The sequence below is a fragment of the Coptis chinensis genome, unplaced genomic scaffold (genome assembly GCF_015680905.1).
Source record: "Coptis chinensis isolate HL-2020 unplaced genomic scaffold, ASM1568090v1 utg136_pilon_pilon, whole genome shotgun sequence".
Taxonomy (NCBI): Eukaryota; Viridiplantae; Streptophyta; class Magnoliopsida; order Ranunculales; family Ranunculaceae; genus Coptis; species Coptis chinensis.
This window is the reverse complement of record NW_028238102.1, coordinates 1-141,745: the sequence shown is the minus strand read 5'-3', so window position 1 is coordinate 141,745 and position 141,745 is coordinate 1. Positions and strand designations below refer to the sequence as shown.

Below are 141,745 nucleotides of genomic sequence, written 5' to 3'. Positions count from 1 at the left end.
TAGAGCAACCCTGCTAAATCAACAACAGCCATTCATCGCATTGCTACACATAGTAAATCATGCCCACTTCAATGGGGCTGATGTGGGAATGTTCAATGCCACAGAAGGCCCTCTGCAGTTCTTCCTAAGAAATGAATATCCAATGTCAATTACCAACTTCTTCAGGAATGAAGGTGATCTACGTGCCTTTACATAAGAGTGCCCCATTATGTAAGCAATACCTGCTTCCTTTGCCTGGATCAAATCCATCAGTTCTTCTCTCACTGATGGATCCATACCTATGGTTTGTGGTAACAGGAACCTCACGCGCCTTCTAATCTGTGGGTTCTCATCCTCGAAAACTGAATGCCTATGGTTGGGGATTTGCTGCTTTGGATAGTGGTCATCACCTCGATCTCTTCTTGCTCGGATACTATTGGTGCTTATAACAGCCATCCTCCCATCAAAAGACGAATTATCAGAACTTGATAACTGAGCCAAAACTGAGGTTCTTCAGCTTCCATTTGGATAAATTCTGCAATGCTCTGGATGAGTTGGTTCTCAAAGTCACCATTGTCCCGTTGGATATCCTTGTACCCATACCGTACCATGCATCGATACATCCGATAAGGTCTAGGGCAGATTCGGCCAATTAGGAAACGTTCCTCGGGTGACACGAATGGAACTGGGACAAATTTTACACAAACAAAAACCAAGACCTTGTGGAATGCAGGGAGATTAGTGACAAAGTGGGACAAGATTGCGGGGACCCCTGTTGCTAATTCTGAGTAGATGAGGCCTATACCAGGCACCTGAACAATCCCAAGACTTGGGCCAAGACCAAGTAGCCATATTAAGGATGCCTTGTTATGCAGATCAAAATTGTACTCTTCTTGCGAGTTCTGTAATGCCAAATACACATAACAACCATAAAGAAGCATGAAAGCACAATGGGAACCCATCCTCCTTGAGGCACTTTCATGAATGCTGCAGACAGGTAGACACCCTCGATGGAGCCAAAGAAGAGTAAGAAGGCTGCAGGCAAAAAAATACTTCTGTTCCACACAAAGACTATGACGAGTGCCATTAGCCAGGTTGTGACAAACATAACTGTGATGCAGGCGATACCTGGAATTGATAGAGCAAAGCGACATGCGATCAGCAACAACAAAATGATCGATAAGATTACTCAAGTACTGAGATTCTTGTCTCTGATCTCAGCATGTTGTACGTAGCCTCCAAAGGCTTGGGCTTTGGGGTACAACATGGTGATCTCACTATAAAAGCTGCTAGGAAAGAACTGGCATTATGTTATATTTTGTTTTGCATTGGAAAACCCACTATAATTATGAAATATGTAGATTCCTTCTGAGGTGCACCTGTCCCAGATGTTGGAGGAACTGTGAATTCTCCTTGCCCATCTATCTATTTATGTTCTAGGTATACCTCATGCATTATGAAACTTACAAGACAAAGACAAAGCTTTTAACTCTTTTAGACTTACCATACGCATTGCTGATCAAGGTTGTATCTTGGAACCCAATAGTGATAGCTACACAAAGGATCATGAGAATCCAGTTAATTTCCGGAATATATATCTGCCCATATATATGTTTAGAGGTGTGAACAACCTTGACTCTGGGAAAGCAACCAAGGGCATGACACTGTTTGATAATGGAAAAGGTAGCTGTGATGACTGCTTGACTTCCAACAATGGCCGCAAGGGTAGCAATCATAAAGACAGGCCAAAATACTCTATCTGTAAAATGAGCTATAGATGAGAATGCGATTCTGGTGTTGCTGTACAGATTTTACGGAAACTAGGATCGAGGAAAATACGAACATTATAGATTGAGTAAACTGACCTGGTATTGAACCATAAAAAAGTTCTATTGATAGAAGATGGATTCTTAGACAGAAAAAGCAGCTTGCCCCATGTATTGAACTACCAAGCAGGGGTATATAACAAATCCAAAGGCAAGCTGGAAACAATAGAAATGAGATAATGGTCAGTGTCGAACTCAAATTAAAAAATAGCACTTAGATAAAATAAAGAATGCAAGTACAATCAGTCTACTAGCAAAATGACAGATTAGATGCATAACTGTGGATCAGTAGGTTCCACCAAAGAGATTTTCGTTGGCACAATAGATATTCACTAAAAATACTCGACTAAATTATGTTTATGGTTGAGGCATTATGTCTTGTCACGCTGCCTTTATTACCATTGAAATGGCTATAAACTTGAGACGAAACAAAAATTCTTGGCGGGCCTTACCACCTACGTGAACACATATTGACCAGTAGACTGAATCAGGAACACATATTTTATTCTGTACATAAAACAAATAAAATGATGAATTTACCCTGATCGATAAGGCAGTGAAGTGTCCAAGATCTGCAAACATAGCTTCAGTACCTATATGACCCAGAATAATTTTTAAGATGTGTGAAGTCTGGACATATACAAAACAAACACGTCTCCGAAACTCTAAGAGACGAGGAATGCTGGAGCAAGTCTACGAAAAACAAGATATTCCATAAACTCTCCAACCGAGACGTTTAGTTCTTATTTTTCACTTTCATGTGCTTTTAATGATCAACTGTTGTTGAACACCAGACAAATACAATAGAACTATCTTAATGGAAATCCCACCAAATAACAAGACCATGTACCTGTCATAGCAAGTAGGATCCCTCCAAGAGAAATCCCGCCATCTTTGCCTGTTTCTCTAAAGCATTTGATGATGTAATACGGAGAAATTGCACGCAAGATCTTTGGATTCCAATGTATTGTATTGTATAGGACAAGGGCAAAAATTGTTACCAACCAGATGATAACAATGGGTGCAAACATAAAAGCCACCCTATGGGTACCAATATGTTGCAGTGCAAAAAGGCCCAACAATATAACACATGCAAGCAAAACCACCTCACCTGGATAAATTATTAACCATCTATCAGAAATCAGTAAAAAAGAAAAAAGAAAAAAGAAAAGAAAAAGAGAGACACCAGAACATACTGCACTTCTCTTTATAGAAGAAATAACAATCCAAAAGGGTGTGCGTTTGGCAATAACAACCAAAATGAAATCGAAATGCAGTTTGTGGACAAAAACTTTCACTTAGCGGCCAAATCGTCCCCAGCCGCATCCTCCCCTCTCCAAAAAAAAAAACTCAGAGCGAGAGAGCACAAAGAGAAAGGAGGTGGACAAAGGCATTCATAGCTAAGTTTTGAGAGAACAAAGGCCAGCAGACAAAAAAGAAGCTAAAGAAACCTACTTACCATTGGTTATCTTTTGTTCAGTAACCTGCAGTCCAGAGACAGCTGAAAGAACTGCAATAAAATGAAACCAATGATTACTTTCTGAGTATCTGCAATCTATAACTATCAAAATCAATACCCTAGGTAAACTCTTCTATCCCCAAATCACAGAGGAATAATAAAATGTTTTTGAAATGAACTGTCTCACATACGATCCTGAAATGAAATGTACTATATAATGATTCTATGGTGCACATATGTCTAAGAGGAAGTATACTAGAAACAGGTAAGTAGCAAAACCGTTGATGGCCCTTTTCAACAATCAAATCTGTAAGGAAATTTAGCTTTTAGTCCTTGTGATAGTAAGGTAAAGCCTGCACCACACTAATGCATTTATAGCATTTCGACAGTTTAGTGCCAGTTCTATAGTTGACCATGCTAACTGTTTCAATTATTTTATTTGGTCAGTTTACCCAAATCCGATGTAGGACCAAAACTTAAATATCTCTTAGAGGTACTGAAAGCTTAATAAACACCGGTCATCGCGTAGTATTACAGGTATTATGAAAATTTGAAATGGTCAAGTACTCAAGTCAAAGATAAATGGCAGTGAACACTGTCAACTAACATAACTAGGAACAAACGCTAGTAAACACATTAGTGTGGAGCAATGTCTAAATCCCTTCATATTGCAAAGACTAAAAGGTAAATGTCCCATAAGTAAATGGTATCAAACTATCAATCAAGACCTCCTGCTGAAAATCAAATCAAGGGATCTGCACCTAACACTAGGATTTCTTTGAAAATTTATTTTCTCACATATCAGAAAGATATGACTAATTGCTCTATTTGTCTTCATAAAATATTAAAGGGAATTGACAGGGCGCCTGTGCATATTGGCTGTTTACACACCATTATAGTTCTGTTGCATGAAAGTGACAAATGAAAAGTATATACCTTCCATACACCATTTTATTAATTGAATGCCTTGTCAACTTAGATATCATGATAATATGCAGTTTCAGAATTGAAGCAAATGCACTAGTGAGAAGAAATGGAAAACATTCCAATTCAAATTACTTGCTGATGGCGCCAAGATAGCTGCCATTTGATGTCACAGCCTCAAAAGTACCTGAAATTGCTGGAGTAAGCACACCATCGCCTATAACCATGCAGGCGCCAAACAATACAACAAGTAGTAATGCTGTTCAAAGCCTTTTGTGCTTCTCAAGGAATCTCTTCAGTGGGGAAGACGCTATCTGGGTTGAAGGCCCATATTTGTATGCAGAGAGCTCTTCATCAGCTGCCTGCTGATTGGGTAGTAGACTAAACCTTGCATGCCTACAAAGAAGTGAGTAAAGAGCAAAAGTCCCACCTGACCAAGTTAAAGAAAATCATAGAATAGTGAGTTTCAACAAAATAGTATTGCACTACTAAGTTTAAGAATAAATTTCACTCACAACGCACCTTCACCATTACCATCAGCACAGCAAGGGGACCATTGTGATTGTCCAGAAAATAAGAGAAAATGCACCGAAAATTGCCTCTTCATTCTGGTGAGTTTTCAACTTTCCTACAAATGTGCTGGTGAAAACAGAGAGGCGAGGTGCTCAAGTCTCCATATAGACCAACACCAAAGCTTTGATATACCAATATCAAATTTCTGGAAACATTCCACCATGAATACTGAGATGCAAACAATAGCCAAGATTGAGTTAAACTTAAGACTAGTCAGACACCTGTGAGAAGTATTCCTACTAAAAAGCAATGTCCACTACTTTAAACACAAAAAAAGTAAAACTAGAAACCTGGACCATCCAAAGTTAACCAAAGCTAGAAGAGTCCGTGAATAAGAATAAAAATTAAGGCCGTATACCAAAGTTAACCAAAGCTAGAAGAGTCCGTGAATAAGAATAAAAATTAAGGCCGTATAAGAGGATGTAGGTAACTAATGTCAGCACGTCCTAAAAGACTGTTTGAAGCAGTTTATGATTGGAGAGGATGAGGAACTTGACTGAGCATGATAGCAGGAAATCACTTTCAAATTTGCTGTGTTTCCAGGGGCGGAGCCAGGAATTTAGGTTACCCCGGGCTGAAATAAACCATGGGCTTTAACCCGGTCTAGCCCTATACTGGCTCCGCCCTTGGTGGATTCATAGTAGAAGTGATGGAAAGGAGGAAAGGAGATAATTATAGTTTAGAGTTTAGACAGTGCGATCTCTAAATTTGAACAAATATATAGCTTTCGGTTGTTTTGTTTGTGACAGAGAGAAATAAAAAATAAGTTACTAGAAGACTATGATAGAATAAGCTCTATAAGTTAGGATAAATAAGTTAGTGTCACAGATAGCACTTGCTTACAATTTATTAACTGTAAGAAACTTTGTACGGTTTATGTTGGTCAACAATTTTTCTAATGAAGGAGAGGCCACGGAATGGCACGGATTGATACAAGAGATAACAAAAATGGAGAAGAGCTTTTGATACATCTCCATTTGTGTATGTCGAGGGAAAGATGTGTGGCTTAAAATTGCATGTTGCCTCTTGCCATCTCTTTCTCAGCAGAGATGGCACTGTATATATCAAAGTCTTACCAGCTTAATCAAGTGTTACTCGACCAACGAGAGGAGCTGATGGATGAGTAGGCTTCCCCTTTCGATTCACGGAATGTGATCTAGGACACGATGGGAGTTTGCGTGCCTCGGTAGGAAAGAGATCACTGGAGTATAGCACAAGATCTCCTTTTCTTGCTGCCATGGGGTTGACCTGTGAACAAGGTAATTAGCGATAGCATCTCTTTAGCCAAGCTCCTATAAGGCTAAAAAAAGTCTGTTTCTCGAGTGTTTTCAGTGTTGGATAGGTGTCTACCCATCTTAGACCATAAACTAAGTCATTTGTATTGAAATCCATTTTTACCTCACGTCACCTTTCGCAAGTCTTTTTAGAATCGAAGCCTTAGTGCTGGGGTGGTAACGAATGGATCATACTCAAGCCGAGGTTGAGCAAATCGTTGGTAGATTAATATGATATCAAAAAGTGGCTACTCACTACCTAAGACCGGGGCTGAGGCTGGATGTTGTTGGGATGAAGGAGATGAATTTTGTTACCCTAATTGGAGTGGAGCACAGGAGTATTGTTGTTGAGGTGTTTGACTCTGAACTTGAGATTGCTGGTAGGTTTGGGAGTGGAATTGTCTTTGCTGAGAAGCAGGTTGTTGCTGCTGGGTTGTCACAGCTTGGACGTTGTTCCATCTCCCCCTACGTCTCCTTTGGTTGCCTTGAAGTTGTTGGGGAACAGGGAGGGCCTGTCGATGCTCGACATCCCCGATGGCTTAAGATATGGTGCTAAAAGTCCCGAAATGAGTGAAAGCTCTAGGGAAGAACCCTTGCACAAGATCGAGCTATAGCTATGAAACTGCATATTATTCACCTAAAGACAGATTCCGACCGGTGACTGACAAAAAAAGGAGATCGAACTAGGAAACACGGTGTTTTCGGTATCTATATTGTTGAGATGTTTAGTACCACATGGGATATGTTAAGCCTTGCATTGAATTATATAAGTTACTAGGCCTCTCCACTTATCACCAATTGGTTTTAAGTTGGATATCCATTTTCTACATGGTATCAGAGCGGGCTATTGTTGTTGGCCCAAAGGGCCTATTGTTTACCCCACATAATCCAAGTACGTTTCTCCACGTGTTAGGCTCAAGAATGTCACACGTGAGGGGGCGTGTTGAGATGTTTAGTCCCACATGATATGGGATATGTTAAGCCTTATATTGAAGTATATAAGTTCATGGGCCTCTCCACTTATCACCAATTGGTTTTAAGTTGGATGTCCATCTTCTACATATATGAAGGGCCAAAAACTTTACTTTATTTTATTATAGAAAAACAGGAGTTTTGATATCGTGAGATACACTAAATGACATATGACATAGGGCATCATGTTGCTCAAAAATGACTTTCTCTAGCCGGAACTTTTGAGGTTCCCCGCTAGCCTCTCTTTTTCATAGTTGGTGAGGTACCTACCTATTTTTAGAGCTACAAGACTTCTTTGCCTATGGGATTTCCAATTAAATACTAATACTAGGCTTGGTGATAAATATCATCTCAAGCTTTCACTTGCTACCTATGCCCGACCCTTGGATGTTGGATGGGAGCCCCCTGAATACCTGATGTTCGTGTGTTCAACTCTCACTTGATGCTTTCTTTGCGCTTGGCGGATGAAACCCCAAAAACTTCTTGGCCAAAAACCTAGCCGGGCCAATTATTGTTTTGTTACAATGAATCATACATGAAATGATTTATCTGACTTTGAAAACAAAAATACATTGAATCAACAACCACAATTTTTTTTTATGTTCTGACTTCAGTGGTTCTTTCAGATTGCACCTGCTGTCACTAAACTATGTGACTGGTCTCGCTAACTCAACCACCGACAGGCTGATCTTAAACAGATGCATTTTTTTATTCTATGTAACGATGGATGATAATGGGTTTCGTCATCCTCATAGCCGAAAGCCAGATCTACTCTCTCCACAAAGGCGTACAATCCAGTCAAAATCTGTGGTTCTTTAAGTTCATTCAATGTTCTTACTTTCTCTAATCATTTCTTCTTTCTAGGTGGAGCCTTTCCCGTCAAGAATAGAGGCTGTTGATGTAGTTGCTATTTCTACTCTTTCATCCTTCTCTTACTTTCTTAAGTGAAGTAAATACCGCGACTTCGGTCTTTTTCAATCAAATCGTCACGTAGTAGATCAACGAAGCCTAGGGTGATCTCTCTTTCCCCTTTTAGTTTACCTACAACGGTTCCAGAATTAATATGATCTCCACCAGACATACGTAATGCTTTAGCTAGTACACGGAATCTGCTAATAAGTGAGTCTCGGGAGTGAATTGTGTAATCCAATCCAATAAGAAACAAAGTGGCTCGATCAAAGGTTTTGAGATTTCTCTTCTCTTGTTTGTCTCTTAGGTATACCTTTAGCGAAGCGTTCAACAATACCATCGCCGTCGACTGACTTTTAAGATGAAAAAAATAAAATGCATGCAAGTAACAATAATTTAAGAAAATAATTCACTAACTACTGAAGTTAATAATGTCTCGGTAAGTCAGTAACAAGATTTATGTATTTTTTGTCAACCATTATGTTTATATTTGGGCTCCTAAGAGTGGCCCAAACTGTATTGCTGAAACCTTACAAGTACAGTAGAGAGTGGTTAGTACTTAAATTATTACCGGAAAAGTGAATATGAAAAGTGAAATATATGTATAAATATATATATTAAACTTACCAGGGTCAACACAATGGTTCATAAGACGATGTCGTTATACACGAAATTTCTTGCTGATGATCCATCATCCTTCAAGCACGATGTTTGTTTTGTGTTGAAAACATGACTATGATTAGTCGCCCAACAAGGAGAATTCTGTCATCATCTGTCACTTCGAGTAAAAAGTAACTAACCATATGCGTACTTTCCCCATTTAATTCATCTGCCACACGACAATTGGCTACTATTCGGTAAAGGTCTCCTGTCAGTCATTGCAATAGGGAACTGAGCTGCTCATAAATGTACTTTTACTCGAAAAAATGTCTTAAACCATGATACTAGATCAATGGCTCACACAGAGCAACGGCCTTCTCTACCATCTCTTTGAACAAATCTCGAGCATCATTAAACATCCCTTCCTTACAAAAGCTATTGATCAATATCTTATAAGTTATGGTGTTGGGCTCCACCTCTTTCGTAGAAAGGCTGTAAAGTATTTCCTTTGTTTCCTCAAGTTTTCCTGCTTTGCACATGTTAATGTTATGAATCACAATGTTGTAAATCACAACATCAGCTTCCAATCCATTCTTTTCCATCGCATGGAACAGTTCCATTGCTTCTGAAAGACAGCCATTAGCATACAAGCCACCTATAAGTATACCATACGTGACAACATTTGGACTTTGTCCATGACTTTGCATATCTTCGAAAAACTTCTTTGCATCTGCAACTCTCCCAACCTTGCATAGACCACTTATAAGAATATTATATGTAAAAATATCAGGTGTCCAACCGGTGCTATTCATATCCATATAAAGTTGAATGGCCACATCCAATCTTGTGGTCCTGCAGTAACCATTAATCAACGTGTTATAACTAACAATATCAACTTCCTGTCCTCTTTCAACCATTGCATCAAAAACTTTCACAGCATTTTCTATTTCACCTTGTAAACAAAATCCCTCTATCAATGTATTGTATGTGAATATGTCTGGTCCGATATTTTTCTGTATCATCAAACATAATAGTTCATGCGCTTCCTTAACCATTCCTCCTTTACAAAGAACATCTACCAAAACACTATATCCTTGTTCATCCAGTGAAATTCCTCGATTCATCATATCATTGAACAACTCAGTAGCTCTTTTCCATTGCCCTGAAATGCCCAAACTATGAATCAAAGAAGTATACATAACAACATCAGGCATTTTACCTCTTTTAACCATCCATTCAAATAACTCAAGTGCTTCATTAGACCTCCCATCCTTACAAAGAGCATCAACCAAAATACTATACGTAACCAAATTCAGCGAAATTCTCTTTCCTAACTGTTTCGACCCCCACCTACGTGGCAAACGTCCATTAGTAGGGGTCTCTATTTTATTCATTTAATCAACAGGGCTAAAGCCCAATTCGCAATATCATGGATCAATGTACAGGCCCATTAACTCATGTGTCTAAGGCTGAACCTTAGCCACATGGCTTGCCACTAATATACGTTGATTTATGTCCGTTTCATTCCTTATCAAAGAGATAGTTATCGGTTACATTATACTCTATCACAATTACTCGAGATACAAGATTACTTGAGCTACAAGGACTCTCTACTCTACCTCTATAAATATCAAACTATTTTTCATAAGGAACTACGTGGAAACTTGATCCCTAGAGAATAGATCTTGGAGTGCGTAGCGCAGCCATTATTTGGTTCGGTTTCATCTCCCCAACATCAAAATCCTCTGTTTTCTTAGTGCGTTCATCACCATTGCTCTCGTTGTGTTGAAGCGGTTTATTGCCGAAACATAATTGGCGCCCTCGTGGGGAAAGAGAATTCATTATCACGTGAAACAATCAAGATGGTAAGCACGGAAGCGCACCAAACAAATAACATATTCCTCCTACTAACAAGAATCGCGAACCCTCGAAATTCAAATCGGCCGATGCATGAACCGTTGAACAATCAAGTTGCTCCTAGTAGTAGGATCAATTCTCAACATCCGATCAGAAGCCAAGAATCGCCACCGCCATCCTCAAAAAGGCGATAAGTGCCGCCACCCTTAACAACCTTGCAACAAGAAAATCGACAAGTTAGTAATCCTCCATGCGGTCCGCCGTCATCCATGTCGATCCTTCGGTTGACATGGATATGGACGTGGACATTACTCTCACGCCAACTAGCGGAAAAGGTGATAGTAATGACCAATTCACCCCTAATACGGTTGAGCGGAGAGTTACGACGAGTCAAAAATTTAAATAGGAACTTGAGAAGGAAGCCGGCAAAGAGGCAAAGGTGGGTGGGCGATGTTGCAAATTCAACAACATCAAGGCGACCACGGCGGATGCATGCCATTCCAGTGTATGGGACCGTCTTTGACGATCCACTTCGTCGCCCTCGAACGTCCTATTTCTCAAAACATAATCAACCAGTGCACGCTAGGGAGTAATGACCCTATTACCCGTACTTATGGGGAGAATCGATTGGCGGGGATAACTACTACCCTAGACATGTCCAATCTCAAAGGGAAGATTTACCTCGAGAAGCAATTTCGGGGAAGACCGCCATCCGAGATATGTCCGACACGACCGGGAGGCGGGCATCCCGCATAAAAGCAACAAAACATGGAGAAGTGGTATAATTATTCCGACCACCCGGCCAAGGGTGACTACCGCCTAGACAGGCCGGGTTACTGTGGATAGACAAAGACAATCACCGGTCGGAGTCGATCGTGGGTACCACCAAAGATCTCTAACTCCAATAAGAGATAATGGAAGGTATCCTTCTCCACATGGGCACGACGCGGCCCAAATTGTTCGAGCCAATACTTTAACTCTAACGACAACAAAATGAAAGAGTTGATTGCAAAAACTTTAACGATAGAGAGTCAAGGGATGTAAGAACGAAAAATTTGATACCAATGATGGCGCGTGCTTGATAAGTTTTCGGTCGACATTCAAGAAGCTTACCACCATCCCAACTTCAAACAACCCGATTTTGAACTTTATGATGAGTCGGAAGGAGATCCTGGCTTGCATGTTCTATCGTTCAAAAATAAGTTGGTGTTATGGGGTGGAGATGATCCGCCATATGTAAGCTCTTTCCATCGACTCTAAAGGGAGAAGCATTACGCTGGTTTAGTGAGTTGCCTTCAAGATCAATTCACCAATTCAATGAACTAGAAAATCAGTTTGTTAATCGTTTCCGCCACAATTGCAAGACGCCAAAGGATGTCGACTCACTTTTGAACATCAAGCAACAACGTGACAAAAAGTTACGTACTTTTGTTACTAGGTTCAAAGGCGCAGCAGATGTTCCAGAAGTTTCTGATGGGATGCTTCTTTTCGCCTTTAAAGAAGCATTATATTATGAAAGAGACAGAAGTTCGAACTTCATTGTAAGGGATCTTTACCACTCTCTAATTAAAGATGTCCCTAAAACTCGATACGATCTGTATGTTAGGGCTGAACAACACATCCGTATCGAGGAGAACCTATCGGCGAAAGCAGCAAGGGACAAAGATATTCGGAGTAAAGATGTTTCGAAAAAGCAAGAATTTTAAGCCGAAGCAAGGACAGTCAGATCAACAACATAACGATGGAAAGAATGACAATCAGAAGCAAGTCAATTTCAATCGTGATGGAAAAACTCTACCTGAGCTAAAACTGACCCCGCTCAATGCCAAGTACTCTGTTATATATGAGAAGTTGAAAAGTGGGAATCTTCTTTCCCCACCTTATCCACTTTCAGAAGATACCAAAGCGACAAGGGACAAAGCCTTGTGGTGTAAATTCCATAATGACTATGGCCATGAGACAGAACTTTGTCGCTCTCTCCAGGGTCGGATTGAGAAATTAGTGGAGAAAGGACTTTTAAACGAATATCTTACGAAAAATTCTCAACAGGCAGTTGCTGCAACTTATGAGCATGTCATTAATGTTTCCCATTCTCATGTTGAGTCTCTTTCCAAAAGTCAGAGTAAGAATCAAAAGCATTTGAAAGTTAGTTATGTTGGTGAGTTTAACCGTGATCAACAAAGTCGATTTTGTCAAAGGAATCCGGACCAAAACTTCAAGAAGAGCCCCTCCGATTCATCGATGATGATCTCCTTGGTGTATATCACCCTCACTATGACGCAGCTTATAATTTCGTGGTCTATAGGTGCTTTTCGTGTTCAACGGGTAATGATCGACCACGATGGGCCACTTCTAGCGTCATTTTCAGTGGATGTTATTCTCGGATGCAACTTCGCGAGGGTATGATCATCGCCAAGACAATCCTATCATCGGTTTTGATCGACAACGTCTTCACCGGTTGGAAGAATTACCTTACCAATCAAATTAATGAACAAAGAAGTTGAGCTTGATTTCTTATTGATGGATTTGTCGATCCCACTATAACGCAATTTTGGGCGTAGATTGGATACATTCCATGGGGTCAGTAGTCTCCACATTTCATCGGTGTGTCAAGTTCCCATTCTCTCGGGCATATTTGCAAGGTTCAGTAGTGACCGTGTATCCGCCCATTCCTGTCATGACAAAGCAATGGATGACTATAAAAAATCTGAAGTTCGAGGTAATACGATCCTTGCAAGTGCCCTGCCCAAGTTACAGTTACCAAGCAGCGTGCCCTCCATCTATAATATTGAGGCTCATGTGCAAGGGCCGGCGACAGTGGATCGGCTTTTGGAAGTGCAAGTAGGAGATTCAGCAGAAGAAACCACTTTTATTTCCGCTGAACTTTCGAGCGTAGAACAACAAGAGTTGGTTTCCCTTTTACAGCGAAATAAGCGTATCTTCGCTTGGAAAATTGAGGAAATGCCGGGCATAGACCCTTCTGTTGCCTGTCATAAACTTGACATTGATCCAAGTTTCAGGCCAGTTCGCCAAAAACCAAGAAGAATGGCACCTGATCGGAAGCTCAAAGTTAAAGAGGAGATTGATAAGCTACTTGCGGTTAACTTTATCCGACGAGTTACTTACCCGAAATGGCTTGCTAATGTCGTCGCGAGGCCAAAAAGAACGGACAAATCAGAATTTGTATTGACTTTACAAACCTTAACGCAGCTTTTGTCCGATTCATCCGTATCCATTGCCACAAATTTCGAACTAGTGGATGCCACTTCGATTCCAACGCCTATCTTTCATGGATGCTTCTTCGGGTACTACCGATCTCTTTGAATGTTGATGACCAAGAGTTCACCGCTTTCATTATCGACCAAGGCATTTTCTCGCTATTAATCGTTATGCCTTTTGGTCTGAAAAAATGCCGGTGCAACCTACCAAAAGCTTGTCAATACAATTTTTCCGATCTGGCGGGGATAATAATGGAGGCTTATATCGATGATATAGTCGTAAAATCAAAGCTTACTGGTGATCATCTTTCCGATCTTCAACTTGTTTTTGATAGGCTTAACAAGTATAACATGAGACTCAATCCCGCCAAATGTTCTTTTGGCCTCTCTTCTGGAAAATTTCTGGGATACCTCATGACTCGTAGAGGTATTGAGGCTAATCCTGATCAGATATGTGCCGTTATTTATATGCCATCACCAAAAAATAAGAAGGACATTCAACGGCTTACTGGTCGGCTTGCCGCTCTTCATAGATTTATTTCTAAATATTCCGATTGTTGTCATCCCTTCTTCCAGACTTTAAAGGGGGCGGCAACTTGGAACATTGATTGTGAGATGGCATTGCAACAACTGAAGAAATACTTGGTCAGTCCTCCTATATTGACAAGTCCTTCAACGGGTCAACCGATTGGCATGTACCTAGCAGCTACAACTCAAGCTGTTAGTGTTGTTCTTTTCGTCGATGATGGTAGACCTGTCTTTTTTATCAGTAAGACATTAACCGGAGCTGAGTCTCGTTATTCAAAGATGGAAAAAATGGCACTTGCATTGGTTCATGCCGCTCGTCGGTTAAAACCATACTTCCAGGGGAGGTTGGTCAGAGTTTATACTGAGTATCCCTTACGCAAGATCTTTCGTAATGCACATGAATCAAGCAGATTAGCTGAATGGGAAAGTTATCTTAGTGCATATAGCATTGTCTTTGAAAGTCGTACTGCTGAAAAAGGACATGCTCTAGCTTCTTTGATAGCTGATTTTCCGATTGATGATTCTCCTATTGACGATTTCTTGCGCCAAGAAGAATCTATGGAAGACATTCTGCCACCAATAACCGGGGCTTAATTTAAGACTAACTTGCAAACGCAATTCCTAATCCCATTGACCTATGGATTGTTTATTCAGATGGCTCCCATAATAAATCTGGGTCTGGAATTGGATGCGTTTTTGTTAAACCCGACGGAGAGAAAATTGAGAAATCTGTGCGACTTGGCTTCGCCGCTTCAAATAACGAAGCCGAGTATGAGGCTGCCGTTTGTGCCTTGAGAACAACTTTGAAACTGGGGGCGCGAAAGCTCCAGTTATACACGGATTCTCGCCTTGTGGCCAATCAGTTTGGCGGGTCTTTTGAAGCAAGAGATGACCGTATGGCGGCTTATCTTGGTTTGATACATAGCCTTGCTCGACAATTTGATAACATCTCTATTACTCAAAGACCCCGAAATGACATACGTCATGCTGATTCATTGGGTTATCTCTCTGCCGCCATTAGAAGCGAAGAGTCAAGACACATCACTATGGAGTTCCAGAAAGAGCCAAGCATTGACTTTACCGAAAAAGAATTGCATGACTTGTATGTACATGAAAGCAATTACTTGTTTTGCTTGTTACACATCAGCAAAATACGATCCACGTATAATCGCACCAATCATGACTCGGAAGCGGAAAAGGGAGATGGAAAATTCACAACATGACCATACTTTGGATCTTCCATTAGAATCTGTAGATCCGTTTGTTCCTCCTGAATTCGCTCCCGAAACAGATAGTGAGTTGGTACATGAAGCAGATGATAGTCCTGAAGTTCCCGATATGATACTAGTAGAGCCAGTGATGATCTTTGATGCGCAAGATTGGCGTCTTCCTTATATCCACTATTTGCAAGTTTCTTCGCTTCCGCCAGAACCAAAACTTGTTGAAAGAATCAAACGCGATGCATGGAAGTTTTTGATGATATCTGTTACTGACGGAAGTTTGCAATTATATCGCAAAGGCTCAGACTTAAACCCTATGTTGCGATGGCTCTCAAAACAGGAAGGACTTCAAATTTTGGAAGAGATTCACTCCGGCTTATCGCGAAGCCACCTCAAGGGACGAAGTTTAGCTCATGAAGCTATGACCGCGGGGGCTATTGGTGGCCAAAGATGCAAAAGGATGCAAAACACCTATCCGAGAGGTGTGAGCCATGCCAAAAGCACGATAATATGAGTAAACTACACATTCTCGAAGTTGCATCCCATGCTAAACCCGTGGCCATTTGCCAAATGGGGCTTAGACATTATTGGTCCTTTACCTAAAGCTCCGTAGTATACGATTCCTTCCTTCTGGCAACCGACATTTTACCAAATGGGTAGAAGCAAAGCCTTTGGTCCAAATCCATGCTTCCAATGTCAAAATGTTTTTGTGGAGAAATATTGTTTGTCATTTTGGCATCCCCGCGCACTTGTATCGGATAATGGTAAACAATTTGATGTTTGAAGAAATTAAATCGGGCTTCGTGCTAATTTGAAGATACGACATAACTTCTTCGTACCTTATCATCCATAAGTTAATGGGCAGCCGAAGCCACCAATAAGGTGATTTTGGCCAACCTAAAGAGGCGTTTGGCCAAAAAGGAAATTGGGTCAAGGAGTTACGAAAACCTTGTGGGCTTATAGGACAACGCCAAAATATTCAACGTGATTATCACCTTTTAACCTTGCATATGGTGCCGGCGATCTTACCTACAGAACTGATTTCCAAGACATCTCGGTCGGTTCTTTGTTGAAACAGTTCCAATGACGCTTACTTTGGCTCACCAAAAGCCCTTATTGATGAGGTTCGCCTCGAGGGACTACAAACAGCTTATTAAGTATCAAACCGACATGAAACGGAATTACGACAAGAAGATCCGTCCTAAGTCTTTTGTTCTCAAGACGGGTTCTCAGAAAACCCAAAGCTTATAGAATCAGGAAAGTTTGGGGAAAATTGGCAAGGACCCTACATCATAGATCGTCCAGCATCTAAGGGGTCATATTTCCTCCGTACTATTTCTGGAAGAATAATAGAGAAGCCATGGAATGCTTACCACCTTCGCAAGTTTTACCGTTAGAAAATTTTTTGCAATTTTACATTACTCCATCAATAACAAATCTATCCATCTATGTAGTTCGTTCTATTTTATCCATCAATAAAGGCATTCAACTTCCATTCTCTTAGTTTGGTTGTCATTTTACATTTCTCTATTCTTCTGTACTTTTACTTTCAACAATGTCATTCATTAACGTTCATTCTACGGAGGTCGTTCATATTATGCCTTTTTCGGTCCAAGTAAGTCGCATTCATGCCTACTTGACGGAAATCCGAGTCAATAAGATGGTTATTCTTGCTCGGAACAATTATTGTAATACTCCCACAATACAATATCCGTGCTAATTCCACTACTAAGGCAATGGCGTTGTGTTTTAGTTTGGTCCCAGTGCACGGGTGACGACTTTGAACCCGTGACAACTCCAACAGTTGTCAGGCCTTGCTTCACGTTCGGTACAAATATTTTAACACCTGAATAGCTAGGTTCATTGAGGATGATCATGTCCCTTTTGCTTTTCAATAATTTTCTCCAATGGTTCTATATTGGGAGGTTTTTCTCTCTACATGGGGGCGTCTCGTTCTTTACATTCATAAGTCAACAACACTAAGTTTTATACAGGTATGTTATCTGACATCACAATGATATTCAATAGCCAACACATACTTTATTTTTATTTTCATAAAAAGAATTTTTAGCTCTACGATATTACATACTCACAATCACATGATCATTGGTTTGGGAAAATCCAATGGTTTATTCCCAACTTTTCGCATATACAACTCGTACAAATCCTTGTAATTCATCTTCTCACGTTCTAGTTCATATCCCGTTTCTATTAAAGTCTCTGTCAGCTGTCTTACGGACGATTCACAGTGTGCCATTTGCACGTGATCTTGGCCGAGCCGCTTGTTTAAATCTGTCATTCACTTGTTATTTTTCTCAACCTCTTTTTGCGCACGTTTAAGTTCCTGATCTTTGGTCGCCACGTCTGACTTCAATTCTATCACATCTGCTTTTAAGTGTTTGTGTTCCTCCATTATCTCACAGGCTTTCCCAAATTCTTCCGACGCCATCTCCTCTTCTTCTTCCGTCCGCTCGGTTAAGTTTTTGTTTTCGTTTTCTAACTCTCTCGATGGTTCCGCTTTAACGCTTTGTTTGCCTCTTCCAATTTTTGGTTGAGTATCTTCACTTTCTATTTCTTCTAAGGCATTGACTTCATTCAAACGATATTTTTCTTCGCGACTTTTTCATGAATTTCTTTGGCCTGACTACGCCGCTTTTTAACTCAAGGCAAAAAATATCTGATTTCATCATTTTTCAGACTTAAACACAAGTTTGCAATAACTGATAAAATAATACTATCATACCTGGTTTATACTATCGAAAATCATTGACATTGCTCTGTCATATTCTCCGATGTTCTCCGTGATTCGGTCACATTTTTTTGATATTTTTCGAGCCCTTCCATTGGCGTAATCCCGGGCGATCCCTTCACTTCGTCTTCCAAGCTTGAACATCTCTGCTTCATATGATATTTTCATCGATTTAATGTTGGACACAAATTTCTTTACCGTCCTAACGCAATAGTAAAAATCAACGGTCAACTTCATCGTTAATGATTCGTGGTTTTCCTCTATGAGTAGTATTACCCCCGACAAGATTACTTGCCGCTGGTTGTTGGATTCTTTGCTCATGCATTTTGCTTTGCGTTTTATTTTCTTTCACCGACTTTGTGTTCTTCTTTTCACTGCACTATCTTTTGTCAAGATCACTGCTTTCGTTCTTTTCCCCGCCATTCTTTTCCTGTATACCAAACCAAAGCGAGATATTACATCTCACCACACTTTTATATATCTATGTTTTCTACGGTACATACCTTTTCCTCTTGATGCTCGCTGCATGTGTGTTATATTTAAATCAGGATGTTTTGTGCATTGTAGTCTCGTCCCTCGAGGCATCATACATTGTAACGCGTTGGTTGTCTCTCTTGGTCTCCGTTAAGCCCGTTTTCTTGTGGCACATCTTCTTTTGTACAATTCACTTTTTTGCTTGGCAAACTCAAAGCACTAGTTCTCGTGTTAACTCCGTTCCATCTTCTTTTTCACTATCGGCTTGCCGCCGCCAAATATTGCATTTTGAGACTCTTACTCTTCTTCGCCATTTCACTATGTGTCTCCTTGGACCTATCGGGCGTTGTTAAGCTATCCCCATAGTGTCGGAAATCAACAATATCATCAAAGTAGCTCGATCTACCAATCTTTCGTCAGAACATTCATGAAAGAAGAAACGAAGGTTGCTCTCCACTTCCTTGTCCAATTCAATGTCTGGTAGTGTACTCGCGTTCTCTGTTAAACACAATAATAACTCGTGTTAGTCAACAGTTTACTCGTAGTACAATTTTCAATACTTATATTTTGGCTTACCTCGAAATCTGTTCGGCACTTTAAACTCTGTCGGATTCCACTTCCCTCGCAAGCGGTACAGAAATCTATCCCATCCGGTGTATACTTTTGGGAACCCTTTAAAACTTATGTTTGAATCTTTGAATTCAACTTCAAATTTTATGTACCCTTTCGTCAGTATGGCTTTCGGTCGTATCAACGCGAAGATTTCTTGAGCCCCGAACCTTCTGTTAAATTCATTTTGTAAACGGTGCGCTCTCGTAAAGATTAACCAGAACGATATTGACAGTTGTCCCGGTGCTATTTGCCACCACTCCAATAATTGTGCAATTTCTTTGCTCAACGGAATTGTATTCCTGCAATTTAATTGAGTGTACGCCATTACTACTTCATCTTCTTCAACTTTCGTTTCAAATTCGTACACTTCATCTATCTCATATTTCTCGAGTCCTAATATTTTATGTATTTCCTTAAGCGACCATCGACGCGGTTCCAGGTAGTCGCTGTATCTGTCACCTTCTTTCCACCTCACCAAGTCTGCGATCGTCATCGAGTTTTTCTTCTCGAGTATTTTTCACCCGTATAGTACAGTAGTTCTACCTACAAAAATCGAAGAGAAAAATCGGGTCAGATTGCTCGAAAACCGGGTTCACTAAGTCCACAAGGACGAACCAAAGCAACTTCAATGGGACACGTGTATGCGGTGCCCTTCCTTAAAAGGCGTTTCACCGTTATCATGTGTGTTGATAATTTCCATGCACCAAGCCGGATTTAAAAGCGGTGGTTACGATGCCCTTCCTTAGAAGGTGTTGCACCATATCGTGTTTGATCTATATGGTTTTAGCTACTGGCGCCATCATCGCTCTTCATTCTTCAAGAAATTTTATGTAGGCGTTGTGCACAACACCAAAACGTATCCTTTTGTCGGCGTCTACACATGTTCGCAACAGAGATGATTCCTGAGAAAGGTGTTCAACAGTTCAACGCCCATACAAAAAAAAAAAAAAAAAAACCCACAGAACACAAAACAGCATAACGCACAAAGTGTGCTTACCTCGTAATCCAAGTTGCGCTGAAGGGTGAGTATTCCACTCTCAAATCTTGCTGTAGCGAAAGATACAACCAAATCTTTTGACGCGCCAGTAACAGGATGGCTTTGTGGATGAGCCGTTTTTCGTGATCTTTCCGATCACTTTTTACTGGTGCGTTCGTAAGAATAGATGAAGACGATGAGGAGAGGAATTACCTAGAACAATAAGAACATATAGGTGGATGAGAACGATACTTACTTTTTCTTCGTCTACCCGCAACTTTTCTTCAGCGACACTAACGCCCCGGCACAGTGCGGACTCTTCCTGTCACAATGGTTGTGACTTCTCTCTAAGATTTCTGCTAAGTATGTATTTCTTTGTGTTCATCTGTTTATATATACGCTGGTCCAGTGTTTAAGTTCGTATGTAATTCTATTTGGCCAAACCGACTTCATGTGCAAGACTTGATGATAAGCATTATCCAATCCGGATTTAATTTTGGAGTCCTAGTTTCTGTGGTATTTTCACGTACACATCTTCTCGTTATTTCGGACATATATCGAATTCCAATTATTTCGTTCACAAAAATTCGCCGATTTATGTCAGGTCCGTCGGATAATTCGCGGATTTTTCTCCACAGTTTTCAACGGCCTAATCCTAGTATTGCTATTCCGCTGGTACGCGTCATCGACATCACTTTCGCCTTGTTACGAAATGCGTTCGGTACAGTATTCGGCACTCAATTTCTTTTTGATATTTTCGCCCGTATTTTATTTATGTGCATCTTTTATTCTATCTATGCGTTTTCGGCCGTTTTTTATTTAACTACGCAATTGCGTCTCGTATACGTTAATTTGCCATTTTTTCATTTCCGCTAATTCACGAATTTTTCCCGATTGTCCATTTTTCTTATCGTTTACGTTCACACGACACTTTGTTATACACTCCGCTTACTCTTTTATTAATTCACGTTTTCCGTGATTTATCTTCTCTTCTTTGCCATGTGAACTTTGTTCGCCTGACAAAGAGGGGGCGGTGTTTCGACCCCCACCTACGTGGCAAACGTCCATTAGTAGGGGTCTCTATTTTATTCATTTAATCAACAGGGCTAAAGCCCAATTCGCAATATCATGGATCAATGTACATGCCCATTAACTCATGTGTCTAAGGCTGAACCTTAGTCACATGGCTTGCCACTAATATACGTTGATTTATGTCCAGATTCATTCCTTATCAAAGAGATAGTTATCAGTTGACAGTTATACTCTATCACAATTACTCAAGATACAAGATTACTTGAGCTACAAGGACTCTCTACTCTACCTCTATAAATATCAAACTATTTTTCATAAGGAACTACGTGGAAACTTGATCCCTAGAGAATAGATCTTGGGTACGTAGGCAGCCATTATTTGGTTCAGTTTCATCTCCCCCAACATCAAAATCCTCTGTTTCTTAGTGCGTTCGTCACCATTGCTCTCGTTGTGTTGAAGCAGTTTATTGCCGAAACACTAACATTTCTTCAAACAAACTCAAAGCTACCTTCCACTGACCACTACTACAAAGTCCATGAATCAAACAACTGTAAGTAACCACATTTCCTAAAACCACTCTCCCATTCATTTCTTAAAAAATCTTAACAGCTTCATTTACCCGCTTTTCCTTACAAAGCCCATCAATAATCATACTATACACTTCCACATCAACCACAACATTTTTCTCTTCCATCCCTCTCATCAACTTAACCGCAGCATTTACATCCCTACTTTTACAAAGCCCATTAATCACTACTCTATAACTAACTTCATTACAAGGACACCCACACTCCACAATCTTATTAAAAAACTCCAAACCTTGTATAGTCTCGCCACATAAACACACCTTTAAGTAACATCATTATATTCAAACCCACATTTTAATATACTCCCAAAAACAGCAAATCCAAAATCTACCCGACCCATGTAACAGTAACAATTAATCAATGTACTAAGTGTTACAATATCTTGTTTAAGTCCAACGTTATGCATAGTTTTTGACATGGATAAAACAGTAGAATATTGTTTAAGTTTTAACATGGTTGATAAAAGTTGAGTAATGTTGGAGTTATCCCTCACATGAGGAGAGAAAACAGAATGGAGAGAGAGAACGGGCGAATTCGCATCATCAAGATGTCGAGGCCAGCCGAGATAGGGCGACTTTCGGCCAGTTCCAAGTATGCTAGGTGCGACCCGCGCTCATATGGGGCGCGACCCACGCTCAGACTCCAGTACGTTGAGCGCGCCCGCGCCCAGGTCTAAGTTCGTGGGCCTTTGCTACAGTACCCACGAAAATTTGGTTTTTGGAGATAAAACAAAAAATCAAGGTTTTGGAAAACCTAACCTAACAAGTCAGAAGGATTGGAATCCAGACTAAAACAAAAGAGACAGAAACCCAATCTTGAAAGCTATCAAGATTGAGAGATAACCTTTACAGAGATACAACCCTGTAAAGAGATAAGAGTGATCTAGTAAGGTGAGAGACTGAAAGGAGAGATTGTAATCTTCCTTCCCACTTTATAAAGAACTAGCTCTTGTGGAAGTAGGCATCATTGGCCGAACCACGGTAAATCTTTGTGTTGTGGTTTGCTTTTACTGCTTTACATTATTATATGTTGTTAATAGTTGTTTAGCAAGTTGGGCATGATAGTATAAGTTGTAGTTGATATTTAGATTTTGTCCGGAGTTGAATTGAGTTCATATACAAGTTATCTGTGTAGTGGGGGAATCGATTGGTATTGATATAATCCCCAACAAGTGGTATTAGAGCCTTGGTTAGAATAGCCTAGGGTGTTATCCAAATCTTGGTCAGAAGGTGTTTGACGAAATTCCTGAGAGAAGATTTGAGGTTAAATAACTTGTAAAGATGGACCATTCTGTGAACACTCGTATGATGAGTCTGAATAGAAAGAACTACACCATCTGGAAAGCCAAGATGGAAGACTTGCTATACTGCAAGGACTTGGCACTTCCCATTGAGAATGAGGGAGTAAAACCGTAAAAAGACCGATGAGGCCGAGTGGAAAAAGCTTGACGTAGCGATTGGATACATTCGGCGATGGATTGACGCACGGTGTCTTTCACCATGTGTCCCAAGAGACTACATCCTTCAGTCTATGGAAGAAACTCGAAGACCTGTATGAAAGGAAGTCGGGTGGAAACAAAGTGCTAGTCGTTAAGAAGTTTGCAGACACGAAGTACCAAGAAGGTTCTTCAATGTCCGAGCATCTTAATGAAGTACGTAATATCATCAATCAGATGCATTTGATGAAGATCAATTTGGGAGACAAAGTTGAGGCTTTGTTTCTATTAGGCTCTCTACCCGAAAGTTGGGAGACATTAGCAGTTTCTCTACATGGAGCAGCCAAGGATGGAATTGTTACCATGGAGATGGCTACCATGTCCTTGTTGAATGAGGAGACTAGAAGGAGTGGAAGAAGTAGCTCCTCTCACTCAGAGATTCTTTTCACAGAGAAACGGGGGAGAGGTCGAAACAGAAAACCATCTCGTTCTAGAGGTGATGATAGAAGTAAATCTAGGGGTGAAGCTAGAACTCCTAAGGCAGAGAGACAATGTTACTATTGTGCCACAAAAGGCCACTTCAGATATGAGTGCAGAACACTGAAGAGGGATGAGAAGAATAACTGTGTACATGAAGACATGGTGCAGAGGAACGGAAACACAGGCAGAGATACTGCCGCACTAGTCGACGACCTAGTGGGAATTGTGTCAGATTGTGGTGTGTGCTGTCTTAGTACCTCATGTCAAGATACAGAGTGGGTGATAGATACTGGGAGCATTATATCACGTCACACCGCGACGAGGGGATTCTTCACTACCTACTACGTGGTGAATATGGTGAAGTAAGAATGGGTAACGATGGAGTCTCAAGATTATAGGCATTGGAGATGTTCATGTAGAAACCAATGTCGGCTACACCTTGACACTCAAGGATGTAAGACATGTCCCCGATATCACGGTTAAGCCTAATTTCGGCCGAAAATTAGATGACGATGACTTTGTAAACTCGTTTGGTAACGGGGTATGGAACCCGAAGCGAGGGTTCCATTGTAAGCGACCGAGGAAAGAAAACTTGCTCTTTTAAAAACACGAGGCTAGTTTGTGTAAAAGCGTAAGCGAATCTTGTAAGAAGAAGCTTCATCTGAATCGTGGCACAAGAGAGACGGTCACATGGGCATAAAAGGGATGGAAGTTCTTGCCAAGCAAAAGGCCGTGCCGGACATTAAAGGTACACATTTAGATACATTTACTCATTTGTTTGGTAGGAAAGCAACACGGGTGTCTTTCCAAAGATTCCCGTCTCACGAAAGGACAACGTGCCTTGAACTAGTGCACCTACAGACTTATGTGGTCCTATGAGAGTGAAGTCCCACCGGGGAGCCGTGACTTCTTGACATTCATTGATGATGCGTCCAAGAAAGATATGGGCCTATAGTCCGAAGACCAAGGATGAAGTACTTGGCGTGTTTGAGAAATTCCACAAAGATGGTGGAAAGAGAGACTGGAAAGTTGTTGAAGTGTATTCGCCGGATAATGGGGGAAAGTACATTATGCCATTTGAAGAGTATTGCGAGTTATGGGATTCGTCATGAGCGACCGTTCCCAAGACACCGCAATGAATGGAATAGCGAGAGAATGAACCGAACCATTGTAGAGAGGATGAGATGCATGCTATCTCACTCTAAGCTACCTAGAAGCTCTTGGGTAGAAGCAATCGCATACATGCATTGCATGTGATCAACTGTCGCCCGCAAAGCCTCTGAATAGTGATTATCCGGAGAGAGTATGGTCGGCGCAGATGTTGATTATGGATACTTGAGGTATTTGGGTGCGGGGCATTTGTGCATATTCCGGAAGGATGAGAGATCCAAGCTTGATGACAAAGCCAAGCAGTGCATTTTTCTTTATGGAGATGAAAAGTTTGGTTACAAACTCTATGATCCGATTAACAAGAAGGTAATCCGAAGTCGAGATGTTGTGTTCTTAGAAGACCAAACCATAGCAGACTTTGAGGGGGTGAGAAGCTACGTGCTTTCACCAATGATCTTGTTGATTGAGAACCCGAGAACTTCCCTCGTGGAACGTCACGAGAAGGCATTGAGAATCTTTGAGAACCATGAGTTTGAAGCTCATGATGAGAATCCTATTGCTCATGATGGGATAGAACCTATTGGTATAGAAGATGCAGATGAGATGCATGAACCACCACCAGAGCAAGCAGAAGTGCATCCTCCTGAGGCACTAGCAGATGGGGCAAGGAGGTCTGATAGAGGGAGACTAGCTTCAACCAGGTATCCACCACATACGTACGTGCTACTATCGGATGGTGGAGAACCTATGTACTATCAAGAGGCACTTAAAGGTACGCAAAAAGAAAAGTGGTTGAAGGCCATGCATGACGAGATGGATTCTTTGCATAAGAATCACACTTATGAGTTAGTTGAGAAACCCACGGGGGAGAAAAGTTCTCAAGAATAAGTGGATATACAAAGTCAAGCATGAAGAGAACAATCCTCACCCAAGGCACAAAGCTTCGCCTTTGTTGTGAATGGATTCGGTCAAAGAAAAGGATTGACTTTGATGAGATTTTCTCTCCGTAGTAAAGATGACTTCTATCCGGTGGTATATGGGTATGGCCGCAAGTATGAACCTAGAGGTTGAGCGACTAGATGTTAAGACAGCTTTTCTTCATGGAGACCTTGAAGAAGATGTCTACATGGACCGACCGAGGGTTTGAGGTCAAAGCGAGGAGCACCTAGTATGCAAGCCGATAAAGAGCTTGTATGGGTTGAAGCAAGCACCGAGACGATTGGTACATAAAGTTTGACTCCTTTATGGCGAAAGCAAGGATACAAGAAGTCCGCTTCCGATCATTGTCGTTTGTTCGAGATTTCCGGATGGGGATTTCATAGTCTTTATTCTTTGTATGTGGATGATATGTTGATAGTTGGCCCAAACATCAACAAGATATCAAAGTCAAGAAAGACTTGAGTAAGTCCTTTTGAGATGAAGGATTTGGGGTCAAGCAAAGCAGATACTTGGGATGTGGATCACTCGTGACGAAAAGAGTGGGAAGTTATGGCTTTCTCAAAAAGCTACATTGAGAAGGTGTTGAAGAGATTCAACATGGATCAAAGCGAAACCCGGTCGGTTGTCCGCTTGGTGGCGCCCGCATGACCAAAGAGATGTGTCCAAAGGGTGAGCATGAAACAGAGTCGATGGAAAAGATTCCTTATGCATCCGCAGATGGGCGGTTGATGTATGCCATGGTGTGTACTAGACCGGATATTACTTTTCGCCGTTGGGGTTGTAAGCGATTTCATCAAATCCGGGTAAAGAACATTGGGAAGGTGTTAAGTGGATATTGAGATATCTCCGAGGCACTTCAAAATCATGTTTGTGCTTTGGTGGAAGTAAGCCCTTACTTGAAAGGCTACACCGATGTAGACATGGCGGTGATGTTGACTTCGATGAAGTCCACCTCCGGTTATCCGGTTACTTTTGCGGGGGGAGCGGTTTCTTGGCAATCTAAGTTGCAAAAAAGTGTGTTGCCCTCTCCACTTCTGAAGCCGGTATATTGCGACCACCGAAAGTGTTGCAAATAGATGCTATGGATGAAGAGGTTCTTCGACGAACTAGGGCTAAAAGCGAAAAACAGTTTGTAGTTCTATGTGATGACGGTCGAGGCGCCATCCACTTGAGCAAGAATCCGAAGTTTTCATTCTAGATCCAAGCACATACATATGCGTTATCATTGATTAGAGAAGTACTTTCGAAGACAAGCATTTGTGTATCGAGAAGATCCATACCGACAAGAACGGGTCGGATATGATGACCAAAGTCTTACCGAAAAGATAAGTTTGATATTTGTTGTGCTACTGGCCGAATGGTAGCGACTCCTCCCGCTGATTTGGCAATTGCATGGAGGTATCCCCCTCACCGCTCGAGGGGAGATTGTTGAGTTATCCCTCACATGAGGAGAGAAAATTTAGCCGGAGAGAAACGGGCTAATTCGGCATCGCGATGTCGAGGCCGCGCCAGCCAGTTCCAAGATATGCTAGGCGACCTACGCTCATATGAAGCGCGACCAGCTCGGACTCCAAGACGTTGAAGCCAGCGCCAGCGCCAAAGAGCGCCCGCGCCCAGGTCTAAGTTCGTGGGCCTTTGCTATAGTACCCGCGAAATTTGGTTTTTGGAGATAAAACCAAAAATCAAGGTTTTGGAAAACCTAACCTAACAAGTCAGAAGGATTGGAATCCAGACTAAAACAAAAGAGACAGAAACCCAATCTTGAAAGCTATCAAGATTGAAGAGATAACCTTTACAGAGATACAACCCTGTAAAGAGATAAGAGTGATCTAGTAAAGGTGAGACCGAAAGGAGAGATTGTAATCTTCCTTCCCACTTTATAAAGAACTAGCTCTTGTGGAAGTAGGCATCATTGGCCGAACCACGGTAAATCTTTGTATTGTGGTTTGCTTTTACTGCTTTACATTGTTATCTGTTGTTAATAGTTGTTTATCGAGTTGGGCATGATAGTATAAATTGTAGTTGATATTTAGATTTTGTCCGGAATTGAATTGAGTTCATATACAAATTATCTATGTAGTGGGGGAATCGATTGGTATTGATATAATCCCCAACAAGTAAATGGTATAATAGATGGCAAGGGTTGCATATGAAGTAATTTGTTGAATAAGTCTAGTGACTCGTTAATATTGAGTTACATCGATTTCTAATGTGATATTCAAAATTAGTTGGGTTGGTTTTTTGGTTTGTAGTGTATTTTGATGGGATTAGTGAAAGTGATGTAGAGATGTGTGAGTGGTTACCAGCAGCCACAATTTTTCTGTTTCCGCAGTCTTTTTTGGTGCTAAGTTCAATTGTTCAAATGATGAGGGGTATATTGGTTATTTCAAGTTGAACATGCGGTTGTTGGGCCCTTGTCCTTGGTCATAGCCTTTGTTTAACACTAACGTAGCTTCTACACTTGATCCCAGAGAGGAATTGAATCCATCATATTAATCCCTTAGGATCTAGCACTACTGTGAAATGTAAACTTGCAGTTGAATTGGCACTGCAGACTTGAGTTTTCAATGCATATTTTTATAGAAAATTAATTTTTCGAAAATTAGTTGTTGTGTTTTCTGGGTTTGTATGGGGAGATTGGAATTAAAAAATTAAAAAAAAAAAAAAAAAAAAAACTTCCTTGACTTAACATAATCCTTTAAGAGTCGTGATGAGGGGAGATCATTCTCTCCTAGAATTCGAGCACAATTTTTACCCACCATTGAAAAAGAGATGTGAATATCTTAAGATGTCCACGTGGCAGTGGCTTAGAAAACTAAAAGAGTTTGAAGGGGCATCAACAGTGATTAAAGAGAAAATTAAACACCAAGTAATTTTCTCTCTCCGTCTCTACTCTCTAGTTTTGGAACTTTCTCTATCTTTTCATTGCCAACCGTTGGTCAGAAATCTTGTTGTTACATATCCACGCAAGTTACGAAAGAATTGAATGAAAAAAGTCCATCAACTTTGTTGTCAAAGCGAATTTAAATAATATTATATCCTAATTTAGATCAAATTTGGAATTTAAAGTGGTATTGCAACAATCTTTCTTAAATATAAATACCATGGATTAAAAATTATATGGGTATGTTATAAGTGTTTGTATTTGTTACACCATGTTTGTTATGTTTTCTGTACAAGAGCATCTCTAGAAACCAAGGCCCAAAATTTCGATATCGGTTAATATATCGGTGTACCCAAAAACCGAGATATATCGATATCTCGGTTTTTGGTGACCAAATCAAAGTTTCTAAAATATCGGATATCTCACCGATATATCTATATCTTCGGCCGATGTCTGTTTTTCGGATATTTCGAAATTTCAATATTAACAATTGGTCAAAAAGTCAACCGATATATATCGATTATCTTGGAAATATCGATTGTATCACTTTCATATGGAAATTCCGATATATCTCGAAAAAAAGGGGTTCAATATTCGATGGATATATATGTATCGAATCGGTGTACCAATTTACCGAGATATATCGGCGAGATATCGGATATCTCGGCGATATTTTGGGCCCTGCTAGAAACTAATAAGCAAGGTTAAGGGGCAGTTGATTAGTTGATTGGTCAACAAATATCACCGATGGTCAGTGGTCAGCACCAAAACTGAAGAGGGAACTTGTGTCGAGAACGTTAGTTTTTCTCCTCTTTTTTTTTTTCGGTTTTCCCCCCTCTATTTTCTTTGGTTTGCCACGTCATAATTTCTTTTAGTTCTAAATCCTGCCCAGGTCTAAGCTGTCCTTTTGGACGGTTATAAGCAAAGTGCGCACTAAATGAGGGTCTCCTTATCATTTGCCATCCTTTAAACCATTCCGGTGATATATTAAGGGCATCTCCAAATGGGGTGTAAAAATTACACCTCCACATAGGCGCCACCTAGGTGCTATTAGGATTTTACACCTCTAATTGTATACTATTATAGAGTCTATAAATATCCTTTCTATACTCTCCAATGAAGAAGTGTAAAAAAATAGATTTTAATTTAAATTGGGACGTCACTTAAAGTGACGTACGAGTTAAAAAATTATTTTAAAATTAGAAAAGGACGTTACTCCGCCTGTGGCCGCCCGAAAATTATTTCACTCGGACGTCGGTTCGAAAGTGTTTTATGCTTTTATTAACTAATAAATGAGGGGAATTCTCCACCCTCTCTATTAGCTAATACACTATTATCTACGGTATAACACCCCCATTGGAAAGAGTTTTTTTTTTTTTTTATATTTGGGGTGTAAAATTTCCACTCTATACTGTTTACACCTCCCATTGGAGATGCCCTAATAAGGTGATTAGACCTCTATTATTTACTTGGACCTCAGCAGTTCCAATTAATTAATTAACTGCTAACACATTCATAATTGATCGAGAAGTCAAGATCCACCAAACAAGAAATGGCAACAGCCAGCCCCTAGCTGTTATTGTATATTTATATATTCTAATTCCTTGACAAATCACAGCGAAGTCTGCTTTGTTCACCCCAACTCCTCGTTTATGGGGTTACCGGATGATCGTTTGTGAGTGCTCGTGTGAACTGCTCCAACAACATTTCACATGTGGGGTAATGCACATGAAACGAAGATGGGTACCCGGGAAGTAAACAAATTAACAAGTAACATTTCCCGATTTGTTTAAAGCAACTTGAGTGAATGCTTCTGGGCCACCAAGATAATTCTGATGTAAATGCTTCTTTTTTTCAAGACTTGGCAGTAAATGGCATTCTACAACAACATCAACATGTAGCCCTTGTATTAGAGGTCTCAGAAGCTGAAATCATTGAAGCTCTCTTTGATATTGAAGATAATAGTGCACCTGGACCAGACGGATATAATGCATTCTTTTTCAAAAAATGCTGGAATCTTGTGGGTGAAGACTTCATCAAGGCAATCAAGTACATGTTCTCTCATTCGTTTATTCCCAAATGCATTAATTCTACTTTCATCAGTTTAATTCCTAAAGTAAAAAATCCATCGAAAGTAGGGGATTATAGGCCTATTTCTTGTACTAATGTCATTTATAAATGTTTTACTAAAGTCATCACTAACAGATTTAAGCATGTTATACATGACTTAGTGGCTCCTAGTCAATCCGCTTTCATACCAGGTAGGAGCATTCAAGACAATCTGCTCTTAGCTCATGAGATGCTCAGAAGTTATTCAAGGAAACATGGTACTCCACTACTCCCAGATGCACTCTTAAGGTGGACCTGCAGAAGGCTTTTGATTCTATCCATTGGGATGCTATCTTATTCATGCTCCACAAAATGAATTTTCCAGAAAAGCTTATAGCATGGATTAAAGTTTGCTACACTACACCTTTCTATTCTCTTATCTTTAATGGAGAGCCATTGGGGTTCTTCCAAGGAAAGAAAGGGTTGAGGCAGGGTGATCCTATGTCTCCTTACCTTTTTGTGTTGGTCATGGAAACTCTAAACTCTCTCTTGCAAACTGGACTACAAAGAATGATATTTAAGCCTCATCCATCATGCAAGAGAACTAAAGTCACTCATCTCTGCTTTGCTGATGATGTACTCATATTCATTAAAGGTCATGAGGATTCTATATGGGCTCTGAAGCTTATTCTTGAAGATTTTACTAGAGCAACAGGTCTACATATGAACATACATAAGTCCACTATTCTCACTGGTGGTCTCTCTCATCAAGATGGTACACGCCTTGCTCAAATTCTAGGCATGCAGCTTGTCTCTCCTCCTGTAAAGTATTTGGGCCTCCCCCTGGTTTCGGCAAGAATTAGCATCAAGGATTGCTTGCCTCTAATTGAGAAAACAACTATGAAGGTGGAGAATTGGAAGAACAGAACTCTAAGTCATGCCGGGCGACTCCAACTAATCATTTCTGTCCTAGCTGCTTTCCACATTTACTGGGCCAAAACCTTTATTCTTCCACAAGGTGTCTTGGTCAAGGTTGCAAAGATTTGTGCAAAATTTTTATGGAGTGGATCCCAAATGGGGAAAAAGATGCATCAATCTAGTAGGGAGAATATTCAATACCCTAAGATGGAGGGAGGTTTGGGGATTCAGGACCCCATCATTTGGAATAGAGCAGCTTACTGTGGTTTCATTTACAAGATTGCATGCAAAGATTCAGGGATTTGGATCACATGGACTTGGGCAGAACATATAAAAGAAAACTTCTTTTGGACCATGCTTGTGCCTAGAGATTGCTCTTGGACTTGGAGGTCAATACTTAACAACAGAAAAAATGCTATGAAGCTTCTGAGATACAACATTACAACAGGTGAACAGACTCTTTTATGGCACGACCCATGGTGCATGGCTTAACTCTTTAATTAACATACCAAAGAAAGAAAAGCCAACCCGGCATTTTCCTCTTAATGCTAAGGTCGAAGATTCTCATCACAAACGGAGTGTGGAATCACTTTGTTCACAACTTGTCTGATGCATGCCTTAAGAACTCTATCTTGGCAACCGAGATTAATAGCTTCTTAACTGAAGATAGAGTCATCTGGCTGAACTCAACTTCTGGGGCATTCTCTTCTAAAGTAGCATACCAAGATTTAAGAAGAAAACGGAGTAAGCCCAATTGGTGTACAATGGTTTGGGGAAAGTTAGTTCACCCAAAATACTCTTTCAATGGGTGGCAGCTCTTCTCTGGAAGTCTACCGACTCAAGATAGACTTATTCATAAAAAGGTCCTCAATACTTCTTCATGTTGCTTCTGTGATTCAGCTAGGGAGAACTCGAAGCATCTCTTCTTTGATTGTCAATTCTCTACAAATGTTTGGTCACTAGTGAAGAATACTATTGGTCTAGGAAGATCTGTCAAAACTTCCAATGCGGAATGGTGTGATATAATCAACCTTTGCAGACAACACAACACTCAAGCTGAGATTTATAAGGTTTATGTATGTGCCACTATAGGGCATCTTTGGAAGGAACGAAATGGTAGAAGATTCGGGAATGATTATAAATTCATGGAGACATGTTGCTAATTCTATCCTTAAGGAAATGAAAATCTATTTGGGGATTAGGATCGACTCTATTCAAGACACTGTCGCCATCAGATGCCTGCTGACTAGATTTGGACATTCAAGTTTCTTTCAAAACTAAAGAACCAATTTATCGCAAATGGAAGTTTCCTCCTTCAGGGTTACATGAAACCAATACCGATGGTTCTATGAAGTTGAACAGCGATTAGTAGGATATGGTGGTATCGTCATTGATCAACATGGGAATGTTTTACTCACTTACACAGGAGGAGGTACCCAACGCTCAATAATATTCCAAGAGCTTAAGGCTATAGAAGTGGGACTTATCCTCTGCCAACAACATGACTTTCATAAGATCAAAGTTTGCTCTGACTCCCTTAGAGCAATACAAATACTCAAAGGTTCAGAAGATGCTCCATGGTATTGTTGTAATCTAGTTGCTGCGATCAGATATCAAATTTCAAGAATGCGGGATGTCATCTTCTCTCATGTTTATAGGGAAGTTAACAATAGTGCGGATTACCTAGCTAATCTAACTATGTCTGTTGATGAGAAATATGTTTGTAATGGTCCTCCCTTAGATAGTAAACTCTTTGAACTAGTTTCGAATGATCTAAAGGGAATGATTTATGTAAGATCTTAATACAGGTTAAGGGTCTGCCAAACCCTATTAACTCGTTTCAAAAAAAAAACTTGAGTGAATAAAGTATTTAATGAAACATGTATAAATAGTAATCAAAGACCTTGTTTGGAACGAGCAATTTTCAGATCAGTGAAAATGAGAAGTAATATATGCGTGAATGGAACTATGGTGAACGAGGATAACTATTCTTCTCCAGTCCCATGGATCGGCTTATATGTTGCAGTAGCTAATATGGTATGTTTTATACTTATCACGTGTGATGTGTACGCTGGAATTCTTCGCAAGAAATCATGGTTCCCTTGTCGATTCTTTTCACTTAACTCAGTTACATTAACCCTCATGTCAATTGGTACAAAAATACCTGTCGATCTTACTACTACAATGCCAAGTGCTCAGGACCAACTGTCCAAGCTCAGCGGCACTGTTTTTATATGTATAACAATTGCTTTTATGATGCCCTCTCTTGGAAGTAACGGGGAGTCCGAATCCTACGCAAACGTTACAGCGTTGAGTATCTTTGTCATTACTGTGGTTATCAATATTATTATACAAATGACCACTGGTGTGATTTTCTCATTCTTTGTGGAGCATTTAATTATTTTGGTGTTCATGTTGTTATTGCTCATAAGGTTTTGGCTTTTTGTTGTTGACGAGAATGGTTTTAAGGGCCTTTATGCCGACCGAAATAAAGATCTCATGAAAGAGGGTGAGAACAGTATATCGCAACGCTTGAAAACTTGTTATATACTTAGTTTTAACTCCAACCCACAGTTCTTATTGTGTAAGCACCCACTGAATAATGTGTCAATGATTAGCACAATTTCTTCAGTGGTTCTAGTGCAAGCTGTGCTCCGATCCTTTACCTTTAAGAATTTGGAGTTTTGTGGAGGAGTTTCTGATTATCACTGGTCGATGTTGTTGATACTTGATAGTGGTGGTCCAAGTTCTCACTATTGTCGTTGTTACTACTATAGCCATTGGAGTTAGATGGCTATCGTTGACTTCCGAGACACTAGATAATTTTAAGAAATAATGAACAATCCAAATCCTTATCTGCAATTTCTACATCTGTTCTCTTTTTTAAATGTACCGAAATGGTTGGAAGTGAGCTTCAGATATGTAATTTACCATCCACTTCGCACTATTGAGTTCGTGTTAGTTACTTTGTCATCCATTGTGGTTACATCAACTTTGGCCTGCATTATTCGGTTAGCATTGTGCACATCCAAAGAAGCAACTGAAACATCCACTATGGAATTTAAAGATCTACTTAAATCAAGTAAGGTGGAACTGTGGAAGTACGAGAATGGGTATTGACGAAAGCTGTGGAAGACATGGAACGATGGATGAAGAAGAATGAAAACGGTTGCCCTAAACTGTTAGGAATATACAACTTAATTGTACTTACTCTTTACCAATTACCAAACTATACAAACCTTTTGTCTTGTAAGTGTCTTGTACTTCTTAATTAAATCCGAGCCTAGTGTAGATACACTATGTCCTTAAGACAGATTTTCTCCCTCATGGTGCTTGAAGGTTGATGGGAAACTATCTCCCAAGATAGAACGGATTTCCTTCTATAGAAAGCTAGCACTTCAATTCTATAGATTCAGCGAACACAACATAGTATTTGACTAAGAACGAGGGGAGAAGAGAAAGATCAGAACTCTGTGTGATCTGGTGTATTTTTCTTTTCAAATTCATCCACTATTTATAGGTGAGTGGTGCCTTTTTCGAAACAACACAGTGACTCTTGGGAAAAAGTAAGCAACTCTTTGAAAAGTCACATGTTTCGAAAGGACACACCATTTCGGATATAACAAAGTTTTTGAACCGGTGCCTATTTCGAAAGGTTGCACCTTTTCGGCATGATGACCGCTGTTTTCAAACCGGTTTGAAGAAAGGTCGCACCTTTTCGCATAATCACAATCGCTTCAAACAAATGCATCATTTTGAAAAGGTTTTTCTCACATTACGTACTGTTTCAAGAAAAAAACTCATTTTATCTCAAGTGGGGTAACTTGGGAGACAAATTACTCATTCATATCTCAAATGGATTTGAGCAAATCATTTTTCTAACAATCCCCCACATGAATGAAAATTTGGCTTTTTCTATCATAAACATCGGATTTCTATTCTTTTACAAATGAAAAGATACTACATCAGGTCAAGTAGCATGGGAGGCCTTGAACTTGCCTTAGTGAAAGACGATCGGATTTAATTGGACGATCAGTAGACTTCAATTAATGTCCTTGAACTGTCAGCCGTTTGTATAAACCTAGACAATCATCTTCACGCTAGCATCGCCTCGAATCTTCTTGTTGGTTCTCACGCGTTTGTGTTCATTTTGGCCTTGAACACTTCTTGGTTTCGATAGTGCTTTTGAGACATTTGTCGTTAAAATTCTCATAGAAGCGGCCCCACTTCGCACTAACATAGGTGATTTCTATAAAGAGTATCCCAATACTCCCACTTGGATAACATAACTTTCCAAGATATAGTAAATCATTAAAAGCTTGACTTATCCCGGTTCTCGCGGCGGATATGCACATGCCTTATATAGGAATGGGTTAGAGTATAATATTACTCTCCAGTGCTAACTGAGTCACAAACATAATTCAGTTGGCCCATTGAACCTAGATCTTGGGATCTCCAACTAGGTTGGTTTTTCCATTATGATGACTCTTGGTTGATTATCTTAAAAGCTTTAAGCCCATTCCCTTGATAATCTTTCTACTTGCTCTCTTGTTAAACCTTTTGTAAGCGGATCCGCAATGTTATCTTTTGACCTTACATAGTCGATGGAAATAACTCCATGTGAGAGCAATTGTCTAACGGTATTATGTCTACGACGTATATGTCGAGACTTCCCGTTATACATGCTACTCTGTGCTCTACCAATAGCAGTTAGGTCATCACGCGTGTATACACACACATCACCGCAGTGTAGCCCAGTTTGGAATATCCTCTAAGAAATTTCGAAGTCACTTTGCTTCGTCTATAGCCTCGTCCAACACTATGAATTCTAATTCCATAGTGGACCTTGCTATGCACGTTTGCTATAAGGATTTCTTTGAAATTTATGCATCTCTCCTAGAGCAAAACACCACATTTGATGTCTTTTGAGTAATGCTTCAACAAATTTCCAATTTTGAATTGATTAATTCAAGAAGATACATAATCCCCCACATTTTTCCAATTTCTCATGACAAAGTCAATAAATCGGAAAACCATTTAGATATATGTTTTTCAAGTGAGGCTTCTTGTTAAAGAATGTCACATATCATTCATATAGTGTCGAAAACACTTCTAAGACCTCAATTTTGCTTACAAGTATGCTTATAAAACAATATCTTAAGCAATCTTCTTTATTGGCACTTTTTGACGCAATAGTAAAACACATACATCTTACAAATAATACAATATTTTTTTAGAACCCTTTTAACACCCGACCATTCCTAACATCTGGAATGAAGCAAGGATTCTCGAATCTTGGATCATAATTCCCTCAAGTGTGGCATTACCACCACCTTGTTTGCTTTCAAGAAGTCCATTCCAAGAATGACTTGAAAATGGTCTAAGCGAGCTACCGTTAGGTCCACCTTTCCTCGCCCGGTTATTGCATCTTAATGTCAACTTCCAAAGCGAGTCCTTTCACGGTTAAATTCGTTCAATCCTCTCATAGAGCCTGTACATTCTGCAAGTTTCAATCCAATAGCCTCGGATACATACTCAGAGATTAACGTATGAGTTGAACCAGTATCTACCATTGCTAGTAGACACCCGTAGTTGTTGAGTTCCACTTCTACGAACATAAGGTCATTATCGGGGACCAAAATGTTCATACCATTCAACGAACTAGTAGGTCTAGCAAATGAAATAGGAACAGCATGAATAGGAGAACCTAGTGGTGTTGTCATTTCTATTCTAAAATAGAAACACACCTTCGTTATTTCCTTAAACCAAAAAAAAGAAAAGCGAAAACAAATTACGTTAGGTAAAGAAGAAGAAGAAGAAAAGAAATCTGTCTTAAGTTGTTAGGAATATACAACTTAATTGTACTTACTCTTTACCAATTACCAAACTATACAAACCTTTTGTCTTGTAAGTGTCTTGTACTTCTTAATTAAATCCGAGCCTAGTGTAGATACACTATGTCCTTAAGATAGATTTTCCCCTCACTGCGGTGCTTGAAGGTTGATGGGAAACTATCTCCCAAGATAGAACGGATTTCCTTCTATAGAAAGCTAGCACTTCAATTCTATAGACTCGGCCCGAACACAACATAGTATTTGACTAAGAACAGGGGAGGGAGAAAAAAGATCGAACTCGTGTGATCTCGGTGTATTTTTCTCTCCAAATTCATCCACTATTTATAGGTGAGTGGTGCCTTTTCAAAACAACACGCGGTGACTCTTGGGAAAAAGTAAGCAACTCTTTGAAAAGTCACATGTTTGAAAAGGACACACCATTTTCGGCATATAACATCTTGTTTCAACCGGTGCCTATTTCGAAAGGTTGCACCTTTTCGGCATGATGCACTGTTTCAAACCAGTGCACATTTCGAAAGGTCGCACCTTTTCGGCATAATGCACTGTTTCAAACAAATGCATCATTTTGAAAAGGGTTTTCTCACATTACGTACTGTTTCAAGAAAAAACTCATTTTATCTCAAGTGGGGTAACTTGGGAGACAAATTACTCATTCATATCTCAAATGGATTTGAGCAAATCATTTTTCTAACATAAACTCCTTTAAATTGTTATCGGAAGTTCCCCCATGGCAAGAAGATCTTGTGGCTGATCGCTTGTCTTGTCTTCATTTGTTGTTACTTGTGGAAATAGCCAAACTCTCAACACCAAGTTCTTTAAATGTATCTCTAGCCATGGTCTTCAATGAAATCTTTGAAACCATTCTTTTCATTGATAGCAAAAGAAAGGATGTGGGAAGCTGAGAACATACAATAAGATCCATGTCTGCAAACGTTCTCTAGAAGGCCGGGTTTCCTGAGGAGATTATCGAAAAGAAAGAAGTTGAGAGAATTCTGCATAATGTTGTGAATCGTGATTCAGTTTCTTATGGTTATAATTGTTAGAATAGTTGTATGAACACAACAACTAAAGTAGAATAGAAGGAACAGTAGCAATGAAGAAACAAGGACAACAGTAACTAGGAATAACCAAGGCGCGGATTAGGCTGGCCTTAAGGAAAGATTTCGCCCCTTCCAATGGTGCAGAAAGGCAACAATGGCGTCTTCCTCACAGGATTCAATGGTTAACAAAGAGACTGACTTTGGCGCTTAGAAACGGACTACCCTCTAGAACGACAATATAACTCTCTCTCGGGTTTCGACAGGAAGAAGAGAAGAAGAAAAGGATCGGGTTTTAGTTTTTACGTTTCTCTCGAGTTGAGTTTACGATCAAGTCTATTTTCTCTATGGACTCACAAATCCTATTTATAGAGGTTAGGAGAAAGAGAGACCAACTCCTAATAGAACACCGAAAGTCTTTGCTCAAGAAAAAGGCAAAACAAGTTTAGGCTATTGGTCAAACCACTACCCACAACAAGTAAAGCCCAAGCCCAGGGCCAACCCTACCCCGATGTGGTGGATAACCAATGTGGGACTATCTACTATGCACTAAAGTGGCGAGAACACCATTTGTTCATCTCCTCCACTTTGCACACACACACTAGTATTTAGAAATACACAAGAGATTCCAACAATCCCCACTATTTCAAAATACTAATAGTCCCCACTATTTTGGAATAGGATATTACAAAAGAAATGGGTTAACGAAATGCCGGAGAAATCGAAAAAACAATGCATAAGATCTTGGTGCTTTACGGGCTTGAACCAACATAGGGTAACATGTCTTATAATACGTGAAAGTGGTGGATTAAAAAATCTTTGAACCAACATTCCCTTGTAGTAAAATAGAGGACATACACCCACATTGCTCTTTCATTATATGCCCGTTTTAGCGGTGTTAAGCTTTTTGGCCCTCATACTTTGTTTCCATGAATGCTCTAGAGTACTTGCACGAATACTCATAAGAACCGACCAAGTTCTACATTCACGTAGGTGGATATCCATCAAGTGTACATTGCGGTTAAAATACACTATCTCATTATAAAAAAATGGACTATGGATTCCAATAAGAGTAAAATAACTCATCCTTTCTCATTGCAATTCAAGTTATACAAGGTATACAAAAATGCTATCTAGTCATAGGGTGGGGCGCCTCTCAAAGAAAGACAATAGCATACCGGGCGGCGAGGTGACTTGTTTTTCCCTTTGAACCTAATTCATGGGATCTCCATCCACATAGGTGGGGTTGCCGTCGATTAATAAGCCCTCTATCTAAGGCAAAAGTCCCATCCCCTCGACGATATAACCACTTGCCTCCAAAGAAGTGGTGTGCGGTTAGACATGTGGCCAAACTAAGTCCAACCTAACATAATCTCTAGCAGTTGCTTGATTAAGTTATATCTCAACTTACATGTATTCTTTTCCCATTGCACATAAGATAACATGTCTTAGCTATTCTGATGAGACAGGTTGCAAAGCATATACACATCGAGGAGGCTATTTAGAGCCAATGAGAAGATTTGCCAAGAGGTTGCTAACCCATTCAAAGATCATCACATGCCTTTTCTAAATGCGATTAGCTGGATGATATCCAAGACACTCAATTTCCACCAAAGATAAACACATAAACATTACTGGATCCAGTTTATAACATATCACCCTTCTAACAATGATGGAAATCTACTAAATATCAGTCCATAATCAATGGCTCTGCTATAGTACTTGGATAATCGACAATATACATCAAAGTTCCTTATAAGGACACAATGGATTATCACCGGTATGCCATTAATGTAGGCAATGTCATGTCTCACATACATTATCCATCAAGTACAATTGGCTACCATTGATATTGACATATTTAGTATGAGAAAACACAAGGAGATTATTTTTCATAAGATGGATATTTGCCACAAAAGGTGTTAACACATGCTTACTATCATAATACCCATACTTTTCAATGAAAAATATTTCTACTAAGTGCTATAACAATATAATGAGACCAACATGAGTTTTAATTCCTATATTCACCAGTCATTCAATTCTGTAGTGCCCGAAATTCCCCTATACCATCCGGCCGGTCTGGTTTAAGGTACGCTATGGCCTTCAACCATATTCAAACGTCAACATCTTGACAACTGAATATAGTAGTTACAAAAATGAGTTTAACAACATAATAAACTATCATTTTCAATGACGGTTTATGATGTGTTTCAAAAAGGAATTTCTCTGTCTCATACACATTCTCAATGCTAGCACACTACTAGAAAACTGTAAATAGATAGCATTGATTTAATAGCACTTATAAAAAACTGCTATAAAATTTTGGAGGATAGCGTTTATTGTCTAGTGCTATCCTACGGTTTGTAACTGGTACACTAAGTATTGCGTTTGGACAGAAAATGCGATCAAATTTATTGCGTTTGTTGTGTACTGCTATAAACGGCAAGCCTTTGTTGGGCTTCAACACCAAAAATTTAAGCCACCAGGCCACCTCAACTGAAATTCCCCGAAATGAAAATGAAAGAGGCGGCTTCTTTATTTCTATTTTCTTTCTTTCCCCAAAAAAAACAGTCACCACCATCTCTAAAATTTATTTCGGATTCACCCTCTCTCCACCACCACCATCCACCCTCTCTCCATCGACTACCCCACAACCACGTCTACCATTACCGCTCCATCACAATTCCTTCGTTCTCTCATCTCAAAAGAAAGCAAAAACTTCATCTATCACGTCTACCATCTAGCCGCCAAGGTCATTTTCTACCTACACGAATGGTAAGTATCTTCGTCTCACCCTTCTTTGTTCCAGCTTAATTTTGTTTTCTTCTTTGTCTTCCTCTTCATTTCTCTTTTTATTTCTTTTTGTATAAGTTGGTTCAGATTTCTAATCAAATCAAAGTCCGTAGAAGTTCAAGGTACGCCTCAATCTTCGAAAAACTCTTAGATTTACTGTCAGATATAATCTTTCATGGCCAATAATAGGTTCTGATTATTGGAGGAAGACAACCCATTAATTTTTCTTTTGTTAACTAACCCATTCATTCACTTTGAAGTATAACTATTTTTTTTCCCGAAATTTAAGGGCATTCAGGCTTATAATGGATCTATAAGCTTTTTATTGGTTATAAAAATAAATTATAAGCAATAAAAATGCATGTATACGTAAAAATGATAAGGATAGATCAGAAAAATGGAAGGACTTTTTGGAGAGGATGGCTGCGTCTGGTAAGATGCCTGTGAATGAGTTAACAACAGAAGGAGTTAATAACTGCGAGCTTGATTCCAATGGTTTGAATGGAATTGTTTCAATTGCAAAGGATACAAAGACAGGTCATAAGATCCAAATTTGGGCTAACATTAGGTCTTCCCTTGATCTCGTTGAATACATGATGAGATTCCGAAAGAGGAAGCTTCTGAGCAAGAATGTGCAAGCTATTGGGAGTGAAAATCATCGCCAGGAAGAGGGAATTTTGAAGTGGACACTAAGGATGTGTTCTATGATGTGGACAAAACAGATCCAGTTCAAGACGGTGCTTTGGTAGACTGTCAAGGGGTCTATCTCGAGTCTACATCAGTGTCGCAAGAAGAGCTGGAGTGTCTTGTTCATGGGGGAATACCAATGTCTCTAAGGGAGGTGGGACTGACACTCTAAACTTTGTTTCTTGTATATTCTCGTTGGCACAATGGATTCATGTCTTGTTCCTCATTTTTTCTTTCCCCAGCTGTGGCAAGCCTTTGTTGGTGTACGAGATTGTCATGTAGACACATATTATCAGGAACTACTAGCTTCTAATCAAAATGGTTGTTACGGTGAGAAGTGTGACAATTCAATATCTGAAACTACAAATAGCAAGTCATCTACAGAGCCTGGACAGACATGAAAAGTGGAAAGGGCAGATTGAGAAGGTCCATAGAGGCATCAACTTTGAATGTTTCAGTTCACCTTTTCCATTAAGTAGGTTCTCTTTGGTGTCTTGTCATGATACGCCGTTAAAGTTTCAATTTACTTATTTTTTGCAGGATTTGCCTCGAACTTTCCCTGGCCATCCTACCCTCGACGAGGACGGTAGGAATGCCTTGAGGGCGTTTACTTACACCTTATGCGCGGCATAATCCCTTTGTTGGTTACTGCCAGGTATGGGGTTTCAAAGTTTTTTTACATTGATTTGCTTTTTGTTTTAATTTACTGAAAACCCTAGTACATACATATTTTAGTCCAAACCATGAACTATTATATTATTGCGAATGTGCTAGGATTTGATTGGTGTATATCTTTAGAGGTATACCATTATTCGTTGATTATCCTTGTTTCATGATATATGGGCAGACTATGTTCACGAGGTATATAATGAGAACTGTGTCTCATAGAAAATGTTTAAGTTTGGTTTTTTCTTTTTCTTTTTATTGTAAATGAGGTAACTTCCAGAGTTATAGTTAAGGCTGATGTCAATATAGTAAGTTGATCGTCAATATAATTAGTATGTTTGACTGCTATTGACGACATTTTTTTGTTTTTCACAAATGTTTCTTTGAATGGTGCTGATCCTGTTGGACTAAAAGCATCGCAGTGCCACTACATCGATGGTGTCTTCATGTACTTTGAAGGTACATTTGTTTTCTTTAAGTTTAGAGTGGTTTGGTTACTTATTTTTGTGACGTGGTTTGTTAGTTTCCCTAGTTTTAGCTAGTGTAGGTACTGATTTGGGATTTGAAATGACGATTATTGAAATAGATACTTTATTTTGAATGAAGTATGATAGTAAGGTTAGACTAATGTGAAGTTTTGTGGTATGAAGAATGTAGTTGTAGTGTATTGTAAGATAATTAAGCTAAGTTGAATTGAAGTCAGTGTGAATGGATGGGTGGGGTGATGGTTTGTTATCAGTGATCAATGATCGTATGATAATTGCTTATAGTAAGCCACATCACAGTGGCGTAAGACCTTTAAATTTATCAATACTCAGTATACATTTTTGGAACCCATCTTCAATACATTGTTTTGTAATAGCTTTCTATTTTTTGGTATCATTCCTCTTGTTGGAACAGATGAAAGGAGGTGACACATCTACCGAGTCCGGATTTGAAGCCGAGGACAATACTTCCCCAAACCATTTAGTCATGCACATCCTAGGGTCACAACCGTTTGCAAAGAGGTAAGGGTTTCTTTTGCATTTTAAAATTTAATTGGGTAGATAAAAGGTTAAGTTTGAAAGAAATGCATTAAAATTAGTACTCACTACTCAAATAAAGCTCATGCTACCCCCATTCTTGAAGTACAATCCCTTCCATAAAACAACTTCAACTAGAACTATCCAGCTATCTAAGCTAATTACTCGAAATGATTAGCTATCTTTTCCTTGTTGGTATCGTATTATTGCAAATTTTTCAAGAAGTTGAGGTTTGCATTTTGTACTATATTGGATTTTGTCACTTTACGATATATTGAACCTATCTACTTTTGTTTTGTTTTTCTATTTTGTAGATTGAATTTAATAGAACGAGGCTATGGCTAGAAGGATAGACAAGCTAGACATGAAATCATTTTTTCGCACGGTGTTAGGGTCAAGGCATAGGCAGTGGTGATAAGGGGATACAAACTACTCTTCAACAGGTAAAATATTTCTTTTACAAGCAGGGGTAACTTGTAGGCCGGTTACTTGGTCTGGCATGATATTTTATTGAGTTAAGATATATTAGTGTGTCATGGTGCAATGTAGAATGTGTGCCTAAGACTACTCGTCACATACTAAATTTTTTTCTTCTTTTGTTTTTGGAAATATAGGCACCTAGATGACAATGCAAGTTATTGAATTGGGCGGCTCTACATGAGTTAGTTGTTAAAGGTCGTTGGGAGACTAACGATCCTATCAAACCGGTACATGATGTACTTCTTGGAGACAATGCCTTGAAAGTTTGGGTAGAGGAAGTTGTTACGTATTCAGAACCACGTTTTTGGAAAGAAACTTTTTAATTGCAAACAATAGGAGATGCTAAATGGACCGCAATTGCATGTCCCACAGAGCACGTAACCATACAAAGTAGGTCAACAGTAGCATGTTTATTTTTCTTATTGAAAGAAATTTTTGTGAAAACTTGAATTGCGTTTTTTGTTCTTTTTGTCGTTGTACAGTGGAATGCTGTATTTTGGTTATTAATGAGTGAAGTTATTGTTGATTATTGTGTTAAGGGTATTTTGGTTATTAATGAATGAAGTTATTGCTGATTATCATGTGTTATGGGCATTGTTAATTTGTGGATTTTAAGTATATTTGCACAGGTGGTTATTACAACAATTAAGTGCCATAGATTTATAGCACTGGAAAAAAAAAACGTTATTGAAATAGATAGCACTGATCGGAAAAAAAAACGCTATTGAAATAGTAATAGCGCTAACATAAAACGCTATTAAATTGATAGCATTTACCATAAAACGCTATAAATCTTTGATAGCGCTAAACAAAATGCAATTAACTTAATAGCATTTACTGAAAAACGCTTATCAAATCTATAGCGTTTTTGGAAACAACGCTATCAATAAAAGGATAGCATCGTGTTTAATAGCGTTTTGTAAGTGCTATCCAATAAAATTCATAGCGTTTTTGGGATGCTATCTATGTTCTTTTTTGTAGTAGTGACTCATGATATTAAATCATCTAAACAAAGAGAGATTAACACATATGTCTTGCTTTGCTCTAAAGAAAGTACACCTTTTTTTTATCAACAACGGTACTTTGACATCCATATGATACTAATATGTTGTTGAATTGCTCATGCCATTTATAGGCGCTTGAATCAACTCATACAAAGATTTTACTAAATTGTATATCTTCAGCTCATCACCGGTACTACTTGGTATTGTAGTTCCGCACAACTACTCAACTAGAGTCTTTAGAATTCTGTAGAAGAAATTCTAGTTATATGAGCAAGGTTTCAAAATAGTATAAATCTTGTCTCTGATTGAAACCCCTTGGCTATTATTATTAGCATTGTATTTTGCAATACAACTATCACGTTTTAGTTTTCTCTTGAAGATCCAATTCAACCTATAGATCCCCCAATAAATCAAGAGTCCAGTTTAGAGGAGTTGTATCCTTCAAAAAGGACACTTCTCATAGACAGACAACTTCCTTATAGGTTAATGAATCTTCCTCAAGAAACATATAAACATCATCACCGTGAATGGTGGAAATACTCATTGATAGTCTTCCAAATTTCTTGTGCAGAAATAATGGGATTATCTTATGTAGTCATTATGAACATTCAACCACTCTATGCCAATTTCTCAGAAAGCACAACCTCAAATAAAATTAGCATATAAGACATTCAATAATAGTGTGGTATCTACAAAATTGTTATCACTCATGACAACAGAAAACAAACATCACTATTATGAGTTTCACCAATGAACATCTACTAGATAATTCTAGGTCTCAAAAAGACTTCTTTTAGATTCATTCACAATAGCCTTGGCAAGACACCCCCACATTTTGAAGCATTTTTGGATAGGCCCAAGACCTTTCCATACTTTGTAGTTCAATGTCTTTCCAATTATCTTGTGAGATGAACTATGGTAAAACAGTGTTATGCATATGGGTCACCACCCCCCACAGTTCAATAGTTACTCAACCTAATCAAACTTACATGCAAAACACATTATACCGCTACAAACACTAAAAGAAACAACAACAATAAAATGCACTCTTATGACAAGAATATACTTTACTCAAGTCTATGATTCTGGATCATATAAACATAGTCATATTATGTTCATGTTATATATATGAAAGGAAATCCACAAAAGATTCTAATGAATCTTAAAGAATAGAAGAATCAGATGAAAAGGGTTTTACCCGAGATAATATCATTATCATCCTTCTTTTCATCATTCAACATTCCAACTATCATAGGGAGACAATCCACACACTTGTACATCACCTTGGCTATTTATCCATAGTCATAGGAGGATAATGCCTAATAAGACAATCCACAAGCGTTACATCTCCTTGTCTAAAATAATCACTGGAGGATATTGTCTAAGAAGACAATCCATAACCTTACATCTCCTTGACTAAATTAGGTTTAGGAGGATATGATTGTTTCCCATATTGTTTCCTCTCGTAGACAACGATACTCATTACTTAATAATATATGACATGGTTAAACTTCATGTCAATGTTAAATAATGCATTCATGCTAAACATGGTAAATATCATATCATAGGTTCAGGAAAAGTAAACTTTAACTGTACCCCTCACAACAAAAAGTATACGATATTTAAGCAAATCTAGCCACTGAATATGCAAAACAACTGAGGACTCTACCTCCTCTTTTTACATGAGCTCAAGTAAGATAGAATACCCTATCAACAAGACCTCAAGTACTACAACAACATCTAATGGCTCAACCCATTAATGTCTTCAACTAGAAAAATTTACCAATAAACTATTATCAAGTTTAAAGTAAATCTACGATGATTAATATCCAAAACTAGTATGCTACACAACTTTAACATATGCTATATTGGATATAAGCTACAAGTTACTTCATCTAACATGTATTTTCACAACAGTACAATTATAACCATCGTCTAACAACACGTTCACTCAATAAAGGTAAGCAATTATGCATTGAATACATTATAATTACTATCCAAGATTTGAGTGTGGTTGATATTAACTATCTTAAGGTCTCTCTTAGACCATCTACATATGTACAAAGAAAATTAATATCAAACTACTTCTAGTCAAATCAATTAATTCCTCAGTGATAAACACGTATAATTTGTTGACTAGGTTATTAAAGAAGTTTAAGCTTAGGGATTTCCCTCCTAAGAAAATTAGCATGCAACTCAAGGCAAGAATATCACCATATAATTAAACCAAAAGAATTGCAAAGAGTGAAAGAATACGATACCTAACCGGAAAAACCGGATTACCATATTTTCCTCCTTATAGAAAAACAGTTCAAAAGAACTGTAATTCTAAACCAGCTCAGGACGAATTCGGTATCAAGCCTTATACCACTGGAAAGCTCTTTGAATCAGCTATCCAACACAAGAAGCGGATTGCAAAACCGAGCTCTGAGCTGAAAGTTATAGCAGTTTCCGTAACGAGTGACACAGCTATCAAAAAGACGAACTTTGACGTTTTTCTTGATAGAAATCTCATATTTGACTCCCACAAACGTAGGAGAAAGGTCTACAACCATATAGGGTTTGATAAACCACAAAAGATCAATAAATATTCAATCTTTAATTGGTTTCTCTATCAAAAACGAAATTATTAGAAAATTTCTAAAGTCATAACCCAATAACACAAACAATAACTCAAAGTAAAATACTTATCTTTTGATTGTCATATTAAAGCACTCTCCTTTGTTCTACTACAAAACTCTTTCCTTAAGATTGTTAGAATAGTTGTATGAACACAACAACTAAAGTAGAATAGAAGGAACAATAGCAATGAAGAAACAAGGACAATAGTAACTGGGAATAACCAAGGCGCGGATTAGGCTGTCCTTAAGGAAAGATTTCGCCCCTTCCAATGGTGCAGAAAGGCAACAATGGCGTCTTCCTCACAGGATTCAATGGTTAACAGCAGCGACTGACTTTATGCTAGAAACGACTACCCTCTAGAACGAAGAATATAACTCTCTCAAGGGCCGTGACGGGAAAGAAGAGAAGAAGAAAAGGACCGGTTTTAGTTTTCGTTTCTACGAGTTGAGTTTCGATCAAGTCTATTTTCTCTATGGACTCACATCCTATTTATAGAGGTTAGGAGAAAGAGAGACCAACTCCTAATAGAACACTTGAAACTTGCGCTTTCGAAAAAGGCAAAACAAGTTTAGGCTATTGGTCAAACCACTACCCACAACAGTAAGCCCAGCCCAGGCCCGAACCCTACCCGATGTGGTGGATAACCAATGTGGGACTATCTACTATGCACTAAAGTGGCGAGAACACCATTTGTTCATCTCCTCCACTTTGCACACACACACACACTAGTATTTAGAAATACACAAGAGATTCCAACAATAATTATATCAATCCGTACAAAGTTTATGCATTTGTTCTCGGGGACTTTTTTAGAATCTTCCCAGAGCATGTGAATAATGATGCAACTTACATTGCTGAGTTCCTTAGCAGTGGAACCTACGCAACAAATGAGGAACTATACTATAACATACAGCGACTATTTGTTGGCATGTTGCATGTGTTGCTTCCTCAACTCCCAAATGCAATATACAATCATATTGTTGAGAGCCCCATTGAGGAATACGAAGAATGGTTAAGATTCAGTTTGGGAATGATTTGCAAATTAGAATCTCTTGAATCTAAAATGAGTTGGTCATTTCCAGCTGGGAGTAATATCACAAGCTTGATACATACTCAACTTTCAACCTCAGACACCATATCGAAAGGCAAGGCTGCTGCTGCTACTACGGTTGCACCTGCGATTGAAGATGTCGGTCATGAAATTGAAGCCATTGGTCAAACTACCCATTCTGAAGTTTAAAGAAAAAGGAAATTATGAGAGATTGATGTTTATATATGTCTCTCTTTTTTAATTGAAGATGTCCAGTGTTGTTTCCTACTCATTTGTTTTAATCTTGTTTTTGGTGGAGATAATATCTTTGATGTGTTGGAGAATAAGACCATTTGATTTTGTTTCCTTCAATTCTTAATTGTATTCTCTTTCTATTATTGAAATCCTTCCAAATGCATCAAGGAAGTGAAGCTGCAATAAGGAACTTTCCATGGTCAGGAGATCCTACCAAACGAAAGGGCATCACTGTACGTCAAATGGGAAAGTGTATGCAAGCCAAAAGAAGAAGGTGGATTGGGGATTAGGAAGCTAAGGGATATTAATTTGTCTCTCTTGGTGAAGCTTGGGTGGCAGTTGATGACCTTAGCCAACGATTGGGCAAGTTACATGCATGCACTGCTGAAGAAGTATAAAATGTTAAATGGTCGATGGATCACTTACCACAAGACTTCAACTGTATGGCTGAGGATTAGATGGGCAATATCTGAACTCAACAATCACTATAATTGGGTCGTGGGATCTAGAAAGGCGACACAACTCAATTTGTGGCGGGAACCATGCATGGGATGGGAAAGCAGTCGTGGAGTGCATGTCTCCCTCATGTAGATTAGAGGGAATACAAAGCTAAAGTGGGGGACCTTATTGAGAACAACCAATGGCATATCCAGGACCGAGTAGTAGAAAATTTTGCTAACTTGGGAATGAATGTGTTGGAACTTAAGCAACCAACTGGCTACTTGCATGACCCTAGAGTTTGGAAACCAGATGACTATGACTTTTTTTTATGTAAAATCTGCTCATCATGAAGTTATAAAGAAAAATAATAAGGTGGGATGGAAGAAATGAATTATATATATATATATATATATATATATATATATATATATATATATATATATATATATATATATAGCAGCTGGCAGCACTGCTTAGAAGTTGATCCAAAAAGTTGCTCCCACGGATGATAGAATTAAGAAGGCTGGTGTCAAAAGCCTCAAGGTGCTGCCTATGTAAGCAAATGAGGAATATGTCACTCACTTGCTATGGGAATGTCCTACGATTAAGGAGATATGGCATTGGCTTGCAAGTATTTTCAAAGTTTGCATTAACACTTATAGCCTGCGCGCCGAGGACTAATGGGTGTTGTCAAGAATAGATCGAAGCACAATAGTTAAGTCACTATGGAATGCTGGAATTGTCCACATAATGGTGCAGGTTTGGAATACAAGAAATAGAATTTTCTATGACGACGTACAAGGTCTACCAGAAGCAGCAGCTAAGAAGAGAAGTACTGCAAGGCATTACTGTGGCCTCTTGGCAAAGTAAGGTAACCATATTCAACACAAGTCAAGAGCTGGCCATTCTTCGTCAGCTAAAGGTCGTCACTTGTATGTAGGCCTAGAACTGCTCTTGTAATCAAGGAAGTGAAGTGCATGGGTACTTCCACAAAACAATAAAATTAAAGCCAACACTAACAACTCTTCTATAGGCAATCCTGGCTGTGGAGGAGCGAGGGCAGTGTTTCGAGACAACCACAACAATGTTCTTGGTGTTCTTTCACAGGGGTTAGGAGTTGTAACAAATTATGAAGCAGAGTACAGGGCGATAACAACTTATGGTCTTGGTTAAAGGAATCGGTATTGAGACGAACTTTATAGCTGAATGTTGCGCTATATATTATCGACAGTACTGAAGAAGCTATAAGAAGAGGGTGATTAAATATATGGGTTGAGACCGATTCAGTTGCTGCTGCATCAAGTTTTACTTCTAGGAAGCTGCACTAGAAGCTTAAAGGGAGATGGATTCAAGCAAACGCAAAGTTACATGTTTTCTCCATTACATCAATATATATGGAGGGAAGCCAACTTTAGCGCCGACCAAGCTGCTAAGAGGGGAGTTGCCTTAGCGCCTGAGGAAACTTTCATCTACTCAGGCAAGCCTAGCTGGTTGTCAAAGTGGGAGATTCCCCATCAGACATATTGTAGAATTGAGCTTTTAAAGGTTATGAAGTATGCAAAGGATTGGTGGACAAACAAGAGGCCTACGTAGTAGGGTTGTTGTCTGTCCATAATGATGCATCTTCAAAACACACAATTTTGCTCTCATTATGTAACTTTTCTTTTCTGCATCTTGTAAGCACCTTTTTTGTTTTAATGAAATCACAGCTTACCTAGCAAAAACAATAGAGATCGATACTATTTGCAATAGTGTGTAAAGCAGAAAAATTGGACAGTGATTTGGATAGAAAGTGACTCGATTGCATGGTGCAATGTCTAAATGGAGTGAACATTCCATGGATGATCAGAGCAAGATGGATACGAGCAACCTCTACGCTTACAAGCTGGAGATTGGCACACACCTATCGTGAAGCCAACTTTGGAGAAACAACAAGTTGAGGACAGAAGGACCAGTAGCAACCACAACTTGTTGAATAAGTCAAGTGCCTCGTTAATAGGTGATTTAATTAGGCATTCATCAAATTGCATTGGGCAGCCTCCGGCCCAAGCCCAACTATTAAGTCCAACAACAATTGCCCAATACACCCCCATCTCAACGCATACCAGCTACTATTTTTTTCAAACATTTTTAGCCGGTATCATCTCTCTCGCGAGACTGAACCCCAAACAAAAAAAAAACTTTGAGTTTTCTGTCGTGTTCATATTTCGAGTATGAACACTTCGAGTGTTGAGTTGTGAATTAACAATGGGAATTGAAGTTAGCGACTTCACCCAATTCGAGTCGTGTCCCGTTTGAGTATATATTCAAACTTGGTTGGGTTAATTAAACTTGATTAGGTTGATTAAATTTGATTAGGTGGAAGATTGGGTTGATTAAACTTGATGATTTCAAACTTAATATTTTTTTGGAGTTTGGGTGGAAGATTTGGTTGATTAAACTTGAGTTCGAGTTTGCCCAAGCTTGACGAAGTCGTTTCAAGTTTGAGTTCGAGTTCGAGTTCGAGTTTGGGTTAATTAAGTGGAAATTGATTTTTAAAATGAACATCGTGACAAACAAACCAAATTTTTTAAGTTCAAACGACCAAGCCATGTTGCCCAAGAGAGTCCCCAAACTATCCCGCCATGTTGTCTTGGAGACTGCCCAAACGACCCCGCCATATCGTCTAGCTAAAAACCTAGAGTTTTGTCTCAAACGACACACGCAGATCACTTGAGTGTATACTTAAACTATATGGTGAGGTCATTTTAGTGTACGCTCAAATTACATGGTGAGGTCATTTGAGTGTACATTCAAACTACATGGCGAGATCGTTTGCGTGTACACTCAAACGACATGGCGAGACCGTTTGAGTGTACACTCAAACGACTCGAGAGTTTCGTTATGGCGAGACCGGTTGGATTGGTTGTTGGACCTGGGCTTTGATGGCAAACCTCAAAACGTAGTTGGATTATATGTTGTAGTAATGTCTCGATAAGTATAGTTTTGCATTTAAAATAATGTTTATCTTATCTATTTCCGTATGATTGGGAACTCTTTGCTATTTAAGTAGCTTTAATATATATGAACTTCACCTTATTGGGCAATTTCACAAAACTTCAATCAAACTTCTATTATTAAACAACAAAATGAAGTTGAAGGGTTTTAATCAAAGGTCAGTTTTTTTTTTAATGGAGAGTGAGGTTTTCACGTTATAAGAAATTTGGTTGAGTGGTCAATATAATATTAATATATAATAGTTATGTATATTTGCAAATATTTTTCAGAATAATTAATATAACAACATCTGTTCGTAGATAATTTTTGAAGATTCTACATAGTGAGCCATGTATAATTTAAAGAATAATTAATGGGAAATCGGGAACTGGATAATCTTCGATGATCCCACATAGTAAATCAAACATAATTTACTTTTTACAAACATGACACTACAGATGGATCAGTAGAAGTTGGTATTACACACCACATTGGATAATTAAAAGGAAATCGGAAACTGGATTCAAATACATAACTGTGGCTCCAAAGAGTAATTAACGGGAAATCGGAAACTTTATGCAAATGCAATAAACTAAACTCAAAAAGTAATTAACTGGAAATCGGGAACTGGGTGCAATTGCATTAAACTAACGTAAGATAATAACTAACGGGAAATTAGAAATTGGATGCAAATCCTTGAAAAATATTTAACGGGAAATCGGAAACGGTGTGCAAATACATCAAACAAACCTCAGATAATAATTAATAAGAAACCGGAAATTGGATGCAAATGCATTGAACTAAACTTAAAAAATAATTAACAAAAAATAAAAAACCGAATGCAACTGTATTGAACTAACCTCATAGAATAATTGGTGGGAATCGGAAACTAAATGCAAATGTATTGAAATAATCTCAAAAAATAATTAACGGGAAATCATAAACCAGGATATAATTGCATCGGACTAACCTCAAAGCATAAATAATAAGAAACTAGATGCAGATGTATTAAACTAACCTTAAAGAGTTATTAACGGGAAATCGGAAACTGGATCCAAATGCAATGAACTAATCTCAAAGAATAATTAACGAAACATTGAAAAATGGATGAAACTGCACTGAACTAACCTAAATGAATAATTAGCGGGAAATTATAAATTTAATGTAACTGCATTGAACTAACCTAAAAAAATAATTAACGGGAAATCGAAAACTTGATGCAAATGCATTGAACTAACTCAAAGAACAATTAACATAAAATCGGAAATTGGATGCAACTGCATTGAACTAACCTCAAAGAATAATTAACGGAAAACCAAAAACTGGATGCAACTACATTATATTAAACTAAAATCAGAGATTAATTAACGGGAAATCAGAAATTGGATGCAAACGCATTGAAATAACCTCAAAAAATAGTTAACGGGAAATCGGAAGTCAGATGTAACTGCATCGCACTAACCTCAAAGCATAAATGTCCATTTTTTTTAGCCTTCTCATATGAGTAATTACGAGTAATTAGGAACCCAAAACAAAATCGAATTTATAAAAATAGACTCTTACATGTATACAAACTGTATAGATATTGTAAACTATCGAACTAACCTAGAAAAAGAATTAACGGTAAATCAGGAACTGGATGCAGATGTATTGAACTAACCTAACAAAGTAATTAATGGGAGATTAGAACCTGGATGCAAATGCAATAAACTAATCTCAAATACTAATTAACTAAACATCGAAAACTGGATGCAACTGTACTAAATTAACCTTAATGAATAACTAGCGGAAATCATAAAGTGGATGCAATTGTAATCAACTAACTTCAAATGATAATTAACGAAAATCGAAACTTGATGCAACCGCATCAACTAACCTCAAAGAATAATTAATGAGAATTTGGAACCTGGATACAACGTCTTCACATTAAACTAACCTCAAAGAATAATTATATTAATGGAAAATCAAAAACTTGATGCAAATGTATTGAACTAATAACCCTAAAACATATTTGTATTATATGTAGGAGAATAAATGTCTCGACAAATATAGTTTTGCATTTTAAGTAGTGTTTATCATAATTTTTTTTATTGTGATTGAGAATACTTTGCTATTCAAGTAGCTTCAATATTATCTTCGCCACATTGGGTATTCTCACAAAACTTCAATCGAACTTCTATTGTTAAACCTAACAATAAAAAGAAGTCGATGAGTTTTATCAAGGTTTGATGCTTCATTTTTATAGAGAGTGGTGCAAGAAATTTAAATAAGTAATTAATATAAATTTTATATCTTATAGTGTAGCTATGCATAGTTGCTAATATTTTTTAGAATTATTTAATATAACGGCACCCGTTCGTAGGACATGTTCATGTGATAAATCTTTTTAAGTGGGAGTAGTGTATTTTTGAGGATATGGAAACAATCAATCTGTTTTAGTGATTTGTACATATTAGTACGTAAGCTGAGCGGTGATGATTTACCGCTAAATCACCATAAATCTAAAAAAACTATTATACAAGCTAGATCGAGTTTAAGATAATTATATTTGAAAATTACGGATTAATATCTTAAACCACAAAGTGAATAGGCTATCTCAATTTGATCCCTTAGTTTCTAAGTACTTATGCACCATAATCACGCTTTCATTAACGTGTTTTGGTAATTTTCAATAAAAATATATTCTGATTCAAAAATTTGCCGTTAAATCACCATAAATCTAAGAAAACTGTTATACAAGTTTTCAAGTACTTATGCACCATAATCACTGCTCATTAACGTATTTCGATTTATTTTCAATAAAAATATATTATGATTCGAAAATTTGTGTGAGACATTTTGTAAAAGTTCTTTTCAGACACAAAAAATATTTAATAGATTCCAAGCGTATGCCCGGGTCCAAAATCTAGTCTATTTCTAACGTGATATTCAAAGGTAGTTGGGTTGGTTTTTTGGTTTGATGGGATTAGTGAAAGTGACGTAGAGAAGTGTGAGTGGTTACCAGCAGCCACCTTTCTTAAGGACGCCATATAAAAGATGAGAAGTCCAATTTTTTTGTTTCCAAAAACTGCGACCAAGATTGAGTGTTGGGGGCCTTGATTTCAAACGCAAGCCACAATAGCAAATTGGCACGTACAACTTTTAAATCTTTTCAAGCTGTTTGCACGGAAAAACGCGAAACATGACGATGAACATGCCGATAGGCAACGAGTTTTGGGACTTTTACTTGAGGCCCAAATCCCAAATGATCCGGGGCTCAAAATCGATTTTCAAAAGCAGTGATTAGGCCCACTATTCTAAAAAATCGGTTAGGCAGCCGTTAAACGCCGACGGCCCTAACCGACTTCGTGTAGGTCCAAGTCGTTTAAAAATCGGTAGACCCGATTAAAGCGGACTCTAAGCGGTCCAAATAGGTTTTTTTTTAATTGAATAATTGATTTTACGATTTTAGGGTATGTTTGGAAATTGCGGTTTTAAGACAAAACATGTGCTAAGGTTAGCATGTAAATTTGTAATCACATATCTAAATACAAATTCACATACTTCTTCAATTCTTGAAAAAATACTATGTAAATACAAATTAACATATATAAATTTACAATTGCAACAAAGATAGTGCATGCTCATATCACACGTAGCAAAGCAGAGTCTTTTTTATGTTATAAACATTGGGAACAAAATCAGAATTTCCACCACTTTTATTACTGTATGCGTTTCAGTGATCAGAGATGCATTATGTCAATGTTGCACATGAATGAAAGTAGACAATGCACTTATCCCCATCTGACTCCCATTTCTATTCACTTCTCTGGCTCACCAATTTCTTTTTGGGTTTACTAGTATTACATCCCCACTAAATGAGCTAATTAGTAAAAAAAAATATACGGTCAACCCAATTTGATTTTTCTTTTTCTTTTTTTTTTTTTTATGTAATGGGGAGAGACCCTAATTTCCTATTTAGTGGGGTGAAATCCTAATTGGTTAATATACTAGTGGGGTGTAATACTAGTTAACCCCTTTTTTTTTTCACCAGAGCTTGATTCCCGTCCAACTTCTTTAGAATACAATAGGGGTGTAAAAAGGCCCTCAATCCCTCAACCAATTTCACGCGTTTTGAGAGGAGGGTAAGTGTCACCTAATTTCGAATTTTTAGGCAATTGGAAAAACATTATTTGTTCCCCGACTCTTCGATCTCCTCCGAGGTGTGACGCGACTCTCCACTTCCAAAGCCCATAAACAGTTTAAAATATGGGATAATTAAAACCAATAAAAAATTTTAACTTATACAAAGTCCTCTTCCTTATAAAACAATTTACAAATGAACATGCAAATAATATTATCTCAACCTAAAATCTATATCACCTCGAGGGAAAACAAAACACAACCCGAGATGCAATGCTAACGTAAACCACAAGCGGCAACCAATCTTCTTCATCACTAAACCTCCGCAAAACTTATCAACTATGTTCATTGAATGAACACACCCGATAAAGAAACATGTAATCGGGTTGACATTATAAAATGCTTGGTGTGAGTAGTCCTAAAATACAACATATAATATACATATATATATATAAATCCATACGGCAGGTTAGTTCTCTACCGAAAATTTAACTTTCAACGACAAATACAACATCCTTAAGCACAATAATAAAGGCGGTAGTTCCTCCACCAATCGAGCCTTTAACATTCTTAAGTACACTAATCTCTCTAGGCGTAGTTCCTCCAATCGAAATTTAACTTCCCACTAACCACCACAAACCAAACCATACTCATAATAAATAAGGCATGTAGTTCCTCCATCGAGGCTTTAGGTTCTAACTAAACTATAACCAGCCAACCATATACAAATCATCTATCTAGAGATATATCATTTACCAACATATTACCATACTTAGATTATTTCGGGCTTTCTTTCAGTGTCCCTAAAATCACGTCATCTATGTCTTACCTAGTTTCCGCTGCTACCACAATCGCAAAACCAACGCCGAACATGTACATCCACATGCCTCCGCACATAATGAGCCACTCCGTGCGTAACCACCTGAAATGGATGCGCGACACCGTAAAATCCTCACACGGAAGCCAAATCTATGTAAGCACTTAATTCGGCATAAAAATATTGCGATCATCGTTCTATTTTGCGAACGGAATAATCAAACCACTATTCGGGTTTCGCCAGAGAGGTCGCCGAAGGCCATTCAAATTTTAATCGAAACGCCGTTCCCGAAGGCTATTCAAATTTTAAGCGCCGGAAGGGCCAATCACATGAGTTGTGGTAGTCGGGTTCTAAGGATTTTCGTTCACGTAATTTATTCAAAGTGTCATACATCTATGACTCATAAACATTTCTACTATATCAATGCAAGCGGTCAATTACCTTATTGCACTAAGCCACAATCTCTAGAAATATCTCAATATATCTCATAACCATATTTCATACTTTCACGTGCAATATCTTATTGCACTACACCACACTCCCGTAAAAATATTCACCAATGCTATATTAGCATCTCACATATAAAATAATGGAGTGTATATACATTTCTCAAGATATTGCATTAATATAAATATCCCAACATATGATATCATGTCATAATGCTTCAACGTGATCACATACATTTTATTATAACGTTATTAGGAATATAATGTCTCCTAACATCTCAATATCATCACATGTCAAAAATACAAATCAAGGTCAAATCTTTCTTAGATAATGACCACCAAATATATACTAGCTTCCACAACATTTTATTACTATATGTGTCCATATAATATACACATAAAGCGTGAAGATAAATTAAATCGATCCGCGTCCATGATCAACAATCAAAGCCCAATATGCTTTACACACTACTCACGTCAAATCTAAATTAGATAATTTACCAAACCAAGTTATACAATATCCGATGATTTTTATTACTATATATATCCATATAAACAAACATATGAAAAAGCGGAAAAGTCAACATTCATACCAATCTCAAAGTCAACGGTTAATATCAAAGTCAACGGTCAATGCAAAGTCAATCTACAAAGGTCAACACCTCATGGTCAAGGTCAAACTCAACATGTCATGGTCAAAGTCAAACCGTCTGTCCGGTCAAAGTCAAAGGTGAAAGTCAACCGTCCATGGTCAAAGGTCAAAGTCAACCGTCAAAGTCAATCGGTCGATGGTCAAAGTCAAACTGTAATCAAAAGTCAAAGTCAAAAAGTCAAAGTCAAACTCAAACTCAAGCGTTTCGGTTTTAGGTGTTCGACGGGTTCATTCAATCATAACCATGGGTTCAGTAGCTAAGGCAAAGAAGCATGGCTCGTGGGCTCCGTGACCACGGTCCCGGTTCGGACCAACCGGTCAAGCCCAAACCTTAAAACCCGAAAGTCTAAAGTCCACTTATTTATTACTACCCGACCCGGATTGGATCTATTTTAAGTCCAAGGGACTGGTCCATGCAATATTAAAAAAAGCGTTAAGGGGGTTCGGTCCAAAATACAAAATGAAACGGGCCATATACAATATTAGAACTGGTCCCAAAACTTAAGTTAAACTGGTCAAAAAAATCAAATAGAAAAGGGCCAAATAAAACAAATAGAAAAAGGCCCCAAACAACTAAAAAACAATCCGGGCCCAAACTTAAAACATTTCGCCCAAGGAACACCCAAAATCGGGCCCCAAAACCAACTAAGGTTTTGGCCCACCCCAATCAAAATTTGCCAAGGCCCAAGGCCCAAACCGAAAATTGACATTCTTGTTCATCTTCTTCCCTAGCTACCACCACCGGCCCACCACCAAGTCGCCCACCCAATTCCCATTCCATTATGTCGGTTAGACTCCCATCCAAACCCAACCAACTTTAACAAATGCAAAAACTCCAAATCATACATTTCATATACTCCCTTTAAAACTGGATCTAAGAATTTCGACCATTATTGGGGCTTCAAGCTCCAATCGACAGCCCCCACCCACACTACACTACTCCATCCATCAAACAATACAAAAACACAACAATCCACAGGTTTAAACCACGAAAATCACAAATCAAAACCCACACCTCGGTAATGGCGATGGCAAGAATTTAACGCCTCCCTCAGGCTTCAACGCCCCACTCGTCCATCATCATCCCACTACTCCAAACATCCTAACCCAACACAACCAAACAAACCAATCAAAAAAACGACCCAACCACCGGCGCCATTAGTGCCGACAGCACCGACCAAACTTCCACTAACACCAATCTCCAAACCAACAAATAACCCACCCAAAACAAAACAACAAGATAATAAAGGCAGTAAGATGGAGTCATGGGCTGCGCCTCCATGAATGCCTGTTCACAGTTCGACAGTTTAAAACGCAACAGTCCAACAGTTATCAGTTTAACAGTTTAATCAAAAATCCGAAATTTAATAAAATTTAATAACACCAATAGCACGAATTCCAATACAACGGGATAATGAACGATTAATAAAAACGAAAACAATATCGCCCGATGTGTGTAACTACAAATCCGGTGAAATAGCAAAATAGCTACTCACTGTATGAACAATTTCGGCCGAATCCTCCTTTTTCAACGCTCTAGCAAACCCGAAAACTCTCTTCCTCCATTTTTAATATCTTATTTTTCTCCAACCCTATTTTCTAGAAAAATGTGTTTATATACTTGGGTCCAAACCCAAAACACACCGACTCGGGCCCAAAAACCAGGCCCACATATCCCGAGTCCGATCCGACGAATTTTGAAAATAAAATAATTTAATTAATTAATTAAATATAAAAATACGTATTTAAAAATACGGGCGTTACAGTAAGGGCCTAGATTTGAAAACATGAGGGCGACCTCAGCCCGACCCTTTAAGGCCCTTACAACTTTTATATGTAATTTTATTTATATTTTGTTAAAAAGTACATAATTGTATAAATAAAATAGCAAAATGAAAAATATATTTTACATAAATTAGTGTTTTGTGTAGGCTCCTCTAACGTTGCATGAAAAATCTAGTTCAAAATAACCAATTGTTCTTTTGTCGGGATATGAACCCAGGTCACTTTACCATATATAAACAAGAATAAAATATAAATCAAAGTGATTTGATATGATCCTTGGTACATGGTAATGGTAACAAAATTTTTAATCAACTTCAACTAATCAAACACAAGTTATTCTACAACCTACAACACCGGATTATATTTTTGGTCTCATATACATTTCTTATTGATTCATATAATACACCGACACATCAAACCTAAGAACGAAACATTTGAATTTTATTATCTTACAAATTTTAGCTAAATTATTAATTAAACACATTAACCAAAGTCAAGATTGAGAAAATATATTATTTAAACGTGATAATTAATTTATCGTGTATCAATTTAGTAAGATTATACTGTAAATGAAGAGTTTAAGAGAATAATCAAACCCGACCCTCAAAACTAGCCCTCTAGCCCGACCCTCAATTTTGTAAAGAGAGGGCTAAGGTGAGGGTTAGAGCTTCACAATTTTAGCATAGGCCAGCCCCTCACCACCTGAGAGGGTCAGGCCAGCCCGACCCTCAAGTCATACGAGTTTTATGGTTTGAGGGCCGAGCTGGCCCGGCCCGGCCCGTTTTACACCCCTTTATACACCTCAAGTGGGATTTTGTCACTAATACTCTATTCATCCGATGCCTTCGATTTGTGCTTCAGCAAAAGCTCTTTGAGCTACTGAAATGTTTGCATTCAAGTTCCCAACAAACTTCAACATGGCCACTCCTTAAACTCCCACAATTCTATCTATCCTAAAACTTGTTTACAAGGTGAATGAATGATTTATGGTTCAACCGTTCAACCAGCAGTGGTTTGTTCACAACCTGGATTGGGCCTTCTTTATATTTCATGGGCCATAGGGCCGATTAGCCTATTGTTCACAACGGCACCGCCTTGTTTTTGTTCTCCTTGTTGTACTCTACTACGCATCGTACATCATATCTATATTAACAATACATAGCAGTGTAGGGCCTGCAGGGCCCCCATCCTACGGCTCTAACAATGTTTTTTTGGCTTGTGACGTGGACAATCTAACTCATACGGGACCGTGTGCTGCATTACACATCAACATCCGCCCTCATTAGATTCAATTTAACATAACTCTCTCGACCGTCTCTCTTTTCTCGCTCTCTTTAGCTTTTAGTTGATACCGCTCTCTCACACATCTCTTCTCATCAAGGTAAGACCTTTTCGGTTTATCTTATTACCGTCTCTCTCTTCTCGCTCTCTTTAGCTTTTAGTTGATGCCGCTCTCTCACACATCTCTTCTCATCAAGGTAAGACCTTTTCGGTTTATCTTATTATTAATTTGAATTTAAAAGTTTAGGACTGTCCTTTTTTCTTTTTCTCTTTTCTCTTCTTGCTCTCTTGGTGAAAAAAAACACACGCAACATTGCAAAGGTAAGAACTTGCACTCACTTGTTTCTTTTTCAAGAATCTGTGTTAAGGGTTTACGCTTTGGGGTTCTTCGAGAACATCTTTTATTTTGTAGAAAACATGTTTTTTTTAGAGTTGGGTTTTGCTGTTATATCTGTTGCATTAGTTGAAGGGTTTTGTTGAAGTAAAAGAAGAAGTATTTGTGTTAATGTTTGGGAATGTGGTTTGGCTTTTCTTTGTTTATGACTCTGGGGTTTGCTTATTTGTTACTTTTTGAGTTGACAAACAAAGAGGGGTTTTTGGGGGATTGATTTTTTATAGATTGCATTGTGCGTAATGGGCTGTGATTTTCTATTTTCTTTTGCTTGTGTTCATGGTGTTTGCTTATTCGATGCGTTTAATGCAGCTTGTTTGTGTAGTATCACGCTTTCCAGTTGTTTATGTTTATGGGGTTTATAGGTTTTACTTCTTGTATTTAGATTTGTGATAAATGAAGTGGAATTTGTGGTGTATTTTTTTTTGGAAAAAAATCACATATCTTAAACTTGTTTTATACTTATTTGTTAAGCTTGAAAGTGCTTATGATCAGTTGAGTGTCGGGGAGAAAAAGAGAGAGAGGGTTGAGGGGTTTAGATTAGTTGGGCTCCATTTGTGTATTTCTTTTGCTTACAGTGTGGTGTTTGCTTGGAATGTTTTTACCGGTCTGAACTTGTATTCGGTCGTTCAGGTCTGAACTTATATCTGCCAATGGCGCGTAGAGGGAGGCCAAGAAAGGTTTGTACTTTTCATTTATTTTATTTATTTATTTATTTATTATTATTATTTATTATTATTATTCCCCCCCCCCTGCACACACCCTTTTTGACTGTTTTATACTTATTTGTTAAGCTTGAAAGTGCTTATGATCAGTTGAGTGTCGGGGAGAAAAAGAGAGAGAGGGTTGAGGGGTTTAGATTAGTTGGGCTCTATTTGTGTCTTTCTTTTGCTTACAGTGTGGTGTTTGCTTGGAATGTTTTTACAGGTCTGAACTTATATCTGCCAATTCTTGTATTCGGTTGTTCAGGTCTAAACTTATATCTGCCAATGGCGCGTAGAGGGAGCCCAAGAAAGGTTTGTACTTTTCATTTATTTTATTTATTTATTATTTTTATTATTATCCCCCCACCCTTTTTGATTGTTTTATACTTATTTGTTAAGCTTGAAAGTGCTTATGATCAGTTGAGTGTTGGGGAGAAAAAGAGAGAGAGGGTTAAGGGGTTTAGATTAGTTGGGCTCTATTTGTGTCTTTCTTTTGCTTACAGTGTGGTGTTTGCTTGGAATGTTTTTACAGGTCTGAACTTATATCTGCCAATGGCGCGTAGAGGGAGCCCAAGAAAGGTTTGTACTTTTTTTTTATTTTATTTATTTTTTATTATTATTATTTATTTATTATTATTATAACACACACACACACACCCTTTTTGAATGTTTTATACTTATTTGTTAAGCTTGAAAGTGCTTATGATAGTGTCGGGGAGAAAAAGAGAGAGAGGGTTGCGGGGTTTGGATTAGTTGGGCTCTATTTGTGTCTTTCTTTTGCTTACAGTGTGGTGTTTGCTTGGAATGTTTTTACAGGTCTGAACTTGTATTCGGTCGTTCAGGTCTGAACTTATATCTGCCAATGGCGCGTAGAGGGAGCCCAAGAAAGGTTTGTACTTTTCATTTATTTTATTTATTTACTATTATTATTATTATTATTTTGTTTAGTTTTAATTTTTAATTTTTTGTAATTTTTGGTACATCTTCTCAGGTTCTTAGTTTTGATTTTTTATCTCCCCATATGTTTTGGAAAATATCATTGCAGATAGGTCAAGCACGGATGGATGCTGCCATAGATGCACTACGCCCTATGGGATATGACATTCCTTTAATACGGCGCAAGGTGAATGAACTTTTGGAGGTATGTTTTCACTTGAAAGTGTCAATGTTACAAGGATTAATTGATTTTTCTTTTTCTTTGATTTCCTTTTGTAGCTTTATCAGGGACACTGGGAAATTATTGAGCAGGGACCTTACATTATTCTTATTGAGGCAATTCTAGAAGAGCAGGAACAAGAACAAAAAATGATCATGGTAATCAGTCATACTTTTTCTTATCCTTCTAATAGATCACTTGTAAACGTCAATAATCTTATGCTTAAATTAATTGGTTTTGCTTGCATTCACCTCGTTTCCAAATCTATATGAAACTTGATTTTAGAAGCGTATGCAAATTTATAAGAGAAAATTGTAGTGGGAGTGGATGAAGTTTCAATTCTGTAATCGTTGTATCTTACTTTAGGTCTTATCAGTAAAATAAGTAATTGGTTAATTTGGATCCTACTTGAGTACTTTTCCTATTACTTTATTGGTTTTGATTATTTATAAGAATTTGATTTTTCTCTTATAAAAAAACCAGAATGTCAATATTCTGATTTAGCTTGCATCTGTGCTCTAAAAAGGATTCACAGGCTTTACAATTCTTTGGTTTAGTTGGAAGTTTACTTTTTTTTTGTTCGGATTTTCTAGCATTTTAGTGAATAGACTACACCATTTTATTGTTCCTTGTAAGAACGAAATGTGTTATCGATTTTATTGAGCATACCAATTAGGAAGGGGAGATACTATGATAGTGCAAAGGGAATACTCTATGATGTGTCTCATAACCCACCCACCCCATAAAATAAGACAAACCCTGTACAAAATGGTTGTACCTAGAAGTATTCCTCAATGATGTGTCTCATAACGTTCTTCCCCTCCTAAATAAAATAAGACAAATCTTGTACAAAATGGATGTACCTAGAAGTATTCCTCAATGCACCATGCAACTTTAATTAGGTGCTATCTGATACTCCTTCCTTCCCGTTTAGCACAAAGTCAAATTTGTATTATGTGCCTAGAAACAAGTCAAGCCATGTCTTTTAAGATTTACTTGAAACAATTTCCAAAATTTTCACATCTTTCCGTTTGCATACTGATTTAATAACTGACAAGGACAATCCGTGAAGTTTGTAGGAATCGATCTTCGAACTGAAGTTTTCAACCATGGCCAGTTATATGTGGCATTATCCAGGTGCACTTCCGCAGCCCGCGTAAGTATTTTTCTACCTCCAAACGCTGAAAAGCTTACTACAAATGTTGTATACCCTGAAGTCTTGCTTGAAGCATTTGTCTAGATGATATATGTCTGAAATATGTGTCTAAAGTGGGCGCAATCGTGCCAAGGCATGGAGTTTGATCCAATCAGGCAGCACATACATTTTTGCCCATGGAATATGTCTACTGCCATGACTGGTCCAGGGCGAAAACTAACACTTTCCGCTTTAGATCGTGAGATGACATCTTCTCGTCCATCACTCCCAGATTCACCGTCTTCATCCATGTTCGAGGTACGTCATTGTTTTTGTGGATGGATACATGCTTAGCTACTGGTTTGCTTCCTTGAACCATCATATACTTGCCTCCTTATTTACACTTCTGAAATTTTCACAGGCCAATGATTCCATTACTTCAGTCCAAAATCATTTCAAGTCTCCATCAACAAAAATAATCAAGACTACCCACAACTCAAGATAAGTGATTAATGTCCACCAGCTAGAGGTTCATGCATGGATGGCTTGGTTGGGTTGTTGAAGAGGTTACTAATTGCATTCTTCACTCTCGATTTGGGAATAGTGTGTTCTCCGGTTCCAAGTTTCAACTACTGCTGCCAATGTGCTTGAGACGAAAATTTCATGCGAATGCTACAATCTCTTTATAGCCACATTTTGAATTTCTCATGATGATGATCCCGATGTCCCGCTTTGGTTTTGGTTCTTTGGATGTTAGAAGTCACTTTGTATGGTGCAATTTACCCCAATGGGAAAATTTTCAGCGGATTGTTTGTCGTGATGAAAAAGCTTCCTTAGTATTCATATTCACACATGCCTTAGTTTCCTTTGAAGAGGCACTAGAATCTTTTATTATTATTATTATTTTATGGTGAAAAATGCCTAGAATGAAGTTGGTTTTGGTTTGAACTGTGAGACTTGATAGATTCTATTTTCATTCATACCCACAATAGGTATGAACATTGATTGTTCATATCTACCCATGCTGAACGTCAGCTATGAACATTGATTGTGGCTATGAAAACATGAACCCAAAACATATATGAACAATAACTGTTCATATCCCCAATTATGAACATTAGCTATGAACAATAGGTATAAACAAAACAGATATGAACAATAAATGTTCACACCCAAAACAGATATGAACATTGATTGTTCATACCTAAAGAAGGTATGAGCAATCCGTGTTCATACAAAAAAAAAGCATGAATCCATAACAAATATGAACATTGATTGTTTATACCCAAAATATATATGAACAATAAATGTTCATACCCAAAACAGACATGAACATTGATTGTTCATACCCAAAACATATATGAACATTGATTGTTCATTTTTTTTGTAGCGCGCCGCCGAGCGAGCGTGGGCGTAGGCACGGGGCATACCCTTTTGTATACAAGTTCATTTAACTTCTTTAACCATCCCTGATACGTTTCACTTGAACATGACGTGCACTTCATTTCAGGCTTTCTAATTCCATTGTCTTTTCTCCTTCAAGTTCTTGTAATCTTTAAGTCTGTTTAAAAGCACAATCCAATATGGGTGTGTTACTGTTTCTGTGAAGTGGGATGATGGGTTTATAATAATCACGATTTCTGTTTTGTCTCTCTCTTTCTGAAAAGGGTTGAATACGCTGGTTTATGGAGACAGCAGCAGCAGGACGATTTCTGGCTCTCTCTACTCGAGTTCTATCTCTCTCTGCCTCTGTATATGATCCCCTCTATAGACACAGCAGTGTTTATATAGAGGTATGATCCGGTTACCAGATGGGAGAAGGAAACCTCTCAAAGTCGGTTTCACAAAACCAACTCGAAGTAGAACTCTAGCAAGCCGAAACTTGCTGCAACACCAAAAAACCAGTTTAGGAAATTGATAATCCACTACCCACTAGATAGCCCGGTAAACCCCCCCAAGCCCGACGCGACTTCGGTGCGGTCGGGCGGCGGGCGCTACAAGTGCGTTTTTTAGGTGAGTCCTCCCTCCTAACACAAAAGCTTTGTACCCTAAGGGCACGCCTTATGCTAGAGGTTCACCTCATATACCTCACTTGCTAGTGGTGGTTTTTACCAATGTGGGACTAAACAACACACAAGTGTTTTGAAATACACTTGGAGATTCCAACAATCCCCCACTATTTCAAAATACTAATAGTCCCCCACTATTTTGGAATAGAATATTACAAAAGAAATGGGTTAACGAAATGCCAGAGAGAATCGAAAAAACAATGCATAAGATACTGGTGCTTTTCGGGCTTGAACCAGTCATAGGGTAACATGTCTTATAATACGTGAAAGTGGTGGATTAAAAATCTTTTGAACCAACATTCCCTTGTAGTAAAATAGAGGACATACACCCACATTGCTCCTTCATTATATGCCCGTTCTCAAGGTGTTGTTGCTTTTTTTTGGCCCTTAAGGCCCCCTCGTGTTATGTGAATGCTCTAGAGTACTTGCCTGAATACTCATAAGAACCGACCCAGTTCTACATTCACGTAGGTGGATATCCATCAAGTGTACATAGCAGTAAAATACACTATCTCATAAAAATAATGGACTATGGATTCCATTAAGAGTAAAATAACTCATCATTTTTCTCATTGCTATTCAAGTTATACAAAGTATACAAAAATGCTATCTAGTCATAGGGTGGGACGTCTCAAAGAAAGACAATAGCATACCAGAGCGACTAGGTGACTTGTTTTTCCCTTTGAACCTACTTCATGGGATCTCCAATCACATAGGTGGGGTTGCCGTCGATTAATAAGCCTCTATCTAAGGCAAAAGTCCCATACCCCTCGACGTATCAACCACTTGTCTCCTGTTAAGTGGTTTTGTCAGAGGATCGGCCAAATTTAACTCTGACCTCACATAATCTAGAGCCACAACTCCAGTTCCAAAGAAATGCTTTATAGATCGTAGTCTCGCATCGAATATGTCTGCTTTTCCCATTATACAATTTGCTCTTTGCCTTTGTTATTGCGGCCTGACAGTCACAATGCATAGGTACAGCTGGAGGCGGTTTTGTACCAATAGGAAGATCTGCCAAGAGGTTTCTAAGCCACTCAGCCTCAGCACTTGCTTTATCTAAAGCAATAAGCTCGGACTCCATGGTTGAATGAGCTATCAAGGTCTGCTTTGAAGATTTCCAAGCGACTGCAGCTCCACCTAGGGTGAAAATATAACCACTAGTGGACTTGATATCATGAGAATCAGATATCCAGTTTGCATCACAATAACCCCTCTATCACGGTGGAGTTTGTCTAAACCTTATGCCGTAATTCATTGTTCCTCTCAAGGCTTGGCTAGTCTCTAAGGCACTCCAATGTTCCCCGCTAGGACAATGAGTGTATCCGCTTAGCCTGCTAATTGCATAAGCAATGTCAGGTCTAGTGCAATTCATCAAGTACATGAGACTACCAATAATTTGGGCATATCTAGATGAAGTACACCATGTTTAGCATTTTTCTGAAGTTCACTATTTGCCTCACATAAGGTGTCGACCGCGGGCTTACTATCATAAAAGTTAAACTTCTTCAAAAACTTCTCAACATAATGCTCTTGTGAAAGCGTATAGCCATCATCACGGTTTCCCGATGATTTTGATTCCAAGAATCACATCGCCTTCTCCCAAATCCTTCATTTCAAATTGGGAGGATAAAACATCTTGGTGTTTCTCACAACATCAAGGCTAGGACTCATGATTAACATGTCATCCACATATAGACAGATAATCACATATGTATTCACATTAAAAGATTTAAAGTAAATACATTTATCGATCATTTATGTGATATCCATTAGACATCATGACATCACAAACTTTTCATGCCATTGTTTTGGCTTGTTTCAACCCATATAAAGACTTAACTAACTTGCATACTTTATGCTCATTCCCCGGTACTATCGTACCTTTAGGCTGCATCATATATATTTCTTCATCAAGATCACCATTCAAAAATGCATTTTTTACATCCATTTGATGAATAAATAAATTATGAATAGCAGCTAGAGCCATTAGAACTCTTATAGAAGAAATCCTAGTTACAGCAGCATAAGTATCAAAATAGTCAATGCCTTTTTTTGGGAGAATCCCTTGACTACAAGTCTAGCCTTGTATTTCTCAATGGAACCATCTAGTTTCAATTTCTTTTTGAAGATCCACTTGTAACGTATAGGTTTCGCCCCAGGAGGTAGATCAACTATCTCCCATCACTACAAGAAAACAGGTTTTACGCCACGGTCCAAAACCGTGGGAAAAGCTCTTTTCCCACGGTTTTGGACCGTCGGAGGACCGTGGGCTTTTTGTGCGTCGGGAATGGTCTGCCGACAGTCATGACCATCGGTAAAGCCCACCAATAGCGACGGTCTTTGCGTCGGTTATTGCCGTCGGTATTGCCACGGTTTTAAACCGTAGGAAAAACCGTCGGCAAAGGTCAGTATTTCCCACGGTTTGAGTCCGTAGGTAAAGATTAGTTTTACCGATGGTTATAGTCCATGGGGAAAGATATTTCCTACGGTCTTAGTGCATGGGCTTTGGTGTTTGCATCGTGAATTTTGGTTTTTGGCCCGTTGTTATTTGACCGTGGGTAAAGTGGACGACCGTGGGAAAAGGTTCTTTTGCGATGGCTATGGGCCGTGGCAGAGTTATTTATTTTTTTTAAAAAAAATATTGATATTTTAATTCCTATTTCACCTGCAAATCCTGGCAATCAACAGAGACCTAGCAAATTAATTAAATATTGTAAGCTTTAAATCAACTATCGATTTCTCTTTCAACATAGTAGGATCTACAACTTTTAGAGAACAAAATAAAACTGAAAATAATAAAAGGGACAAAGCTACAAAGATGACAAAGTGGATTAAAAAACCAAATCACAAACACTGATGAACTCGAAGAAGAAAGAGCATTCAACCATTTAAAGCAGACTTATAGTGGTTCTTGTCGATTGTTGTGTAAATCACGCCTTCATTTTCCAGTAATCCGATAGATTCCCTACACATACCAAAAGGAGCAAACGTTTGCTTAAATGCCTGTGTCAAATGATTGAATACCAAAATCAGAAATGCAAGGTGTCCTAAACAAAAAACTGTATGTATTGTCTAGTCTTGGATAGTATCGATGAAGATGTTGAATTTTGACAGCTGAAGGACTAAAAACCATAAAGCATGTCTATCTTTTACAGAGCGATCTTTTATAGAGCGCAGACTCACCTTGAGTGGCCTCTTTACTAGCAATGTTAGCTTTCATAAAATCAGAGTAGCTTTTGGCGCCTTCAATTCCAACTCGCCCAAAGGTGAAGAGGCGTTCTGATTATTTGCTTGCAGCATTTGTAACCCCAATCGATGACCTTTCCATCAAGAACCCCATGCACATGTATGGTTGTTAATATAGACATCCTCCTCATACTTACTTCTTGGAAGTCTTTGTCTCCTCGCAAAATACCATATATATGTGAGAACGGCTACATCTCAAAATCATCAAAATTTAGAAAAAACCGAAATACGAGAAATATCGAGTTGTTTACAAATGATAGACCCGGTCCTAAAACAGATTGAGGGGGCATTAATCCATAAAAGGATTTAAAATCACTAAATATAGAGCCAGGATCATAATCTGACTGCACATCATATTTAAGGCAAGCAGATACCTAAAGGGACCAAAAAACCTGGAAACCATAGGTCACCTAAGTAGACAACTGAGAACTCAAGTTGACCATTTCAACTATTTCATAATGTCCAATGAATGGAACTTGAGAGTCGAGACCCATCAGACTACATTGATCGCAGAGTGCCAACAGCTCTGCTAGTCTGCAGCTTAAGTGAATAAGTGAACTAAGCCAGATATACCCATCCATAGAAGTTTAATTTGCGAAAAAAGATGCCATCCAAATTGAAGCGGGAATGAAAAGTGTTGTTGAAGACTAAAAGGGGTTTCCAAACACTAAGGCTCGGCAATGAAACAAGGGAACCAATGAACATATACATGAATAAATGTTAAACAACTTACCTGGTCTTTAATCACTCTACCAGCACGATCATATTCAACTTGTTTCTCACTTTGTCCTAAGAGAAGTTCTTTAGGAATTTCTTCTTCATTTCTTTGCATTTCCATACTTCTCCATAATTGTATCTTTTGTTTTAGACTTTAATTTCTCCTTGATAACCTTATAATTCTTATACAGCAGTTCAGCCTGAGAAGGAGCTACCTGCATATGAACATCTTGCCCTTTTTCATATAGTTCCCAAGCATGAACATTAAGCCGCTTGAACTCCATTGCTTGACCACTTGTTATATACTGATTGTCACCCTGAAGAACAAAACTCAAATTGATTAACACCACGAGTAAGGTGTGTATATTAATGAATCAGAAGTGTAAAGTTTAAACACTCACTCCGTAAAACTTCTCATTCAGATCACTGTCCGAAAGAGGAACTTCACGCATAGACCATGTTTTGGGATTGTAATGGGCAGAATTGACGTTAAGATTCAAAAGGTATTTTGCTGTATCCTCACGAATTCGCAAGTTCCTGAAATCAATAACTTCAATTAAAGGTTCGAGATGCATAAACTACAAAAACTGCTACTCAAGATGCAGGAAAACTAGTCAACTACATAAATTAGTGTATGGTTGTGTGTGTGAGAGAGTGGGGGAGACTATCTAAAGACAGACCATTCTCCTAGACATAGTTTAGAAATAAGCAAAACACTTACCTTACAGTTCCTGTGCTGCCACCTCCAGTGGTGCGCACACGCTTTTCAACCTTTGCAAAGTCCATTTGTTTGCTCTCGTCCACCTTTGCGTCATCTACCTTTAATGAATCTTCATCATCATCCTCCTCCTCCTCTCACTAACCTCAACTTGTTCACTAGGATTACTGTTTTTCTCCTCTAACTTTTTCCGCTGCTGCTCTTTCAAGTATTTCCTCCTGGCCTCATCCCTTGCTTTGTATCTTTCAATGACACGAGCAAATGTTGTCGTGTCATAACCATTCCAACGATCCCGCTTGCCAACATAATCAAGCTCAAAAGTCTCGATCTTTTCATCAGGTGCTATGTACATATTTGTCCATTTTGCTCCTTTTTTCCGAGGCCTATCCATGCATGCCTTTGCATCATGTGTGATTGCACCACAACTGTGACAAGATAAGATGATTCATTCAATCAATACAATGCACCACATTTTTTCATTTAGACAGTACTTGATAAGTACATAAACAGTATACATGAAACGGGCTTATGGTCTCATCAATTATAAATTAAAGCCTTCCATACAAGATTTTGACAACTCATTTTTATATTTTGAAGGCAAAAAAGAAAGTGAACCTATTTTTCCATTTGATAAATTTCATAGTCTAAACTATGTCAACTCCACCTAATGATGGAATATAAAACCTCCAAATTCTAAGGTAGAATATTGACATTTACTTATTAAACCAAAAATAAAATCTACTTACTTTTCACAAGCACCCTTCCTATATTTTTCCGCCTGATGAACTTTTGCACCTCTGTCATACCAAGCTTTAGTGTAATTTGGATCAAACTTCCATTTCCTTTGATGTTTCAAACTCTAACATAACAGAACACAAAGAAAAGTTTTAATACATACATAAATAACAACGCAAATGCACAAGAAGAAGAAAAAAATACAAATATCTCATAGGTATTAGTTGTTTCCAGGTAATACCTATAAGACTTACAAGCTAGCTTTCAACCATTCCAGCACAAACGAAAGATAAAACAATGAAAATTGTAATAAAAATCGGTGCTTGAAATAAAAATTTGATGTTCTGAACACCATTTGAAATATATGCCTTCACAAATTTCTGAAAATCATTTTAAGTTCATAAGATTCATGTAAAATCTATTGAGATGAGAGAAGGAGAAAGAGAAGAAAAAAAAAGAGAGTAGGTGGATTAGTTTAATAGGTATACAGTTACCTGTTAAGGCTTGCAAAACGAATTTCAAATCAGCCCAAATATCCTCTTCAAATTTGCACGCCAACACCACAATTAGAGAAAAAGAACATAGAAGAAAAGAGAGCCATCAAAATCCTTACTTTTTTTTAAAAAAAATTAAATAATTGTCTAAAGATGGAACTTACAAAGTAAGATGAAAAGGTAAGTGGCGGTGGGGAAGGAGAAAAAGTAACTGGCGGTGGGGGAGAAGCTAAGTGGGGGAAGGAGAAAAGGCATGTGGCGGTGGGGGAGAAGCTGTGGGGGAACTTAATTTCTGTGTGTTGGAATTATTTTGTAGCCCTATTCCTACGGTCAAAACGCATGGAACATCCGTCCTGGATCTAAAAATGGGTACCAACGGTTTCTCTTCGTGGCTGCACCCACGGTCCAAGTAAACATTTAAACCGTGGGTAAAAGTATTAAAGTCGCGGAATGAAGATAAACCCATTTTCTACGGTCAAAATATGTGGGAGAATATGCAAAGGTTTTAGACCGTGGGAAAAAATACCGGGCAACCGTGGGAAAAAGTCCATTTTCTTGTAGTGCATGTGTGATTAGCTATAATCGAATCTAGCTCTGAGTGTATAGCATCCTTCCAGAAAGGTGCATCTCGAGAACTGATTGCCTCATTATACGTCACAGGATCATCATCAAGCAGAAATGTGTAAAAGTCATCACCAAAATTGGTGGATTTTCTGTCTCTTTTACTCTTTCGAATTTCTTGTTAAGAAATTTCAGGATCTGTTGATTGTTGTTCACTAGGAGCTACCAACCTCTCAATGCCAATTTTCAAAGGAAATATATTCTCAAAGAAATCAGCATTTTTACTCTCTATAATAGTGTTAGCATCGACAAGGTTATTATCAGATTTTACTACTAAAAATCTATATGCAGCACTATTATGAGCATAACCAATGAACATACAATCAACAGTTCTAGGTCCCAATTTTCTTTTTTTAGGTTCGTTCACAAGAACCTTAGCAAGACACCCCCACATTTTTAAGTATGTCAGGGTAGGTACATGACCTTTCCATAACTCATATGGTGTCTTATTCCCTGTTTTCTTGTTGGGTATCCTATTCTGTATATGGCAAGCAGATAGGATTGCTTCCCCCCACAAGTTCAGGGAAGCTCCAGAACTTACAAGCATAGCATTCATCATCTCTTTTAGTGTTCTGTTTTTCCATTCGGCTACTCCATTAGACTCAGGAGAGTATGGTGGAGTAGTCTCATGAATAATGCCACTCTTGTCACAAAAGTCCTGGAAGGGGTTAGACTCATATTCTCCACCCCTATCAGACCGAAGTCTCTTAATCTTACAGTTAAGCTGGTTTTCAACTTCAGCTTTGTACTTGAGAAACATCTCACCTGCCTCATGCTTGTGTCTAAGTAAATATACCATGGTGTACCTAGAGAAGTCATCTATGAATGTAATATAATAAAACTTCCCCCCTCTAGACATGGTACTTCTGAATTCACCCAAATCCGTATGAATAAGAGTTAGTAATCCAGTTTATCTCTAGACACAGCTCTGCGGGGGTTTCTTCGTGGCTTTTAGTCTCAAAGACATATCTCACATTTATCATTAGAAAAATCAGAAATATTAGACAATAAACCACATGCTTTCATCCTTTTCATATAATTGAACATTCACATGTCCTAGTCTACCATGCCATATATTAAAAGAGTCAAGCAAGTAAAGCGTATGCATCCATTCTTATTAATAATAATGTTGTCAAGTACATTCAACATGAAAAGACCAATTTATTTATTACAATAACCTTTACCAACAAAACCCTTATTCTTTGTCGGAACAAACTTGTCACTCTCAAAAGTCACCTTGACGCCAACTTTTCCCAAAGAGGGACACGAAATCAGATTCGGCCGATCTCATGAACATGAAGAACATTACTAAGTGAAATGGTTTTCCCTGAAGTCAACTTCAGAAGAACCTTGCTTGTTCCCTAAACAGGAATAGACCTAGAGTCACCCATATAGACCTTTTCATCTTTCACTAGTAAGTAGTCTGAGAAGGCTTCAACATCACCACAGATGTGGCGGGTGGTACCGAGAATCTAGTACCCGGTTCCTCTTCCCAAAGGGCTATGAACACTTGTGACACAACAGCAGCAACAATATCATCTCCCTCAACTATATTAGCATTGGGAGGATCATTAGTGTCTTTCTTGTGTCTGCACTGAAAAGCCCTATGTCCAGGTTTACCACAAACATAACAATTTCCATTGTCAGTACCACTCCTTTTAAAAGAAGTGCCTTTGACCTTGAAATTCTTATTTTTGTTGGACTTCTGCTTCTTAGAGGTTTTGTTAGATTTGCTGGGATTACCTTCAATGATATTGGCTTTAGAATGGAATTCCTTAGACAACACCTCATCCCGAGTCTTGTTCTTTTCCTCTATGTGAATGTGAATGATCACATCCTCAAGAGTCATCTGCTTACGCTTATGCAGATAAAAGAAAACAATAGAAGACAAGGACAGAATAACAGGTAATAACCAAGGCGCGGATTAGGCTGTCCTTAAGGAAAGATTTCACCCTTCCAATGGTGCGAAAGGCAACAAAGCATGCCTCTTCCTCACGATTCAATGGTTAACAATGATCGACTTTGCACTAGAACGGACTACCCTCTAGAACAAAATATAACTCTCTCAAGCGGCCGGCCGAAGAAGAAGAGAAGAAGAATATGGGTGTGTTACTGTTTTTCTGTGAAGTGGGATGATGGGTTTATAATAATCACGATTTCTGTTTCTGTCTCTCTCTTTCTGAAAAGGGTTGAATACTGGGTTTATGGAGACAAAGATGAGCGGGATCGATTTCTCGGCTCTCTACTCGAGTTCTATCTCTCTCTGCCTCTGTATATGATCCCCTCTATAGACACAGCAGTGTTTATATAGAGGTATGATCCGGTTACCAGATGGGAGAAGGAAACCTCTCAAAGTCGGTTTCACAAAACCAACTCGAAGTAGAACTCTAGCAAGCCGAAACTTGCTGCAACACCAAAAAACCAGTTTAGGGAATTGATAATCCACTACCCACTAGATATCCCAGCCCAGCCCAAGCCCGACGCGACTCGGCTCGGTTCGGGGCGGGCGGGCGCGCGCGTTGGGCTTTAGGTGAGTCCTCCCTCCTAACACAAAAGCCTTTGTACCCTAAGGGCACGCCCTTATGCTAGAGGTTCACCTCATATACCTCACTTGCTAGTGGTGGTTTACCAATGTGGGACTAAACAACACACAAGTGTTTTGAAATACACTTGGAGATTCCAACACTTTATTCATTGTATTTCGTTTATCCATGTTTATAGGGTGTAGCTGATCACTTAGCTTCACTTTGTAGCTCTTTTGAAGAGAATCAAGTGTACTTTGTTTCTTCTATAGGAGAAGCGGATTTTTGTACACTTGTAACAAAGGAGAAAGTTGATAGGTTGTACAATTGGAAATTTATAGGTGAGGGTTTGCCTAACCCTAGCTTAAAACTGACCTAGCATTGTTATTCTTGGAGGAATCAAATTTTAGGGTTCTTCTAGGTGTGCAAGAGAGATTTAGGGTTGTATTTTCCCCAAATGATTTGGGGGTATATCGTCCACTTGATTTGCCAAAGAATTACAGTTTCGGAAAAGTGTGGATATGGTAGAGGGTGGTAAAGTGTGAAGAGAAAAAAGTAAAATGAGGAATTTTAGAAGTCGTGTTTGGAATTATGGCGAGCACATTTCTAGTGCAAAGAGATGTAAGCATTTGGAGCATTCTGAATATGGGAAATTTGGAGATAGAAGGTCAATAAAATACCAAGTGGTTCCGCCAATGTCGCGAAAGGTGTTAATCTAAAAGGGAGGTCCGGCTGTTTTGTTCTTGAAGTTCTACATTGAACCATTAGTTTTGCATAGATGATCCGGGTTTAGATCACATTTCACGGGGGAGGAAAGTGTTGTCCCGGAGAAAGGCATTGAGTAGAATGATGTGTGCAAGGCCCTTCCATGTTTGAACAATTGGATAGTTTCCCATGAAGTGTTTCTTTAAGGAATTTTTGAGATACTGCGAGATTGTAGATCATGGCAATGGCACAATACAAGTGTTTTATGGTGCAAACTGTTTGGCTCACAGCTTTACTATTACCTTTACTCTATGATGCACAGATACGGCAGTTTATGCCTTGTACCCGTGTGACACGGGTACGACACGGATACTGGGATACTGGATACGGGTTGGGTCTGAAAGTCAGCCAGAATAGTCAACTTGCGGAGACACAAAGATCTAAACTTGATTTCAAAAAAAACAAAAGAAAGAAAGAAAAGAAAGAAAAAAGAAAGAAAGAAGATCATTGTTTCTTTCATTTTCGTGATTGATCTGTGCGTCTTGAACGCTTGATTGATATGTATTTTCTTTCATTTTCGGACTAACTCTACTTTTTATTTGGTGCTTCCAGAACTTGATGATGGTGGCGGCTTTAGGGTTTCAGATTTCAAGTTGTGTTTTCTATGAACTGGGCAGACATAAGTTATAAAGCCCATCTCAAATCAGACTTAAGTTGCAAGGCCCATCTAATGGAGGAATTAAGTCTTAAGTAGTAATGGCCCATTCAAAAAGGCAGACTTAACAAAGGAATAAGGCCCATCTTTTAAGCAAACTAAATACAAATATACAATATCAGCGCCCATGTAATCGACAGGCCCATCTTTTAAAAGAAATTGGATTTTCTTATATGATTTATATTAAATTGCTATTATTATTATGAGGTTTGCTTCAATGCACAGGCATTCCAATGCATTCCAATGTGCACTAATCTCGGCCCCACATCTGATTTTTGTTGGGAAATCCATGATTCAATACAAACTTGTTAACCGGATAAACTGGTTTGAGAAAAAAACAAATACATGAAATACCAAATTTACCCAAAAACTAATCATAACCATCGTGGAAATTGGAAAGTGGTCGGTTCGAAAAAAAGGAAAAAACATTAGCGCAAACTCTCATACTTTTTCGGGTTCATCTCCACTAAACCGAAGTTCATCTCCATTGTTTCCCTTTCTCACTATCTTCCAAGAGAAATCCTCTGCATTTCAAACTGTGGATTGGGCATCTCTCAAATACTCCTTCAAGATTACTCCTTCAAGTTTGGTTATGAGTATTTATAAAAATCTAAGATCCAAGTTTAAGCCGTAGGGGTATAATTTAAATTCTAGCAAAAAGGTTTTCGTGTTTCATGCTTGATTCTCGTTTTTGGTGAAAGTTGTTTCTCATCCCGTCTCAATAAAAAAAATTTGAACACTATTGATTTTTATACGAAGCGAGAATAGCCATCTTGTTGCAACTTTATATTATTCTTTACATATTTCTTTTAAACTGTTTTTCTTGTTTTGGTTAAATCCCATTATCGTTTGACTTGATTTGGAAAGTCATATTGGATCTTGAACGATGTTGGTATTATCCATCCCGGCCCATTACTGAGATATTGAAGACTCTGTTTGAAATTGTTTTATTTGAGGATTGTGGCAACCAATGGAGTCTTAGCGGACTAATCTTGAGCTTGATACTCATCGCTGAACAGTAAAACTGTAAAAACGTGGAATCTTTGCGATCTTTTCTTTTCTACTTTGGAACTTGAAATAATCATAAAAATAAATAATAATAAAATAATAATAATAATAATAATAATAATAATAAAATAAATGATTTCACTAATAAAGATAATGATTTTATTATCACTAATAAATACCATGATAATGATTTCATTATCACTAGTTCACTACTACTATACCATGATTATTATAATTATACATTATTACTACCATTATTATGGTACTACTATTACTCCAATTACAAGCAAAAAAGTGTTTAACAAGTAGCACACAAAAGTCGGTTTGTATCCTACTATTACGGCATTATGTGGTTTGTGGGATCTTGATTCGGTTTTTTGTTTTGGGGGGTTTTGGGGGGTTGGTTAGTCTCCCTACAAATGAGGGATATCTGATTGTATCAAAAATAGAAAAACACACTTACCTTGGGCAGAGACTAATTTTATTTAGTGTTGTTTTTATCTTAATTTCTTATTTGTTTTTATTCTTGCCAATCTATTACTCGAAAAAAGCCGATGTTGCCAAGTCTTTGGTACAAAAGTGAGTAGTCAAATCTTGCTTGACAACCTAGATCACTCTTGGTAACTTTAATGTCGTTAACATACACCTCGTGACTCAGTAATGTTGCAATATCTTCCTCAACTCTTTTGAAGAAAACGTGTGACCAACCTTACATCTACCGATTCCATGAAATATAGTATGACACCATCAAGTCACGAAGGGTAGTTGCCTTTTTGATGTGATAAACTAGTGACCTTATAAGTCATTCTTTCTTGCGGCAAAATTCTGTGGCCTGTGTATGAACAATCTCTATGTGTGGCGTCGACACCGTACATTAAAAACATCCAATTTGTGAGGAGCAAAGCTGTGTGCAGCTGCCAAAGCTAATTGGAATAGAATTTAATCTAGCTAGATTTAGTTTCTTGGCGATCCATACCATGCATTTTATATTCTCTGGGATCTAGCCCGACCTTCTATTAATCACTTTTTATATCCTTTGGTTACTGTTATGACTTTCTATCAATCAATGTCCCCTAATCGCGAAGAATTTTTATTCTTGAAACAACCAACTTAACTGCCCTCAAAAGTGCCAAACTATTTAATAGCATAATGTTTTTGCATAGGGATTGTACTAGATGCACTGGTTGTCTGGAGATCACGTACACAACATAGTCTTCACCTAAAAGTGTACCAGTTAAACATTACGCTCTCAACAATCCTGTGTATATTCTATAATAGTCAGGGTCTGTAACGTACTAATGTGTTTATGAATCAATTGAGGAGTTAAATTATACAGGATCGAAATTGGCATTATATATTATTGTTGTTGGGGAGTATGTATGTATTGCTAACTCAAAGGTGGCCCATTATATGGTGGGATGTGCAGTAGACGAATGGTGGGATTGCAAAATTGAGTTAAAGTAGGTACCAGATTATAATCTATAATATTTATGTGATTGTGCTAAAGTGTGTACAGTAATAATGTGGTCAAGTGAAAAAGAGTTGAGAGATATAAACCCTGATGCTTCATGGCCAAAAATGCGAGGAAATAAATGAGCAAGTGGTTGAGAAAAAAGAATTATTAGTTAGAAATGTGATTTGGCATAGGCATACACAGGAGGGGGAGGGTGGATCAGTTAATCAGTTAAACAGTTAAAAGTGTACTAGTTAAACAGTTAAAATGATTTACTTTCATCCCGATATCACTGCTGGCATTGTTAGTCGATCCTATAATTTTAGCGGCACACATGACACATACAAGAGCAGAAACAATCCTTGAGACTAGAGAAACTGAATTGTCACTTTTTCTAGCATAAATGTAAAAAAAAAATGATGTTAGAACAATATTACCTCCTCCTTTCTAGTTCTGGAATCACATCTTGAAAGAACTATAGTACTATACAACGTAATAACGAGAGTAGTGATAGTTTATAAATAGATTCCTGGCCTGGCCGGATTGCCAATTATGTAGGTATTCTACTCCTTGAAATTGAAATTTATCTTTTTGTTCAAGGCGTGTAAATATTGATCCATAAGGGGGAGTTTAATCACATATTGAACTTTTATCTTTTTTTCACACATAATAAGGGGAGTTTTTTTCTTTTTTCTTTTGACTTGCTTCAGTTGCTTAAATTATCGTTACGCATTACTCACCTTCACCTTTTGTCCCTTCATGACACAAAGGTGAATCTTTTAATTGTTTTATTTGTGAACCTAAAATGCTATTTTCTATTTTCTGTTTTATTTTTTATTTTAAAATAAAATTTTAACTTCAAATTAACGTTGCTTCACGTGTATGCTCTTTATTTGTTGTTTATTTTATTTTCAACTTATAGTGCAAGAAGTAATGAATACATATTTATATTATAGTGATCAAGTGATGGTGGATATCTCTAATGAAGAAGGAGATTGGGCTACAAATATGTGTAATGACGCATGTCCGTATGAGGAAAGTGATTCTTCAGACACCGAAATAAATGTTGTGGAAGGTTCAACCAATGTGAGTTTGGAAGACGAAAATGAATCAGATGACCATAGCGTTAGTGAAATTGAAGGTTTTGAAGAACAGTCAAATGAAGCAGATGCAAGAAGTGAACAAACTAATGAGAATGATTTCAATCTATTCAGTGGTAAGTTGGGAGGGGAAGATCTAGATGAAAATGCAATCATGTTTTCAATGCGTTTTAAAACCAGCAACGAGGCATTTGAGTTCTACAATGAGTATGCCAAGGTTTTTGGGTTTAGTGTATGCAAGGGTGTCTACCGATTTCATAAAGATATCCCAGTAAAAAGAAATTTTGTGTGCTCGTGTCAAGGTGAGAGAGAGGCAAAATATTTGAATATGGAACACAAAAGGAAACAACGTGAGTTGTCTAGATGCAAGTGTCTTGCGATTTTTGAAGTGATTTTTGATATTAAATGTAATATGTGGGTTGTTAATAAGTTTGTTGCTGAACACACTCATCCACTTGTGCCTTATCCCAGTTCGATATTTGGTCGCTCACATAGAAAGATGGGCAGTGAAGATGCGGCTTTGACAAAGAGTCTAATTGATGTGGGCATTAGACAATGTCAAGTGATGAATTTCCTTGTTTATAGGGCTGGCCAGTTTTGTAAAGTTGGTTACATAAGAAAGGATTTGTATAATTATATGACCAGGATGAGGAAAATTTATTATATGAATGGAGATGCTAGCACACTTGTTTCCTGCATGAAAAACAAGTCGAAGATTGATCCAGAATTTTACTACTCATACGAACTGAATGAACTTAGCCAATTAGTCAGATTGTTCTGGGAAGATTCGACGTCTTGTGCAGATTACAGTTGTTTTGGTGATGTGTTATTGTTTGATTCAACATACCGGACAAATCAATACAAAATGCCAATTGTCGTATTTGCTGGAGTGAACAATCATAGACAAACTATTGTATTTGGTTTTGCAGTTATGACTAGTGAGTCAGAGCAATTTTACATTTGGGCGTTAGAGCGTTTTCTTACAGCGATGGGCGGTAAGGCACCTAAGTCGGTCATAACAGATGGTGATCATGCAATTCGCAAGGCTATTAAAGCTACCTTACCTAGTGCTAGACATCGCTTATGTGCTTGGCACGTTCTGAAAAATTGTATTGACAATGTCCGTGTCTCTGGGTTTCAAAGGGACTTTTGTTCACTCATGTTTATGAAATGTTCAGAAGAAGGGTTTGACCAAATGTGGGAACATTTGTTAGAAGCACACCAGGTCCATGACCATGAGTGGGTGAAGAAGATATACAAAAAGAGGATGAGGTGGGCAGAGGCATATCTTCGAGGCGCATTCTTTGGTGGTTGTAGAACCAACCAACGTTGTGAAAGCATGAACTCTGTTATACGGCTTCATGTAAAGCCTGGTTTAAAAATGGTTGAGCTCTATGGAAAAATGGAGCTAGCACTTGAGAAGATCCGGCACCGTGAGCACGAAGAAGAAGTTATTACTCTGACAACCAAGCCGGTAATTGTGACCCACCTGACTGAGTATGAAAATCAGGTGAACTCCATCTATACACGGGCGGCTTTTAATGTGTTTAAGATGCAATTGCAGCAAGAGGCATTGTACATTGTTGATTCAATGAAGGATCATCAAGGTGACAATATTCGTTACTACACTTTGCATCGTCATTTGTATAGGCACCGCAAGTCTATTGTGGAATACAATGTTGTTGATCAAAACGCTAAGTGTTCTTGTGGTCTATTTGAGTCATTTGGTTTTCCATGCCGACACATAATTTCCGTCTTAAAAAATGAAGACGTCGCTGAAATACCCTCTAGTTGCATTTTATTGAGGTGGACGCGAAATGTGAAAACAGTCATTCCTACTGTTACTTCAGTTAATGTTCATAATGAAGCAACTTATGCTATTTGTTATAGTGAGCTTATGGGGATTTGCAAGAATATCTGTTTGAAGGCCTCCAAAACTAAAGAAGCTGGTGAAGAGTTCAAAGATTTCCTACATTCTTATCTTATGTCAAAAGAGATCCCATCAATTGCTGAAGAAAATCCTCAAGTTCCCGTTGAGGAGCCATCAGATACTCACGGAGATGCGGCCCACTTAGAACTGATACGTGATCCACCCCAGATAGCACCTAAGGGTCGACCAAAAAGACTTAAAGGACACAATGAGACAAGGAAGAAAAGTTGTGGCGAATGTGGTGTTGTTGGGCATACAAAACCCACGTGCCCAGAATTACATCGAGAAATTGGGGGTAACTAGTTATGTTCACTGCTTTAGTTTTTCCAATACAAGTATCTATATTATTAAAGAACTATAATTTTTAAACATGTTGCGTTGCTAGTACTTCTATTTTTTTAATAACTACAATGCTATGTGTGTGTAATAGGTCCAAGTACAAACTCAAAACGTGTGAGGAAATGTGCTCGATCAGCCGATTTGAGCGAAGAAGAGGAGATACATTCTACGAGTGGTAGGTACTTCCATTTGCTCAATTTTGGTTTCCAAAGCTCAATATAATTCTCAATTTTTGTTCTAATATAGGTGCGTGTGGTTTTGTTGCTACGGAGAATTCTGATAAAAGGAAAGGAAGATCTCGAATCAGCAGGTGTGGAAATTGCAGTGAAACAGGGAATACGAAGACTACGTGCGTGTACATGGCCTAAACCTCAATCACAAGGTATAGTAGGTACTGCATATTGAGTAGTTATATTTGGAAGGTTACAATATCCTTAACTACGTATATACTTATTTAATATTAGTATTTTCAAAATCTTAGTATTTCATTATTGAATTTATTGCTTGAATTCTTTTCAAACAGCTTCTTCTTCTAAGGTTCCAACAGCTCCTCCACCTTCTCAGGTAATTACATTTATCTTCTATGATATATATTTCCCACCAATCGACCATATTTACTAAACGAAAGTAAACTTAGAAGGCGTTAACTGTGTTATATTAGTTTTTGCAGGGTGATCAGTAGTGAGATTAGATGCCGTTAGGGAAGGTTTTTGCAGGGTGATCAGTAGTGGATATTAGCTGCAGGGTGATCAGTACTGGATATTAGCTGCAGTCTCATGACCGTAGGTTGATCAGTTGTTTGTCAAAGTTGGCAGTTCCAGCTAATAGGCCTTGTATTGAGTTAGTGGGACAGAAGAAAGTGAATCACCATTCTACCAGCTATAGAAGTGAAGAAGTACTCAATTGTGAAGAAAAACATTGTCCCAGTTCTTGGTCATTGCTACTAGACCTGATGTCTTGGCAATGCCCTAACCCTGCTCTGTGGGCCAGCAAAAGCATGTTAGATAAGAAACACTTGTTTTATTGATGAACTTGGCCTGTTCAGAAATTTAAGTGTAGTTGTAGTTATCTTATTGCACTAAATTTGTTTGTAAACTCTTGAGATTTGAGACAAAAGAGGTTTGAGAATTTCACCATCATGTCATAATAACAATTCTGTTTTTAGAAGAAGAAGAAAGAATGGGAGTGTTCACTTTTGTCTGCAAGAGTTCTGGGAAAGTATGGAGTTGAATGCAGGAGATTTAGAAGCATCGGCTTCATCAACTTTTGAGTTGCAGAGGAAACTTGTTCAAGCTGCTCTTTCTGCTGACTCATCTGGTGGTGTTTCTTCTTCCTTTTCTCTTGTCACTCCTTCTGCTGTCTTTCAGGTTATTGTTGGCGGTGGTGGTGGTGGCTTCATTGGAGGTGGTGGAGCTGCTCTAGCCGCAAGTTATGGTAGTGACACTATCCGGCATGAAATGATAGATTTTTTTTGTCAATATTAGAGAGTGCTGATCGACAGAATAAAAACACATTATATTTTAAGAGAAACTAAACAAAGTTGTATCTTGATTACTTGATTTTTATATTATTATTATTTGCTTGAATTACTTTAAGTAAGCTTAGTACATTTGAGACCTAAATCAAGCTCTGGACTATGTCCCAGCCCTCTTTGTCACACCACTGACACACCCGCCAGTTTCTTACATCATATTAATTATGTCACCGCTCCCAGCTGTCAGGACGTAGATGATCCAATCTGCACAATATATAGCCGGCGAGCTAGAGGTGGAAACAAGCCCCAATAGTTTACACATATAACGTACATAACAGTGATCATGGTGTGTTAGCAGGAGGTTTTCGGGATGAGAACATTTTCTCCTGTTGAAAAATGAAAAGGTACAGTCTTATAGTCTATAGCTCTTAAGCTTTTACTGCTGTGCAAGTATCAATTGTTATTGGGATGGGATCATGGATGTCATGTTTTGTATTTACATAACAATTTTCAATTCTTTGCCGTACGTGAACTTGAGAGTTGAGATAATATAACATTGAAAGTTATTTTAGTTTCTTTTTCATTCTTCTTCATTATATTTGCTGCAGGAATTGTAGTAAACATTTTGATCGATAATAATAAGAGACGACCCAAATATGCAATGTATAGTTGTTCTGATCCTCCATTTCATGATCATCTTAAATGTGATGATAATCGATCTTAATCATTTATTGGCTCAGTTAGATTATATTAATGTGATTCAGATATATTATTACTATCTGACCCATGATGTGATTGGAATTGGATCGAGTTGTGTGCTAGCTGTTTCGGTGTTAAAACTTGAGTCACAATCCCTATCAAATTCAAACATGCTTAATACGTGTATGTGATCCATATGTCAATTTTGTTTTTAAGTTTGTTGTTATAATAAGAAAAGTTTAATGGAAGCGATTAGATGAAAACAGATCACGCCACTAATTCAATCAAGCGATGAGATGAAAAATTAAAAAAAGGATGGTTTTGTCCTCTAATAATCACCAAAACAGCAAATCACATCACAGCTATGCTAACGCTAAATGCGGACAGGCCGTAATAAACCGGTGAAACTGGTTTCAGTAGGTGGTGTGGGACTATACAACTCGAATAGACATTTCGGATAATTACGTACGTGATCCCCGTGATGCTTGATCAAATGATCCTTTCTTAAGGTAATATCATTTTTTTTGCTGTACTGAACTTTCATTGTGACACCTTGGAAGATTGTGTATTCTAGAAGAACAATTTCTTCATTCAAATAATTATTGATGAGCCAATGGGGCTAACGTTAATTGTATATTATTTGCCGTACGAAAGGACTTCATATTGTCTATACTCTATAGTCTATACATGAGTAACATCATAACCAATTGACGAATTTGTGTATCCATCTTTTGTTTATCTGGATTGACTATTACGCATAATATTCTCATTATCTATGTAGCTCCGCCCCTGTATCATGGGATATGTGTCCTCCAAACTTCATATTGATGAGAATTGGAGTCTCGTCTTAGTCACTGCAACTCGCTTGAAACTGTAGCTTGGTCCCTGTGAAAACAACTCGATATGGTGGACTTTAAGCGAGTTGCATTTCCAAGTTTAGAAATACTAAACTTGAACCATCATAGATCATTTAGTTAATTAGCATTAACATATATTTAAGGTCATGACTACGACACATAATAGTACCATAGTACCATCCATTTAGCTTTTGAATGCTTCTCATACTTCTCCCTTTCTACGTATTTAATAATAATATAAAATAATAACAATAAAGCAAAAGAGAGTTCATGGGAAAAGAAACAAAAGGAAAATTCATACGGTTTTGTTTGCAAAAATTAAATACGTTGGTGAAGCTCAGGCAATAGTGGCCTGGGCAACCCTGCCCACCAATTACAAGTTTCTCATAGGTCGAAAGATTAACCACGCATGTGCTTACATATAGAAAAACAATCGAACGTGACTACGTGAGGCACCGATATGGAACTTACAAAGTACGACCAAACAATAACTCAATTGTCATCATTACCCCTATATATAAATGGATGCATGTTTTCTTCTTTACAGACTATTGATCATTTGTTTCTCCGCTGCAATATTCACTAGACAGTAGACATGTATGCTGAGCTCACTCTTATTCACATCTTTGAACAACTCTTAAGTCTTAACTAGGTGTGACTGGATGTTCAATGCAGCCATGCAGGCTCTATCAGAGAAAAGCTAAGAAAACTTCCATCTTAAGCTGTGATATTGATGCTTTCGGGGTGTGAGGAGCTGAGTTTTCATTATTGACGTGAACATTTATAGTTTGAATTGGGCGGGGGCGGGTCAACATGGAAAAATGTTATATTCTTTTTCTAGACGTGATGGTGAAATGGAACACCTTGTTCACCGATAATTAGTTGGCAAGACGGTAGCAGTAGCTTTCTTTTCTTGTTTCTTTGCTTGGTCTTTTTTCGGAGAAACAAGTTACTTGTAAATTGTAATGTGGGAACATCGTCAACTGTTTCCTTCGTTATTTTGGGAGTTTGGAGGAAGCATAGTACAAAATATCCTGATATATCATGATATTTGGGGATATCTATCCAGATTTCGAAAAGATATATAAATATCACGATATGTTTAGAGATATATACGACTGCAAATATCAGTGATATTTTAACGATATTTATGATATTTGTGATATTTGGAGATGTTTTGTGATATTTGGAGATATTTAGTGATATTTTGTATATATAATAATTTTATTTAATATTTACCATTATATTTCAAATAGATATAAATAATGTATCATGATATATCAAGAAATGTCCACAATATTTACGATATTTGTCGATATTTATCGATATTTTGGATATATCAACGATATTTACATGTAAAACAATGCCAAATATCCCCAAAGAGAAGGATATATCCACGATACATATCCATAAATTGAGTATCGATAAATACTCATATCATGATATTTTGTACTATGGGGAAAGTACTGAATTCTCTATCGGTTATCAACCAGGGGCTGGGCTCATGCGCTACAGCACGTTGAGCTGACCAAGGAGGCCTACCAAAGTACGATGTATAGCTGTCACGCCACCTATGCAGATGTTTGTGAGCCAATTTTGTATTTTCTTCCTAATCATTGTTTCAATTTTTTTGGTAAAGAATTTTATCTATAATTGTATAAACTGTTTTAGTCTCTCTCTCTCATGGATCCAATTCTGGTCTGAAGTATGATCAGTAAGAGCTATGGCTGAAAAAATGGTACGAATGGATAGCTCACATGGATCCAATTTCGTGTCGAAGCTCGATCTTTATTCTGATCGATTCTGCGGTTAGGCGGACTCCTACCTGAATTCATTCATATATCATTAAAGGATTCAGTGAGGCTCAAAGCATTACAATAATCAACTAAAAGCATAACCAACCCAACACTTTACTGTTCATAAGCGCATATCTAGTTACTACACATCTAGTTCCGATCATCTGTACCAGTTTACGATGATGTTCTGCAACGTGTAGTTTGAACCGACTAACTTGTTATGTTTAAACCCAAATTTCAACCGCCTTCAAATTTCCAAAAAGGCTGCCAAGACAACAAACCTCTGAAATAAGAGAACTCTCCCACAGTTGGGGCTACAGTTTTCCGGGGATAGTTTTTTTTTTTTTTTTGAATCAGTTAGAGGTTAGGCAGACCTCAACCTGTATTGACTTAAAATCGTGTGTACACAACACCTCTCGCATCCTCATCTAATATTTCACTCAGTTGCTTAGGATAGGGTCCTATGCTCTAGTTTATAGAGGTATCACTCATGTTACAAGATTTGGCTAGGAAATCTGTTGCCCGATTAGTTTCCCTGAAAATATGGCTAACCTCTACCTTCTGGAATTTCCTTATCTGCTGTCTGATGGTTTTAGTCACATTGAAACAGAGCCACGGTGTGAGTTCTTTTCCATTTAGTATATTGATAGCCCTCTTTGAGTCTGAGTTAATCTCAATTTGGTCATTCCCTATCATCCTTGCTGCCTTTAGCCCTTCCATACTGCCCAATAATTCCTAAAAAAGTATTGACCTGCATGTGGAGCTACCATTATAGGTTATCAACATTGTACGATTCTTGTCTCTAATCAGCCCTCCATATCCATTGCATAGTAGTTGCATAGTGCCATCAGTATTGAGCATAACATTTGTAGGTTTCTGCCATTGACACTGTATAACAGTTTTGTGGACCCATCCTATTTGCAGTCCCAGCACTTCAATCATTCTTTTTGCTCCATCTGACTCTGTAACTTCCTTGAGTGCTTGCATTGTTGCAAATAGACTTTCATTTTCTTCAAGGTATCTTGTGCAACCTGTGTTGCTGTGTGTTTCTTACCCTTGAATCTTCGACTATTCCTCTCATTCCATATATTGTACACTGTTGCACATGTCATTGCTCTAATGATCTCTACTTCAGTAGAGTTTGTTCTTGTCTCCCTCACTACATTAGAAAAGGCCAAAAACAACGGAAATTGCCGTCCTAAATCGAGATTTACGACGGGAAATGGTGTCCCAGAGTTTGTCGTGAATAGCCCTGTCGTTAATGTTAACGACGGAAAAATGCGTGGTAAAGCGAATTAGAAATGCGACGGGTGTGCGACACTTAAAGCCGTCGTTAATTACAGGATATTCAAAACCGTCACAAATTTCCTTTTTGCTAGAACTATATATTTTCAAATCTATAACGTATTGAACCGTCGTAAATTTTCGTCCAAATAACAAATTTTCGTCCCGTCATATTTGGTAGAACTATTAATACTACATGATTCTCATATCATAAAATCAATTACACAAACATACTAAAACAACACATTTCAAAATTTGATATATTATATATTGGTTTTCCAAAATTTACAATGTTTACAAACTATTGATTGCCAATAAATAACTAGGCTTTTAAAATACACAAAGCATAATAAGAACATATTGGAAAAAAAAAAAAAAAAAAAAAAAAAAAATGTGCTTTGAAATTCCTATATATCTTCATCACCTTTATGCAATTTGGTCTTTCATTGAGTCGCACAACCTTTCATGACTAAATAATCTCAACAGCATCAGAAGTTCTATTTGATAAAAGAGAAGCCTGATCCGTCTCCGCCCTCTTTAGAAGTTGGTAATGGAGTTACACTACGGCGGCGAGCACCCATGCAGGACCACGACGATAGAGATGACAGGGTCCTGACAACGCCTGGAAGTACCCAACATATAATCATAATGACAATATGAAAAACAAAGTTCATACTTTAGATCCAAGTTAAACCTAATAATAATAACAAACAAGAAGCCTGCATCAGGCATCAGGACAAGAAAGACATTTTGTTTCGCTACGTAGCAAAGAAAATTATAACCTAGCAAAAAAAAAATTGTTTCGCTTAATTAATATCTGAGAAACATTGACACAGGTGTGTGTTGGTTTCTGACATGGCAACCTATATGAACTATGAAGTAGGACATAGCTAGGTAAAAAAATATTTCAATTCTCTAGTTACACAGATATTTTTTGGGGTTAAAACCTTATAAAGCGCCTCCTTACAAGGAAATCTATGCTAGGGGCATCTCATGGAATTGTGACTATGTTAATAGGGAGTGTTCTTAGTCTATAAGGGTAACCACAATTAGAAATTTTATGCATCAATGTGCTTGTGTCCATTACCCCTATGTGGAACTTACAAAGTACGACCAAACAATAACTCAATTGTCATCATTACCCCTATATATAAATGGATGCATGTTTTCTTCTTTACAGACTATTGATCATTTGTTTCTCCGCTGCAATATTCACTAGACAGTAGACATGTATGCTGAGCTCACTCTTATTCACATCTTTGAACAACTCTTAAGTCTTAACTAGGTGTGACTGGATGTTCAATACAGCCATGCAGGCTCTATCAGAGAAAAGCTAAGAAAACTTCCATCTTAAGCTGTGATATTGATGCTTTCGGGGTGTGAGGAGCTGAGTTTCCATTATTGACGTGACCATTTATAGTTTGAATTGGGCGGGGGCGGGTCAACATGGAAAAATGTTATATTCTTTTTCTAGACGTGATGGGGAAAATTCAGGGGCGGCTCAAGGCTATTCGGGCCCTAAGCGAAGTTCGAATAGGGGGCCTTCTACAATTAATACCAATAAAAATTGTTTACAACTTATTGCTTTATTTATGTTATTTCATCATATGAGTGCAAACCCTCATCCTTTATCCGGGCTTGGGATCGGCAATGTATTATCAAAATACTTTGGCGGATTTAAAAGTTTTTTTTTTTTTTTTATGCGAAGAAATTTTTACATGTCACAAACTTCAATTAAATTTCATTTTTCTTACTTTTTGAGCTGCAAAATCACTAATTAAATCTTTGTATTTAAGTTCTTCTAGAAAATCTCTTTCTATAGATAATGTAGCTAATCCACTCAATCTTTCTTGTGACATGGTTGATCTTAAGTAAGATTTAATTAACTTTAGTTTTGAAAAACTCCTTTAATTTCTGCTGAAGCAACGGTTACAGGTACTGTCAACAATATTCTATAAGCTATATAAGTATTTGGAAAAGATTGTATTATTTTTAGATAGTTCAATATTTTAATTGAGGATTCATTTTTGGTATCTAAAATTTCTCTTAGTAGTCTTAATTCTAAAAACAAATCTATATCATCAATATCACAACTCTCTCCATGTTTCAAAAAACTTTCAAGATTAAGACAATATTCTTTTAACCTATCATCATCTATTGATTTCAATTTTTTCACGTCAAATAAAAATCTGAACGTTTCTTCAAAACTTTTTAACTATTCAAATATATTATTAAAAGATGATATCGCTTGATCAATTATATATAAGAAAAAATTAGTTCTAAATGACTCTTCAGGTGTTTGAGTTACTTCATTGTCAACATTCTCATCAAATTGTCTCTTTCTCCGAATTACACGTTTTTCATGAAATACCGGTTCTATATCCATTTGATGTGCAATATCCATGGATGCTATTTTAGCTTTTTCAAATCCTTCTTCTCTGTACTTTTTAAAAAATGTGATTAGACCTTTTATTTGATTTATAGCCATGTCAATGGGCATATCTTTAGATTGTAAATCCTTACTAACCAAATTCACAGTAGCTAATATATCATACCAAATAACCATTCCAAACAAAAACTCATAATTTTCTAAATCATGCAATGCTAGACTTTCAAATTTCACTCTTTGTTTTTGGATCCTCGCTAATTTTTGCTAGCTCAAGTAGAGCATCCCTAATTTCTGGCGCTTGAGTAATCAATGCTTTAACACTCTCAACTCGACTTTCCCAACGTGTTGGTGACAAAGTTTTTACCGTATATTTAGTTAAATACTTACATAAAACATCCCATCGTTTTGTAGAGGAAGAAAACAAACAATAAATACGTTGCAAAATTCCAAAAAATGATATTGCCTTTGAACAAGAATTCGCCATATCACATAATACTAAGTTAAGACTATGACATCCACATGGAGAGTAAAATGCTCTAGGATTTATATCTAACAATCATTTTTGGACGTCTTGATTTTTATCTTTCATATTTGATCCATTATCATACCCTTGACCTCTTATGTCGTTCTTCTAAAACACGTAATAGCCCATTAAAAAGTCCTTTACCCGACGTGTCTTCTACTATTATAAAGTCTAGAAAATACTCTTCGATTCTTATGAGACTTGAGGAAACATCTACACAACGTAATATGACAGTCATTTGTTCTTGGTGACTAATATCAGGAGTGCAATCAAGTATAACAGAATAATATTTTGCTTCCTTAATTTTCAGAATAATTTTATTTTTTATTTCAAATGCCAACAATTGTATCCATTCATTTTGTATATTGTGATCTGACTAAGATAATGAACCTTTAATTTATCATGTTTGATTCGCCGGAGATGTTCTTGCATAATTGGGTCAAACTCTGCAATCATTTCAATTAAGCTAAAAAACAGACCATTATTAGCTTCATAAATTTTCGCATTCTTTCCACGAAATGCCATATTGTTTTTAGAAATTGTCTTAACAACAACAATAATTCTTAGTAGTACATTACTCCAATGTTCTTTTTCCCTATCAATTTACTCTTGGATATGCTTATCAATTGTTGTCTTGCTGTTTAATCTTTAAACAACTCATCCCAAAGTGTCAAATTATCAATGTGACCAGTAGAAAGTTCATGTTTTTTAAGTTTGGTACCAATATTTTGCCAATCATCAGTCCCTTCACTATTTAATTGAAATTGGGTGCAACTTGAGTTAAATAACTTGCAACAGAAACAAAAGACCTTATTGCAATATTTTGAATATACTAACCAATTTCTATCAAACTTCTCTCCATTTGGTGCTACTTGGGTATAAAATTTAGTTGAAAATTTTCTTTTTGTCTTCATATCAATAGGAAATTCTACGCCGCTAATTAACTCTAATTGGACCCTTCTTAACTAACAAATCTCTTAGTTTTGTATCAATTTTACCCCATTGTCCAGGGTCATAAATATCTTGAATTAAAGAGTTGGATTGTTCATTGAGGTTCTCATCAATACTAGCAAGCAAATCTTCTGTTGAGTTATCATTTCTTTCATTTGTTTGATTTTCTTCAATGTTATCTTGAACAGAAACACTAGGAGCAAAATTTACATTAGGATCAATATCAATGTGTTCTGTATTTTCATTATTATCCACTTCTATTGGTTGGTCAGGTTGTTCATTTACTAAATTATCACTTGAACTAACCGATTCACTTTGTTTATAGCTTTTTATAAATTTAAAAATAGCTCCTCTTTGAGATTCAATCGCCTCATCTACTTTTCTCTTTTTTTGACGTTTTTGATTACTGGATTTATACTTTCGGTTCATGTCAAAACAGTAAAATAATATGCAAGCAGCAAGCAATAAGCAATAAGTCCTCACATAGTCACATAACATACCAAAAAATAAAATAAAATGGAAACAATCACCGTGAGACGAAGCTTAATTGATAGGCGAAGTCGCGTTTGAAGTATAGGGTAAAAAAGTAGACAATCCACGAGACCACGACAATCACTTTGGCTAAGCAAGTAAGCAACTAGTCCAATTATACCTGTTAAAACCACTATCCACTATCCAAAAAAGAAAAGAATGAGTTTGAGTGGAATTAAATTAGAATTTAGAATATAACAATTTAACAATTAAAGTAAAAAAAGACACCAACCTTTTCTTTTCTTTTATCTTTCTTGAAAATAGAGAGAAGAAGAAGAATATAAAAAGTCAGAAAGAATGAGGGATTATAAAACCAAAGAAAGCAAAAAGAAGATGATAGAGGTAAGAGTGTATTGTTGGTTTTATAAAGAGATGAAGAAGAATGTTGATTAGTTATGGAGGAGTGCATTATTTTGCTTGAGAATTGAAGGCGTGGGAAACGGTGGAGAAGCTGAAGGTGAGAGAAACGAAGGGTCTATTCTCTGTATACCGTTTTTTTTTTTTTTTTTTTTTTCAATGTAAAAACGTTTTTTTTTTTTCTTACCGATAGTGAACTGGACTGGAATATATTGGGGGCCCCTTGAGCTGCGGGCCTAAGCCGTTGCTTATTTTGCTACATGGATGAGCCGGCCCTGGGTGAAATGGAACACCTTGTTCACCGATAATTAGTTGGCAAGACGGTAGCAGTAGCTTTCTTTTCTTGTTTCTTTGCTTGTCTTTTTTCGGAGAAACAAGTTACTTGTAAATTGTAATGTGGGAACATCGTCAACTGTTTCCTTCGTTTTCAGGCCATTGGTATACTTTGGGAGTTTGGGGGAAGTACTGACTTCTCTATCGGTTATCAACCTGGGGCCTGGGCTCATGCGCTACAGCATGTTGAGCTGACCAAGGAGGCCTACCAAAGTACGATGTATAGCTGTCACGCCACCTATGCAGATGTTTGTGAGCCAATTTTGTATTTTCTTCCTAATCATTGTTTCAATTTTTTTGGTAAAGAATTTTATCTATAATTGTATAAACTGTTTTAGTCTCTCTCTCTCACATGGATCCAATTCTGGTCTGAAGTATGATCAGTAAGAGCTATGGCTGAAAAAATGGTACGAATGGATAGCTCACATGGATCCAATTTCGTGTCCAAGCTCGATCTTTATTCTGATCGATTCTGCGGTTAGGCGGACTCCTACCTGAATTCATTCATATCATTAAAGGATTCAATGAGGCTCAAAGCATTACAATCATCAACTAAAAGCATAACCAACCCAACACTTTACTGTTCATAAGCGCATATCTAGTTACTACACATCTAGTTCCGATCATCTGTACCAGTTTACGGTGATGTTCTGCAACGGGTAGTTTGAACCGACTAACTTGTTCTGTTTAAACCCAAATTTCAACCACCTTCAAATTTCCAAAAAGGCTGCCAAGACAACAAACCTCTGAAATAAGAGAACTCTCCCACAGTTGGGGCAACAGTTTTCCGGGGACAGGTTTTTTTTTTTTTTTTTTTGAATCAGTTAGAGGTTAGGCAGACCTCAACCTGTATTGACTTAAAATCTTGTGTACACAACACCTCTCGCATCCTCATCTAATATTTCACTCAATTGCTTAGGATAGGGTCCTATGCTCTAGTTTATAGAGGTATCACTCATGTTACAAGATTTGGCTAGGAAATCTGTTGCCTGATTAGTTTCCCTGAAAATATGGCTAACCTCTACCTTCTGGAATTTCCTTATCTGCTGTCTGATGGTTTTAGTCACATTGAAACAGAGCCACGGTGTGAGTTCTTTTCCATTTAGTATATTGATAGCCCTCTTTGAGTCTGAGTTAATCTCAATTTGGTCATTCCCTATCATCCTTGCTGCCTTTAGCCCTTCCAGACTGCCCAATAATTCCTGAAAAAGTATTGACCTGCATGTGGAGCTACCATTATAGGTTATCAACATTGTACTATTCTTGTCTCTAATCAGCCCTCCATATCCATTGCATAGTGGTTGCATAGTGCCATCAGTATTGAGCATAGCATTTGTAGGTTTCTGCCATTGGCACTGTATCACAGTTTTGTGGACCCATCCTATTTGCAGTCCCAGCACTTCAATCATTCTTTTTGCTCCATCTGACTCTGTAACTTCCTTGAGTGCTTGTTGCAAATAGACTTTCATTTTCTTCAAGGTATCTTGTGCAACCTGTGTTGCTGTGTGTTTCTTACCCTTGAATCTTCGACTATTCCTCTCATTCCATATATTGTACACTGTTGCACATGCCATTGCTCTAATGATCTCTGCTTCAGTAGAGTTTGTTCTTGTCTCCCTCAAGATGTAGTACCACTCTTGGTTAGATTCCATGACATTAGAATTCATTCCAAGATTCTTCTTCACCTCAGACCAAATTTCTTGAGTATAAGGGCAGTCAAAGAACAAATGGTGAGAGTTCTCTCTTTCCAGCATACACATACAACACTGTGATTGGTGTAGTATATTTTTCTTTATAAGTCTATCCTGGGTAGAAAGACTTCCACTAATTATGTTTCCGGGGATAGTTGTGCTATGAATAGAAACCAGTAATTATGTTTACGGAAAAATGAGAGAGAGAGAGCAATTAAGAACGAGTCAAGGGCTGAACTAAAAGTGTCCTAACTTGTAGTTTTCAATTGAGTACAGTTACATTGGAGTCAGTAACATGAGAATTCACAGGCAAAAAAAATGGTGAATGAAACAGAAATGCAGGTAAATGAAGAGACTAAACAACCACTGATACCAGAAAGCACACACTTCTTACAAGTTTTCAAATGTGCCAGAGAACCCACCACTACTAGTCTGGTGGAGAGGAAGATACAGAGAAGGCACTATTGTCCTTCCTAGCACTCAACTTCTCTTCATGCCACTTGCAAAAACCTTCTTCAAGGACCTCTCGCATCCAAGCATGACGACAATTCTCTGCTGCTTCAGGGATGGTAACCCATCTCTGCTGACGTGTGTTCTGTTCAGGCCATGAGTTGTGAGCTCTTGACAAACAGAGGAAACATTGCAGCTTCACATAAGCCTTCTGGGCTAAACTCATCCTGGTGGGTTTTGCTCTTGAAACGGTAACGACCCAAACACTCCTGACACAGTATATAGTTAGGCCAACCCAATCCAAACAACAAGGAAAATAGAGAGAATGAAATACGTCACCGACACTAAAACAAATTGACCAGAAGCAGATATAAGTTTGACAATTATTGTGTGGGGAACAAATGAAGACTTGCATGACAGCACACAGAAACAAAAGTCGAAGCAAGTATCAGATTTCTATGCTTATGGTTTTATAAAAGTTTACTGCCACTACAAATTTTAACATATCACTGCCCGCCACACATTAGTACATTACTAAGCATCACACTCTACTATGTCAGATCACATCACCACATATTGCAGTCTGCAATGGATTAAGATTGCATTTAATGACTTTCCATCTTCGTTGGTACTTACCATGAAACTCTGCCTGCATAGTGATATGTTGCACTAGACTGCCGACCCCAATCAGGCCATACTCGATCGCCTTAGCAGCAAGTGTAAATATTCATTGGCCCTACCTGCACTATTTCCTTCTACGCTAAAGATTCGTCTGAAAAATGAAATGAATAACTCAAGCCAATTTCATTATGCTAGGGTTGGCTATGATCTGTGGGAACTACATGCCCAGTGTCGCCAACTACAATGGTACGTAGGGAAGGGATCTCGCACATATGATACCTGGAATGTGGGTCCTTTCGTTATGTGGGACAGGGTATGGTACCTGAAGTGGTACACTGGTACGCGGTACATTCGACTAGGCTTAGTTTGTATGCTATTTGGGAGATTGGGGGCATAATCCACTCAGGAACTATTATGTGAGACGCTGTTGATATATACTAGAAAAAGTACTCCTTCACACCCTCTTTGGCCTTTGGTGAGAAAGGATATCTACGACCTTGAAAGATATTAGAACTAGACATGGGAAAACTGTAGACTTAGACCACATTTGATGCATTAAAAACCCGGTGCTTCATAGGAGGAGCAAGCACATCAAAATCAAATTTCATTATATACGCAAGCTTGACAAAGACCAGGAAGTTGCAATGGAGCTTTGCGAGTCTGAAGATCAAGTTGCCGACATTCTCACAAAGCCATTGAATGCTGACGCCTTCTACAAGTTGAAGCAGAATATGGGGGTTTGCAGTTCTGAAAGTTTGAGTTTTAAGGGAGGCTGTCAGAGTAAGGGTCGTGTCATGTCTGTGTGACCAAGTCTTTATTGGTGTAGTCTTTTGCTGGAATTTAACACAGCAGTTATTTGATTAGAGACCTCTTTTCTTTCTGAACTTTTTCCCCAGTAGTTTTATCTTTTCTGTTTTGAACCTTTACAGATGTTGTATCAGTTATAACTGCAATAGCGAGCAGATCTCACAATATCAAAAATTTGAACAGCTGCTTTAACTACCAAGATGATCTAAGGAAAGGGGATGTGAAAGTAAGACTAACTAGTATACTGCATTGCAGTGGGGCGTGAGCGTAGTAGCATATTATTTATTTGACTATTTTATTATTATATTTTTTTTATTTTCACGACTTAATTAATTTTTTGATAATTAGACAGATAAACTAAGGAAAATAGACTATATCATTGTCTAGTTTATCAAGTGTAACAATATTGTGTAACAATATTAATTGAATCTTTTTGCTACGGTTATTTTATTATGCATGATTGAACCATCAAGATGCATTAGAAATATATAATATGATTCTTCTATCTATCAATAACTACACATATAAATGTGAAAAAGTAGACCATTATCTCAAAGTCTGAAACACCTTAGTGGAAGTTGTATGTGGCAAACCAGAATTTGTTAAATGGAAGGGACTATTTGTGTGTATAGGGACCATTATTATACACAAAGTGGGGAATGATCTGATCCTGCCCTACATAGCCGTGATATCTCCATCTAGCATATGTTGAGCCATGTATTATTAACAAACAATCTATCTATCTATGCTTCCGTTACACCACTAGTATTACAGCCATAATGACGCTGTATGATAAGCATCTCAGATGTTCACACCCATTCATTGCAAAGGGAGCGTGAGCTAGGAGTGGAGAAGAGATAGGTATTGGTGAGAAAGGAGAGAGAGGGAGATGGGTTTTGCCGGGCAATTTGAGAGAAGAAAATAATCAAATCGCCAAGTGAGGGGGGAGCAGGGCGAACGGGGGAAATAGTGGGTGGAGGAGAGGTCGACCGGGGAAAAGTTGGGAGAGAGAGTGTGGAGTTGTGAAGAGAAGAAGAGAGAGGGAGGGGGTAGGTACACCTGAAGATATAAACAACATTTTGCCCAACTTTCCAAACCCAACTCAAAAACGATCGCTATATTTGATTATTTCCATAACAACTTCATCTTTATATCGCCTTTATAGGGCGGTTAAGATTTGTTACAATCGATACATTTGTTTGGCGTATAAATATCTACAAGACTTTAATAGTTTAATATGTTGTTTTCTTTGTTTAATGTGACAGCATTTAAATGCTCTCGCGTAAGGTAATGGAGGATTCAAGGTCATCATTGCCAAATAATAAAACTTCGAATCGATAACGTTAGGGTTAATAACGATCCAATACAAATGACACGGAAAAAAAAATGCCTCTCAGATATCATCCTCAAAGTTGTACACTTCTAGCTCAAAATACGAAGTTTCTACATTTCCCCAAGATTCAAAGAATAACACAGAAAGTTTAGGACGGTTGTTAGGTCCAAGAGCTACATTCTCAATCTTCCTCACAACCAAAAGACCATCTCCAAGCACCCTCCGAGATAAAATAAGAGAAGAAACAAACACAGCTTAGGAGGAAACGTTATCAACAGTTTTCACAACAAGGACTATAAATCAAAAGGTGGTTTCCACTAAAAAAATGAACTTACCCCAAAGATTACATGCTTATTGTCGAGCCAATCAAATTTTGAGCACGTTATGAAGAACTGCACAAAAGAGATCGTGAGATCAATAAGAGACTCATATTTCATCTAAAAGATTAGAAACATCCCAAGTAAAACAAAGAAAATTTGAGGAAACCTGTTGTAATAAATAGCCAATCTGTCTATGTTCAAAAGTCATGTGCAGTTTACAAAAACTGGTATGACTTTGTACTCAAACATTGGAACATTGTGAATATTGCATTTTGGCCTTAAATAGGTTATCGCCTGCTTTTCCTTCTTCTCTTTTGGGATCCGAGGGTGGGATTGTCCAAGCACAACAGACCAAATTCAAGCAACTACCGCTTGCCTAACGATTTTTCACCTAGAATAAAGGCTTGGTTCAAGTTGAAGGCTCAAGTTCAAATGCTGAGCATATGCAATATCTCAAGAAACTCACTTAAACAATTCTCTACTTTAAAGCCATGTGCAATCTGGAAAACTGTAGTACTCAAGAACTAGGATATGGATTTACTCACCGATATTTGCAATCAAAGTTTCACAACTCTTGCTTTTTTCACATAATGTAGAATATTAGCCTCTTAATGTGCAGAAATCCAGTTTTACACCTTAAATACTAAGGGATAATTTGGACCAGACTTGAGGGGGAAAAAACAAGTCTCAAATTGAACATGTAGACTTAGATTAGATCAAAGTAACAAATAACAATAACGAAATAGTACATCCATTGGTGTTCGGGTCCGCTATTTGCCCGCAACCAAACAAATGAACAACAAAAAGGATGCATTAAGTTTGAAGTATAAGTTAGACTAACTTGAACAGAAACTAAAATAGTTTACAATAGACCGACGAAAAGAAAAATATACACCGAGATACTTGAAGTTTAATTTGAGCAACAACTCTTACCATCGATAACAAGCCAGACCAAGATGCTTCAAGAATGAAATTTTCATCATCGAACTTACTTCCATATATGGATACACACCCACTACCATCGCTCAAAACATTAACAACATTGTCAAATAGAGTCAAGAATAAATATGAGGGTGACGTTATAAAATTGTGGCAAATATAACCTTGAAAGGTTTCGTGATCGAAGATTCTCAAACAAAAAAATCATCCAATTTTAGGCACTCCTACCTCCTACATCATCTAACCGCCTATGTGTGAGGAAGATGATGTAGAAAGTAGGTCTGAAACCCCACAATTGTCCTAGATGATAAACCCGTAAGTCCACAACGCTTGAAGATTGATAAGAGATACCAACCTTTAAAAAGTCACCACCAGATCATAAAATCCTAGATCACCCCGGAAACCCGACAATTTTTGTACCCAACCGGTGTTACCCCTTTTCTCAAGAAATCAACTCCAACGAATTGAGACATATTATCAAAACAAATATCCTTCAGGTGTAGCAACAACTATTGTTGGTGAACTCAAATCGTTTTATGAGGATCCCGACGCAAAGACCATCGATTCCGTGAAGATATACACTTTGTAATTTTATCCATATAATATTTTGAAAAGTAATAGTGGGAAGTAACACAACGAGATTAAAGGAAAGTATTTACATATACCCTAGTGACTATTAGCGTAATAAAAGAGAAATTTTCAAACTACATAATAGGCATTATCAGATTTGCAAATGAACACAAAAGTGAGTACGACAATTTTATCGCCCTAAAAGAAGAGAAGTAATAGGGAGCTTTGTTCCCATGCAATTTGATCTTTATCCGAGATTATACCACCTCAATCAACAAAAAATAAAATAAAATCTCCAAACTATTTTGAGCCAAATCCAGGTTTCTTTAAGAAACTTGAGTTCCCGTAATCCAATATTGACTCACCGAACCCCCAACAAGACCAATGTGTTTGAATGATGGTAAACTCCTCTTAAAACTAGCCCAATGTCATCAAAATCCACTAGACATCATTGACTAAAAGAAAGGTGACACAACCAATCCCTATTTTAAGATTTTTTTAATTAAACATACCGATCAACTTGTCAATCTTAATGTCCGATTTTAGCTAAACCAAGGTGAAATTGTGATTCAGGTTCGGGGTATCCAACCCTTTAAGTTTCAAACTTTTGAAGACGACTTCACTTGTAGAGAGAGAGAAATGTGTAGCACTTCGGTGCATAAAAATCCACATTCTGCTTTTTGATCCTCGGAAAAACCATGGATATATAATCTGACCACAAATTAAAGTTATAACTACTCAAGCGGAATAAAGGATAGTCAGATATCAAGTGTGCTTGACTTTTCACCTGTTCACCCGATGTAACCGCACGCAAAACAAACAGATACAAAAGTCAGTCTTCTTCCCTTCCCTCTCCTTAAACCTCCTTTTCTCAACCACCACTTCTCTTCCAAAAAGACTCACATCCCTCCTCGAAACAAAACCCCACTTCCATAACCACCACCACCAAGACCAAAAACCCAATACCCTAATTTCACTAAAAGCTCTAAAAACAATACCAATTACAAAACCCCAAAGTAAAGTTTCACCTAAAATGCAAGTGATGACCTCGACATGAAATAATCACTCTTCTATCATAATCAATCAGAACCAATGTTTTGAAATCTTCCAATGCTTCATTTCCTGATGAAATGAATCTATTGTATTTGTACTTTGAAGTGGCGAATCCGAGAGAAATATAAATAATCGAGAGCAAGAAATATCTTAACAAAATATAGTATGTGTGATTTAAAAGATTTCAATTGGTTCGGTTTGAAGGAAAACCCACTTGAATTATGGGCATTTTTCAAGATAGATTGTGAGAACAGTCATGATGGAGGAGAGATTGGGAGATTGGAGGAAAAAAAGAAAATGAGAAAATAGAGGGTACGGTCAGACACAAACGAAGGGTTATTTGGGGGTACGGACAGACACAGGAGAGAGTGACACGTAGCAAGTGGTTTTTTGGGTGATTTAAGAAAAGCGACCTCAAGAGTTCGCTACGCTCACGGATAAGACTATATAATGCAACTTCTGTAACAACCTACATAGGCAATTCCAAAGTCAATGGAGAACAGCGGCGTAGATGAAGATTTAAATTTATTATGATCATGAGCACATATTTCACGAAATAAAAAATGAAAAATAAGTAAAATACACAAGCATTTATACAAAATGTATTGTCACCATTATTTCTCCTCGGACTCCAGCTTCTTCTATAGCCTCCTCCCGTGCTGCTGCCTACTCAACAGTTTCATCATTCTCCCATCCTCCCTACACGCAAACCATAATGATTCCATGACTCCAAGAACAATCCAATCCCTTCTGTTTCTTCACAAAACTAGAAATATGTGCATTCATCACAAAAATCGACGATACTTGGCATATATTACCAATTTAAGTCTTACATAACGATAACTAAGCATAATGCCAAAAGCAAAACAAGAATCCTGTATACTTATCAATATCGTACGATACACGATATGTATCGTTACATCTTGTATAGGAAATTTGAAGTATCGGGGATCACGGGAATGTATCATACATTCATACCATACAATACAACATACAACCTCTATCGGACGTTACAAACAGGGGGGGAGAAAACGAAAAACGAAAACTCCTTTCAAGATCTGGAAAAAAGTCTGAAAATATGGACGATGGTGAATGGTAAAGATATTGTATTAGAATGGTAGTCAAACAATCAAAAAGAGCGAAAAGAGAGGCTGATGATCTGAGGGCCAGAGGTCTGGGGCACTTGCTCATTCCGGAAGAAGCACCAGTCATTAGTATCTCAAGTGATTCTATGGTGTCCAATGAACCTTCTATCTCGAATAGATCTCTGGATTCTACAATCCCCTCTGATATTTCGGGACACTCCATACCCGGAAGATCAAATTCCTTGGATCTTTCTGAGAATGGGGAGAAGAGCTAAACTCTCTAGAGGATGGTCATGTTTTGGGGATTGATTCAGAATGGTGGGGTGCAAGAGGAAGTGTCAATTAGTAACGTGCAAATCTTGCTCAAGGAAGTTTAGAAGGTGGTGGGTATGAATCTGAGGATAGCATAGCTCAGATAAAATTCTCACAACCAAAGCCGATAGCTGTGGATGATTCCTTAGTGATAAATAAGAGATCCTACAGAGGTATGAAACTGCATAAGGGGGAGTGCTCAGGTAAGTTCAGTGGAGTTGAAGGGGGAAGTGGAGCTGGTAAGGGTAATATCTGTGGTAGTGATGATGAAGTCCGAAGCGGTGGGTCTCAGGGGTCTCCTCCGGGGTTGACAGGCGGCAATATAACTTGGAGTCAAACCATGATCTGAGCACGGAATTGCCAATTCCTCCACGGCAATTCAAAATCTAAAGGACTTAATAGGTAGGCTTGACCCAGATATTATATGTCTGTCTGAAACAAAGGTTGATGTTGCAAAGATGTAAGGGATCAGTAGGTTGGTTAAGTATAGGGGGTGTTTATGTGTTCCAGCTGTGGGTCTGAGTGGGGGCCTTGCTGTTCTCTGGAAAGAAGGGGTGGACCTGGAAATCTTGGGGGCAACTAGGAACCAGGTGACAGGTAAACTGAATAATTATTGTTGCAATGAATCTTGGTTTTTTTTTTCTTTTGTTTATGGGGAACCCTTAGCATGTAATCGACATAAAGTTTGGTCTGAACTCAGAGATGTAGCTACCCTTATTCCTGAACCTTGGTGTATGTTTGGGGATTTCAATGTCATTACATCTCTTGATGAAAAAATAGGGGGAAGGAGTACTTTTGATAAAAGCATGGTTGATTTTAATGGGCTGATAAATGACCTTGGGTTGATTGATCTAGGGTTTAAGGGGCCTAAATATACTTGGAGCAATAACAGAGCCCCTCAAAGTCACATCCTAGAGAGACTAGATAGAGCTATGGCTACTGAGGCCTGGATAATCCTTTTTCCTAACATGCATGTTTATAATGTTGTTAATGCTAGCTCTGACCACCTGTCTATCATGATAAATCTAAATGTTAAGGATAATAATAGAGCCGATCATGATAAACCTTTTAGATTCTACAATATGTGGTTCACTGATAATACTTGCATGCCTGTTATAGAAACTGCTTGGAAGTCTATTTCTCATGATTTGCCTAATATGAATGTTATTCTTAAACACAAGATGACTCAACAACACCTCTCCATTTGGAATAAGAAGGGGTTTTGCAACATTTTTACAAATATTAAAAAAGTCAATAAAGAGCTGGAAGATGTGTTGAAAAAACCTTTCTCCCTAACCAACTATGAAAAAGCAAAAGGTTTAAAATCTGAGCTATTTGAGTGGTTGGTTAAGGAGGAAAGTTTTTGGAAACAGAATTCCACCATTCATTGGTTGAAGGAGGGTGGGAAAAACACTAGGTTTTTCCACCTATCAACCATTTTCAGAAGAAGAAAAAACAACATTGAGAAGCTATAGAAGCAAGGGGGAGGATGGAGTGAGGGGAGAACTGAGGTGGGGGAAAATATAAACTCCTACTTTAGGGCTCTATTCCACTCTGATCATCCCCAACGAAATGAAAGCATCCTCAATTTGTTCCAACCATGTATTACTGAGAAGGAAAATGAGAACCTTACTGCCATTCCTACCTCTGAGGATATCTGGAAAACTGTTAAAAAAATGGGAAGCCTTAAGGCTCCTGGACTTGATGGGTTCCAAGGGTGTTTCTATCAAAACACCTGGGACATTGTGGGCAGCAGCATTGTTGCCTTTGTGAAGGATTTCTTTACTAAGGGGAGCTCAATCCTATTTTTAATGAAACTCATATTGCCCTTATTCCTAAGGTCAACAACCCTGAGACAGTGGCCAATTTCAGGCCTATCAGTCTATGCAATTTTTGCTATAAAGTCATATCTAAGATCCTTGCAAATAGGTTAAAAAGGCACCTAAATAAAATTGTTTCTCCTTTTCAAGGGGCCTTCATAAAAGGGAGAAACATAGGGGATAATACTGGGTTGGCTTGTGAACTGTTTCACCACATGAAAAATATGAAAGACAAGAATAATGAGTGGGTTGCTTTAAAGATGGACATTGCAAAAGCCTATGATAGAGTTGAATGGATTATGGTGGATAATATCTTTGAGAGGCTATGGTTTAGTCAAAGATGGAGAAGCTTGATTAAGCAATGCATATCTACTGTTTCCTTTCAAGTCCTTTTAAATGAGAGTCCTCTTAATAAGTTCATCCCTGAAAGAGGCCTGAGACAGGGTGATCCTCTATCACCTTATATCTTTATCATCATGTATGAGGCCCTTTCAAGGATGATTGCAAAAGCTGAGGTTGAGGAGAAGGTCCATGGGATTAAGATCAGGAGAGCATCTCCTCCTATCTCCCACCTCCTTTATGCTGATGACTTGATTTTGTTCACTAGAGGTAATCTGGAGGATGGGGGTCATCTGAAGGACATCCTCCAAGACTACCGTCTTTATACAGTCACCGATAAATTTTGACAACTCAAGCATGTTTTTTAGTAGAAACATCAAGTTTAGAAACAAAATAAAGTTAAAAAAGTTCCGGAAGATGAGACTTTTTAACCCAAAGGATAAGTATTTAGGGATCCCTATTATGCTTTCTCAAAAGAAGGCAGAAGATTTTGACTTCTTAGTGGACAAGATCCACAATAAGATTAAAGGCTAGAAGGCTAAGGTACTTTCACAGGCTGGAAGGGCTACCCTAATCCAGTCTGTGGTACAAGCCACTCCTTTATATGCTATGTCAACTTACATGCTGCCTATGTCTACCTGTGACAAAATAGACAAAGCATGTAGAGAGTTTTTTTGGCATGGTTCTGAAAATTCTAAAAGTGTCCATACCATTGGGTGAGACAACTTATGTAAACCCAAATCCGAAGGAGGATTAGGGTTCAGGAAAATGAGAGACATAAATGTAGCTATGCTAGCCAAGCTCCCTTGGAAAGCAGCTACTGACATTGATTCTATATGGACAAAGACTGTCACATCCCGAATTTCTAAACAATTAAAAAAAATGAATATTTGAAATATAAATATCTCAAACATCACTTGGTTCAATTGTCTAAAAACCCAGGCTATGACGGGGTGGATACAACACATGTCAAAACCTAAAACCCACATCATAAAAGAATCTTAACAACAAAAATAATCTCTAAAATTCTCTTTATTTCTTTATAAAAAAGTCTATTTTCCGTCCAAATAAAACATCAAACCACTCTAAGAATAACAGGTCTTCAACATCGTATTTTCAGATCATATGAAAAGAAAACTATGTTATTACATACTTCCAAAAGAAACAGACCTAACAAAACTAACGGACTGCTCTAGGCACGAATCCCAATCACACGCCGCGGTTCCACTACCTTCCACCTATGTTCCCAAGAACACACCCACGTTGCCAAAACAAAGCAAACATGGATTGACAAATTGAATTTGGTTTGGTATGAGTAGACTAAATACATATAAACATTTCAAACTTTACTTATCCAACTAACACTTTAAATCTATCATAACCTAATCATTCTCGGCTTGGAAGACGAGATAGTTCCGGTCATCTCAACCGCATAGTTTCTTCCCAAGCAAAACTTCCATTTTATTAACTTCCATTTTATTAACTCATTCTAATAACTCCTTTTAATATCTAAAATAATTGAATTACACTTACCGATGTCCGCCGCTGTATAAGGGTAGGACCTGGCGCCCTGCACAAAATATTATTAAGTCCTACCCTCCTCCTACAAAGAAAGTTAGAACTTGTATATATAACATATGTAGATATTCTATATGTATTCAAATGTAAACCCAAGCACGCTCGTATAAACAAATCAATTTCTCTTATCAATTAATCCATTACTTTATCTTATACACCCATTTCACAACCTATGTACCTTAGGTCATTCCCGCCACATTCAAGGAATACCCAACCCTACATTTCCGTACACTCAAGGAATACAACTAACCCTAAGGCTTATACCTTAGTTCCTCTCTCTGGGTAGTCCAAACAATCTGGTCATTCATGGCACATTCAATGAATACCCCTATATAACGCTAACGGGCCATTTATGACACATTCAATAAATGCCCACCTAACATATGACATCAACAATCATAAAACTAAATTCCAAAACTTGAGGCGTAGAGAGTTCTAAAAGAGGTGGTAAATTTTGTTTACACATTATTGAACCTTATTTCATATATCATTTCGGAACGAATGAGTATCTTGATTCCTTTTTGATTTACGCTGTATTTTTGATTTAACGCGCATATTAATTTAGGGATGTCTTAGTGTCATAACGTTGCATATCATAAAAATACTCGCTTTTATGCGCAAAATCACATAGTAGTTAATACACATACACACGATATATAGAGGTCTTAGCCTAACTTAGTTCAACATTATTTCACATATTCAAGTTTAATAGCCCTAGACCTATCTTAATAACCCAAATCATAATCCGAGTTAAAAATAAGGTCAAATTGGGTCAACTAGTCAAAGTTTTATTGATTGAACCATTTTTTCCATGTATATTGCTTGCATTAGAAACCTTTTGGTCAAAGTCAACCCCGGTCAAAGTCAACACATCATGGTCAATGTCAAATCAACACGCCATGGATTGATTCCATTTTTCAAATCAAACCTGTCATTGTCAAAGTCAAACTCCCCCCGGCCATCAATTTGACCCATGTCAACCCCGTTTCCATGTTCGACAAAATTGAGTCATAGTCATGGTTCATGGCTAAGGTCAATGTGCATGGCTCATGGGCTCATGACTAAGGTAATGGTTCGGACCCAACTGGCCCAAAACAATTAAGTGGTTCGGTCCAAAAATTGAACTGAAACCGGCCCAAAACTTTAAATTAAACTGGTCCACAAATTTAGAACATAATCGGGCCCAAAACAAAAGGTTAAATTCGGCCCAAAACAAACCAAATAAGGCCCAACTAATCACAACTAAAACCGGGCCCAAAGAACCAAGCCCAAGCCCGAAATGGGTTACTGTTCATCTTCTCCAATTTCCTCCATCAGCCACCAAAACGCCGGCCACCACCATCTCCCATTTTATCAAGTCAGTGTTGATCCCCACACCAAAACAAACAACATTAATGAAATCGAAAAGCTCAAATCATTCAATCCCCATTTATACATCAACCTAGATCTAAAATTCGAGCCGCCATTAAAGCTTGTTTCAAGCTCTTACAGCCCTCACTCGACAGCCCACTACCACCATACATCAAACCGCCAACCCACCATACAAAAACACAGTTCAAACCCAAACAAATAAACACAAATATCAAAATCTTCAGTAGCCCAGTAATGGCGTTTTTACTCAGGGGAGGAGGGTTGGGGGCTCGCGCCTCCCTTCACCACCACCTAATGGTGTTCCCAGTCCTACCAAATCTACAGAGTATAAAACAGGTACAGGAAGAACCATGGTTGAACAGAACAAAAAAAAAGGCATGAAAAGTAAATGATAGGTGGTTCTTCAGTAAATGAAACGTGGTTTGTGTCTGTGTCTAGATACGAGAAAAATAACGAATAACCACTCACAATTTCTAAACTAAAATGTCACAGTAAATATAATCCTAAAAGTTCAAATAACAAAACTGGACGATTTCTTGCTGCTGGACTTGCGTCGCAGCCATTGACGACTTCCGAGTCCCAACAGTTCCGACAGTTATATAAAAAACATTAGACAGTTTACACTGATATTAGAAAACTATAAATCCGGTGATATAGCAAAATAGCTACTCACCTTTAGCGCGCTCCTGTTCCCAGCAAAATCTCCAGCAAGAAACTTCTCTCTTTCCTCTACGTGAAACTCTCTTTTCTGAAAAACTCTCTTGGTGTTTTTGACCCACCCTATTATGTTTTCTGTTCTGTTTTTAAAAACAAACCCCCGAAATAGGGGAGAGAGTTTATCCCATACCCACGTCTCCTATTTCCACTAACACTTATCCTATTTTTATTATATCTATTATCTATTATTATTATCTTTATTATTATTATAGAAAAACAAATAATAAAAACACGGGGTGTTATAAAGACCCTGGCTAGTATATATGACAAAAACTGGATTGGGGAGGTTTGGAAACCACCTGGATATGCCTCTTTCTTTTGGAAAGGCATACACAATACTTTTAATCTTATAAGTGGAGGGTTGGTCTGGGGGATCCATAGTGGCACTTCCACATCTGTTTTGGATGATCCTTGGGTGATCTGTAATGAAAACCCAGGACTCTTAGAGAACTAGGGGTGGAGGATCCCAGACTTGAAGATCTCTATGTGGCTGATCTGTTCCATGAGGATAGGACTGGATGGGATGAGGACAAGCTCAATGCCTTCTTCCCTCCTTTCCTAGCTGCAAGAATCAAGGAAGTTATGATCAGACCTTTGGGTCTGGGAAAGGATAGGATGGTTTGGAGTGGGGAGAAGTCAGGGAGATTCACAGTGAAATCAGCCTACAAACATATAGCTATGGATAGTGGGATAGGGCAGAGCTATAGCTTCAATAACAATACTGTGAAGCTCCTTTGGAAAGCCAAAATACCAGCAAGTCTCCAGTTGTTCCTTTGGAAAGCATATATGGATGCTTTGCCAATGGGGGAGAAGCTGGCCTCTAGGAAGATGTTGGGGGAGTTCTCCTGCCCATTGTGCTATAAATGTTTGGAAACAGATAGTCATCTGTTTTTTGACTGTGAATGGTCCAGAGTTCTGTGGTTCTCATCTGGATTAGGCCTAAGAATGGAGAGGCAGGGGACAAATAATGCTAAAGAGTGGATTACAAAATTCCTTAGCTGGTACAATAACAAGAGCCAACATATCTCTCAGGCAGGAGTTCAGGCTTGCTATCTGCTATACAACATTTGGATAGCAAGAAATGAAGTTAAGTTTGACCATAGGGTTCCAAACAGAGAAAGAACTCTTAGAAGAAGTCAGGTGGAGGCCAAAGAAATGTAATGTGGCTTTCTTGCGAAAGCAACACTCAGAATGAGCATTCTAACCCTCCTGAATCTACTTTGGACAAATCTATATATGATTTAGACTCTTTGTTCCCAGAGATTCCTAATGACTATATTAACATAAGGTTTGATGCTACTTTTCAGGTTAATTCAGGAGAGGCAACAACTGGAACAATAGCTTGGGACTCGGAAGGTAGAGTGGTAGGGGCAGGCATTAGAAAGTTCCAAGCCAGGTCAGCAGAGGAAGCAGAGATGGTTGCGGCTGAGGTGGCAATGGGACTTGCTCTTGCCTTTGGGTGGACTGCAGTGTACATAGAAGGGGATTGTTTAGAAGTCATTAAGGCTTTAACTAACCAGTCCTGTTCATGGATGTATGAGAGCTTGAGAGATTATGTTGTTAAGCTAAGCTCTGATTTTGTGTTTTGTAAGTTCAACTGGATAAACAGGAGGTCTAATGGTGAGGCACATTTGTTGGCAAAATGGGCCTCCCAACAAAAGATATGGATCACCGCCGCGAATGTATTCGACCAGGCATCGAGATCACTCCTGTAGTAATTTAGGGGTTTCTTTATGAATATATATATATGGTATTATCGAAAAAAAAAAAAATCGGACGATACACTTTCACAAGTGAAATCATGAAAATTTATTATGTATATGGCCTAGATACTTTCCCAGGAATACGGAAGTGAGTAGAGAAATGGGCTTAGATCGTTATTGGTCTTGGTTTTTTCAGGTTAATGCTTAAATTGTGCTAGGCCATTGTATACGTGACACCACCCTCAAAATACAAGGCCCAGGGAACGGGTCGGGTTCTGCCATACCCGACCCAAGTTCCACCCCTAACCCTAACCCTAAACTATAAAAACAAACTTCACCCAATCTAAAAACCCAAAACGGCTTATTAGATTTAGATTTAGGGTTTTTTTCTGAAGGCATAACGAGATGGTGAAGTTTACAGCTGAGGAGCTTCGCCGAATCATGGACCTCAAAGATAACATTCGAAACATGAGTGTAATAGCTCATGTTGATCATGGAAAATCAACTCTTACCGATTCTCTGGTTGCGGCGGCTGGTATCATTGCTCAGGAAACTGCTGGTGATGTTAGAATGACAGATACCCGCGCAGATGAAGCAGAGCGTGGTATTACAATTAAGTCTACTGGTATTTCTCTCTACTATGAGATGTCTGATGAATCTCTCAGCGCTTTCAAGGGTCCAAGAGTTGGTAATGAATATCTCATTAACCTTATTGATTCGCCTGGCCATGTCGACTTTTCATCTGAGGTAACAGCTGCCCTCCGTATCACTGATGGTGCCCTTGTTGTAGTGGATTGTATTGAGGGAGTTTGTGTCCAAACTGAAACCGTCCTCCGACAAGCTCTTGGAGAAAGGATTAGGCCTGTATTGACAGTAAATAAGATGGATCGTTGCTTTCTCGAGCTTCAGGTTGACGGAGAGGAGGCATACCAGACATTCCAGAGGGTCATAGAGAATGCCAATGTTATTATGGCAACTTATGAAGATCCTCTACTCGGTGATGTAATGGTTTATCCAGAGAAAGGGACTGTTGCCTTCTCTGCTGGTCTGCATGGTTGGGCATTTACCCTCACCAACTTTGCAAAGATGTATGCCTCTAAGTTTGGTGTTGACGAATCAAAGATGATGGAAAGGCTTTGGGGCGAGAACTTTTTCGACCCAGCTACCAAGAAGTGGACTACCAAGAACACTGGTTCTCCTACCTGCAAGAGAGGGTTTGTTCAGTTCTGCTACGAACCGATCAAGCAGATTATTAATACCTGTATGAATGACCAGAAGGACAAGCTGTGGCCCATGTTGAAGAAGCTTGGTGTAACCATGAAGTCAGACGAGAAGGAGTTGCTTGGCAAGGCTTTGATGAAGCGTGTTATGCAGACCTGGCTCCCTGCCAGCACTGCTTTGTTGGAAATGATGATACATCACCTCCCCTCGCCCTCAAAGGCCCAGAGGTACCGTGTTGAAAATTTGTATGAGGGCCCTCTTGATGACAAGTATGCTGAAGCAATCAGGAACTGTGATCCTGAAGGACCCCTTATGCTCTATGTGTCGAAGATGATTCCTGCATCTGACAAGGGCAGGTTCTTTGCGTTTGGGCGTGTGTTTGCTGGAAAGGTCTCAACTGGTACGAAAGTGAGGATTATGGGTCCTAACTACGTCCCTGGCCAGAAGAAGGACTTGTACACAAAGAGTGTCCAGAGAACTGTTATTTGGATGGGGAAGAAGCAGGAATCAGTTGAGGATGTGCCTTGCGGTAATACAGTAGCACTGGTTGGATTGGATCAGTTCATTACTAAGAATGCTACATTGACAAATGAGAAGGAAGTTGAGGCATCCAATCCGTGCTATGAAGTTTTCTGTTTCACCTGTTGTTCGTGTTGCTGTGCAATGCAAGGTTGCCTCAGACCTGCCGAAGCTTGTTGAAGGTCTTAAACGTCTAGCCAAGTCAGACCCTATGGTTGTGTGTACAATTGAAGAGTCCGGGGAGCACATTATAGCTGGTGCAGGAGAGCTTCATCTTGAGATTTGTTTGAAAGACTTGGTTGACGATTTTATGGGTGGGGCCGAAATCATTAAATCTGACCCTGTAGTTTCCTTCCGTGAGACTGTGCTTGAGAAGTCTGTCCGCACTGTGATGAGTAAGTCCCCAAATAAGCACAACCGTTTGTATATGGAAGCCCGCCCGTTGGAGGATGGTCTTGCTGAGGCTATTGATGATGGACGTATTGGTCCAAGGGATGATCCTAAGGTTAAGCTCTAAGATCTTGTCTGAAGAGTTTGGCTGGGACAAGGATCTTGCAAAGAAGATCTGGTGTTTTGGTCCTGAGACCACCGGTCCTAATATGGTTGTTGACATGTGTAAGGGAGTTCAGTACTTGAATGAAATTAAGGACTTCGGTTGTGGCTGGTTTCCAGTGGGCTTCCAAGGAAGGTGCATTAGCTGAGGAGAACATGAGGGGTATTTGCTTTGAGGTATGTGATGTTGTGCTCCATGCTGATGCCATTCACAGAGGTGGTGGTCAGGTCATTCCAACTGCCAGGAGAGTCATCTATGCTTCACAGATTACTGCCAAGCCAAGGCTGTTGGAGCCTGTTTACATGGTCGAGATCCAGGCCCCAGAGCAGGCACTTGGTGGCATTTATGGTGTTTTGAATCAGAAACGTGGGCATGTCTTTGAGGAGATGCAGAGGCAAGGTACTCCATTATATAACATCAAAGCATACTTGCCAGTCATTGAGTCATTTGGGTTCTCCGCTCAACTCAGAGCTGCAACATCTGGACAGGCCTTCCCACAGTGTGTGTTTGATCACTGGGACATGATGTCCTCAGATCCTTTGGAGGCTGGGTCGCAAGCAGCAACCCTTGTGTCTGAGATTCGTAGGAGGAAGGGATTGAAGGAGCAAATGACACCTCTCTCCGAATTTGAGGACAAGCTATAAGGTGTTAATTATCAAGTTGGGGTTTTCCCATCGTACTTTTGGCTGTCATGTGATATGTTCTTATTATGATTTTGACACTGTTGACTGCTCTACACACTTATGTTTCTGACTTTCATGTTTTAAGGTTTACTTGTGGTTATTTGGATTCGGTTATTTTAAGGTTTACCTCGTAAGTTCTTTGTTTCTGTTGATTTTGGTTTTACTTCATATTGCTCTTAACTCTTATTTTAAAAATCTCGTGGTAATGTAGTTTATATGTGAGGTTATTGAACTCATTGATCAGTTGCTACTGGAACTGTACCAATGAGGTTGTTTTCCAGCGATTTAATTTGTGATGCTGTTTGGTCTGGTGTGATCTCTTATTCTAGGATTTTTTTTTGTTAATTATTTAGTACTCGTCTGTGTTTTTATCTTTGGACAAGCATGTTACAAGTATAGACTATGATTTGATAAATAAGATGGGTGTAGAGTCACTAAAGTAAGCCCTATCTTGTCAGTGAACTCCTTTTGCCGCTATTGATTTACCTGTCTTGTTATTTGTGTTTAGTGAATACTTATCTGTTCTGCTTGCTGTGTTTTTCTTCTCCTTACTGCTTTAAATGGAGTACTGGAAGGGTTGTCAATATGATGAATTGCTGACTTGCTGTTGTGTATCGGTGACAATATACAGGAGATGGGTTGTTACATTGAAGTTGTGCTTTAGCTACGGTTTAGACTTAGAATATTGCACCCTCTCATGACAAAACCCCCGCCAAGAAGTTTACCCAATCTTCCCATCAAGGTCACCTCCACGCGCTCCACATAACTTATGTTGAATTAAAACAATAAATCACATCTAACTTATGGCTGTTTTAATCTTCCCATCGTAGTTTTTGGCTGTCATGTGATATCTTGTTTTAGTCTTTGGACAAACAAGATAAAACGTATAGAGTGATTTGGTAAATGAGATGGGCGTAGAGTCACTGAAGTAAACCCTATCTCATCAGTGGACTCTTTTTAAGCCCCTATTGATTTGCTTGTCCCGTAATTTCAGTATTTTTTGAATATTTTTCCTATTCTGTTTGCTGTGTTTTTGTTCTCCTAAATGGAGGAAGGGTTGACAGTATATGATGAATTACTGTTTTGCATTGGTGATAATATACATGAGATAGGTTGTTGCATTGATGTTGTTTTGTGCCACTCCTTGCTCTGTTTAGATTTAGAATTTTGGGGGGTTGTAGTTATACTACACCCTGAGAAAAAATCCCCGGCAGTGTTTTGAAGAAATCTCCTTCCAATCTGACGTCTAGGTCACCCTCTGACATGTTAGGAGATGAAGAATGGACTAAATACGAGTACAAAAACAAAAATGAATGCATTAATAAAGTCATTGGTCATACTGATGAACACATATATGCACTTGCCTTGCAATGCAATGTTGCAATTATTGATAGGAAAACTCGCGGCAATATGTATGTAAGGTTGCTAAACTTTGAGAAGCCTGAGCTGAAAAACGAAGTATTTACTTTAAACTTTGAGAAGCCTGAGCTTAATAACGAAGTATTTACTTTTTATAGATACTTGGTGGAATCGTGTGGGCAAATTTATCTCGTGCGTATGTACATCTTAGGCTTGAACTTTGGCAAGGCAATCAACCATGCTGAGATTTTTATGATGGATCTTTCGAGGGAACTTTGGTTGAAAGTGGAATCCATAGGCGATAGGGTGTTCTTTTTATCAGGATTTGGCACTCTGTCTTTGTCTGCAACCAATTCAGAATTGAAAGGAAATTGCATCTATTTCACTCTTTTGGAAGGACAAAGGTAGTTTGCATGTTCGATCTGGAAGATAGAGTCTATCAGTTTCTTTCGCATTCCCCAACTTGCGGACGCGTTCTGCGCTCTGACATGCATGAAGTACAGAGGTTAAAGGAACTAATCGAGATGCAATCAGTTTGACGTTATATTATGCAAACAGTACAGAGAAAAATGCATGAAGTAAACCAAAAACATAAAAAAAGGCACCTCAACGGCTCAACTAGATGTGATGACGAAGGTCCTTCGAAGATAAAGAATAATGTTGTACGGTGGTCAGGCAACAAAGCAAGTTATTTTCCTTACTAGGAAGTAGTTTTAAGTAGAGCAATTAGAGCTTTCCTAATCATTAAAATGAAAAGTGTAGTATATGAGCACTATATAAAAGGCTATATAAAGTATAATCCCATGTTTTATTATTTTATAAAAGCCAAAATTAAATTACTTGCCACGTCTATTAGCTCACAAGCAGATTAAATTGCCTTAATAAAGTTGAATTTTGTGCATTTGGAACAGTTACTAAGCCTGGGAAAGTGGATACCCATAGAAAGACAATGAGCAAACTGTCTTTCTTGCTTCCTAACTCCGTTTTCCTCAGCCATGGGTATGAACTATGAAGTATGAATTTCTTGAGCATATCCATCCCTTTACTAAGGCCTGGGCTATCCCGTGGATATCCTCATAGGGATGAGGGTCTGCGGACCGTTGGATGTGTGATCTAAGGGTGTGAAAATCAAAAGCAAAAAAGATGAGAGAGAAAATGAGATGATTTTATATTTCTAAACCGTACATCCAACAGTCGCCAACCTCGTCCCGAGGATATCCTCGGGTATACGAACTCTTTCTTTTATCGGACAGACGGAAAATTGTATACGAACTCTTTCTTTTATCGGACAGACGGAAAATTGTTTAACGATTTTAGAGTGGTGCAGACTGCAGCTTGACCCAAACTAATCCAAAAGTGAATCCCTGATTACCTGCCATCTAATATTTTGTTTAAAGGCCTGCTATTTAGCCTCCTTTGTTTTGGCTCGTGTGCAAAACCACAATGATGACCGCAAAAGTGCAAAACCAAGCCTACGGAAATTGAGCAACTTGAATATTCATATATCTAGAACACAGAATTGCAACGCTTGTAGGTACACTTTCTTGATTCATGCGAACCAAACAGTATCTAAAAGTGCTATTACAACATTTTATATAATGACTTTTGCAATGTCTTTTTAACACGAAAAGAACTCTAAATGAATGCTTAGAGAATTAAGACTGGCAACCTCAGAATTCAAAGTCATGGTTTACAGGTATACTTCAGGGAAAGGGAAAATTCATGTCCCAGTAACTAATAATATCTTGTCAGAAGGAGCATGCACTCATTGAACATTTACCCTGCCACATCGATGGGAAAACTTTGTAGGCATCCACGAAATGAAGACAGGATACGTAAATTGTCAAAAAGGATATCATACAAAAATGAGTAATCTTGTATTATCATCTTCAATTTCAAGCTGCAAAGCCTCATAGATCAAGAAACAAATCTCTCATTGGATTAAAAAAAAAAACCATCTTCATAGGACCACATTTTCTTGGATGCACCTACACATGGTAAAACTAATGAGAGGCAAGAAGAAATATGATATTGCCAGTAAGAACACATTCGAAATGAATATAATGCACAGTCCTGGTTATCTTATTATGAAGAACATACTCATAAACGTGTCTATTGCATCATTTCTATGTAGTATACACCAGTTCCGACTGCAAAACAGGTAAAAGTATAGGAAATCAAAGATTATTTATTTGCTGAGCAGTATAGATTGCAAAGTAACAAAATTTATAATCCAGAAAACCAATATGAATACATGAAGAGCATACCAATTTTAAGTAGCTAAGCATCCTAACTCTGTTTTCCCTGGTGGAATGATTTGAGACAATTAATAAGGTGCTGCGTCAATGATGCAGGAATTTGACGTTTAAAGATTTGGCTGGCTTCTTCAATCAGAAGCTTCCTGCATTTACCGAATAAAAATAAATTTAGAAGACGAAGACAATGGCCGTAATGAAGACCTCCCAAGCAAGACGGATCAGGTTCAGCTACTAATGTAAAGTCAGATGGGAGTGAAAACTGTAGGAGCTAATTCCCAAAGCAGTATGTAGAACTTACAATTCTAAGATTAGCTCAGCCTCATACAGAAAAGGTAGTATCCAAAAGCCAAAAAAACAAAAAAACAAAAAAAATCAATTATATGGTAACATGCAGAAGGATTATGACTATAAGTCTATAAGTAGGTTGTTTCAACTTTCAAGGACTGAACTGTTTATTTCAGTCCATCTTTTTCTGGTATCTAGTTCCTATATTAAAAGTGAAAACATTTTCCCTTCTCAAAATCAGAAAATTTTAATCGGTTCACAGTGCAGCTTGTAGGCAATCTGCAACACAGGCCTACTAGTCCTAATTATGTAGTTACCCTTAGCTGCACCTTTGGTGAGTCCAAAGGAGGGAAGGATATTTCATTATTTCAAAGGTTTGATGGAAGAGTATCTAGGACTAGAATAAATACGAGATTTAGTAGGCCATCCTGTGAAGTGCTACAAATCTGGGTTATCCAAAAGCCCATAAAATAGTCAATACTGAAAGTACAACTCTCCAAGTAATGTGGAGTCTGTCAAACATCAGCCATAAGCCATTTCTTCCTTCTTTTTTCGGGATAACACAGGCCAGTTACTTTTTCTGAGCGAAGCATAACCAGAATGCCTATTGACATATCTCAGTCCATATTACACAGCCAGACCCATTCTAACCTCTGCAGTTGAATTGGTTAAGACTTTGCCAAAAGACATCTCGTCTAAAAATAAATATAAACAAACATTTTTCAGCATTCGAACACCTTCCAAGGATCAACCATTATTACGTGTCTATCTTTTACTCAGAGTTTTATCTGGTAAAGAAAGAAAAAGAAACAGATGGTAATCTTTGCTGTTTCCGGAAAGGTATAGCATAAGGGCAAAACATACTATATTCACTCAAATGACCACCATGGTCCTAACTTACCTTAAAATGTCTTCTGTGAGCAGCATCACCAAACTGCTTTGGAAATTACCAATTTACAATTCTGCAATTTTTAATATTTCAGGATCTAACATAATGGAAAGTTGACACTCGTAAGTGGTCACGAAGTCGATGTTTCTGACTTCTCAACCAGAATAGTTGTCGAAATAGTAATTAAGACCTACTGCTGCTTTACACTACTCCCTAATCCATAAAGCTCTTCAGATAACTCTAAGATTTACTCTGCACTCTTTGTGTTGGGGGTAGTAAGCAAGTCATATTTCTAATTTCTAGGGCAGGGAAAACTCTTCATCATATTTCTAGGGCAGTCAGATTAATAAGTAACCTCATCATGCTAAGAAACACAAATAGCAAAAAGGGTTGAAGAGAATTTTACTTCAATTCAGTGTCACTGATTGCGTCGCCACCCTTTTCTGCACATAACCTCTTTTTACCACGCATGAACCTATGAACTTCATCGTACCAACCACATGACCGAAGACGTGAAGATGCATCCTTCGCTAGCCTGGAAGATGAACTAAAAGATGCAAGACTGCATTTAGAAACGGTTTAATAGACAGAAAAGTATGAATCAACCTTATAGAGCAAATAAAATGTAGAAACTATTTGAAATTCACGACAATACACATAAAGATAAGGGTTAACTAGTATTAACCCCCTCTTAGATGAGCCAATTAGGATTTCCCCCCCACTAGACGGGAAATTAGGGTCTCCCCCCCAAATACACACAAAACAAAAGTCAAATTGGGTTGCCCGTGTTTTTTTAGGAAAATTGAGAAAAGTCCTTTGATGCGAGTCTATCAAATGTTAAGCCAAATCCGCAACACCCATGTCAATGGACTAATGGTATCAATTGCACAAGAAAAACAAAATGAATGATTTTGTCAAAAACAACACTTCGTTAAATCCAACATAAGATACAAAATAAAAGGGCCATGAAAAACTCCCGAGTAAAGACCACTTACATTTCATCAATTTTCTCAACCGCTGCCTGATGAACATCTGGTGACACAGACTTGCTACATTCATCATCCAATAATTTTCTCTTAGATCCAGATACGAAAGATAAGTTTTTCTCGCATGCGTTTTGTAATACAACACCACAATCAGGCCTTCTGTCTTGTGCTACAATAAGAGCAAACCCACCACCTTCAGACCCCTCAGTTTTCATTGGTCTAACACTACTACCTGCAATTTTACCATTTGCGTGTGGCATTGGTTCAGGATCCAAAGCATCAAGAGACTCGTTCACATGAGCGACATTGGTTACTGATGGCATCTCTTTTGTAATTTTCTTCATCTCTTTCCTTTCTTTGATGTCAATGTGATATCCCGCATACCCGTTATTATTGCCATTTCCATTTGGACGAAGCTCTTTGGAATCAGAAGACTTCAAGATATTGAACTTTATTCTTGGACTTGAAGGAACTTTATCATTTTTAGATATGGTAGGAATGAGCTTCTTGGAATTATCAGGTCCATATGATCCCATGAATACCGGCTTTGGTGGAACAGCTCCCCTCATGCTTTGTGGTGCATTATGCCCATTGGAATGTAGAGGCTTCACTTCATTGGGATCAGAGTATGACGCAGCATGGCCGTTGTAATACTGAGGCTTCAAGGCCATTGGCAACAGAGGATGAAGCATCATGGCCATTGCAGTGTGGAGGCTTCACTCCATTGGTAACAGAGGATGATGCATCATGACCATTGCAGCCTGGAGGCTTCATGCCATTGGTAACAGAGGATGATGCATCATGGCCATTGCAGTGCGGAGGTTCCACTCCAGTCGTAACGGAGGGTGATTTGGTTGGTCGCGGGTCTTTGATTAGAACGGGCAAAGAAAAGAATATAAACCTTTTCAGACACAACCTCTTGTAGATTAGAGATAGATACAAAGGAATCATTGCAGCAATACCACCGACCCATTGCATCCTGCAAGCACATAAAGTACACAGATGAGGCAATAGCAATGTCGATATAATATAATTAAAAAACAGATCACTAGTATATCAAAACAAAGCAACAAAAATGTTAGGTAGAAACATACCTTGATGTATGCATAGTAATGTCCAGAATCGGGTGAATAGCCAGAATGCACAATGGTACCATAAAGATTATACTGTGGACATGGATCCTGTATAATAACATGAGATTACAATCCAATGAATCATGATAAGAAACCAAATAAGTAAGAAAACAATTTGAGATATTCTAATACAATGAGAGCCAAAAGGAGTATCGGTTATACACTATATTCACTTCTCTTCTGAATAATTGCTGAGATCCATACTTTCGGTCTTAATAATTCTAATGGGCAGCCTATACCTTGACCTCTTTTCCATGAAGGGATTGTAATAGTGCATAGCGTACATCACAATCCCACCTCCTTTTCTCTCTTTTCTTATGCATACATTCCAAAGACAATATCCTAATTGCCTATTGGCCATTACTAGTCACAAAAGGTAAGGATTATAAATATTATAAGATCCTATCCTAATAGAATCCACTAGCACACAGACTACCAACTGCTGTTACCCTGCTAAAATGATCATAAAAATATACTATTCCCTTTTTTCTTATCAATAGAAGTCGAGCAATTTCATTAATTTAGAATGTGTACAACAATTTTACACACATTTAGGACTCATAGAACACTAGGCCTCCCATTTACTCCCCCACTGTTAAAAAGTTTTCTCATTGTACTAATAAACCCCAATTACACAAAACACCTCAAAACAGATAGCTCCTCTTTTATTCCTAACACAATCTTGTGGATTTGCCTTTTTTTTGTATTTGGAAAACTCTCGCGATCCTCTCCTTCGACAAAGTTCACATAATTTCCATCAGAAGGTGCTCGGCTAACCATTGTGATAGGTGGTTTACTCCAACCACTTGCTCCCTTATAGCACGTACCTAAGGAAAAGCAAACCTGAATACATGCATACGAAACTTTGAAACTTTAAATTAAGCCTAAAAGTTGAACACCTAATGCCCAATCAAAGAGAAACTCCTTAGCATCAAGAATAATTCTTTAAATCCCTCTGACCCTCTCCACATGTTCAAAGACCCTTCCATTCCCCTCCACAACGCCCAAATTATTTCCTTTAGGGCATGCTTCATGAGCTACCAGGTCATGAATAATTAATTGTTCCCTAATGCTTATATGAGGCCATCTGGATGAGTCCACGGCTTCCCTAAGGATGAAAGAAAGACCTTCGATGTGTAAGAAGAAACGGGGCAAGTGACAAGTAAATTATCCACTTCTTTCAAGTTTTTGCAAAAGAAAACCAAGATTGGGAATGTCCACACCTTTGCAAAGGTGTCACAAATGTTTATAATTTGATAATTCGTTAACCATAAGTTGTATGAGTTCCAAAAATCTTACGAGCTTAGTGTACCCTTTCAAAGGTAATGAATCACCACCAATAAGCCTTAGACTTTTCAACTCCCATGTAAAAATTTATCTCACTCGGTAGAAATTACAATGAGGAGTCTTCTTTGTAAGCATACATACCCGACAATCTGCAATAAAATTTACATCACTATGCACCAGCACAACCTCGCAAAGTACCTCTCGAATTCCCCACATCAATATCTAAGACGCCAACAGGACAGCAACACATACTACAAAGCAAGCACAAAAATTTCAGTCTGAAAATTTCCTGACAAGATACTGACAGGTGCCTCACAAGCCTTTCTCCTCCAAATGCTGTGTAGAGTTAAAATAGACACGTTTTCAAATTTAGATACCCTTTCGTTTCTATCCCTTTTCTGTTATTGGCTCTAACCGTCTCTCCTCCAAACTACTTGTCTCAGTCGTACTTTCTTCTTTTTAGTTCTGAACTATGCACTCATATGGAGTATATATAATTGAGGTGGGAAGAAGTAAGATCCAACCCCAAACTCAAATTCATGAAAAAATGATTCAGATCTCCTACGTCCAGTTCAAGGGTTCAATACTTCTGCCTAGAGATAAGATTCTAGACAGCAGTGACGTGGAATTGTGGCAACGTTTTAAAACATGGTGCCACACCAAGTAATGATTTTACAAAAATATCTATTCACAAAACTAGAAATAATAACCTTAACATTCTCACTAAAAAAATAACGTATGCTCAATATCAGAGGAAGTTAATTACATAAATAAAGTCGACATACCTGGCTTTCTTTGCACATGTAATTAGAAAGAAGTAAACCCTCTTCGAATGCAATCGCTCGATCAATCTTCCCACCATGTATTCCTTCAAATCTCTATAAAAACCAAAACTCCTTCCACTAAAAACACAATCGAAAAAACGCACAATTGAAATATAACTACTAATACCACCATTAACCATTACCTTCAATTGAATTACAAGTACATTAGGTGCTTTAAGTATCGCCAATTGCTTCTTAGCCACCACCAACTTTTCACAACTGAAACAAAACCCAACACCGCAAATCAACAAAAACCAACAACACACATACATAAACAATAACAAATTTGATTTGTACTTACTTATCACAATGATACTTATTAGTCCCATTCAAAACTTCTTGTTGAAAATACCGCTGCATTGCGTCTTTAACTGAAGTAACTTGAAACAAATCAAGACTAATATCCATAATATCATCCGTCTTATTCGATTCAGCTCCACAATCACAACACTTAACTTGACTCCTCAATTTACCACCAAAAATCCCTCTAACAATACTACTATTCTTATTAATTTTCAAACAAGCATTATGACAAGCATCAATAACAAACCTAAGAAACTCATGTGCATCCTCTTGTCTACCGTAACGAAAGTGAGGCGAAAAAATATTAACACAACTCAAAATCTTAGAAGGGGCGTCAATAGAAAAGTCTAGAGTAAGGGACCGGATTATCCGTTTTTCAAGAAGACAGAAAGGGCAATTGCCGGTACCGGATTGAGGACAATGAGAAGAGTGGTGATTGTTTAGACAGTAATTGGCAAGAGGTGGAGTATAGGATAAGCATTGAAGAACACTATTTAGATAACAGGTGTTTCCTAGGTTTTTTAAACCTAAAGGTGGGGATGTGTTGGGTTTTTTTCTTCTTTTTAGGAGTAGGTTTTTTTGCCAAGTCATCTGCAGACTTGTCCCCATTAATTGAGTAAACGTAAACTAGTACCACCATTGGAACACCACCAAGATCGCATTCTGTGTTTTGGGTTTTTTGGAAATTGGATTGGGAAGATGCCTGGGAAGTGGGAAGTGCCCTCTCGTTTTTTTTTTGTTGTGGGGTTTTATATATAGTGGGTAAAGGTTTTTATTTAGCCTTCCCCTTTTTCTTCATCGTTTCGTTTTCTGTTTTCTCTGCTACTCCAAATCTTGGATTTAGCGTAATAAACACTTGTTAGCTGTTATTGGGCTTTCTTTTTGTTTAATGGGCTTTCTTTATGTGGGCCTTATAGATCAAAGTTTTTACGATACGATATACGTTAAGTGGAATGTTTCCCTGGCCTCATCTCAAAATTTGAAATTTTATATGTACCGACGTACGTGCTCATGCTTTTAACATCCTAGAAATTGGGCTCTAGACACTTTCTACTTTCTATAGTGTCCTTTTTTTTTTGAGAAATCCCAAAATTTTCTTTTGATATTACTCCAAATTTTTGTGACACGTCAGACGTTAGTATTCTAACGAAATCTTATTTCTCTTTTTTATCCCTGTCCTAGTAACTGCCAATTTCTTTCGCACACGAAAAAAGAAAACTCTTAATCGTAACCACGATGCTCTTTTGTCCCTCCCAAAATGAATTCAAACCAAAATTTCACATTTCGCAGTTTATTTTCCCATTATACTGCTGGAGTTTCATAGAATTTCATATAATTTTTTTTATTTCAACGAATACATGAATTCTTCTTGAGATATCGTATACGATCTAATTGCTGTAAAAAAAGAGGTAAAATGTTAGAATTCAATCTACTATTGTTTGATTTTAATGTTTTCAATTACTATTGTTTACAATTTATTTTTTTTCTCAGACTTTTTCTTATTGTTTGTATTAGGACTTTTCGGTGGTTGCGGTGACATTGTATAAGAATGAAAAAATTTCTATTCGAATTGGGTTGGATTCTAGGATTAGTGAAGTTAAAAGCATTATATGTACGAGATGACTTGATTTTGCTCCAACGATATGTAACTTATATGTGTTTCGTGAAGAAAAAAAAGCGTTAATTGGCACTGATTCTAATCTGCAATCTCTAGCATGTTTTGTTTATGCTAAAGGATATGGTTTTGTGGAGTTGTATGTTGGTATTATTGAACAACCACTTAGAATGTTGTCTCGTGGTAGTGGTAGTAGTAGTGTTACACATATGCGTGATGTGTTTATTGAAATTCAGCAGCCTTCGAAGTCTTCTGTATGGGCAACATTGATAACTGGAGTTGGTCAGAGGTTTCGTGGTGGTTCTGTTGAATTCAAGACTACGTTACTAAAATACTGTCTTGAAAATGGGTATTCTTATTTTCTGGAGAGGAATTATTCTATGAGAGTTACTGCAGTGTGTACCATGAAAAAGGAGATGGGATGTCCTTGGAAAGTGCATGCATATGCAAGGTTCAAAATGCTTCAGTTATTTGAAATTACAGAAATGGTTCCTAACCATACTTGTGGTGCTGGGTTTAAGGATGCAATGAATCCCAAGCTGACAAGTCAGCTTGTTAAGAGTGTTATTATTGACCAAGTGAGAGACAACCCTTTGTTGAAACCTATAGATATTGTAAAAGAATTCAAACGTGATTATAAGTTGAATTTGGGTTACTATTATGCTTACACTGGGAAAGAACTTGCTATGAAGGAGATATATGGTGATGATGCTTTGTCTTATGCACTTTTGAACTGGTATGAGGATAACTTGAGGAGAACCAATCCGGTACTTATACTGAGACTTGGAGGTGAACAAAGCGACTAGTAAGTTTGAGAGGCTTTTTATTTCATTTGAGGCGTGCTATAATGGGTTTAATTATTGCCGACCCATGCTTTGCTTGGATGGTACTTTTTTGAAAGCAAAATACAAAGGGTGTTTGTTATCTGCAACAGCCAAAAATGCCAATCAAGGTAAGTTTTTCGTACATTTGTGCGATTACCTAGGTTTCATGTTTTCAGAGAAAATGATATGTCAAATAAATTATAATTTGTATTTTATTCTATATTCATAGATTTTGATGTATCTTTAGTATAATGTGTTTGTTTTTCAATAAAAATGTTATTCTTCATAGACACTTTTGTTGTATTTGTAGGTTTATTTCCTGTGGCATTTGCTGTAGTTGTGTCTGAGGATGATGGCAATTGGGCTTGGTTCCTGAAAAATTTGAAGAAAGTTGTTTTGCCTGATAGAAGCCTTACATTTATTACTGATAGGCATCATGGGCTGGTGATCTATATCCCTACCATAGCTTTTGTCTTTGGCATTTAAAGAATAATATAAAGACGGCTGTGTCCAGTAAAAGTTCCAAACGTTCTTATGTTCAGAAGTTGCTCTCTGATTGTGCATATGCTGCAACTAACACTGAATTTGACAAAGCTATGGGTGAGCTGAGACTTGTTGGTGGAGATGAAGTCGATAAATTTTTGGAGAGTGCCTTATAAGCATTGGGCAAATGTATATTTTCAGGGGAATAAGTACTCTCTATCCTTTTTAAATGTTTATATATATATATATAGATATAGATTTGGTGGTATAATGTTCGTTGGTGTGCTTGTAATGTCCTAGTTCTTATTCACATATAAGTCAGACATGGTGTTAGACATAGTATTCTTACTGAGAAAACTTTTTTTAAAAAATAATTCAAAGGGAACTATATTACAAGCGAAGACCGTATATGATACTGATAATGAATTAAAAGACCAATGACACAATGAGGACTTTAAACAAGAGCGCATAAATCTGAAAGTAAGGACTACAACTTGATTTGTATGAATTAGTCTGACCTCACAGTACATGACATGTAATGAAGTCAGAGACCAACTTGGTATGGTTTTAATCGTCCAACCGGGTGCCCTCTGATTTTGCTTGCCAACTGCAGCCTCATAACTTCCCATAAGACCAAAAGAATCATCTTCTGATATTCCATTATCTAACCTCATTGGCGATGTGCCTGCTGAAAGTTGCATATCACCACTGCTGCCCTGATTCCATTTGCCATTGGTGTCAGGCCCCATGATCCCATGATAATCAGCAGTTGTCATGCCTACATAACCTCCAACTCCACCATTTAAGTAGCCAGGATGAAATGGAGCATTTACAGAAGGCACCAAACATCGCCTAAGACCAACAATCCTAGGGCCATTCCAAGGACTCCTTGGTGCAGCACCAAAACCAACTCCACCATATCCACCCATCGGAAATCCTCCGAATGCTCCATAGGGGTAACTGACAACCAGTCGAGGTCCATAACCCGTGTAAAGATTATACATAGGATTATATGTTGGGTATCCCCCACTGTACCTACCAATAATAGATCCTCTTCCTTCACCATTCCTCATATTGTGACTATTAGTATGATTCCTACCACTGTTAGTCGTTGCATCTTTCGGCACGTCCCTCTTAACCTCCACAGACTTGTTATTCAACTCATGAAAGTTATTCTGCATCACACTCTCTACAGCTTCCTCTGAATCAAACATGATAAACCCAAAACCCCTTGGCCTATGAGTCGTCGCATACATTACAATGACATCCGTAATTCTACCAAACTTTTCAAAATACCCCCTGAATTCTTCCTCGGTTACGCTAGCAGATAAACCCCTTACAAAAATCTTCTTAGACCTAAATTGAGTGTTATTCCCACCACCCTCTACTATGTTGTTCTTGGTTAGAATTGTGGTAATGTTGATGTTGTTCACCTCTTGGTACAACTTTTTTCACTTCCACCGTTCTTGAACATATAACATGATTTTCTTCAAGTGCTTGATCAACTACAGATGGATCTGCAAAGACGACAAACCCAAAACCTCTTGGCCTTGATGTAACCCTATCTCTCATGATCACAGTGTCTATTACTTCACTATACTTGCTGAAGTGATCTCTCAAGGTTTCTTCTTACTGAGAAAACTTGTTAGTTGTACATATGACTTTTTTTATTTCTTTATGTCATCAACTGAAGTTGTTTCACTTTGTTCATTATAACTCTTAGTATTTATTAATTACAACTTCAGACATATTTGGCCGTTGGTTGGGATCCGATTGACTGCATTGCAAAGCCAACTCTTTGTCTTTTCAAATCTTCTACCAAGAAACAACCATTATTTAGGTCCCTATTAACTAGCACTTCCAAAATCTTCTCCTCATGTAATGTTCTCGACTGCATAAATACTTGTTAGTGTAACTCGTAATGATAAATAGGACTAGAAACACATGTAGTGGCCAGTCTAAGCCTATAAGGTATTGGTGACAAAAGTACATTTAACAGACATTTACAACCAAGATGCCTTACAAGCGTGGGCAAGCGAATCAAATATGTAGCATTTGCAATTAAGACGAGACTAGGGGAAATGAAAGGAAAAAAAATACTTGGCAGAAAAATGAAAAAGGAAAACAGAAACACAGTAAGCTGTGGTTAACACTGAATTTGACAAAGCTATGGGTGAGCTGAGACTTGTTGGTGGAGATGAAGTCGATAAATTTTTGGAAAGAGTTCCTTATAAGCATTGGGCAAATGTATATTTTCAGGGGAATATGTACTCTATCCTTTCTAAATGTTTTTTTTTAATATATATAGATGTATATAGATTTGGTGGTATAATGTTTGTTGGTGTAGGCTTGTAATGTACTAGTTCTTATTCACATATAAGTCAGACATAGTGTTAGGCATAGTATCCTTACTGAGAAAACTTGTTAGTTGTACATATGACCTTTTTCATTTAATTTGTTTTTTCCAGCAACTGAAGTTGTTTCGCTTTGTTCCGGTTCTTTTGACTTAGGTTTGGGGAGATGTGTTCAAATATTGCTGAGAGCTTTAATTATTGGATAGGCAAAGAACGATACATGCCGATTACATCAATGTTGGATGCGATTCATGTTAAGATAATGGACATGATGACGAGGCGCCGGGATAAATGTAACAAATGAAAATCATTGATGTGTCCGAAATGGAGAAAAGGTTGGTCAAGAGAATTCAACTTGGTCGGACTTGGAAAGTGACAAAGTCAGCTGATGATGTGTTCGAGGTTCACTCTAACAATATCTTTTGTGTTGATTTAAAGCGTTTCTTCTGTAGTTGCAATGTGTGGACCATTGAATCTTTTCCTTGTGAGCATGCTTTACAATGTATACTCAGTATTGGTGAAGACATGCACAAGTTTTGTGACCCGTATCTTGCTGTTAGTGATTTTCGTGATTCTTACTCACATTCGATTAATCCTATTCCTGATATTGAGAAACCAAAAGGGAAGCCTGAAGGGTCATTTATACTGCCACCTGATACTAAACGTACTCCAGGACGCAGGAGGAATAAAAGGAAAGAGAGTATGGGTGCGAGAGAGAGAAAATTGCGTAAGTGTAGTAGGTGCAATTTGTATGGGTACCATAATCGTGCAACTTGCACTGCGGGATGCTAGAGACAACCATAGTTTGCTGAATTTTTCATTTCTTTTACTGTTTTTTTTTCTTTTTATACTTCTTTTTAGTATGGATTTGTGTTGTTGAACCAGTGATTCTTATTTATTTATAAATTTCATTTCCTTTTCATATTTTAGACTTTCAGTTTTGACGTTGTTTGTTATGTTTTTGATGGGCCCGTGTCACGAACGTGTGTTCTACTACCTAAACAAAGCAAAACTTGTGACCACTTGTTTGTAAAGATTTGTATTATTCCAGTTTGTCCAAACTCCAAAGCATCACGTACTGAGGCATGATTGTGCTAGTCTGCTAGAATTTTCATTAAGCATCCTTCAAAGATGGGAAGAAAATTAATAGAAGAAAACCAACTCCATGAAAGATCGCTACAAGCACTTGATGAGACTGCTATAATTCTACAGAGTCTCAATCTATCTTGTAATTTAAAACAATCTTTAATCTTTGAGATGTGGTATGGCGTGTTGGACCAAACATCTCTGCAGAATTATTCCATGATCCCTTATTCACACTCTCATTGCCTAATTGATTTAGGGGGTTAGGGTTGAGTTTCTAAGGGTTTAGGGGTTAATGCTTAGGGTGTAGGATAATTGTTCAGGGTTATTGTTTACTCTAGGATGTTGCAGGAACTACATCAAGAACTGTTATCTAACTCTAAATATCACTTTTTTCCAGCGTGAATACCCAAATCAGCAGCAACTTTGGTTGCTCTAGTGAGAGCATCGGACACCCAAAGAGCTCCTTTAGAAAAGTAGCTACTGTTATAAAATGCAATCGCTGCTTCAGAAGCTGTTTTTCCTGTCACAGATACGACATATTTGCTTGCCTCATAAGCTTTGGCTCCTGCAATCATTTGAAATTTTATAGAGTCATCAAAAGCCTTGGCCTTGGTCAATGCATCTTTGCTCAATACATATCCCTTGGATACCATGGTTTTAACAAGTGTAACATTGTGTTCTGAGTTTCAGAAAAAGCATCAGCGTCTGTAGAAAAGTTAGTCATTTCCACCCATGCAGCCATGCGCCCATATGAATTTCCATTCTTATTTGGGTAGAGAGCACATTACATAGATGGGGCATTTCTATTTTTCATATGTTCTCTCTATCTACAAACACCTATCACAACATAACCTATCACAACATATATTTCAGTCAAGTGAGCTGTTAAAAAAGTTATCTGGTATAGATATATAGATCAATCTGAAAGTAAACTCCACGGATTCCTATAAATAGAAAGAAACTGTATGAAGTGAAGAAATTCTAAGAAAATTATTTTGTCCAAGTGCATATATCTGTCCAATCCCCTATTCCTCTGGACACACAAATGATAACAAGAAAAAAAAATTCAGCTACATCCTTTTTTTCAAGTCTCATTGCTTTTATTTGACTTTGAAGGCCAACTTCTGTACTTGTCAGACAAGATCTTATAGGCAAATTTTGCACGAGTCTTTTGGATTTTTTCTTCAAAGTTGCCTTCTTGGAACAAGAACTGGTTTTTTTCCTTGTATGACCATTGCATGAACTTGCATACATAAAATGCATTGTCTTCCCTGTGAAGAAATTGATATTAAGTCCAAATTAGGATAAATATATTTTAATTATAAAGTTGTTGAGTTTATTCTCTTACGGTGAACATTGTTGTGGACAGTCCATAACTTGAATTGGGGAATCTGTTGGCAACAATTTTTTGCCTTCTCTATAGCGTCGTTTGTTCACCAACTCAGTCACTTTATCTCTCTGTAAATTCAATTATTTAGTTAGAAGATTAAATAATACAAGAAACAAATAAGTGAGTCTCTATCTAATGGCTTCAAGTAGGAAGGACTTGGTCACATGATTCGCAAGTAGAGGCCAAAAACAAACTATTTGGACATTGTGAAGATAAGTTTTGAATGCAATGCTTTAAGGTTAACACAATGAAACATAATAATGTATTTAGTTACAATGTTAAACCACGCAAAAGAAGCAAGTAGAGATGCATTTAATAAGGTCACTAACCATTAGTTTAGCGTCTTTTTTGTATTTGTCTTTTGAGGTCTTTCCTGGCAGCAACGCATTGAAATAAATCCACTCCCAAGTGTCATAGTCCAATCTCAGAAGTGTCCAATGGTAGTTGTCCCTTGACCTTTTTGTTTTGGGTGTGTTAATCGGAAAGAAACAGAACATGACATCTTCTTCAACTTCTTCCAAAACATCTTCTAGAAAGGATCTCACATTTTTTTGGTTCTTATCTGTTATAAATGTCTAGAAACAAGATGTAGCTATTTTAGTTTACCCAAAAAAAAAAAAAAAAAAAGAAGAAGATAACATAGATAAAAAAGAAATGTGGGATTGGTAGATAACATTTACCTTACACATTGAATGGAAGAATTTGCTCTTTGCAGTATTTTGGTTGTTTTCTCTCAAATATGACATGAACCAGTCAATGATCTACATGATTCATGAAAACAAAAATAGGTCAACAATAGTTAGTGCTTTTGCGATTAAATGCTAATCATTTTATGGGAAGTGTTACTATAATGCATTGTCAAACATTACCTCGTTACTTAAAAATTTATTAAACATTAGATCTTCAAGTACAATTCCTTTAATGTTGAAATCATCTCCTGTCCATGCTATTGTGTTGCCATAATGATTGTTCAATATAATGTTAGAAAACTATTTATAAACAAAGGAAAACAAAGCCAATAACCCAAAAATGGCAACGCAGAAACTGAACATGGTACTCTTTATTTTCTTTGTCCATATTATCCTTCTTTATTATACTGCTTAAGATTTCTAACTATATATGCAACCAACCTAGGCCAATTGCTATACCTCTAAGGCTCTCGGTTCTCTATTGTTTACTACTCTTAATTTCTTTTTGGACTCATTTACTTACACAAGCTAAAATAAATGAAAGAATTACATGCTAAAGCAAAAGCAGTTAAAAGCATCATAACCAAACAAAAAAAATGCACGGCAAGGTAGATCTTTAAAATATATAAAGCCAACCTAGAAAAAATAAAACCTTCTACATAATATTGTATTACTAGCTGAAATAATAAAAGGGTATGCCATTCTTATTCCATAAACTATTATCGAATACCTTTTAGAAGCTTGATTGAAGAAAGTTTGCACCACAACCTTTTGGTCATCATCCAGAAATTTCCATAGTGGGCTTGTAGCAACGTCTCTCAACTTGTCTTTTGTTAGATTCTCCAACGGCATCGATTCTGAATCAACTTTGATTGTAGTTTTCTTTCCTTTTCCCTCTGCATTTACAAGGTTGTCATTTGTATACTCTTTTCTACATGTTTGACACTCAAAGCCTAGATAAATATAGTCTATTTCTTGTCGTTTCTTCCGCATTCCAATCATATTTTCAGTTACACTTTCTTTATCGCTCATTGCACCTTGTTTGTCTTTCAGCTCCATTATTTCCTCATGACACAATTTAAGTTGTTCTATCAACACATGCTTTTGGAATTGCAGTTTTCCAATAGTAAGTTTCAGTTCTTCAATATCTCGATTGTCATTGTCTTCTTTTGTTGCCTCTCATTCCTTTTTAACATATCTTTTCTTTCTATGCTCTTCAACCTTAATCTTTTGTTTATTTTTTTTTTCCCAACACATTCTTCAAAATCAGAGTCAGAATTGCATTCCTCTTCTCTGTCAAATAATACAATTGTCTTATTAAAAAAAAAACTTCACATTTGTCTTTTCACAATTTCACAATTTGAATTACATCAAACAAAGTTGTATTGAAATTAGTTGTAATCAACATACCTTTTTTCCGTTTTTGAAGTTGATGTTTTCCACATTGTTTTGGTTTCCCCAGAAATTCATCTCACTTTTAATTGGAATTTTGTAGATTTCGGATGAATTTTAGTTATTTTGATTAACCCACTACTCTTTTGGTAACTGATTTAGTTCGTAGTTTTTTTTTTTTTTTTTTTTTTTTTGTCGGTAGTTTTTTTTAGTTGGGACTAATAAAAAGGTCAAAATAGTAAAATTCAAATCTTAAATTTGAGACAAATGTCAAATTTCAGTTTTTATGGAGGAAAAACGAAAAAAAAGTTTGTTATTTCTTATTAACTTAAGAAATTTGTGTTTGTGTACCTATACCCAATTTTCTGTTTGAACATCACCTGCGCAGGTCTGTGTGTCTGTCTAGCCAGTGCAGGGCTTGCTTTTTGAGGAGGAGACAGTAGTAATGCTAGTAAATATGGTGCGACTCTGTAGCCTGACTATAGGAATGAGCAATAAACCAACTTTGGCTTCATCTAATGGATGAAAACAAACCAATATATTTCCTAGCATCTTTCACGGAACCTGATTTTCACTTAACCTAGAGGAAAGCCTAAATGTTCAGAGACACAATACAACTTACAATACAACCAAAATGTTATTCAAAAATTTATCTGTACTCTAAGTTGCAAGCTTGCAGCTACATTAGGTGTTAATTAGTACTTTGACATTGGCAGTTTTAAATTAGCAATTAGTTGCGACTCGAGGTAGTCAGGTAGATGGTTTGCAATTTGCAAACAGTACAAGACCTAGAAAAAAAAGCTAGGTCTTGGAACTGGATGCCAAAAACATCGAGAATCTCCCAGCAAATTTGTTTAGCAACTTCATCAGCACTTCTAGATCTTTCATCATGCAGTCTGTTATTTCTCTCACACCAAATGTGGCACATTGCAGTGGAGAAGAGCCTCTTGTGTCCACTCTTGCTCATGAACATTATTTGGTTGTGACTTGTCAAGGAAGAATGCTAGAGGAAACACCCGATTTCCTCATGGCCCAATTTGAAAATGCGCATAAACAGAGCCCAATAAGCAATGAAAAATGCACTCAACGTTCCAGTGTGTTACCAAGGAAAGAAAGTTTCTTCATAGGTCAGAGAAACAGTTTTCATGGTATGGGAACGTACAAATCCTTCTATTGGTATCCACTTTGGGCCAGTCTCACTCATCCTAGTTTCTACAAGTCATCACACGAGATATCTAGCCGTCGAGGCGACTAGGCCATGGCCGGCCAGAGTTAACTCTTATGGCGATATTCAGGTTCGCACGGAGTGTGACTATACCCCGTTTTGACGTAGTAATTGGTTAAGTACTCTAATTGCTTTCTGATTTAAATTGGCCGGAAACTTCCATTATAACCTTTTTCACTCCGACTTTCCTAATCCAACACAAACAAGGTTTAACCCAGTATAAAAGAAGAACTACGGGCATGTTCTTCTGAATTCTGATTAGAACCCAACCAAGAACAAGGCACATCTCTAAATAGAAAAAATTGGAAAACCGAGAAGATCCAATTTAAACTACAATTCAAAGTTTTCGTCAATCTTATTCTATCTGCTCCAATGGCTGATTGGTCTGGTATCCCAGAAGAACTCCTGTCACTCATCTGCCAACGACTCGATTCTTTTGTCGACTACTTGCAGTTTAAAGTGGTTTGCAAGTCATGGAGATGCGTTTCTTACAACTATCCAGTGCCACAGCTTCCTCTGCTCATGCTACCCCAAGAAAACACTTCATCAGCATCTCGTCGTTCTTTTCTTGGTCTTACCAGAGGTGGAGAAGAATTGGATAAGACGAAAGTATACGAGCTTGATTTACCCGAGATCCATCAGCATAGGTGCGTTGGAGCCGCAGGTAATTGGATTGTTACAGTTGATATGGAACTTGATATGCATATTTTCAATCTATTCTCCAAAGTTCATATGAATCTCCCATCACAATCCACATTCAATACCCAGATTCATGATCCAACAATAAATCAAACTCAAAGTCGTGAACTTATGGTAAGTAAAGTGGTTTTAACCTATCCTAAGGATCCATCTGAAGATTTCATTGCGGTAGCCATCCATACTGTTCTCAAGAAGATAGCAATTGCTAGACCAGGAGACAAAACGTGGACGACAATACAAAACATCCCTTGTGTTATGGATGTTATATACTTCAAGCAGCAATTGTATGGAATTTGTGCTAATAGGAAGTTATACATTTTGGATATCAAGAGTGATCCTCCAAAGGCAAGTGAAGTGAATGTGTCCTATTCATTAATTCTTCATGGATATGTTTTTGGAGGTGTAACTCGCTACTTGGTAGAATGCTCAGGGGAGTTGCTACAAGTTCTTCAACATGAATCTCCAAAAGAGGTAGGAGGAATAAAAAAGTTATGCACTACTTCATTTAATGTTTTCAAACTTGATTTTGCTAATAATAAATGGCGTCCCGTGAAAAGTTTAGGACAACATGCTTTGTTCTTGGGTATTAATACTTCGGTTTCTGTATTGGCTTCGGTCGAGACAATATTCAAGAGGAATTGCATCTATTTTGTTGAAGACTATCGTATGCAGTATTATGGAAGAAATCTCGACAATGAAATTTCTTTTGACAGTGTAGTTTTTAATTTGGAAGACAAAAAAGTTCGAACTTTTTCCACCAACACTACCTCTGATTCTCCCTTTTCACCTCCTGTTTGGATTATTTCAAAACTCAATGGTTGATCGTCAGCATTTTTGGAGCATTGGACCTTTGTGTCGAAGTGGATTGTACTAGTTACTGCATTCAGTTAATAAACTTTCGGTTCTGCTTAGCTTGTTTAGTTTAGTTTGTGCCGACATATTTTCTTGGTGTACGATGAAGTACGTTCTAAGTAATGTCATTACTTTGTTGTTGCATCTAAAAATTGTTGTTTGATCTATTCACTAACTGTGATTTTCTTTAAAAAAACGAGTTGTCTTGTGCTTTAGACGTCGAAGGCCTGATGAATGAGTGTCCATCATTTAGATGAGAAACACGAAATCTATCTGAATTCATGGTTGTATGTGACATATAATTAGAAAGTTTTGAAGATTCCAACAAGGACCCATAAAATTGATTTTGTGTTTGGAAGACTAATTGCTTTCTGATTTAAATTGGAAACTTCCATGATAACCTTTTTCACTACGACTTTCCTAATCCAACACAAACAAGGTTGTTTAAAAGAAGAACTACGGGCATGTCTTCTGATTATTTTAGTTCTTGTAGGTACGCACTCTTTACTCTAATGGCTGATTGGTCTGGTAGTTAGATCATTCCAACTGCAAGGAGTCATCTATGCTTCACAGATTACTGGGAAGCCAAGACTTGTGGAGCCTATTTACTTGGTCGAGATTCAGGCCCCAAAGCAGGCACTTGAACGCGGGTCTTCCTTAGGGGAGGTGCAGATTCAAGGTACTCCATTATATAAAATCCAAGCGTACTTGCCAGTCATCGAGTCATTTGGGTTCTCCAGTCAACTCAGTGCTGAAACATCCGGACATGCCTTTGCAGAGTGTGTGTTCGATCACTGGGAAATGTTGACCTCAGATCCTTTGGAGGCTGGGTCAGTAGCAGCAACCCTTGTGTCTGAGATTCATAGGAGGAAGGGTTTGAAGGAGCAAATGACACCTCGCTCCGAATTTGAGGACAAGCTATAAGGTGTTAATTATCAAGTTGGGGTTTTCCCATCGTAGTTTTGGCTGTCATGTGATATGTTCTTATTATGATTTTGACACTCTTTTGACTGCTCTACACACTTATGTTTCCGACTTTCATGTTTTAAGGTTTTCTTGTGGTTATTTGGATTCGGTTATTTTAAGGTTTACCTCTGTTTTTTCCTGATCTTTGTTTCTGTTGATTTTGGTTTTACTTCATATTGCTTCTAACATTTGATAAGAATCATTCCAAGTAAGAACATTGTTAAATAGCAGATAATCAGAGACCCAGGTCATCAGCAAACCCAACTCAATCCTATGTTAACAACAAATAACCACGGGTCAAAATTGGGATCTGGGAAAAGGAGGGCGGGGCTTGCTTTAATAAACAGAGATAAAATCTTACAAAACTGATGTCTCAAATCAATGCCAAGAGACCAGATTTTCGTATTGGTTCCGGCCTAAGCTCAACATTCAATCCACTGTCTCTTTGTTGACTTTTCATCAGCTTCCACTGATTTAGTTAGCAACCCATTATTACCATTCCCATTCTCTGAATCATCCAATTTGTAAGACCAACCAGCCTCCTACCTATCTGAACGATCCAATGCAAAAAAAAAAAAGAAAAAAAAATGTCATTCATCAAGACCAATGCTAATAATCATTACTTAATAATAACATTAGCCAATTATATCATTCATGATAAAACACCATTGGAACATATTTGCAACCTTCCACGTATCTATATCACTGAGCCAACAGCACAAGTGATATAATCTTTGAAGGCTGCAAACTTTGCTTTACCGTTTTTGCCAGACCACATCCCTAGTCATCTAATTGAGGACATGCAGATCGAATCCCTATTCATGCATTGACGAAATTCTATATCGTCGCAACAGGAATGTGTCCAGCATCTCCCAAAAATATTGTGAAAAAATAATTTACATGTATGCTATGCTATATGTACGGAAAATATTCTAAAACTTGCACCAGAAAGTATCATGGATATACTAAATATATGGAGAATCCCCATTTAATCTTACCTCGGCTCTGAAAATTGTGGAATATGAGGCTGAACTAAAATCCTTTACAGTGATCTCAGTGATTTTGGCTTCATCTAATGGATGAAAACAAACCAATATATTTCCTAGCATCTATATTTCCTAGCATCTTTCACGGAACCTGATTGTCACTTAACCTAGAGGAAAGCCTAAATGTTCAGAGACACAATACAACTTACAATAGAACCAAAATGTTATTCAAAAATTTATCTGTACTCTAAGTTGCAGGCTTGCAGCTGCATTAGGTGTTAACTAGTACTTTGACATTGACAGTTTTAAATTAGTAATTAGTTGCGACTCGAGGTAGTCAGGTAGATGGTTTGCAATTTGCAAAACAGTACAAGACCTAGAAAAAGAGCTAGGTCTTGGAACTGGATACCAAAAACATCGAGAATCTCCCAGCAAATCTGTTTAGCAACTTCATCATCACTTCTAGATCTTTCATCATGCAGTCTGTTATTTCTTTCACACCAAATATTGCACATTGCAGTGGAGAAGAGCCTCTCGTGTCCACTCTTGCCCATGAACATGCATTATTTGGTTGTGAAGGAAGAATGCACACGAGTGCATTTTGCATTTTTGCTGCTAGAGGAAAAGCACGATTTCCTCATGGCCCAATTAGAAAATGCGCATAAACATAAACTGAGCCCAATAAGCAGTGCATATACAAATCCTTCTATCGGGATCCACTTTGGGCCAGTCTCACTCGTCCTAGTTTCTACAGGTCATCACACGAGATATCTAGCCGTCTAGCATAGGAAAGTCTGACTATACCCGGCACGTTTTGATGTAGTAATTGGGTAAGTACTCTAATTGCTTTCTAATTTAAATTGGAAACTTCCATTATAACCTTTTTCACTCCGACTTTCCTAATCCAACACAAACAAGGTTTAACCCAGTATAAAAGAAGAACTACGGGCATAGTCTTCTGATTATTTTAGTTCTTGTACGTACGCATTCTTTACTCTAATGGCTGATTGGTCTTGTATCCCAGAAGAACTCCTGTCACTCATCTGCCAACGACTCGATTCTTTTGTTCAGTACTTGCAGTTTAGAATTGTTTGCAAGTCATGGAGATGCGTTTGTTACAACTATCCACTGCCACAACTTCCTCTACTCATGCTACCCCAAGAAAAGACTACATCAACATGTCGTCGTTCCTTTCTTGGCCTTACCATAGGTGGAGAAGAATTCGATAAGACAGTATACGAGCTTGATTTACCCGAGATCCATCAGCATAGGTGCGTTGGACCCGCCGGTAATTGGGTTGTTACGGTTGATATGGAACTTGATATGCATATTTTCAATCTATTCTCCAAAGTTCATATGAATCTCCCATCACAATCCACAATCGATACCAGGCCGTTTAAGGATCCAACAATAAATCGAACTCAACTTCGTGATCATATGGTAAGTAAAGTGCTTTTAACCTCTAAGTATCCTAAGGATCCATCTAAAGATTGCATTGCGGTAGCTATCCATACTCCTTCCGGGATGATAGCAATTGCTAGACCAGGAGACAAAACGTGGACGACAATACAAAACATCGGATCATCTTTTATGGACATTATATACTTCAAGGAGCAATTGTATGGAATTGGTGTTAATGGGAAGTTATACATTTGTGATATCAAGAGTGATCCTCCGAAGGCAAGTAAAGTGCGCATGTCCTCATGGTTCTTAAACGTAAATCACTACTTGGTGGAATGCTCAGGCGCGTTGCTACAAGTTGTTCGAGCTGCTGATTATCAAGAACAGGGAGAAGGAGAAAGTATGTTCTGTACTTGTACGTTATATGTTTATAAACTTGATTTTTCTCATAATGAACGGCAACCCGTGAAAAGCTTTGGACAACATGCCTTGTTCTTGGGTTATAATACTGAAGACTTACATGTTTATAAACTTGATTTTTCTCATAATGAACGGCAACCCGTGAAAAGCTTTGGACAACATGCCTTGTTATTGGGTTATAATACTGAAGACCATCATCCGAAGTATTATTATACAATTAATAATCTCGACATTGAAAGTCCTTTTGACAATGGTGTCACTTCATTCACTTAATTAACCTAGTTTCTTTTATACTTAATTAACCGAAGTATACTTTTAAGTTGATTATAGGTAAAGCATTGTGTGGCAGATAATTACTTGGCAGTGTTGTGGCAATCATAGAAAGCATTAAGGTAGCCCTAGAACGAGAATGGTTAAATTTGTTGATTAAACTTATTATTGCTAGAGGGAAATAGTAATCAGTAGTTAATTATATATATTCTCTTCATGTGCATCAACAATTGAAATGATTTCCGAGATTTGAAAAAAAAATATCACATCTTTTTGCTTTTTCTTTTGTCTACTATACTCTGACTGAATTCCAAAATCAATATACAACAAAGCATCATATACTAACAGTGTACACCAACATTCCACGAATCAAATGTGAGGAGTGCCAGAATTTACAGAAGTTTACTTCTCTAGGCTCCAAAAAACTTATCGGCTGCCTCCCATGAATTATTTTCCATTCAGAAGGTTCAGCTTCAAGCTCAGTTTTAATTTGAGTTAGCGATCTAGAAGACAGGTAATGCTTCTGCTCAGAAATGATTTGTTCCTTAAAGTTGGACATCTTTTAAACAACAACACTGCACAGCATAATTTAGTCAGTTAGAGGATAAACAGGCATTTAAAAATCATAAACCAGTTATTACTATGTAAATTACATACCTAAAGCCATTTGCAAGAACAATTTTTCTATACATCTGCTTGTCGATGAGTTGTTGATGTGACCAATGGTACCATCTGAGCCTCTTCGACCTCGTCCGAGCTTGTTTTAGAAGCTTCCTTTTTCAACTTGTGGTTATTGTATGCAGCTACACCTACAATCGCTATAGGAAAGGGGTGAAGATTTCACTTTAAAAGAGGTTTGAATGTTTACACTAGATCTCTTTCAAGCCGTTTCCCCTAATAAATTACAACATGCATTAAAATTATAATTTGTAACTCTTTTCCTATGAATCTGAAAAGCAAGTACTCAGAGATTGTGGAAAGCCCGCTGAGGTGAACTTGAAAATAGCAAGAGAATATGGATATGCAAAACAAGTACTATGTCTATAGGACTTAAGAGGCAATTTACGAGGAAAACAAAACTTAATAACCAGAATGAGATTGAGATTGTGTCTTCTATGTCTTTACAATATATGTAGATTTTTTTTTTGTGTGTGTGTGTGACTGTGTGTGTAGGGGAAGGGGTTGACGGTTAAACAGTCACATGCATGAGGTTATGATAACCCATACGCCCCCTTCGAATGACAATATTAAAAGGGGTTTTGCAGTTACTTACCAATTCCATAACCAAATAGGTTTATAACAGTTAGTTTTGTGTCAGCAAACAGAAGGGCTGACAGTAGGACGACCACCCAATCCTTGACAACTCCCCGCCACACCTAATAGTCAATGCACTTGTGTGTGAGATGACAAGGAACACCGATAGATTCAGTGCAAAAGTACAAAGGGAATTGAGGGTCAGCACAAGAGGTTGAAAACTCCATGGCCCATTCAAGATTCATCTTTGGCAGCTCTAGAAATATCCATGGGATGAAGAGGCATAGAGCACTGCAGAAAACAATATTTTGTCATGG

General features: G+C 37.9%; 9 protein-coding genes, 3 long non-coding RNA genes and 5 pseudogenes across 20 annotated transcripts in view; 10 read left to right on the top strand and 7 right to left on the bottom strand.

The window, feature by feature from the left end:
• LOC147474025 (potassium transporter 4-like) overlaps nucleotides 1–6,153 on the bottom strand; it is a 6,678-nt pseudogene extending 525 nt beyond the window's left edge. Inside the window, exons 1-10 of the transcript XR_015210163.1 lie at nucleotides 6,112–6,153; nucleotides 5,857–6,009; nucleotides 4,711–4,929; nucleotides 4,376–4,618; nucleotides 3,265–3,315; nucleotides 2,656–2,916; nucleotides 2,346–2,398; nucleotides 1,845–1,961; nucleotides 1,484–1,738; nucleotides 1–1,107 (exon numbers count right to left, since the gene is read on the bottom strand). The exon at nucleotides 1–1,107 is cut by the window's left edge and continues 525 nt beyond it. The product of XR_015210163.1 is annotated as a potassium transporter 4-like (transcript). The remainder of the gene's footprint in view (nucleotides 1,108–1,483; nucleotides 1,739–1,844; nucleotides 1,962–2,345; nucleotides 2,399–2,655; nucleotides 2,917–3,264; nucleotides 3,316–4,375; nucleotides 4,619–4,710; nucleotides 4,930–5,856; nucleotides 6,010–6,111) is intronic.
• A 34,813-nt stretch (nucleotides 6,154–40,966) lies between these two features.
• LOC147474024 (uncharacterized) lies at nucleotides 40,967–43,611 on the top strand. Of its 3 annotated transcripts, none has more exons than XR_015210158.1 (6): nucleotides 40,967–41,254; nucleotides 41,360–42,113; nucleotides 42,202–42,385; nucleotides 42,500–42,614; nucleotides 43,040–43,084; nucleotides 43,526–43,611. It is a non-coding gene; the product is annotated as an uncharacterized LOC147474024 (long non-coding RNA). The 3 variants fall into 3 exon arrangements; XR_015210157.1 differs by having other exon boundaries at nucleotides 41,351–42,113; XR_015210156.1 differs by having other exon boundaries at nucleotides 40,967–42,113.
• Nucleotides 43,612–43,926: 315 nt separating this feature from the next.
• LOC147474023 (uncharacterized) lies at nucleotides 43,927–44,651 on the top strand. The gene is made up of 2 exons (XR_015210123.1): nucleotides 43,927–44,090; nucleotides 44,262–44,651. It is a non-coding gene; the product is annotated as an uncharacterized LOC147474023 (long non-coding RNA).
• Nucleotides 44,652–63,406: 18,755 nt separating this feature from the next.
• On the top strand, nucleotides 63,407–64,150 carry LOC147474022 (uncharacterized). The gene is made up of 3 exons (XM_086586694.1): nucleotides 63,407–63,542; nucleotides 63,699–63,794; nucleotides 63,869–64,150. Exons 1-3 carry the CDS (start codon nucleotides 63,516–63,518, stop codon nucleotides 64,079–64,081), a joined length of 336 nt encoding a protein of 111 aa, XP_086442820.1. The 5' UTR covers nucleotides 63,407–63,515; the 3' UTR covers nucleotides 64,082–64,150.
• A 6,930-nt stretch (nucleotides 64,151–71,080) lies between these two features.
• On the bottom strand, nucleotides 71,081–73,392 carry LOC147474021 (pre-mRNA-splicing factor SLU7-A-like; annotated as a pseudogene). Its single transcript, XR_015210162.1, has 5 exons — nucleotides 73,300–73,392; nucleotides 72,444–72,556; nucleotides 71,701–72,122; nucleotides 71,381–71,516; nucleotides 71,081–71,296 (listed from the first exon to the last, which is right to left on the bottom strand). The product of XR_015210162.1 is annotated as a pre-mRNA-splicing factor SLU7-A-like (transcript).
• Nucleotides 73,393–81,854: 8,462 nt separating this feature from the next.
• On the top strand, nucleotides 81,855–83,687 carry LOC147474020 (protein FAR1-RELATED SEQUENCE 5-like). Its single transcript, XM_086586754.1, has 3 exons — nucleotides 81,855–83,275; nucleotides 83,411–83,494; nucleotides 83,566–83,687. The coding sequence occupies exons 1-3, from the start codon at nucleotides 81,916–81,918 to the stop codon at nucleotides 83,685–83,687; spliced, it is 1,566 nt and encodes a 521-aa protein (XP_086442880.1). The 5' UTR covers nucleotides 81,855–81,915.
• Nucleotides 83,688–95,448: 11,761 nt separating this feature from the next.
• On the bottom strand, nucleotides 95,449–96,267 carry LOC147474019 (uncharacterized). Its single transcript, XM_086586753.1, has one exon. It carries the CDS (start codon nucleotides 96,265–96,267, stop codon nucleotides 95,449–95,451), a length of 819 nt encoding a protein of 272 aa, XP_086442879.1.
• A 225-nt stretch (nucleotides 96,268–96,492) lies between these two features.
• LOC147474018 (nudix hydrolase 16, mitochondrial pseudogene) lies at nucleotides 96,493–103,265 on the bottom strand (annotated as a pseudogene). Its single transcript, XR_015210161.1, has 3 exons — nucleotides 103,116–103,265; nucleotides 102,910–102,996; nucleotides 96,493–96,923 (listed from the first exon to the last, which is right to left on the bottom strand). The product of XR_015210161.1 is annotated as a nudix hydrolase 16, mitochondrial pseudogene (transcript).
• A 604-nt stretch (nucleotides 103,266–103,869) lies between these two features.
• LOC147474017 (uncharacterized) lies at nucleotides 103,870–105,169 on the top strand. The gene is made up of 3 exons (XM_086586751.1): nucleotides 103,870–104,011; nucleotides 104,205–104,291; nucleotides 104,361–105,169. Exons 1-3 carry the CDS (start codon nucleotides 103,870–103,872, stop codon nucleotides 105,167–105,169), a joined length of 1,038 nt encoding a protein of 345 aa, XP_086442877.1.
• Nucleotides 105,170–111,545: 6,376 nt separating this feature from the next.
• LOC147474016 (elongation factor 2-like) lies at nucleotides 111,546–114,350 on the top strand (annotated as a pseudogene). The gene is made up of 2 exons (XR_015210177.1): nucleotides 111,546–112,436; nucleotides 112,498–114,350. The product of XR_015210177.1 is annotated as an elongation factor 2-like (transcript).
• Nucleotides 114,351–117,076: 2,726 nt separating this feature from the next.
• Nucleotides 117,077–124,351, bottom strand: LOC147474015 (ubiquitin carboxyl-terminal hydrolase 25-like). Its single transcript, XM_086586750.1, has 10 exons — nucleotides 123,521–124,351; nucleotides 123,363–123,438; nucleotides 123,181–123,273; nucleotides 121,070–121,156; nucleotides 120,887–120,954; nucleotides 119,985–120,689; nucleotides 119,396–119,536; nucleotides 117,825–117,958; nucleotides 117,658–117,707; nucleotides 117,077–117,545 (listed from the first exon to the last, which is right to left on the bottom strand). Exons 1-8 carry the CDS (start codon nucleotides 124,129–124,131, stop codon nucleotides 117,847–117,849), a joined length of 1,893 nt encoding a protein of 630 aa, XP_086442876.1. The 5' UTR covers nucleotides 124,132–124,351; the 3' UTR covers nucleotides 117,077–117,545; nucleotides 117,658–117,707; nucleotides 117,825–117,846.
• A 956-nt stretch (nucleotides 124,352–125,307) lies between these two features.
• Nucleotides 125,308–126,620, top strand: LOC147474014 (uncharacterized). Its single transcript, XM_086586749.1, has 4 exons — nucleotides 125,308–125,873; nucleotides 125,944–126,089; nucleotides 126,272–126,405; nucleotides 126,504–126,620. Exons 1-4 carry the CDS (start codon nucleotides 125,308–125,310, stop codon nucleotides 126,618–126,620), a joined length of 963 nt encoding a protein of 320 aa, XP_086442875.1.
• A 120-nt stretch (nucleotides 126,621–126,740) lies between these two features.
• LOC147474013 (heterogeneous nuclear ribonucleoprotein 1-like) lies at nucleotides 126,741–128,341 on the bottom strand (annotated as a pseudogene).
• Nucleotides 128,342–129,122: 781 nt separating this feature from the next.
• On the top strand, nucleotides 129,123–129,590 carry LOC147474012 (uncharacterized). The gene has a single exon (XM_086586748.1). It carries the CDS (start codon nucleotides 129,123–129,125, stop codon nucleotides 129,588–129,590), a length of 468 nt encoding a protein of 155 aa, XP_086442874.1.
• Nucleotides 129,591–134,464: 4,874 nt separating this feature from the next.
• LOC147474011 (F-box protein SKIP23-like) lies at nucleotides 134,465–137,196 on the top strand. Of its 3 annotated transcripts, XM_086586774.1 has the most exons (3): nucleotides 134,491–135,750; nucleotides 136,668–136,810; nucleotides 136,910–137,196. In XM_086586774.1, the coding sequence occupies exons 1-2, from the start codon at nucleotides 134,953–134,955 to the stop codon at nucleotides 136,773–136,775; spliced, it is 906 nt and encodes a 301-aa protein (XP_086442900.1). In that variant the 5' UTR covers nucleotides 134,491–134,952; the 3' UTR covers nucleotides 136,776–136,810; nucleotides 136,910–137,196. The 3 variants fall into 3 exon arrangements, with proteins under 3 accessions (XP_086442901.1, XP_086442900.1, XP_086442899.1); XM_086586775.1 differs by having other exon boundaries at nucleotides 134,465–135,750; nucleotides 136,625–137,196; XM_086586773.1 differs by having other exon boundaries at nucleotides 134,492–135,750; nucleotides 136,668–137,196.
• A 1,747-nt stretch (nucleotides 137,197–138,943) lies between these two features.
• On the top strand, nucleotides 138,944–140,177 carry LOC147474010 (F-box protein SKIP23-like). The gene has a single exon (XM_086586747.1). It carries the CDS (start codon nucleotides 139,083–139,085, stop codon nucleotides 140,175–140,177), a length of 1,095 nt encoding a protein of 364 aa, XP_086442873.1. The 5' UTR covers nucleotides 138,944–139,082.
• Nucleotides 140,178–140,492: 315 nt separating this feature from the next.
• On the bottom strand, nucleotides 140,493–141,542 carry LOC147474009 (uncharacterized). Its single transcript, XR_015210160.1, has 3 exons — nucleotides 141,448–141,542; nucleotides 140,832–140,992; nucleotides 140,493–140,749 (listed from the first exon to the last, which is right to left on the bottom strand). It is a non-coding gene; the product is annotated as an uncharacterized LOC147474009 (long non-coding RNA).
• Nucleotides 141,543–141,745: the final 203 nt, after the last annotated feature.

Coding starts and splice junctions, on each gene's coding strand:
- LOC147474019 (XM_086586753.1), bottom strand. CDS start 96,267: ATGCTGGAAAGAGAGAACTCTCACCATTTGTTCTTTGACTGCCCTTAT.
- LOC147474020 (XM_086586754.1), top strand. CDS start 81,916: ATGCCAATTGTCGTATTTGCTGGAGTGAACAATCATAGACAAACTATT. Junction 83,276..83,410: donor ATTACATCGAGAAATTGGGG/GTAACTAGTTAT, acceptor TGTGTGTAATAG/GTCCAAGTACAAACTCAAAA. Junction 83,495..83,565: donor GGAGATACATTCTACGAGTG/GTAGGTACTTCC, acceptor GTTCTAATATAG/GTGCGTGTGGTTTTGTTGCT.
- LOC147474011 (XM_086586774.1), top strand. CDS start 134,953: ATGGCTGATTGGTCTGGTATCCCAGAAGAACTCCTGTCACTCATCTGC. Junction 135,751..136,667: donor AACATGAATCTCCAAAAGAG/GTAGGAGGAATA, acceptor TCTGGTAGTTAG/ATCATTCCAACTGCAAGGAG.
- LOC147474015 (XM_086586750.1), bottom strand. CDS start 124,131: ATGGGGACAAGTCTGCAGATGACTTGGCAAAAAAACCTACTCCTAAAA. Junction 121,157..123,180: donor ACATGTGCAAAGAAAGCCAG/GTATGTCGACTT, acceptor GTTATTATACAG/GATCCATGTCCACAGTATAA. Junction 119,537..119,984: donor GTTGAGAAAATTGATGAAAT/GTAAGTGGTCTT, acceptor TGCATCTTTTAG/TTCATCTTCCAGGCTAGCGA.
- LOC147474017 (XM_086586751.1), top strand. CDS start 103,870: ATGAAACTGCATAAGGGGGAGTGCTCAGGTAAGTTCAGTGGAGTTGAA. Junction 104,012..104,204: donor TCCTCCGGGGTTGACAGGCG/GCAATATAACTT, acceptor TATGTGTTCCAG/CTGTGGGTCTGAGTGGGGGC. Junction 104,292..104,360: donor AACTAGGAACCAGGTGACAG/GTAAACTGAATA, acceptor GGGAACCCTTAG/CATGTAATCGACATAAAGTT.
- LOC147474010 (XM_086586747.1), top strand. CDS start 139,083: ATGGCTGATTGGTCTTGTATCCCAGAAGAACTCCTGTCACTCATCTGC.
- LOC147474014 (XM_086586749.1), top strand. CDS start 125,308: ATGTTGTCTCGTGGTAGTGGTAGTAGTAGTGTTACACATATGCGTGAT. Junction 126,090..126,271: donor AGCCAAAAATGCCAATCAAG/GTAAGTTTTTCG, acceptor TTGTATTTGTAG/GTTTATTTCCTGTGGCATTT. Junction 126,406..126,503: donor CTGATAGGCATCATGGGCTG/GTGATCTATATC, acceptor TCTTATGTTCAG/AAGTTGCTCTCTGATTGTGC.
- LOC147474012 (XM_086586748.1), top strand. CDS start 129,123: ATGGAGAAAAGGTTGGTCAAGAGAATTCAACTTGGTCGGACTTGGAAA.
- LOC147474022 (XM_086586694.1), top strand. CDS start 63,516: ATGGCGCGTAGAGGGAGCCCAAGAAAG. Junction 63,543..63,698: donor GTAGAGGGAGCCCAAGAAAG/GTTTGTACTTTT, acceptor ATATCATTGCAG/ATAGGTCAAGCACGGATGGA. Junction 63,795..63,868: donor AGGTGAATGAACTTTTGGAG/GTATGTTTTCAC, acceptor TTCCTTTTGTAG/CTTTATCAGGGACACTGGGA.